General features: G+C 42.6%; 1 protein-coding gene across 1 annotated transcript; it reads left to right on the forward strand.

Moving 5' to 3' along the window:
- PDCD6IP (programmed cell death 6 interacting protein) lies at window positions 243–70,336 on the forward strand. The gene is made up of 18 exons (XM_018067176.1): window positions 243–603; window positions 13,526–13,580; window positions 14,945–15,014; window positions 24,102–24,229; window positions 26,448–26,601; window positions 27,765–27,865; window positions 30,154–30,270; window positions 39,681–39,903; window positions 41,190–41,313; window positions 46,309–46,486; window positions 51,555–51,666; window positions 52,764–52,933; window positions 57,109–57,357; window positions 57,723–57,857; window positions 59,272–59,366; window positions 64,439–64,562; window positions 65,718–65,926; window positions 66,831–70,336. The coding sequence occupies exons 1-18, from the start codon at window positions 395–397 to the stop codon at window positions 67,003–67,005; spliced, it is 2,628 nt and encodes an 875-aa protein (XP_017922665.1). The 5' UTR covers window positions 243–394; the 3' UTR covers window positions 67,006–70,336.

Genomic DNA, 144,179 nt, shown 5'->3' on the forward strand with positions numbered 1-144,179 from the left:
GCAAACTCGCGTCAGTGCCCGTAATAGGAGTACTTCCCTGGGAAATCGTTCGAGTGCAGGAAGTCATTTTTACGCAAGTAATTTTTCGGCCCAATGGCCGAAGCAGTAGAAGGAAAGAGAAAATTCCACAGGTGGGGCAGGCTGGCACCTTCAGCCCACGACGAGTGGGGCCCAGGTGAGCAGCCGGCTCCCCGACTCCCTCACGTGACCGCGGGCGGCGCGCCGAGTGCGCCTGCGCCGGAGCTCCCGGAAGTGGCCGGACCCGAAGCGCAAGCGGAGCGCACGTCCGTCAGCCGCTCAGTCCGCCCGGCCGCCGGCCCGGTACTCCGCGCGCCTCGACCCTAGTCGCCGTCCTGTGGTGTCTTTGGCCCGAAGGGCGGCCGAGGCGCTCGCCATGGCGGCGTTCATCTCAGTACAGCTGAAAAAGACCTCGGAGGTGGACCTGGCCAAGCCGCTGGTGAAGTTCATCCAGCAGACGTACCCGAGCGGCGGGGAGGAGCAGGCCCAGTACTGCCGCGCGGCCGAGGAGCTCAGCAAGCTGCGGCGCGCCGCGCTCGGCCGCCCGCTGGACAAGCACGAGGGCGCGCTCGAGACGCTGCTGAGGTGGGCCTGGGGCCGGGTAGGGGGAGGCTGTCGGCCGCCTGCCGCTTGCCTTACTTCCTCCGCCCTTCCTGACTCCTTGACACCCACGGCCGGGCCGGCCGCCCCACCCCGGCTCGGCCCGGCGCGTAGGTGTGGTCTGCATTCCTTCCTGCTGCAGGCCCCGGTGACCCTACCCGCTTCCCCTGGCTGTCCGCCGCGGGCCTCCGGGGCCCGGTCCACCGGCCACCCGCGAGGAACGGTCCACCACGTATTCACTCTCTCTCGCCACATTTACTCAGAACTAGTTTTCTTCACTTTTTTTGGGGGGGGTGTTGCCTGTGAGACACCTCCCTTCCTCCATTTTTGCCTCACCGCAAAACTTTGTTGGCCAGGTTGGAATTTCATAATAGTAATTGGCTTGAGGGAAGTGGCAGAATTGGGGCTCTGGAACTCACGTTTGTTACTTACTCCATACTGTCCACTTTGAAATGAGCCCTCTTCCTAAGTTCATCGCAACCTAACGACAGATGGAGAATTCCATTGGTTAGGAGCTGCCATTATTTAAAATTTAAACTTGAATGACAGAACGGTCCAGATAGGTTCCTTTTAATCAGTTTGTTCACAAACAGGTATGCACATAATGGAGTAAATTTGTTATCTTAGTAAATATTTATTGAACTCAGGATGTATTTAATGAGAGTTTTTTTTCTGTAGAACTTTGCAGTTAGAATGGCAGGACATTTTTATAGCACTTTATAGTTAAAAAAAATTATTTCGCCCACCTTTTAATCACATTTCCTGTGTCTAATGTAGTCTCAGTTCACAGGAAAAACACAGCTATGTTAGGACGCAAGTAGGAGCCGCTCAGGTTAAACTCACTAACTGAAAAGGCGACGGATATTGCTTCCTTAGTTTTAGGCATTCGTGGAGATGATTCTGCCTCCAGGATGTTTTCCTCTTAGGAGAGCTTTGTTCCTGTAATCCGGAGAGATGGCCACTGGCTCTCCTGTAATTACGGTGGTCTTAACAGTCAGGATCTTACACAAGAGTGCTTTTCTCCTGCGCCCTGGCAAAAGTCCACGGAAGCCTCTGATTGGATTGGCTTGTGCCCATGTGCAGTGGTGGGAAATGGCCTAATCGCCCTCCTCTGAGTCACTCTGCTGGTTTAACTTCTCCCTGCAGCATGGATTAAAGTAGCATTATTATGGAGTCAGTTTTACAGAAGGAGGGTACTGGATAGATTACGACCCCTTGGTGGTAAATTTTAAATGATAAGACTTGGGTTTCAAAGATCATTAGCTTGATACTTAGTATAAGCTTTTTAAAAAGTTAACCTATGAATGCTTAGACATTCTTTATATTAACATACTTAAGAATATTTCCAAAGCAATTCTTACCTAGACCTGAGTAGCGTTCAGTGAGGATTTTTCACTAGTAGTATTTTAAGTGGAGAAGGCAGTGGCACCCTACTCCAGTACTCTTGCCTGGAGAATCCCCATGGACAGAGGAGCCTGGTGGACTGCAGTCCACCACTCCAGGTTCTTGCCTGGAGAATCCCGGGGATGGCGGAGCCTGGTGGGCTGCCATCTCTGGGGTCGCACAGAGTCGGACACGACTGAAGTGACTTAGCAGCAGCAGTATTTAAAGAGCATGGGTCATGGTATAATGAAAACATGAATGCATTAAGTTTGGTCTCAACACTTAAGGAGCAGTGGAGTCTTCAGAGACTTGATAGACAAGAAAGGATAGTGAATATTGGTAATGTGAGTTTTAAAACTTTTTTCATCTGTGCATTCTTTTAGTATTTTCCCAGGCGTAAATGTGACAACTGTTCCTATGTTTTAGGGCTCTTGCAGAGATAGTTTGTTTGAAACTGTTTCTTTAGTCGTCTCTGCATTATCCTCACGTTAGCACATTCTTGCTTTTCCAGTGGCGTTAGGGTAAGCTGATAGATATTAATACAGTGTATTATATTTTATAATGGAGCTATGTACAAAAGTAGCTTTGGTATGCATCCTGTTATTGGCAGGGTTCATCCAATTAGCAGAATGTTTTGCTTTTAATAATTATATTTTGTTAATCATATAAACTGAGCATTAGTTTACATATTTTAACTTAATAAACTTTTTGAAAAAGAAGATTTAAGTTAATTCCTAAAGAATAGAAAGCAGCTTGGTAAGTACTGGCACACAGCTCTACATGTATAGGTCCAGTGATGGACTTGTCTTTTTGTTTTTAGACGAACTCTTACAATTTCCTAAAATACATGTTTATGTGTTGTAATATTAAAAGTGAATGTTATCCTTTGTAAAGTGACTTTAAGTACAAATTGGTTAGGAGTGCCTCAGTAAATATTGAATCTTATACTAGGTGATCAGATGGGATGGTTTTTTGGGCAGGGAAGCTCCAGATAACCAGCTTATACCAGTCTTTTGTGGTGATTAATTTCTTTGTAGAGAAAGCTTACGGTCTCCTTCCATGAAAAAGCCTGGTTGTCAGCTTTCTGAAATTTGATTGAAAAAATGGAGGGTGAGCAGCATTCATGTATGGAGTTTTCTGTGTCAGCCTATTTTAGTTTTATATTATATATATTGCTGTATGAGGGTTGAATTCAACTGTATGTGGGAGATCTCAGATTATCCGTGAGTTAAATTATGATTTTAGTCTTGTGTAAAAAGTTGGTAGAGGGGTAGTTTAGATAGCTTAGGGATTGTATGGGCTTCCCGGGTAGCTCAGCAATGCAGGAGACCCTGGTTTGATTCCTGGCAGGAAGATCCCCTGGAGAAGGTATCGGCTACCCACTCCAGTATTCTTGGGCTTCCCTGGTGGCTCAGACTGTACAGAATCCGCCTGCAATGCGGGAGACTTGGTTTTGATCCCTGGGTTGGGAAGATCCCGTGGAGGAGGGCATGGCAACCTACTCCAGTATTCTTGCCTGGAGAATCCCCAGAAGAGCCTGGCAGGCTACAGTCCATGGGGTCACAAAGAGTCAGACATGATTGAACGACTAAGTACAGCACAGCCATCAGGCTCAGGCTCCTTTCAGGTAGCCACTCGGTAAAAGCTAGAGTCCTCGTTCCCAGGGTCCAGATAGCAGTTATACTCAACTCTTAGACAAGAGAATGGAGGGAGGCAGAAGGCTCAGCCTTTAGAATGTTACCTGAAAACTGCCCCACAACACCCTCCTCTTATGCTATTAGCCATTATGTATGTCCACATCTCAGAAGGGTAGGAGAGGTAGAGGGATTTTTATTAAGGGCATGCATATGCTGCTGCTGAGTCGCTTCAGTCGTGTCCGACTCTGTGCGACCCCATAGATGGCAGCCCACCAGGCTCCCCCGTCCCTGGGATTCTCCGGGCAAGAACACTGGAGCGGGTTGCCATTTCCTTCTTCAGTGCATGAAAGTGAAAAGTGAAAGTGAAGTTGCTCAGTCGTGTCCGACCCTCAGTGACCCCATGGACTGCAGCCTACCAGGCTCCTCCATCCAGGCAAGAGTACTGGAGTGGGGTGCCATTGCCTTCTCCAAGGGCATGCATATACCCAGCTAAAATATGTGATTTTCTTAGGAAGGAAGGATAGGTAATGATGTAGATGATTAGCACCATCAGTAGGCTCTGGTGGCTTAGCCAGTAAACAATCTGCTTGCAACATGGGAGACCTGGGTCAGGAAGATCCCTTGGAGAAGGGAATGGCAACCCATTCCTGTATTCTTGCCTGGAGAATCCCATGGACAGAGAACCTGAGGGAACATATCTGAGAAACTCACACTTTGGCTTTACTTTCAATAGGCTCTCAGTTACCTTTGTCCCCACTTAGCTGCGCTTGGTGCCCACCTGAGCTGCGCTTGGTGCCCTGAACATTTTCCTGAGAGTGAGCCTGTCCTCGTAGTGGAGGGTCTGGGAGCCTCAAGATTTCTTCCAAAGATCTTCAAATGACCTGGGATGGAACCCATGTCCCCTGCAGTGGAGGCAAATCTTAACCACTGGGCCACCAGGAAAGTCCCCTCAAGTTTCCTGTCTGGCTTCTTTGCAGTTTTCCTGCTTTCTCTCCAGGCAGTTAGATCTTTCCGCTTTGTCTGCTTCATTTACTCACTTTCCTTCCACCTTTTAGGAAATGTCCTTGGGGCTTCCTGTATGCTGTTGTGCCCTTTCCCATTCGTCTTGTCCTAGTGCAGTCACATCTTTTTAATTTTTATTGCCTTTCCAGTGGAAGTTTGACAGAGGGAGCAGAGAAGGTTGTTTATTCAGATCTTTTTGTTTAGCAAATAGCGTATTTGCATTTTCAGCTTTCTTCTGTATTTATATCAGTTTGCATTCTCCTTGGCAAGTAATTTTTTTTCCCTCCACATCCTCAGGAATACTTGCTGATTAATAATTTAAATAAATTGCTTTTTGCTGAATTGATGGTGCAAGATGGTACCCAGTTTTAGGTTGCATTGCCTTGATATCTCTGAGATCCAGCATGTTCTGTTTGCTGGCTGGCCACTTTTCTTTTTCTGTAAATTGCATGTCCTTCTTTTTGCCCATTTTCTACATTGTGTTTTCCTTACTGATTTTTAAGAGTTTTGTACATTTTCTGGCAATTTATCCTTTTTCTGTTATTTATAGTACAAATATCATCTTTAAATCTGTGTTTTGTCTCTTATGTTTATGGTATCTTTTGTCACACAGAAGTCCTTGCAATTTTTTTTTTTGGTCTTGCCTCCTGTCATGTGGGATGTTAGTTCCCCAAACGGGGATCAACCCTCACACACTGCAGTGGAAGCTCAGAGTTTTAACGAGTAATGAATCCTGAAAAGTGTTTTATTCTCCTCAAAACCTGTTGTTACAATTTTTTTCTTATTTCTGATGTTGCATATGATTACCCCCCACCCCCCAATCAGATCTCTTGAAATTTCAGAGCCATCTTTTTTTTTAAACCAAGTCTGCTTAATTTTTGGTTTTCTGCTGTCATTCACTTGTTTCTTTTTCCTCTTTTTGTATAGAATGATTAGCTTCTCATCTTTTTTTGTTTTTCTAATACATCTATTTTAGGACTGTATGTTTTTTCTGAATCTGATCCAACTGGTTTTGGTATGTAGTATTCTTGTGGACATTTTAAAAATAATTTGTAATTTTAGTTTTCTTTAATGTGAGTTTTTTATATAGATTTTGTAAAATTTCTGAATTTGTGTGTCACTTTTTTGTGGGTTAATATGTAGTTTGCTGCATTATGGTACTGTCTTTTTCTTTGTAAAATAAAGTTGATGGAACTAGTTTCATGATTTCTGGAAATTTTCCCAAGCACTAGTGTTTTATAAATCAAGAAAGAAAATATTGCTGTTCCATTTTACTTCTCAGCTGTTGCTTACATTCTGATTGGTGGTGAAGGTATTGAGATAATATTAGCCCTAATGACATTGCTACAATTTGTTAATCAAATCAAGTATGGTGGATATAAAGATAAATAATACTTGACCTTTGATCTCAAGGAGTACCTGTAGTTGCCAGACCTTAGTTTGGCTGAGTTAATTTTATTTATGCTACATAAATGAATAAACACAAATTTAACAGGAAGAGTTAAAATCTTTGTTTGATAAATAAAATGGCTTGTCAGGACTGTCTTCATTATTTGTAAACCTGGAGGGAATTTGCTGCCATACTCTACTGCAGCAGTGCTTCTGTGAGTGATTCTTCATGAGATAGGTTGGGCAAAGAAGGAAGTGTGAAAATAAGGTGCAGGAGGCATCCACTGACTCTAATCAATGTCTGGCCCAGCTCTCTGGTCTTCTGAATCTGGTTGGTGGGCTTGGAGTTGCCCAGCCCTCAGTACTGACTGGAACTGAATGGCTTATGTGAGTTTGTGTTGCGGTATCACTTTCCTAATGTGGATTGGTTGTTCTTGGTCTCCATACCATCCCCCTAAAAAGTTTTTTTTAATTAGAATTTTTGGAGAAGACTCTTGAGAATCCCTTGGACTGCAAGGAGATCCAACCAGTCCATCCTAAAGGAGATCAGTCCTGGGTGTTCATTGGAACGACTGATGTTGAAGCTGAAACTCCCAATACTTTGGCAACCTGATGGGAAGAGCTGACTCATTTGAAAAGACCCTGATGCTGGGAAAGATTGAGGGTAGGAGGAGAAGGGGATAACAGATGAGATGGTTGGATGGCATCACCGACTCAATGGACATGAGTTTGAGTAAACTCCGGGAGTTGGTGATGGGCAGGGAGGCCTGGTGTGCTGCAGTCCATGGGGTCACAAAGCGCTGGCCACGACTGAGCAACTGAACTGAATGGAAATTTGTTTTATCTTTGGTATATTAAAAGAAATCTATTCGTTTGCTATTTTTTTTCCCATGAGATTTAAAAAGTTGAGTTCTTAGATATTTGCTCTAGAGCCATTGAGTTTTTAAAGTACTAGAGAATATAAAAAACACTCTGCATATTTGCAAAATTAGAATCTGTAGCTCCTGTTTTTCCAACATGTGCTGTGTGTCTGAAACCGTCTCAGGTTGGGACTAGAACCCATGTGCTGGGCCTTGAACCCAGCTAAAACCCACACTACCTGGTTTTAGTGCTGAATGAAGTTGAGGTTCTTGACGCCTTGTGGCAGAAAGAACACAGTGAGAGACAAAGTGATAGGTAAGAAATGGATTTACTGGGATTCAGAGAGAAACATGCTCCACAGACAGAGTGTGGGCCATTAAGAGAGCAAGTGCTGCAAAATGTGGTGTGGTTAGTTTTTACAGGCTGGGTAATCTCATGTACTAATGAGTAATTTCATTGCCTAAAAGATGATGCTGTGAAAGTACTGCACTCAACATGCCAGCAAATTTGGAAAACTCAACAGTGGCCACAGGACTGGAAAAGGTCAGTTTTCATTCCAATCCCAAAGAAAGGCAATGCCGAAGAATGCTCAAACTAACACACATTTGCACTCATCTCACACACTAGCAAAGTAACACTCAAAATTCTCCAAGCAAGGCTCCAACAGTATGTGAACTGAGAACTTCCAGATGTTCAAGTTGGATTTAGAAAAGGCACAGGAACCAGAGATCAAATTGCCAACATCCATTGGATCATAGAAGAAGCAAAGGAATTCCAAAAAAACACGTACTTCTGCGTTATTGACTGCACCAAAACCTTTGACTGTGTGGATCACAACAAATTGTGGAAACTTCTTCAAAAGATGGGAATACCAGACCACATTACCTGCCTCCTGAGAAATCTGTATGCAGGTCAAGAAGCAACAGTTAGAACCAGACATGGAACAACAGACTGGTTCCAAGTTGGGAAAGGAGTACGTCAAGGCTATAGACTTTCACCCTGCTTATATAACTTAAATGCAGAGTACATCATGAGAAATGCTGGACTGAATGAAGCACAAGCTGGAATCAAGATTGCTGGGAGAAATCAGTAACCTCAGATATGCAGATGACACCACCCTTATGGCAGAAAGTGAAGAGGAACTAAAAAGCCTCTTGATGAAAGTGAAAGGGGAGAGTGAAAAAGTTGGCTTGAAACTCAACATTTAGAAAACTAAGATCATGGCATCTGGTCCCATGATTTCATGGCAAATAGATGGGGAAACAATGGAAACAGATTTTATTTTTTGGGGCTCCCAAATCACTGCAAATGGTGACTGCAGCCATGAAATTAAAAGACACTTGCACCTTGGAAGAAAAGTTATGACGAACCTAGACAGCACATTAAAAAGCAGAGACATTACTTTGCCAACAAAGGTCTGTCTAGTCAAAGCTATGGTTTTTCCAGTAGTCATGCATGAATGTGAGAGTTGGACTATAAAGAAAGCTGAGCGCCGAAGAATTGATGCTTTTGAACTGTGTTGTTGGAGAAGACTCTTGAGAGTCCCTTGGACAGTGAGGAGATCCAACCAGTCCATCCTAAAGGAAATCAGTCCTGAATATTCATTTGAAGGACTGATGTTGAAGCCGAAACTCTAATAGTTTGGCCACCTGATGGGAAGAACTGACTGATTTGAATAGACCTTGATGTTGGAGAAGATTGAAGGCTGGAGGAGAAGGGGACGACAGAGGGTGAGATGATTGAATCGCATCACCAACTTAATGTACATGAGTTTGAGTGAGCTCCGGGCTTTGGTGATGGACAGGGAAGCCTGGCGTGCTGCAGCCCGTGAGGTCCCAAAGAGTCGGACACAACTTAGCGACTGAACTGAACCTGTGGTTAGCAATGTCTCCTTTGTTTTGAAAAGAGTTGTTTCTTTGTGGAGTTTACTCCATACTATAAAATCAGGTATTAATGATTTCCAGTGACTACTGAACTTACATTTCATTTTTTTTGTACTTAAATTTCATGTTACATAACCTATCCTAAAATGAAAGTTGCTCAGTCATGTCTGACTCTTTGTGACCCCATGGACTATACAGTCCATGGAATTCTCTGCACCAGAATACTGAAATGGGTAGATCTCCAGAGGATCTCCCCAACCCAGGGATTGAACCCAGGTCTCCTGCATTACAGGCAGATTCTTAATCAGCTGAGCCCCCAGGGAAGCCATTCCTCCCTTGCCAGAGAGTCCAGCCATCTTAGCCTGGATAGCTGGCAGGAGATAAGGCAACTTTATGAGTCACCAGTTCCTGGTTCATATCAGAGTCATGTCCCCTTTGCGACACCATGGAGTCAGCATGGAGTTCTCTAAGCAAGAATACTGGAGTGGATTGCCATTTCCTTCTTCAGGGCATCTTCCCGCCCCAAGGATCAAACCTGGGTCTCCTGTATTGCAGGCAGAATCTTTACCGTCTCAACCACAAAGTAAGCCAACCTATCCTAAGACACTTATTTTACTTTGAGAATTCCATCACGTAGCTTTTAGGCATTTAAATGTAGGATATAAATGCACTGTTACCCACACAAGTCAAATTTTGAGAGTTAACCCCAAAAGCTTTGGAGTAAATAGATATAAAGAAATTTGGAATGTTCGTGTAGCCTTTCTTTTTTCTTTGATCCATTTGCAGAGCGAGTATTTTCATCTCCTCCTGCTGCTTTCAGTTTAGAGCAGAGGGCAGCAAATGAAGGCCTGCCCAGCTGCTTTTGTATGGTCTGGGGCACTCTCTAGCGGGTTGGCACTGGGAACCTTGGAGAGCTGGGTAGGGTGCTCCCCTCTGCCCCGTCCTCCCTTTTATTTTCAGTGTCCGCCTCCCTGGCCGGTGGCCAGGTCTCACTGCTGCTCAGGACTTGCTTAGGTGTCACTGCACATTGGGTGTTCTGCTTGGCAGTGAGTGATGTAATCTCGAACCAGGAATTGGTGACTCAGCAAGTCACCTTATCTCTTGCCAGCAGTCCAGGTTGAGATGGCTGGACTCTGGCAAGGGAGGAAGGCGTGCCATAATTTGAGTGTCACTGGGACAGAGATCAAAACTGACTGCATTGACCACTACCCACCTCTGTCTCCTGGGCTTCTCACCGCCTGACTAAATACTCTTCCTTCAGAGAACTTCAGCTGATGGTAATTAGATACCTGTCCCTAGAGATCCCATCATCTGAGGTGGCCCAAGCAGGTAGAAAGGGTGCAGGGCAGGGCAGATGTTTTCTCTTTTGTTTTGTGGTAACAGGTACCTGCATATTAGCCTTGATTTTTGCCTTTGTGCTGGCAAGGCCTAGGATGTGCTCAGTCATGTCCAACTCTTCGCAACCCCGTGGACTGTAGCCCGTCACGCTCCTCTGTCTGTGGAATTCTCCAGGCAAGAATACCTGAGAGGGTTGCCATTTCCTCCGCCATGGGGTCTTCCTGACCCAGGGATCGAACCCACGTCTGCTGCACTGGCAGGTGGATTCCTTACTGCTGAGCCACCTGGGAAGCGCAAAGACCAATCGTGGGGTCCCTGCTCTGTAGCCCTGCTGGCCCCCGTGCTGTGCTGGTTCGCCCTTAGGGGCTCTGTGGCCTCAGAGTCTCTGTATTTGCTTGTCTCTTTATGGACACATTCTTTAGTAGTTCCTATTTGTTCTCAAAACAGAATCTCAGGTTTTACTTTTCAGAGATAAAAAAGTTGCTTTTTGAAAACTTTGTATTTTGCTGATTGTTTTGTTTGGAGCTAGCAATAAAGCTTAGCAAATAAGATCCAGTTCCTGCTCTCAGGGAGTTTAGAACTGGTTAATACATAACTGACTGTGGTAAATTGTGAAGGGAAAATTTCGGGCCCTAAGTGATTGTTGGATTTCGGTGTTGACCATCTGGTGATGTCCATGTGTAGAGTCTTCTCCTGTGTGTTGGAAAAGGGTGTTTGCTATGACCAGTGCGTTCTCTTGGCAAAACTCTATTAGCCTTTGCCTTGCTTCATTCCGTACTCCAAGGCCAAATTTGCCTGTTACTCCAGGTGTTCCTTGACTTCCTACTTTTGCATTCCAGTCTCCTATAATGAAAAGGACATCTTTTTTGGGTGTTAGTTCTAAAAGGTCTTGTAGGTCTTCATAGAACTGTTCAACTCCTGAGAAATCTGTATGCAGGTCAGGAAGCAACAGTTAGAACTGGACATGGAACAACAGACTGGTTCCAAATAGGAAAAGGAGTATGTCAAGGCTGTATATTGTCACCCTGCTTATTTAACTTACATTCAGAGTACATCATGAGAAACGCTGGGCTGGAAGAAGCACAAGCTGGAATCAAGACTGTGGGGAGAAATATCAATAACCTCAGACATGCAGATGACACCACCCTTAAAGCAGAAAGTGAAGAGGAACTAAAAAGCCTCTTGATGAGAGTGAAAGAGGAGAGTGAAAAAGTTGGCTTAAAGCTCAACATTCAGAAAACGAAGATCATGGCATCTGGTCTCATCACTCCATGGGAAATAGATGAGGAAACAGTGGAAACAATGTCAGATTTTATTTTTTGGGCTCCAAAATTACTGCAGATGGTGACTGCAGCCATGAAATTAAAAGATGCTTACTCCTTGGAAGGAAAGTTATGACCAACCTAGATAGCATATTCAAAAGCAGAGACATTACTTCGCCAACAAAGATCTGTCTAGTCAAGGCTATGGTTTTTCCTGTGGTCATGTATGGATGTGAGAGTTGGACTGTGAAGAAAGCTGAGTGCTGAAGAATTGATGCTTTTGAACTGTGGTGTTGGAGAAGACTCTTGAGAGACCCTTGGACTGCAAGGAGATCCAACCAGTCCATTCTGAAGGAGATCAGCCCTGGGATTTCTTTGGAAGGACTGATGCTAAAGCTGAAACTCCAGTACTTTGGCCACCTCATGTGAAGAGTTGACTCATTGGAAAAGACTCTGATGCTGGGAGGGATTGGGGGCAGGAGGACAAGGAGCTGACAGAGGATGAGATGGCTGGATGGCATCACCGACTCGATGGACGTGAGTTTGAGTGAACTCGGGAGTTGGTGATGGACAGGGACGCCTGGGGTGCTACGATTCATGGGGTTGCAAAGAGTCGAACACGACTCAGCAGCTGAACTGAATTGAAACCTGGGCAGTAGCAACCCACTCCAGTACTCCTGCCTGGAAAATCCCACGGATGGAGGAGCCTGGTAGGCTGTAGTCCATGGGGTCGCGAAGAGTTGGACATGACTGAGCCGCTTCACTTTCGCTTCACTTTCCTCCATTGGAGAAGGAAATGGCAACCCACTCCAGTGTTCTTGCCTGGAGAATCCCAGGGACAGGGGAGCCTGGTGGGCTGCCGTCTCTGGGGTCGCACAGAGTTGGAAACGACTGAAACGAGTTAGCAGCAGCAGCAGCAAACCTGCTTTTAATCAGTAGTTTACCAGAGGTGTTAATTTGTCCAGTGGATGTAAACAATTACCTGAGTAGGAAATAGTATTTTAAGAAATGCATTGGTTACCTAGGCAGAGGTTAGTTTGCTTTTAGACAATAGTAGTAGACAAATATTTTTCTTTGGTGCTAAGAGTTTTTTGTTAACAGTTTTTTCAGTGCATGCATTTTAGCTACAGGTTTACACATTAAAAGACTATGTTAATTTTAAAATGGCTGACTGAAATGTAATTTGTGGCCCACTCAAAGTACGCATGCATAATTTTAAGTATACTCTTAAACCAGTTGTATTTATATAAATGTGTGTCATATTTAGCTTTGGTAATTTTAGGTTTTGACTGGTTTTTATATTGATTATTTTTTATCGTTCCTTTTTCTTCCTGATTCATGGAGATGTAATTGACACTTAGCTCTGTGTAAGTTTAAGGTGTAGTACAGCATAAGGATTTGATGTAAGTCATGAACTGGTGAGTACTTTAAGTTTAGTGAATATCCATCATCTTATATAGATACAAAATTAAAGAAATAGAAATCTTTTTCCTTGTGGTGAGAACACTTAGGATTTACCTCTTAACAACTTTCATATATAATATAAAGCACGGTTAATTGTATGTATCACACTGTGTTTGACAGCCCTGGTATCAGTAGTTACCTTATGACTAGAAGTTTGACCTTTTGACCGCCTTTATCCAGTTCTTCCTCCCCTCAAGTCCCTACCTCTGGTAACTGAAAATCGGATCTCTTTTCTGTGTGTGTGTGTTTTTGAAGTAGAATTGCCCCACAACACTGTGTTAGTTTCTGTCACACTGCATAGTGATTCAGTATTTCTGTACATTTCAAAGTAATCCTAGTATGTTGAGATGCCATTCGCCACCATACAAAGATATTACATAACTATTGACCACATTCCCCACACTGTACGTTCCATATCTGTGGCTCATTTATTTTCTGTTAGACATTTGTACGCCTAATCTATACAATAGGGAAAAGACAGCTTCTAAAGTAAATGGTGTTGGAAAAACTGGACTACTTCTCACACTTAATTCAAAATGGATTAAAGACTTCTAGATGTAAGAGCTGAAGCCATAAAACTTCTAGAAGGAAACAAAATACACTGGTATGAGTCTTAGTAATATCTTTTTATGCCTCCTCAGTCAAGGGAAACAAAAGTAAAAATAAACAAATTTGCTCTCTTTTTCAGATACTATGATCAGATCTGTTCCATTGAACCCAAATTTCCATTTTCTGAAAACCAGGTAAGTCATTAATTTTAATTTGTTTTAAAGTTACATGTGATAATGGTAAATCACCCATTTCCTCTTTCCCATGGTATTTTATTAAAATAAATGGTGCCTCTTCACTATCTCTAGGTTTTTATAACACTTTTAAAATGAAAAACTTTTAAGCCCATCTGTTATGAATCTGTGCTGCTTTGAAGTGTCTCTTGGAAATTCTGTTTATGCCGTTCCTGAGTCACTTCTGTGATCAGGTAGTGCATTGGATTGCATTTTTCTTCCTGCATTTTTTATCTGTAGGAAGTATGGACCAGGATAATCTGTGATGTCCTTTGTTTTGGTTTTTACAGAATAAAGTAGGAAACTATATGATTCAGGACGTATTTAATTTCAGTGTATGTGCTTTAAAAATTACTTGCCCAAGTTGCGTTTGTATATAAACTTGCAAATACTGTTATGATTAGGTGTTACACTGTAGGAATGTCAGTCTTTCTCTTTAAAGATAGATACTGAAAGTGCTGATGATTTCTTGCACTTATATTTGGGAGGCTTGTTAAAAGTTTTTAATTGTTGTGACATTTCTAAATTTTAAAACAGTTTGTACAAAATACTTTAAGCATAAAGTTTTTACAAGTGAAGTAATGTGGTGAGACTTGCTTTAAAATACCCCAAGAGAAAAAGTATGTGTGTGTTGGTGTTTGGATTGGAAAGTGTGGGTAGATGAATAGGGAAGGGCAGAAGACTGATGTGTGTATGGGAGTTCCTTGTGTTATTGTCTCTCCTTTCAGATGTATTGAAAATTTCTCTCAGCCATAGTTAAAAAATTTTGTATTGGATTGCAATGCATAATTTAAAAGAGGCTAAGTTCTTTTTAACCTTCACACTGTGGAATAGTTTAGAGTGAGATGCAGTTTTTAATTAAGTAAACTTTTTATTCGTGTATAAAACACACACAGAACAGTTAACAAACGGTGTATAGCCTGAGTCGTCACGAAGTGAATATACACGTCTAGCCATCACCCAAATGAAGAAATAAAATTTTATGTCATCCTGGAAATTCTCCTCCTTAAGTGCCTGTTCTGTTCAGGTCATTGTGCATTTGTAAGGACGAGGAAGGCCGTGTTTCCTGGAGAAGATAGTGTGTGTGTGATTACTGCTGGAGAGCGACATTGCAGATATCCTACTGCCCGGATTTTACTTCCAGAAAAGAACATTTCATGGTTCACAAAAAGGAAAAGGAGTTGGGTAGTTAGAGAAGATAGTGTTTTAGACAGATTGAAGCTTTTGTCCTTTTCTTCACTGTGGATTTTTTTTTGAAAGAGACTTAATAAGTGAGATTCAGGAAGGTAACATAATTTTCTTTTTTCCCCCCTCTTTCTATCAAGATCTGCTTGACATTTACGTGGAAGGATGCTTTTGATAAAGGTTCACTTTTTGGAGGATCGGTAAAATTGGGTATGTAACCTTTAAATAAAAATGACAGGAAATTTGTTCTAACTATTTTGGGTTGTTTTAGTCTCCCAAATTGCTCTCCTAATGACTCTTTGTAAATAATGAAAAATTTTATGTTTTGCTTTCTTTTTAACTTCAACTTTTAATGAAATTTCCAAATACTTGTAGAGAGCCTACATCTTGCCAGGCATTCTGCTAGTTTTAAAACTGAACAAGATAGTTGTATTCAGTCTGGTTGGAAGATAGCTGATCATTTTAAAGTATATTGGGAAGTATACTAATCTCTGAAGACACTTATGGGCATCTAGACAAGGAAGTAGTTAATTCTGCTCTTGAATGCACGTGATGTTTGAATGAATCCTTGAAAGATGAATTTGTTTTTTCCAGGTAGAAAATAATGTTACAGGTAGAATATCATAACCGAAAGTCAGAAGAGTGGAGGCTTTTTTTTTATCTACAAGCTTATCATGTTAATCTTTCTGTGTGTTAATTTTCTCATCTCTGAAGTGGGATTATTAAATGAGTGGAATACATGTAAAGTCCTTAGAACAAGGCTCAATAAATATTAGCTACAATGAATAATATTAATATTACATATAACTATAATATAATGTGTATGCATTGCAGGATATATACTATATAATATTAAATAACAGTGTCATATAGTATGTTACCATATTAATACAATTATTGCTAAGAGTTGAAACTATGGGGGTTTGGGGATTTTGGAAGGTGAAGTAGATTGTGAAGAGTTGCAAGTGTGCTGTCAGTTTGTGTTCTTCCCTCATAGCTTATTACACCTGGGCACTGTGAAAGGCCTTTATACATATTATCTAACTAAATTCCCTCTCAGCACAGTGAGAAAAGGCACTATTCTTACTAAAACTGGTTTAGAAAGATGAATGCCTTTCTAAGATTTAATAAAACTAGATATGACTCAAAAAGCCTAAATCCAGAGACGAGAGAGAAACAGACCCATTAAACTGGTAAGGGAGAATTACCAGTTGAAGAGGTTAGACCAAGTATTGTGTCCGTGGGTTGGGGAAAGGATGGTTTTGAGAGAGGCTTCAGAGGTGAGAACTGATGGACCTGCTGGCTCTCTGTCAGAAGGAATTGATGCTTGACTTCAAGATTTGTAACTTGGTTTGACCTTGGTTTGACCAATTATTCTTTTCAATAGACAGGTCAAGTTTGACTTTTCTGTGTTATATCTGGGTAGAAATTTCTCTTTGGCATTTAGATGTAATGTATTTAACACTCAAAAGAGGTGGAGACGTAGATTTAGGAACAGTTTCCTTAAAAGATAATAAATTTGTCTTCTCTGGTAAACTGTAGGTTGGGAAAAGTATGAAAGCCAAACTAGGGAGTATAGCTTTCAGGGGAAATAAGAGGAAGAGTTTCCTGGGAATGAAGTTGAGAAAAGGCTTTCAGATCTTGGAAGAACCAGGGGAAAATAGAGACAGGATTGAATTCCAGAAGAGTTTCAGAGGTTGTGCAGTCTGGTGGTTCCCAAACCTGGCTGCATGTTGCAGCTACCTGGGGAAAATGTTAGAAATACTGATTGTATTTACAGACAAAGATACAGTATGCCAGATGTGAAAGGAGGACATTGCAGGGTGGGCCACTGGAATTCATCTCTTTGAAAATGCCTGCATGTGAGTTTCATGTTGAAACATCATTGACAGAGTTGTGGTGGAGGTCAAAGAAGGTTGTAAAATTTTCTAGCTCAGTCGATAAAGAATCCACCTGCAATGCTGGAGACCTGGGTTCGATCCCTGGGTTGGGAAGATCCCCTGGAGGAGGGCATGGCAACCCACTCCAGTATTTCTTGCCTGGAGAATCCCCGTGGACAGAGGAGCCTAGCGGGATACAGTCCATGGGGTTGCAAAGAGTCAGACACGACTGAGCAACTAAGCACAGCACAACACAGGAGGAGAAAGAAGTTTCCCTAGGGCAGGCTGAAGTCAGGTTTTGTTGGGTTGAGGAGTGGACCGGAAGTTAGGAAATGCGAACAACGTGGGTGCTGAACAGCTCAGTTCAGAAAATGTGCAGTGACGATTTGGGGATAAAAGGGATCATTGTGCTGAGAGAGAGGCAAGGTCAAGAAAAGGACTTCCAGTGCTGCTGTGACAAGCAGATTCTTTGGCTAGGAATAAGGAGCAGGTATCAGTGGAACTAGGAGACACTTAAGTGAGATAGGTAAAGTTGATGAACCGAGACCCTAGAGGAGCTGGGATGGAAAAGAATTGAGTGCGTGTATAAAACGGGAGGTAGAGATCAAGGCATTTCTAGTAGCAGTTATGGTGGATTAAATGTCCATCAATAATGTTTAGGGTAAATGAAGCATGGGCTGCTCATTCCTTAGAATATTGTGTAATTTAAAGTATTAAGAATGATAGTACAAATATATATTTGTTGACATGTAGACCTGTGTCCCCTGAATATCCAGTAAAAGACATGTTACAGGTGAGAGCTGCTATATAACTCGGGGCCCCAGAGTTGGTCTCCTTAGGACACCTTTTATATAAAACCCAAAGTGATTGCTGCTTCCTGGATAAGAAATTGTCAAAATAAAATAGCAGACTACGACCTGGGATGGTAATGTTTATGGGAAATGTAATAGGCTGGGATGTATATTTTGTATGTAAAAGTTTACTTTTATCTGTGGCTTGGAGTATAGTTCATTCTTGAAGTCTACTGACGGTCACATATTGGATGAGCTGTTTTCATATTTACACTGTCACTTTCTTGTATGGCTCTGTGTGTACATTTACAAGTTTTAATTGCTCCACCAACACATACATTCTGTGCTTTTATCATAGTCTCAAGATTCTGCAAACTGTCAGTCTCATTATCTATCTCTCGACTCCCCTCTTGCTGAGCGGCTCCCCTGCTCCTTTTGGTGTCTTCTATTCTTTCTTGAGTGTGAGCCGTTTGCTGTCTAAAGCTGCTCTATAACGATTATCCTTTAGGTTAGAATCATTGTTTTCTGAATATTGTGTGTTCCTTCTTCACTGGACTATATTCTTTTTTTGTTTTATTTTTAGTTTTGACTGTGCTGGATCCTGCTGTGTGCGGGCTTTTTATAGCTTGGTGAGTGGGGCCTTCTCCTTGCTGTGGCTTCTCTCACTGTGGAGCACTGGCTCTAGGGTGTTCAGGCTGTAGTAGCTGTGGCCCCCAGGCTTAGTTGCCCCGTGGCATGAGGGTGGACCGCCACGGAAGTCCCTGGAATATATTCTTAGATAACTGTCTTAGAAAAGGTCAAAGATCTGCATCTCTCCTTGGGTGAAAATGTCTGTGGTTTGTTCTCACATGAATTTGGTTTGAAATATTGGCACCTAGTGCTTAGGTCAAGAAGCTTGGCATCATTCTTGAAATTGTTTCACTTTGTTCCCCACATTCAGTGAATTCACCAGCAGATCCTATCAGATTTTCTGTGAAAGTTATTCAAACTACAGTCACTTCTCAGCACTTTTGCTGTCCCCTCTGTTCGGAGCCAGTCACCCCTTGCGCCTGCTGCAGCAGCTGACTGTCCTTATTCCTGGCTTCCGCCAGCGCTGCTTCCCTGCCGCCTGCTGTCCCCGGGTGGGCTGAGTGCATCTCTCTTCGAAACTGTTTACTTCCCGCCTCCCTCAGGGTAAACGCGGCGAAAGCATTGCAGCAAAACTTGACTCTGTTACCTCCTGACAACATTGCCTCCCATTTTGTCCCTTGTCTCCCCTTTTTTCAGCTATACTGGCTTGCATATATATTAATATTTGTTGAATTAATTAGAATTATGTTTCTTCTTTGATAATTTCTTCATTTTTTCCCTCTCTTCTCTTTGGAGTACTGAATTAATTGAGCCTACTTTTCTGAGCTACTCACTCAAAACTTTCACATTTTCCCTTTCTTTCCCTCTTTATGGGCTGCTTAGATATTTTCTAACCTTTCTTTTGAAAAATCAAATTTTCATTTCCAGGGGCTTTTTCTTCTTCATGGATTATTCTTTTTTAATAATATCCTGTACTTGTTTTATGTCTTTGAGTCTCTTTTAAGGATGCTCATGAGGATCTTGGAAATGTTGCTTTCTATTATTGGAATTGTTTTTGTTTATTCTGGGTTCAGATTTTAGTTCACCTTGATCTTAATTTTTTTGTGTGTTCTGCTCCTGGTTATTGTAGATTGTTAATACAGAAAGTAGGTTAGAGTATTCTTGAGTATTCTTGCCTTGAGAACCCCATGAACAGTTCAGTTCAGTTCCGTCACTCAGTTGTGTCCAACTCTTTGCGACCCCATGAATTGCAGCACGCCAGGCCTCCCTGTCCATCACCAACTCCCGGAGTTCACTCAGACTCAGGTCCATCGAGTATGAGAAGGCAAAAAAATATGACACTGAAAGATGAACTCCTTAGGTCTGCAGGTGCCCAGTATGCTACTGGAGAAGAGTGGAGAAGTAACTCCAGAAAGAATGAAGAGACAGAGCCAAAGCGAAAACAATGCCCAGTTGTGGCTGTGACTGGTGATGGAAGTAAAGTCCAGTGGTGTAAAGAACGATATTGCACAGGAAAGTTAGGTCCATGAATCAAGGCAAATTGGCAGTGGTCAAACAGGAAATGGCAGGAGTGAATGTTGATGTTTCAGGAATCAGTGAACTAAAATGGACTGGGTGAATTTACTTCAAATGGCTATTATATGTCAACAAGAGTCTGAAATGCAGTACTTGGGTGCAGTCTCAAAAATGACAGAATGATCTCTGGTCGTTTCCAAGGCAAGCTGTACATTATCACAGTAATCCAAGTCTATGCCCCAACTGCGAATGCCAAAGAAACTGAAGTTGAGTGGTTCTGTGAAGACCTACAAGACCTTCTAGAATTAACACCCCCAAAAGATGTCCTTTTCATTATAGGGGACTGGAATGCAAAAGTAGAAAGTCAAGAGATACCTGGAGTAACAGGCAGGTTTGACCTTGGAGTGCAAAATGCAGCAGGGAAAGGCTAACAGTTTTGCCAAGAGAACGCCATTGGTCATAGCAAACACCCTCTTCCAACAACACAAGAGACCACTCTACACATGGACATCACCAGATGGTCAATACTGAAATCAGATTGATTATATTCTCTGCAGCCAAAGATGGAGAAGCTCTATATGGTCAGCAAAAACAAGACTGGGAGCTGACTGCGGCTCAGATCATGAACTCCTTATTGCCAAGTTCAGACTTAAATTGAAGAAAGTAGGGAAAACCACTAGACCATTCAGATTTGACCTAAATCAAATCCCATACAATTATACAGTGGAAGTGACAAATAGATTCAAGGGATTAGATCTGATAGACAGAGTGCCTGAACTATGGATGGAGGTTCGTAACACTGTATAAGAGGTAGTGATCAAGACCATCCCCATGAAAAAAAAAATACAAAAAGGCAAAACGGTAGTCTGAGGAGGCCTTACAAATAGCTGAGAAAAGAAGAGAAGTGAAAGGCAAAGGAGAAAAGGAAAGATGTACCTATCTGAATGCAGAGTTCCAGAGAACAGCAAGGAGAGATAAGAAAGCCTTCTTAAGTGAACAGTGCAGAGAAATAGAGGAAAGCAATAGAATGGGAAAGACTAGAGATCTCTTCAAGAAAATTAGAGATATCAAGGGAACATTTCATACAAAGATGGGCACAATAAGGACAGAAGTAGTATGGACCTAACAGAAGCAGAAGATACTAAGAAGAGGTGGTGGCAAGAATACACAGAAGAACTATGCAAAAAAGATCTTCATGACCCAGATAATCACGATGGTGTGATCACTCACCTAGAGCCAGACATCCTGAAATGCTAAGTCAAGTGGGCCTTAGGAAGCAACACTATGAACAAAGCTAGTGGAGATGATGGAATTCCAGTGGAGCTGTTTTGAATCCTAAAAGTTGATGCTGTGAAAGTGCTGCACCAATATGCCAGCAAATTTGGAAAGCTCAGCAGTGACCACAGGACTGGAAAAGGTCAGTTTTCATTCCAGTTCCAAAGAAAGGCATTGCCAAGGAATGTTCAAACTACCGCACAATTGCACTCATCTCACACACTTTGTAGAGTAATGCTCAGAATTCTCCAAGCCAGGATTCAACAGAATGTTGAACCGTGAACTTGCAGATGTTCAAGCTGGTTTTAGAAAAGGCAGAGGAACCAGAGATCAAATTGCCAACATCTGTTGAGTCATCAAAAGCGAGAGAGTTCCAGAAAAACGTCTGCTTTATTGGCTATGCCAGAGCCTTTGAATGTGTGAATCACAACAAACTGGAAAATTCTGAAAGAGATGGGAATACCAGACCACCTTACCTGCCTCCTGAGGAATCTGTATGCAGGTCAAGACGCTTGCTCCTTGGAAGAAAAGCTATGACCAACCTAGACAGCATATTAGAAAGCAGAGACATTACCTTGCTGACAAAGGTCTGTCTAGTCAAAGCTATGGTTTTTCCAGTAGTCATGTATAGCTGTGAAAGTTGGACCATAAAGAAAGCTGAGTGTCGCAAAATTAATGCTTTTGAACTGTGGTGTTGAAGAAGACTCTTGAGAGTCCCTTGGACTGCAAGGTGATCCAGCCAGTCCATCCTAAAGGAAATCAGTCCTGAATATTCATTGGAAGGACTGATGCTGAAGCTGAAACTCCAGTGCTTTGGCTACCTGATGCAAAGAACTGACTCACTGGAAAAGACCCTGATGCTGCAAAAGATTGAAGGCTGGAGGAGAAGGGGACGACAGAGGATGAGATGGTTGGATGGCGTCACTGACTCAATGGACATGACTTTGAGCAAGCTCCAGGAGTTGGTGATGGACAGGAAAGTCAGGTGTGCTGCAGTCCATGGGGTCCTAAAGAGTCGGCCATGACTGAGTGACTGAACTGAACTGAGGCCAGAGTAGCTGGTGTGTGTGTCTGCTTTATGCTGCAGAGGCTAGAATTAGGTTGGGGGCAAGCTAAAAGCCGGCTGTAATTACAGGGGAGACTACTAAAGTGCTACATAGCAATGACTGTTTTGCTTTATGACACTTCTGTATGGCACAAACACACAGCTGTAATGCTATTCTGATTTTCCTGGGTGATTTGTTCAGTGGTTTTGTCAGAAGCCTTATGATTATTTTGCTTGTTTTTCAGTATCTGGCACATTATGTGAGATCTTGAGTGTGACTATGATTGAATTTGTTCTTCTCTGTGTGTGTGTATATGTGTTTAAAAACAACCATAACATAAAATATACTATCTCACCAATTTTGCCTGGAAAATCCCATGGACGGAGGAGCCTGGTGGGCTGCAGTCCATGGGGTCGCTAGAGTCGGGCACGACTGAGCGACTTCACTTTCACTTTTCACTTTCACGCATTGGAGAAGGAAATGGCAACCCACTCAGTGTTCTTGCCTGGAGAATCCCAGGGACGGGGGAGCCTGGTGGGCTGCCGTCTGTGGGGTTGCATAGAGTCGGACACGGCTGAGGCGACTTAGCAGCAGCAGCAGCAACTAATTAAAAAAAAATTTTTTTTCCCCCGCATTGTGTGGCTTGTGGGCTCTTAGTTCCCTAGCTAGGGGCTGAACCTGGGCCCCAGCAGTGGAAGCACCGAGTCCTCACCACTGGACTACCAGGGAATTCCTGCTCTTAACCAATGTTAAGTGTATAGTTCAGAGGTGTTAGGTGTATTCACACTGTGAAACATATCTGGAACGCTCTGATCTCGCCAGTCTGAAACTCTGTGCCCTTTAAATAACAGCTTTCCTTTTCACCCTTTCCCCAGTACTTGGTGACCACCATTCTACCTTCTGTTTCTGTAAGTTTGACTGCTTTAGACACCTCATGTGGGTGGGATCATAGAGTGTTTGTCTTTTTGTGACTAGCATGTTTTGCTTAGTGTAATGTCCTCAAGATTCATCCGTCTTATGGTATGTGATCGGATTTCCCTGCTTTTTTAAGCTGAGTGATACTCCATTGTCAGTTTATACCATGTTTTGCTTCTGTTCATGAATCAGTGAATGCGTGAGTTGCTTCCTCCTTTTGGCTACTGTGAATCATTCTGATACGAACATGGATGTACAGATATCCCTGAGACTAAACCCTGCTTTCATTTCTTCTGGGTTTATACTCAAGTGGAATTGTTGGATTATGCAGTAATTTTCTTTCTTAACTTTTTGAGGGATCTTTGTATTGTTTTCCACACGGCTGCAACATTTTACATCTCCACCAAAGTACACAATGGTCCTAGTCTCTCCACATGCCTGCTGACAACTGTCCCACTGAGTTTTGTTTCTCTTTACTCAGTTTTGGTTGTGCTGGGTCTTTGTTGCTATGAGGGGGCTTTCAGTAGTTGGGGTGCGCAGGGACTACTCTCCACTGGGTGAGTGGGCTTCTCATTGCGGGGGCCTCTCTTGTGGAGCACAGGCTCCAGGTACGTGGGCTTCAGGAGCTGCAGCCCTCAGGCTTGGTGGTTGTGGCTCATGGGCTCAGTTGCTCCGCGCATGGCATGTGGAATCTTCCTGGACCAGGGATTGAACCTGTGTGTTCTCTGCATTGGCAGGCGGATTCTTATCCACTGTACCGCTAGGGAAGTCCTCTATTTTGTTTGATAGTAGCTATCCCAATTGACGTGAGACGTGTAGAGTCTTAGTCAGAATTGTATTTTAATCAGATAGTCTTCTAGTCCTCTGAGAGAGACATTATTAACATAAGGAAGTGAGACACAGAAGGCCAGGTGGGAGTTTGTACCAAGTGAGAAACTGGTTTGAATGTCATGGGAAGGTATCATTTTGAGAGAGCTGATGGAAAAATGGGAAGAACTTATTTGAATTGAATTTGAAATGATGTGAGAATGACTTTTCATTTTGAATCTAATAGTGTGGATGTAAAGGGAAGGAAAGATGAATTTATTGATCCTTGAGTTTTAGGTGATGAGAATATTGTTGTGGAAATAGATGTCTGGCAGGGCAGCTAGAAATATGGGAGAAGATTATGGGTGAGAAAACAGGTCTGGAAACTTGTTTTTGTGAGAGCCAGTGGGATAGAGGTCATAGTATTTCTCTTTGAAACACTCATTTTCTTTAGAAAAAAAATAATCTGATGAATTTTTCCTTCTCAATCTTTTACAGCTCTTGCAAGCTTAGGATATGAAAAGAGCTGTGTGTTGTTCAATTGTGCAGCCTTAGCTAGCCAGATTGCAGCAGAACAGAACCTGGATAATGATGAAGGATTGAAAATCGCTGCTAAACATTATCAGGTACGCAGAACAGTGGTTACTACCTCACTGTCAATACTGAGTTGGATTGAATTGAAAATCATTTGCAATTAGGGTTTATAAATGTTTCTTTACATACAGATGCTTCCTTGAAAAATAATGTACTTTTTAATGAATTGATACATTTTTTTGATGTCCTTAGATGAAAGAACGTGCTTGTAAACCCAGCTCTGTTTTTCCTCACTGTTGTACACCCAGCACCTAGCACAGTGCCTGGCACATAATAAAAGCTCAATAAATGTTGGGAGAAAAAATGATTAATCGTTTGAGATAAAATCTTTGGCAAGTCCCTTTTAAATGCGTGACCTCATTTAAAATATTTGTACATTATTTTTGCATAATTTTTCTTAGCGAGATATAGTTAAAATTTCACGAGTGTCACGAAAATGAAGATCTCTCGGCAAGAAAATTTTACCTCTGAGACTTGTGGAGAGGTCATAGTTAAATGTGGTCAGACATGTAATGTTCTTAACTAAATGTAGATTTTGCATACAGTCAGTTACTAATATGGCCTCTTATTTGGCGACAGTGTAGTGTTAACTCAGCTTTTTATGCTTCAATTTAAGGAAAAATAAGTGGTTATTGTGAAGTGGTAATCTATAATTATGTTTTCATGTTTTATGTGGCTTTATCATTTACAGAGTACGTTCATGTTCTCTTGCACACTTGGTGATGCACACTGCATAATGTCATTCTCATTTTCCAGACGAGGGGACCAGAGGGCAGAAGTGTTAATGCAGTGGTCCCCTGGGGTTTCAGGCGTTCTAAGTTTAGGGAATCCCAAATGGTCCTTGTACTGTCTCTCATGGTTCTGAAGTTTGCTTGTTTCAGAGGTGGAGTTCGGTCTTTTCCATTGTTTAGGGGAGTTGAAGAATGCTGTTCTAAGAAAGTGAGAGCAAAGTGTACTTTAACCACACAACATGCTCCCAGTTTTGGATGGGCACAGACAACAATCCTGATGCAAATACCTTTCCTTTGTGAGGCTATAAGTGGCAGGTTTTTTAAAATGTGAAAATGAATTAAAATTTTATTTAGTTTTCTGTTCGTTGTAAACTCCAGTTGTTGGCACGCGAGATCTTAGAGGGGATCCTGGATGACCGAGGGTACATTCCCCTCCTACTCACAGCAAGGCCCCTAGTGTGAGGGCAGGGGAGGCTAAGTCTCTCTCCAAGCCATTTGCTGCTAAGACTCTCTGCCCTTGGGTAAGTGCTTTAATCTGTAGCTCTCCAGTCCTTACTTGTGAATGGGAGACCAGATCCCTTGGTTTGTAGCGTGTGATTCTGTTACTTTACTGAGCGTGTCAGCTCCTTGCAGACATTCATCTAGTTTTGTGGTGCTTTCTGACTGCAGCAGATGTGATGTTCACTTCGGTACAGCTTAACCTTGAGTTAGCTCTGTGTAGCTTAACTGCATAACCCACAGCTCCTTTCAGTCCCAATTGATGTCTTTCTTTTTATCAGGGTAGTTGTTTCATAAATGCAAAGTTATTTCCGTGTTAACCTCAGTGCAGTGCTCAGTTGTGTCTGACTCTTCTGTGACCTCATGGCCTGCAACCCACCAGGCTCCTCTCTCTGTGGGATTCCCAGGCAAGATATACTGGAGTGTAGCCATTTCCTTCTCCAGGAGATCTTCTGACACAGGGATGGGACCCATGTCTCTTGTGCCTCCTACATTGGCAGGTGGATTCTTTACCACTGTGCCACCTGGGAAGCTAAGCAAAATATAACAGAAGAAAAATCTGATGGGAAACGTTTTACCAGGGAGCTCTGAAAGCCAAATAAAAGATCCTTAGCCTTGGATCGTCCTGCTGTTCCCCAGTGGACTAGGTATCAGTACTCTTTAATTATTTGAGAGATGATTTTGGGACCAAAGCAAGAACATTTTAGGACTAAAAACATTTTAATAATATCCCTGCCTCTGTTCACACTTTGGATTTTGAGGAAGTATTTGCAAAAGTTGAATCAGTTTGTCGCATCAGTTTACTTTGTTGCTGTTGAATGTCTAATGCATGTTAAATCTTATTCTGTAGTGTTTTTAGAAAAATATTCTTATTGTTGGTAGGTGAGACGTCTTAGGTCTGTTTTTCATAATATAAGAATTTAAATACAGTAACTGTTGAACTGAGTTAACATTTGAAGTGGTTTTGTGTCTTGCTGAGTTCTTACAGATTTTAATGAAATTCTCCTTTTCCTTCCTCTAGTTTGCTAGTGGTGCCTTTTTACACATTAAAGAGACCGTTTTATCTGCCTTGAATAGAGAGCCCACTGTGGACATATCTCCAGACACTGTTGGGACCCTCAGCCTTATCATGCTGGCCCAGGCCCAAGAAGTGTTTTTTTTAAAAGCCGCAAGAGGTAATTCCACTTTGTTCTCCATTTTGTTGCATGGAAAAAGAAGTGACAGGCTTTTAAAATAAGGTGATTATAATATGTTCAATGTAGAACTTTCATCTTTGCATCTTTGACCCGTGGTTCATTGAAAAATTTCAACTTTCCTTTTCTGACCTGAAGGTGGTACAAACATATAGTTCAGAATGTAGGCTGTTTCTGAAGTCTTTTATGAAATGTGTAGTTATCATCTTAAAACACTGAATCCTGGAGTAGTAATTATGTAGGTTTGTAACATTTAAAATTCATTCATTCATCAGATATTGTAATTACTGGGTGCAGCTGTATGCCGGTCCCTGTGATAGGCTCTAGATGGAGTCAGCACACAGAGAAGACTTCTGTTTTTAGGAAGCTTGCAGTTTATCATGGGGGAGATGATAAGCAAGAAGTTAAGTAGCCAAGGTAATTTTAGAGAGAGATAATTGCTATAAACAAAATAAGATGTGGTGATGACTGGTGGTCTGGGTGTGGGATAAGGATGTAGGGGGAGTCATGCTGTTTTTAGATTCTTCAGTCAAGAAGAATTTCCTTGTTTAAACTAGACTTCAGCTAACAAGGAGGAGCCATCCCAGCAGAGTCCCTGGCCCTGCGAGTGAGGGAATAAGGAACTTGTTCTAAGGCGTGTAAGTTAGTGTGAGAGAGAAGAACAAGGACTGAAGGTACAAGTGTAGAGGAGTTGAACATGAGGGCAGTCCAGCAGGTGGAAGCTAAACGAACTGGAAAAGGGTTTCTTTTAAGATAATAGCTTATACTGAGATAGGTTCATATGCAATAACATTTACCCTTTTAGCATATACAGTTCCTTGGGTTTTAGGCATTCAGAGTTTTGCAGCCATCCCTAACTGTCTTACTTTAGAACAGTCCCACCCCCCGAAGAAATGCCACAGGTACTGTCAGTCACTCTCCACTCCTCGTGCACCTTGGCTTCTGACAGCTGCTCATTTATCCCAACTCTGGATCTGCCTAGGGAATAATTAACTTGTACACAGGAGAATCAGTTTCATCAACAAGGATTTTGTAAGACAAATGTATAAACTTGTGATCTCAATGTCCTCACTGAGTTACCATGACATACCAGATTATTTTATATTTATTTTCATTGAAATGATCAATTTAATATTTTATTCCAGATAAAATGAAAGATGCCATCATAGCTAAATTGGCTAATCAGGCTGCAGATTATTTTGGTGATGCTTTTAAACAGTGTCAGTACAAAGATACTCTCCCCAAGGTCAGTTATTGTTTTTTGTAAATACTTGGTTGTTTTGCATGTGGAACTATTCGGACATTTTTGTGTCTTAAGCAAGTTGAAAGTTACGATTTCTAAAGAGATTTGAAATTTAAGGGGAGGCATTTGAAGAATATGTTTGTAGAAATAGTTTTTAATTTAAGATGCATGACACTTTCTCTTTCATATTTAGCGAATGCCTTTGCTTCTGTCCTTTACAAAATTTATTTTTCCAAGCTAAAACTCTTTCTGAAAAATTGTGAATACCTGTCTCCAGTAATTTTATCAGATCAGGGCATTGTTTTGAATCATTGGTCCTTTGGTACAGCATGATACTTGAGCATGTTGATTATTCACTCTTTTAATTATTGTCCTGTTTTCTTAAAGATGAATCTTAAAGCACACAACAGACATAAAGACAAAAGGAAAAGGAAACTTAACAAATTCACCCCGCACTTTGATTAGAATTGAGTTTTGCCAACAGGGACAGAGAATTGGGCTGCTGTTGTACAGCTCAGGAAAACCGCCGTCTAAAACCTCGTGTCACAGGAAGTATTAATTGTTTTAATGTTAACCTTTCTGAAGCAGCATTTGAAGAGACTAGTCAGTGACGAGCATGTGTAAATGATAAAGCAGACAATTAGACTGAGAAGTAAATTCAGTCTGCTTAAAAACAGAAGCTTGCAGATTGAAATGTCTTAAGAGTCAACTGCTCTCTTTCAGAAATGTTCAAGGAATTCATTTTGTTTGTATGCTAGCAAATGGTATTTGTTGCGTGCTTTTTATTAGGGAAAATGATTTATAAGTCATTCAGGAATCTTTATAAATTATGAAATTGCAGACAGTTTTGTGGCAAAATAAAAAAGCACGAAAGTACATCAACATATGAGTGTTGAGAATGAGCAAAATATGAGCATCAAGAAATTTGAAGTGTGCTGGAGATTTAAAATTCACCAAGAGATCAGTAGAAGAATTTGCCTAGGACTCTTGGGTAGTAATAGTGTTGCTGTTAAGAGACTTGGGATCTCCTTTCACCTTTTCTTCATTTGAAAGACCTCGTGATCAGCTGCCCAGTGTACTGTTAAATCCTGTGGGGCCGTTAGTTCAGTCCTGTCCTGGCGAGAAGACAGTGTCACCTACAAAGACTTGGAAACTACCTCTGCACCACTCCTGGTATTCCATGAAAAATCTCCTATTTAAGTACCCAGTTGCTCCAGACTTAACCTTGAGAACTGGCATGAGTGCAGTTTGAGATTTTAGATGTCTTTTATTTTTGCCTTTTGACTGATAAAGCTCATCAGGTATTTTCATATTCTAGTTATAAAACTGGAATATCTGCAAGTAGTGACCCAGGAAGCTAGGAAATTATTCACTGGGAGACAGGAAAGCAAACAAGGTAGTAATTCAGTTTTCATTTCTCTTATTATTATTATTTTTTGTCTAGACAGTGATTGTCTAGTATATTTCTTGGGTATTAAATGGCATGTACTTCCTAAAAACATTGAGCTTATAGGGTAGGGTTTGATATTTTGGAAGACCCTGTACTGCTTTTTTGGTTCATGTTTTTGGATCTTCTAAAATCAGTTTTGGCTGGAACTTTTTTCAAAGCAGATTAGGGCAGAGTAACGCTTCATCATTTCAGTTGTTAGCTCAGTGCCTTTGTCTGCTCTGTGTTTTTGAGTGTATGGTATTGAAATGTTAGTCTTTATGTGATGCTGTGTAATTTTTATATGGCTAAAAATCATTGTTATTAAAATTCTCTTAGATTGTGGATTTAAGTGGGAACTTACTTCACTGTCTTTTGTCTTTTAAACATGATGAAACAGTCAGCTATAGAGCAGTTTCATTAGTATATGTGAGTAATGGCGTCTTAGTTAACTGAGAGCTGGGTAAGGGCTCACAAGAAAGCTGCTAAAGCCCTGTGCTTGATGTTCCTCTGTGAATGTCCATTCTACTTCTCTTTCTAATGCATGCTGTCCTTTTTTCTTTGTAAACAAAATGTTGACTTCATGGCTTAAAGAGAATTATAAAAACCTAAATTGGCTACATTTAACAGTTAAAAAACCCAATTGTTAATTCTAATTGGAAGGAAAAAAACCCTGAATTCATTGAATCCAGTCCACACAAAATCATGTGGTCTTCTCTGTTTACACCTAATGACTAACCTATCTCTAAACTATTAATGGGGTGATTCTAATTTCTGTCTCCTTTTCCTTTTTCTTCCTGCATCCCATGTTGTCTGTGGTGGTTTGTGTGGTTGGACTCTCCCTGGTCAGTATTTTTATTTCCAGGAGGTGTTCCCTGTCTTGGCTGCAAAGCACTGTATCATGCAGGCCTATGCTGAGTACCACCAGTCTATCCTGGCAAAACAGCAGAAGAAATTTGGAGAAGAGATTGCACGGCTACAGGTGAGTTTCTTAGAAATAAATATTTAAGTCACTTGAATACTTGAATTTCCTTTTTCTTCTTTTTTAAGTGAGATTCCAAAGTTTATTCATAAAAAGCTTTCCCACTCATTTCACCTGTCCATGAAGATGGGTGATTGTTTTTATTTTTTAGGTTATGAAGGAAATGGCAACCCACTCCAGTGTTGTTGCCTGGGAAATTCCATGGACAGAGGAGCCTGATGGGCTGCAGTACACTGCCTCACAGAGAGTCCGATGTGGCAGAGCAGCTGAGCACAGCACAGCATACCTACTGTGTGCTCTTTGAAGTTTCCTATTTTATCTAAAAATTTCATGTTAACTTTGCATTCAGTTCTATTTTATTTACTCATGTTTATTTTAGTATAAAATACTCTAAATTAATTTTCATGCTCCAGAAAGGATGTGGAGTGCTTAACTTGTGGCATAGCCTTTGTCTATAATTGGGTCATACAATTCCATAGTTTGAGAAGGACAGGCGTAATCTATGTAAATAGAATCTTGTAATCAGCAGACTACCTTCTATGCTGTATCTGCCCTAGGTGTGTGAGTAACTTGCTATGACATCTGGGACAGCTTTGCAGCAGGGGCGAGTGGTGTTATACGAATTGTTTGTAGTTTGAGAGTTAGTCAGCAGATGGTAGGAAGAGGACTGTTACGGAAATTTAAGTATGGACTAGTATTAGAAGATACAATGCAAATCTTACCTAGGAAGTTCAGTGTAATTAGTCTTTTCATGAGAAGAGAAACCCAAGTTTTATGAAAAAATAAAATATATGCTTGTATTATACTCCACATTGACAAAATCAGAGAAGGGCACACTCAGATTATCAAACATTTATTTGTCCAGGGATTCACTGTGATTGTAGTAACTTAGCATCACATGAAAGCAGATGAAAACATATGCTTCTGAGAAAGGGGTTTCTAGGGAGTGTTTTTTCAGGGTAGTATATCTAAAGTATCAGGAGTATGGACTGAAAGAAAAGCACACAGCATACAAGTCGGAGTGTAAGTTTTATTCGGGGACTTTACGGAGGACTGTGGCCTGGGATCTCCAGTACTCCCGCCTGGAAAATCCCTTGGGCGAGGAGCCTAGTAGGCTGCAGTCCATGGGGTTGCGAAGAGTCGGACATGACTAAGCGACTTCACTTTCACTTTTCACTTTCATGCATTGGAGAAGGAAATGGCAACCCACTCCAGTGTTCTTGCCTGGAGAATCCCAGGGACGAGGGAGTCTGAATTAGAAGGGTGGAGGGAGTCTGAATTAGAAGGGTGGACGGAGCTGGTGAGGAGAGATTTATTTAATTAGAGATATAAGATTAGATTAGGAAAGAATAGTGTAGTAGGAAAATTAGTGGAGAAAAAAGGCTGAATAACTTGGTTTACGTGGAGAACTAATAAAACCTTGAGACAAGAGGTTTGCACCATCTACGTTAGGCCACCGGCATACGTTTGAATAGTGGAGGGTGCCCCGCCTTGGGTTCCCTCTCGCGTGAGTCTTAGAAGCCAGGGCAAGTAAGTAGACATGGCGAGCCTCCACGCCCCAGATGGGAATTCAGCCAGAAAATAAAGAAGACACGGGGCGACCAAGCTGCTTTGGTGAGCGAGGCCCCAATAACTTTATTTTTTAAAAGGACTTTATACCTTTCCCACAAATGATGTTGTGTACATTATCTTCTGGCCTTGGAGGCCTGTGAAACATTCTAAGACCCTCTTTTGAGAAAGGCTGCTCAACCAGAAAACTTATTTTCCCTTGAAGTATTTTTTCTTTATATTTCTAATCTATGTCAGCCTCAGAAGGTATCAAAGTTACATTTTCATGAAGCAAAGGTGCAGTAAGTTACAGCAAAGAAAGAACCAATTAGCTCAGAAGTCTAATGTGGTCACTCTCAAGGCTACACTTGTTTTTTCTTAACATTCTAACTATGTTAACAAATGTGCTCCCAGTTGCACAGTGGATAAGAGATACGGGAACTTAGCAACAAGCATTGGCCCAATAATGAAATCCTATACCAGCGCTACTCTAATAACTTTTAACTCTTTGTAAGACTTTATGTTTGAGGCTTCTCATGCCTCTCACAGTTGAGGGGCTGTAAACAATCGCATGCGTAGTTGTAAAAGTCCAGGTAAGGCAAGTTAGAGAGCCATCCGAGGGGTTTGAGCTGAAACACTCCTTTCAAATGCAGAAGACTGAAGCCCTGAGTTAACTTTTTCCAGAGAGTGTCAGAAGAGTGGAAAAGCACAGTACAATAAAATCAGGCCGACTCTGGTTTTTGGGGGTAGATGTTCAGGAAAACTCAGGGGGAACCCCTGAAGCCAGATCACACCTTTGCATTTTGTCTGGCTTCCTTCCTCATGACCTTTGCCATGGGCGGGATTCCTCACGCCAGCTCCCAGCAGGCTGCCGTCTATGGGGTCGCACAGAGTCGGACACGACTGAAGCGACTTAGCAGCAGCAGTGGCCTGGGAGTTGGCCTTTCAGTAGCTGCGAGGAACCTTTCTGAAGAGGTAGGGGAGAAACCCGCTCATATTTGATTTTGATGAGAGAATACCTCCAGTCAAGCAAACCTTTCAGTGAAAGATTCACAAAGAACAGATATCCCAGGTTAATGATTTTAGTGCTTTTCTGTGTATGGGAAGATACAGGAATCTGGATTCATTAACATTCTTCCTGAGATATACATCTGTCTGAGGGGCCTGTTTTTCCAGAGCGTAAGGAGGGCGTCATCTTGTTTTTCATCCTGAATTCCTCTCTCAGGGTCCATTGTTGGTCAGCACTTCAGTGAGTATTGACTAGATGGTAAACTGGTCTTTGTTTTACAGAAGTATAGCTTCTTTATTTTGGGGAGATTCTGGAACTTTTATATTCAAATGAGTATTCTCTATAAACCAGTTGTATAAGATCTCCTTTTGAAATTTTAATCTGATTTTTAAAACCTCTTTGGAAAAAGGAAGCTATTTCAAATTCACACAGGAGATAAGGACTTCTTTCACTTTTAGACACTTTTTTCAGCTATACACCTGAAGAGTGTATAGCTTCAGTTACACAGCTTTAGCCATAGGTCAGAAGTTAACAACATAAATACTTACTGATTCATGTCTCCAGGGGCTGTTCCTCTTTCCATTAGGCATGAGATATAATTTTCTTACTTGATTTGAGCTGAGACATAGGCAAAGAGAACAAAACAGATAAAAAAGATGAACAGTAAGTCATATTCTCTGTAGTCTCCTGCTCAGAACTCCCCATGTACCTGATGGTTGCACCGTTCAGTCAGTTTTGCAGTCATTGTTAACAGTATTGGGGAAAGCTTTTAGTCATGAGCAAGCCAGAAATAAAAAACAAAATCGCAGGACTCAGGAATATCACAGCAGTAGGTAAGATAGCAAAGGGAAAATTGCTGTGGGTGATTCACTTCTGGGGCCAAGAAAAATTGTACCTGGGCTTACACAGCTCATGAGTGCGCTTCGTGGACAGTGTAGTTCATTAGGCTCCAGGAGATGGGTCTACTTGATTGTCCTGGTGAGTGTCTAAAGCTACCAAGGCTCAATTTTAAAAAAGAAATAAAAATGCAGTTTATCCTTGAACAACACAGATGTGAACTGTCCAAGTCAACTTATATGCAGGTGTATTTCAATGAATAAATATTCGGCTCTCCATACTGGCAGCTTCTGAATTTGTGGAGTCACCCAACTGCTGGTCGTGTACTGTGTTTAATCTGCAGACACAGAATCTGTAGGTACAGAGGGCCAGCTATAGGACTTGAGCATTCAGATTTTAGTGCCTGTGAAGAGTCCTGAAACCAATCCCCCACAGATACTGAGGGATGCCTCTATATAGATGTAAAATTGTGACTCAGATAAAATGGATACATACCAGATATTTATTTAATTCATTAATGAGTCTAATAAGATGATAAAACTGATTTTATGAAAGTATTGTTTTTTCTTTGTTAGATACTACTTTGTAGGTATTAAGGAGAGTGTCCTCATTAGATACGTGCTGAGATATTTAGGGATGAAGGGTTTGATGTCTGAAGTTCAGTTTCAAATAGCTATTTAAAAAGAAAAAGTCTGTGTATACGTGGGAAAGAGAGCAAATATGACAAAATTGGTAACAGTTGTTAAACTTGCCAGAGGAGGCGTTTTTTCTCAATTGTTCTGTTCTTTTAATTTTTCTGTGAACTTGAACATTTTCAATATAACAGTTGGGGGAAACAGGCATACACTTAGCCGATCTCTACTTTTTCCCTTCTGTTTTACTCCCTACAGCCTTTTCCCCCACTGCCTCATAAGTAATTTCATTTATTTCTTATTTAATCCTTTCAGTGTTTTTTTTTAATTCTCTTTGAGAATATAAGCAGGTATGTACACACGTGCATGCACACTTAATGCACAGTCTCAACTCTCCTGTTGTTCATATGAGAGATCATAGGCCATGGGTGGCACACTGGTAAAGAATCCACCCGCCAGTGCAGGAGACCCAGGAATTGTGGGGTTTGATCTCTGGGCTGGGAGGATCCCTTGGAGTAGGAAATGCCAACCCACTCCAGTATTCTTGCCTGGGAAATCCCATGGGCCGAGGAGCCTGGCAGGCTTCAGTCCTTGTGGTGGTAAAGAGTCAGGCATGACTGGCCAGCTGAGCACATACATGCTGTGTGTAGTGCTGTGCATCTTATTTTTCTCATGTAGCATATTGAAGCCCTCTCCATTTCATACAGCAGCAAAGAGACCTTTCTCATTTCTCTTTGGAGCTGCATTGTACTTCACTATATAAACCACACGTTACTGCTGGATACGTGGGTGTTTCCAAGATTTGTAATTACAAACCACACTGCAGTGATTAATTATGTGAATGTGGCATTTTGTATTTCAGTAGTTGTCTTAGCTCAGGCTTCCATAACAAAATACCATAGACTGGGTGGTTTAAACAACAGAAATGTATTTTCTCATAGTTCAGGAGGCTGGAAATCTGAGGGTGTCAGGATGGTGGGCTTACATACTGCTAGCCTGTCTTCTTGCTGTGTACTTTTATGGTAGGGAGAGACAGCATGCTTCTGGTGTCTCTTCTTACAAGGGCACTAATCCTTTCACGAAGGCCTCACCCTCGTGACTTCTCCATGATCTCCCGAAGGCCCCATGTCCAAGTACCATCTCTTGGGAAGTTAGAGCATCAACATACAAATTTTGAGGGGGTGGGGGTGGGGACACAGTTCAGTCCATAGCAGCAGGTATATCTTAAATTCTTGGAAAAGGGATTACTGACATCAGAGTATAAGTACATCTGTAATTCACTGTATATTATATTCAATTCTTGGATCTTTGATCCACTTGGAGTTTATCCTGATAGGTGATGTGAAGGATGGATGCAATTTTTATTTTTTCAAATGGCTACCCAGTTGTCTTCAGATCGTTTACTGCAATGACTTTCTTTACCCCATTGCATTGAGATTTTGACTTTATCACTTACTAAATCCTTCATATGTATTTGGGTCTGTTTTTATTCTGCTATATTGGCCTGTTTTATCTGTTCATGTTCCAGCTATACCATTTGAATCATTGACACTTAAGAATGTTTTAATACCTAATTGGTGGTGATCATCTCTCATTCCCTGAATTTTCTTGATTGTTCCTGCTTATGCATCTGTATGAATTTTATTTAAGTATTTATTATGGAAAGCTTCAAACATATATATATATATAAATAAGAATCATCAAATATCTATTACCTAGTTTCAGTGATTATCAATATTTTCTCTGTGTCTCATCAGTTCCCCCTTCCTCTTATTTTTTTGATGTATTTACAGCTATCTCACATATCATTTCATCCTTAAGTTACTTCAGTGTATGCCTCTAAGATAGATAAGACTTAAAAAAATTAAAACCACAATGTCATCCTATCCAGTACAGTTAGTTCCAGTTCGTAAGCTAGTAACCTAATACTACCCAGACCTGGTTTAGTTTTCTTTGATTTCTTTCTAAAATGTGGTTTTATAGTTTGTTCAAATAAGGATTCATGTGCAGTCCTCACATTGCATTTGGCTGATTCGTCTCTTGAATTTTCAGTTTGTAATGGCCTCTGCTCCCCAACTGCCATGTAGAATTGTCTTTACTTTTTCTTGTTTTGTATGTTTCTTACAGTGGTTTCTGTGAAACCTATTATCCCTTTCATGTTTTTTGCATAAATGTTTCAGTCTTTCTTTTCTTAAATGATTTCATATTTGTCTTCACTGAGTACTTTGGGTCTCGTTTCACGTTCTGTTGCTATCAGAGTATCACCCACTGTTACCTGAGTATTACCCACTGTTACCTTGCTATCTGAATAGCATCTCTGTTCATATTTTGTGTTCTTTTGGTACTGCGATTGCATCCTTACGTCTTTTAGCTTATTTTACCTTGTTTAGTAGGCTGTGTTCTTTCATTTGTGGCAACATTTTTTTTTTCTTTTTTCTTTTGGCTGTGCTGCACGGCTTGCGTGATCTTAGTTCCCTCACCAGGGATTGAACCTGGGGCCACAGCAGTGAAAGTGCAGAGTCCTAACCACTGGATCGCCAGTATTTCCTGTGGCAACATTTTCTTTGGTGAATTTTCCTTGTCTGTTGAAAAGTTGCACTGCTCATTTTCACCCTTTTCCTTGTGGTTTCTTTGTGTTGAGGCAGATGGAATGCCTTTTTGGTTACTTGTGTTTGAATGAGCTTGATTTTAGTTGCAGAGGTTCCTGGGTGGGGGAACACTGGGTATCTTTCCAAGCCTGCTTGTGTAGGGCCCTTCCCCTCTGGCTCTCAAAGCCTGGTGTAGGAAGGATTCCACTTTTGTGCCTTTGCTTTTCCAGGTGGTTTATCTGCTGTAAGTTTGTATTTTGTGGACGTTTTCTGAGTGCTCATCCCTTTTCCTCTTCCCCACTTTTCTGCCCTCTTTTCTGCTTACCCAGTATCCCTGTTCTTGTCGTTATCTGCCTTGTTCGGAGGAGGCCCCTCAGTATTCCGTTTTTCCTTTGACCCTAGTGTGGCTCCAGGAGGCCATTTGGCTTTTCCTTTATCATCAGCTGGCAGCTGTCACCTCATTGCATTTCATTGTTTTCAGATTTGCTTAACTAAGCACTTTCCCCTCAGGGTGGGCCCTTAGCCTTCCCTTGTTTCTCCTGCTCTGTTGCTCCTAATACCAATTTTGCTATTAAGGAGAGTGTTTGATCACATTTACAAGTCAAATTTGATCTACAGATTTAAAAAGTGGTTTAAATTTGTGTGTTTTCCCATCTCCTAGTTTACACTAAAGATGTAGCTTTTGTTTGTTTTGGTTATCCTTATTTCTATTTCATATTAATCTTGCACAAATATTTTAAGATTTCTCTGCATTGCTAGTAACTGGATTATTATTTTTTGCTTATCTTTCCAGATTGGTGGTGGTTTATCTGTATTTTCTATGTTGATTTTGTATCTAAACTACCTTTTACTTAGAATAGTTGGTTCTTTTAGATTTTTCTGGCATGCAAATAAATATATCATCTGTAAATAATAAATTGTTCTTTTTCTAAATTTTACACTTCTAATTTCATTCTTTTGTCTGGTTATTTTTACATGGTCAATGTTCATGATGATACTGGTGATCTTTGTTTTATTTCAACTCTAGGAATATTTTATTTTTCTGCTAAGCATGATATCAGCATTGAGGGTTAAGATTTTAACATATAAGGAACTGGATATTTATTTTTATTTTACTAAAATTTAAGAAATGTCAAGAGTGAATATTTTATCAAATGATTTTGCAACATCTGTGAGATAATTTGTTTTTTTAAACTTAAATTTATTATTTGGAGAATTATATAAATAGGTTTTTTAACATTAAACCATTCTTATAATCTTATAATTTTGATGTTTTTACTTTATTTTTTGGTGTTTTTGCTTTTATGTCTTCATGTGGTCACTACAGATGTTCTTTATAAGCCTGCGACTATTATATATTCTCTAGTTGTGGAGTGCAGGGTTCTCCATGTCTGATAAATCAAACTCATTAATTGTGTTGTTCAGAACTTCTGTAATCTTAACCATTTTTGGTTTACTTGGTCCATTTATTGCTGAAACAAAGAGTGTTAAAATCATCCACTCTAATGATAATAAAATGGATAGATTTATCAGTTTTTTATTATAATTGTTTACATAGATGTCAAGTGAGTGTATGCTCCTTGGTTCTGTCTCGTCACAACAAAGATTTGGAGTGATGGACATTAAAGCCCTCTTTGTGTCACAGCTCTTGGGTCTTGGACAGACTGTGTTACAGCTCTCAAGTCTCAAACGGACTGTGTTACAGCTCTTAGACAAATCAGTGTTACAGCTCCGTGTTACAGCTCTATTTTATTTAGATAATAGCAGGAAAATCCATCCTCGAGACATGAGGGCGTGCGCCCCAGCGCACCGGGGAGAGAGGGCCCTTTCGCTCCTCTGTTATATGGTGTTCCCTCCCCTGGGCTGGCCCTGTGTGAACCGGGCCAGCCAGAGGCGCTGTTTGTTCTGCCTGAGGTCCTCACTCCGGTCCTCGGACCTTCCTTTGTTCTGTTTTCACGGGCTTTTCCCTTCCTTGTCTTTTAGCCACCACCATTCTGGACTCCTGTTTCCTATTCTAACTACCTAACGTAAAGGCTTTCAAATACAACATTTGTGAGTTTATATCTTTCTGGCAAATTGTCAGTTGTTAAACATTATATTACTGCATTTATCCTCAATAATCTATTATTTAGATTTTAATTAATTATTATTATGTATCCTCATTATCTATTTTATTTGGTGTTACTGTACCCAATATCACCTAAGTAATTTGAGCCCTAAGTTTATGTAAGGCTTATGTTCATCTTTTGTATCACAAGGGCAAGTTTTAAAGAAAAAATTCCGATTGTTGCTGACATGACGTGCTGCTTTGTTGTTTTCCTGCATTGCAGAGTTCTTTTCTGACCCACCGTTTTCATCCCACAATGCAGCCCTTTGAGGTTTCTGCCTTCATGTGGGGGTGGGGCGGTGAAGGGGATGTTTCTTCTTTCTAGTTTGCTGTCTTAGGTAGTTTCAAGACCCTGTCTAAGTCTCCCTGAGGGCTTTTAATGCATTTTAATTGCTAGTCCTTTGGATACAGAAATACCCAACAGCCAGAGACAGCTTTCCTCAGTGTCAGTTTATAGTTTTGATTTCTTTTATTCTCTCGGTAATTCATTCATGTCTTAGAGGGGTGTCTGCTGTGTATTCTTCATTTTTGATATTTTGGTATTTTTTGATAAGAGAATTGCTAGGTTGTTCTGTTGCTCACAATGCTAATAATGCTAATCTTTAAAGATTTTTTAAAAAAAAACCAAAGCTTGGATATTTGTTGGAAAAAAAGAAAACTTTTTTTCTTTTTTAACATTTTCTTGCTAGCATGCAGCAGAATTGATAAAAACAGTGGCATCTCGCTATGATGAATATGTCAACGTGAAGGAATTTTCTGACAAAATCAACCGTGCCCTTACTGCAGCAAAGAAGGATAATGACTTCATCTATCATGATCGAGTTCCAGACCTTAAAGATCTAGACCCTATTGGCAAAGCCACACTTGTGAAATCTACTCCAGTCAATGTACCCATCAGCCAGAAATTCACCGGTATGTCAGCTATTCAGAGGCACTTTAGTGTTATTTATTTTTTCTCCAGTTTAATCTATTTTTTGTAGCTAAAATCACATAGTTGGAATTGTATGCTTTGAATATAATTTTATTCATATTAAGTGAAATTTTAAGATGGACAGTAAATGGTAGTAAAGCATAAAGTATACAACAGAGTCAGAAAACTTGAAACTGAGTAATTATAAAGACTTAAATGAGCACTTGTCTTTTTGTTAACATTTGTTATTTAAGATTCTGATATTAAAAATAAATGTATATAAGTATGACTAAGCATATAAGCTTCTGGAGTCATGGTTGTATCAGATAAGTAAATGTCATCATACCCTTGACTATTATAGGTCTTTGCAATATATGGTAGCCTCTAGCTAATATTAGATCCCCAGGGATCTAATATTTCTCAGTTATTAGATGGTTATTTTAGAATTGGCCATCTGTATCTGTGGTTCCACAGCCATGAATTCAAAGCAACTGCTGACTGAAAATATTCACAGAGAAAATTTCCAGAAAGTTCCAAAAAGAGTAAAACTTGAATTTGCAGTACTCTGGCAACTGTTCACATAGCGTTTACATTGTATTAAGTATTACAAATAAGCTAGAAATGACTTAAAGTGTATGAGAGAATATATGTAAGCTGTATGCAGACACTGTGCCATTTCATGTAAGAGGCTTGAGCATCCTGAGAGTCTGGTACCCACTGAGGGACCTGGAACCAGTCCCCTGAGGACACCATGGGACTACTGTACTTACTTCTGTTTAACAAGCTCAGAGTGTTTACCATGTGCCAAAAGCTCTCTTAAGCACTTTAAAATATTAGTTTATTTACTTCTCACAGCAGCTATATGAGGCAAGTGTGGTTATTATCCCCATTTGACTGCTGAGTATACTGAGGCAGAGTGGTGTAGTCATTTGCTCAAGGTTGCAGAGCCAGGAAGTGGTAGAGCTGGAAACCATGGTATTATGGTCAATTTTATCAATGAATGAGTATTATTTTCTCTTGTGTAGATTTTCTTCTCCCAAAGATCCCTTAAACTTAATGATAAACACATCTTTAAGAAAATCAAGTTCGGGGAAAAGCCTTCATTATCATTCCCTGTGAATACAGTGTTCTAAAAATTCTCTTTATCATTGTCCTTTCAATAGATTTAGTTTTGTTCTTTAAATGTTTGAAGACTTTTAAGGTGAATATTGGAAAGGAGGTATGAATAGTCACTTTACAGTTTGAGTTTTTGTCTTAAAATTTTATTGAAATTGATTCCTTATTTTAGATCTGTTTGAGAAGATGGTTCCTGTGTCAGTCCAGCAGTCTTTGGCTGCCTATAATCAGAGGAAAGCTGATTTAGTTAACAGATCAATTGCTCAGATGAGAGAAGCCACCACTTTGGCAAATGGGTAAGTAGGGCTTAACTTTCGTAAGTTTATCTAAATTTCTGATGTTTCCTGGTGGGTTATTTATGAACATTGTACTTTCCTGAGCTTAGAACTGAATGTTAAGGGTATTTGAAACAGCAAATATATAGTGCCCCCAAGAAATGGACATTTTGGTTGTTACGAACATTGATGTACACATCTTTGTGTGGACATGTTTTATTTCTCATGAGTAAATAACCTAGAATTACAGAATTGTTGAGTTGTATAGTTAGTGTATGTTTATTTCACAGGAGATGGCCAGATGGTTTTCCAGAGTCATTGTCCCTGCGCCGTTTGAGAAGTGCTGTTGCTCGGCACCTCGTCAGAACTTAGCATTGTCAGTCTCTGATTTTAGCTATTTTAGTGTGTGTGTAGCAGTGTCTCACTGTGGTTTAGTTTGCATCCCTCTGATGACTAATGATATTGAGCAACTCTTCATGTGCTTATTAGCCCTTCATGTCTTTCATGAAGTGTTGAAATTTATTGCTCATTTTTCTTCTTAATAATCTTAAAAGAGTTCTTTAGATATTCTAGAGGTAAATCTTTTGTCAGATACGTTACTGAGTTTTTTTTCCCTAGTCTTGTTTGCTTTTTCATGTTTTTAATTTTGATGAATGAGTAAGTTTTGACCTCTATTCTTTTTCCAGCAGGAAGGGAGCATAAGATTTCATTATATAAATGAAATAATAGAATAATAGTTCCTGTGCCATAAAACAAATGGAAATTCTGTATTAATATGTATATCAACTGTGTCCTCTTGACATTATGCCTAGATGATGTGAAATTGGGTGTTAGTTCTAGAAGGTCTTGTAGGCCTTCATAGAACCATTCAACTTCAGCTTCTTCAGCATTAGTGGTCGAGGCATAGACTTGGATTACTGTGATATTGAATGGTTGCCTTGGAAATGAACAGAGATCATTCTCTCGTTTTTGCAATTGCATCCAAGTACTGCATTTCAGACTCTTTTGTTTACTATAGGGGCTACTCCATTTTTTTCTAAAGGATTCTTGTCCACAGTAGTAGATACAATGGTCATCTGAGTTAAATTCACCCATTCCAGTCCATCTTAGTTCACTGGTTCCTAAAATGTTGATGTTCATTTTTGCAATCTCCTGTTTGACCACTTCCAATTTGCCTTGGTTCATGGACCTGACATTTCTGGTTCCTATGCAATATTGCTCTTTACAGCATTGGAATTTACTTCCATCACCGGTCACATCCACAACTGGGTGTTGTTTTTGCTTTGGCGCCCTCCCTTCATTGTTTCTGGAGTTATTTCTCCACTGATCTCCAGTAGCATATTGAGCACCTACTGACCTGGGGAGTTCATCTTTCAGTGTCCTGTCTTTTTGCATTTTCATCCTGTTCATGGGGTTCTCACGCAAGAATACTGAAGTGGTTTGCCATTCCCTTCTCCAGTGACCACATTTTGTCAAAACTCTCCATCATGACCCGTGCATCTTGGGTGGCCCTACAATGGCATGGCTCATAGTTTCATTGAGTTAGACAACTGTGGTCCATGTGATCAGTTTTGTTAGTTTTCTGTGGTTTTCATTGTGGGTTTCATTCTGTCTGTCCTCTGATGGAGAAGGATAAGAAGCTTCTGGAAGCTTCCTGATGGGAGAGACTGACTGAGGGGGAAACTGGGTCTTGTTCTGATGGGCAGGGCCATGTTCAGTAAATCTTTAATCCAGTTTTCTGTTGACGAGTGGGGCTGTGTTCCCTCCCTGTTGTTTGACCTGAGGCCAAACTATGGTGGAGGTAATGAAGATAATGGCGACCTCCTTCAAAAGGTGCCTCTGACCCTGCAGCAGGCCACCACTGACCCATGTCTCTGCTGGAGACTCCTGCACACTCACGGGGAAGTCTGGGTCAGTCTCTTATGGGCTCACTGGTCCTTTCTCCTGGGTCCTGGTGTGCACAGGTTTTGTTTGTACCCTCCAAGAGTCTGTTTCCCCAGTCCTGTTTAAGTTCTGGTGTAAGTCTCTGGGTCCTGGTGTGCACAAGGTTTGTTTGAGCCCTCTGAGTGTGTCTGGTGGGTATGGGGTTTGATTCTAAACACGATTTTGCCCCTCCTACCGTCTTGCTGGGGCTTCTCCTTTGCCCTTGGACGTGGGGTATCTTTTTTTGGTGGGATCCAACATTCTCCTGTCGACGGTTGTTCAGCAGCGAGTTGTAATTGTGGATTTCTTGGGGGACTGGAATATAAAAGTAGGAAGTCAAGAGATACCTGGAGTAACAGGAAAATTTGGCTTTGGAGTACAAAACGAAGCAAGTCAAAGGCTAACAGAGTTTTGCCAAGAGAATGCACTGGTCATAGCAAACACCCTCTTCCAACAACACAAGACTGTACACATGGACATCACCAGATGGTCAATACCAAAATCAAATTGATTATATTCTTCGTAGCCAAAGATGGAGAAGCTCTATACAGTCAGTAAAAACAAGCCTGGGAGCTGACTGTGGCTCAGATCATGAACTCCTTATTGCCAAATTCAGACTTAAATTGAAGAAAGTAGTGAAAACCACCAGACCATTCAGATATGACCTAATCAAATCCCTTATGACTATACAGTAGAAGTGACAAATAGATTCAAGGGATTAGATCTGATAGAGTGCCTGAAGAACTATGGATGGAGGTTCGTGACATTGTACAGGAGGCAGTGATCAAGACCATCCCCACGAAAAAGAAGTGCAAAAAGACAAAACGATAGTCTGAGGAGGCCTTACAAATAGCTGAGAAAAGAAGAGAAGCAAAAGGCAAAGGAGAAAAGGAAAGATATACCTGATTGAATGCAGAGTTCCAGAGAATTGCAAGGAGAGATAAGAAAGCCTTCCTCAGTGATCAGTGCAAAGAAATAGAGGAAAACAATAGAATGGGAAAGGCTAGAGATCTCTTCAAGGAAATTAGAGATACCAAAGGACATTTCATGCAAAGATGGGCACAATAAGGACAGAAGTGGTATGAACCTAACAGAAGCAGAAGATAGTAAGAAGAGGTGGCAAGAATACACAGAACTATACAAAAAAGATCTTCAAGATCCAGATAAGCGCAGTGGTGTGATCACTCACCTAGAGCCAGACATCCTGGAACGTGAAGTCAAGTGGGTTTTAGGAAGCATCACTACGAGCAAAGCTAGTGGAGGTGATGGAATTCCAGTTGAGCTATTTCAAATCTTAAAACATGATGCTGTGAAAGTGCTGCACTCAATATGCCAGGAAATTTGAAAAGCTCAGCAGTGGCCACAGGACTGGAAAAGGTCAGTTTCCACTCTAGTCTCAAAGAAAGACAATGCCAAAGAATGTTCAAACTACCACACAATTGCATTTATCTCACATGCTAGCAAAGTAATGCTCAGAATTCTCCAAGCCAGACTTCAACAGTACTTGAACTGTGAACTTGCAAATGTTCAAGCTGGATTTAGAAAAGGCAGTGGAACCAGAGATCAAATTGCCAACATCTGTTGGATCATGGAAAAAGTAAGAGAGTTCCAGAAAAGCATCTATTTCTCCTTTATTGACTATGCCAAAGCCTTTGACTGTGTGGATCACAATAAGCTGTGGAAAATTCTGAGAGAGATGGAAATACAGACCACCTGACCTGCCTCTCGAGAAACCTATATGCAGGTCAGGAAGCAACAGTTAGAACCAGACATGGAACAACAGACTGGTTCCAAATCGGGAAAGGAGTACGTCAAGGCTGTATATTGTCACCCTGCTTCTTTAATTTATGCAGAGTACATCAGGAGAAAAGCTGGGCTGCATGAAGCACAAGCTGGAATCAAGATTGCCGGGAGAAATATCAGTAATCTCAGTTATGCAGATGACACCCTTATGGCAGAAAGCGAAGAAGATCTAAAGATCCTCTGGATGCACGTGAAAGTCGAAAGTGAAAAAGCTAGCTTAAAGCTCAACATTCAGAAAGCTAAGATCATGGCATCCAGTCCCATCACTTTATCACACATAGGTGGGGAAACAGTGGAAACAGTGCCTGACTTTATTTTTTTGGGCTCCAAAATCACTGCAGATGGTGACTGCAGCCATGATCTTAAAAGACACTTGCTCCTTGGAAGGAAAGCTGTGACCAACCTAGACAGCATATTCAAAAGCAGAGACATTACTTAGCCAACAAAGATCTGTCTAGTCAAAGCTATAGTTTTTCCAGTAGTCATGTATGGATGTGAGAGTTGGACTATAAAGAAAGCTGAGTGCCAGAGAATTGCTTTTAAACTGTGGTGTTGGAGAAGACTTTTAAGAGAATCCCTTGGACTGCTTGGAGATCCAGCCAGTCCATCCTAAAGGAAATTAGTCTTGAATATTAATTGGAAGGACTGATGTTGAGGCTGAAACTCTAAAACTTTGGCCACCTGATGTGAAGAACTGACTCACTGGAAAAGACCCTGATGCTGGGAAGGATTGAGGCAGGAGGAGGAGACAACACAGGATGAGATGGCTGGACGGCATCACCGACTCGATGGACATGAGTTCGAGTAAGCTATGCAAGTTGGTGATGCCCAGGGAGGCCTGACATGCTGCAGTCCATGGCATCACAGTCAGACGTGACTGAACGACTGAACTGATGTGAAATTATAACTATTTAGTGTATTATGTCTCTTTTGTCACTGACAGTATATCAATCAGGAGTGTGATAAAAGATCGCATTTTTAAAATAGAGTTTTTGACTTTCAATTACTTAGGATGAAAGAAGTAAAGTTTAACCAGTGAGCCAAAGGTATCTAGTATATTTTAATGTAACTTTTAAACATTTTGGTGCTCAGTTCTGAATTGTGAATCTAACTTAATTCTCTAATGATGTTTTCTTTAATTTTATCAGTTCCTGATTTTCTGTTCTTTCTTTGTCTTTGCTTTATGTTTCCGTTTATAGGGCTTATCCACTTTTTTGGAGTGATAACTCCGCTGCTAGTGTTTGAAAGAAGGATTAGACCTTTAGATGACATAGTATCTCATTTTTTCAGGGTGTTAGCTTCCCTTAATCTTCCAGCAGCAATTGAAGATATATCTGGAGATACCGTACCTCAGTCTATATTGACCAAGTCCACATCTGTGATTGAACAGGGAGGCATCCAGACTGTTGATCAGTTGATCAAAGAGCTACCTGAACTTCTACAAAGAAATAGAGAAATCCTCGATGAGGTATGTTTTAAGATGTTTGCTTTTCAGGTAAATAAAATACTCTTTGGCCCCTTGGTGTCCAGCAGGGATTGGGAAAGGAGGCTTCTTTCTGTGGTTTCACAGGGTAGCACTCATCATTCAGGTGAATTTATTGTGGCCCATAGTCTGCCCTTCAGCCTCAAGAGGAATTCTGAGTGAGAATGGGTTCATATGTCTTAAGGGTATATAATGCGCATTAATAAAACTTACATGACCATTGTGTGAAACTAGTATATTATGGGAAATTACTATCACACAAACTGTTCAGACTTTTTCATTATTAAGGACTTTTTTTTCTTGTGAAAGATTCAGTCTCTGGTGAACAAGGAATCAGACTAAGGAAGTTAGGCCATCATATGTTTTCCAAGCCCACCATGCTCATCTTCAGATGGCAAGGGCATTTTATCAATAGGAATGTAACACTAACGTTTGTTGGCTAAAGTCAACTATTTGCCAATGCTATTCTGCTTTTAAGGTGCTTTTGCCTTGTTCTACTAATTGATACATTTGTTTCTTTAACTATAAATGTGTTCAAACTGGTTATTTTGTTTTTTGACAGTTGAGGAGTCATGTCTCTTTTAGGTGACTTTTGTTGTCAATGCTTTAATCCATGCTGTTTCAATCTTTCAGTTAACTATCAGAGGAAGTTGTATTTACACTGTTTCCAAATACTTTGGGGCAAAGACAGTACTTATATACTATGATAGTGTGAACCTTGGGAATGAGAATATATACCTTCCAGGTTTACTTAAGGGCTTAACTAAAATAAAACAAATATCAATGTGAAAAAAAGCTCATCTCATAATTAAGGAAAAACTGGTTTTATTAGTGTGTATGGTATGTGTGTTTTCTGCCTCTCTTATGAGGTATTTTTATTTATTTTATCTTCTAACAGCCTTATGAGTTAGACTCATTATTATTCTCTTTGTTGTACTTGTAGTTTCATTTTATAAGTTATTAAGTTGTGAAGCTGATAATGTTTTTGAGTGTTTATGTCTCTGGTAGCAAATTTAATTCTAGTCTTGGTTTTCAGATAATTTGAAGTGTCCACTAATGTATTTTCTAAATGATAAATTTTTCTTGCTTGGGATCTGTTGGATCCTTTCCATCTTAGGTTCATGGGTTCTGTCTCTTCAGTTATCCTTTTTTCTCCATTCTCTCCTAATGAATTCCTGTTAGATTGATGGCAGTGCCTCTGAGTCAGTTCTTCATGTCTTCTAACGTTTCTGGTGCTTGTTCTCTGTGGGGGGCTGTCTGAGGCTAGCCTCCCAGCTCACTGACTGCCTGTTTAGCCCTGCCTTTTGTGTTCTTCAGCCGCTCTATTGCATCCCCCCCCCCATATTTTTCATTTCCAGAATAAGGATATTTAATTGGTCCTTTTCATAAATCACCTACATTTATCTATATGTGTCTTTTTTCTTTTTTTTTTGGTAAAATTCACATAATATAAAATTTCACCATTTGGGTCTCTTTTAAGTGTACGATCCAGTGGTTTTTAAGTATGTTCACAATATTGTATGAGCACCAATACGGTCTAATTCTGGAAAATTTTCATCACTTCCAAAAGAAAGCCTGTGCTAGTTAACAGTCACTCCTCTTTCTCCCATTCCCCTTGCTTTTGGCAACTACAAAGCTGACTTCTGTTTGTATAGGTTCATTCATTCTGGACATTGCAGATAAGTGGAATCATGCCTTTAGGCTTGCCCGTTTCACTTGGCATCTTTTCAAGGTTCATTCATGTCACAGCACTTGTCAGTACTTCATTTCTTTTTGTGGCTAAATATTCCATTGTGTGGATATATCATTAAGTATTTTATTTATCCATTCATCAGAAATAGATACTTGGGATGTTTCCACTTTTTGGTTATTCAGAATAATGCTGTTATTTGTGAACAGGTTATGTTTGAACACCTGTTTTCAGTTCTCTTGGGTTACACACATAGGAGTGGAATTACTGGGTTGTACAGTAATATTGTGTTTAATTTTTGAGGAACTGTGAAACTGGTTTGCAAAAGTAGCTGTGCCCTTTTACATTTTACCAACAGTGTATGAAGGTTCCAAATTTCACATCCTTGCTAACCCTCATAATTGTCTTAAAAGAGAAAGAAGCCATCCTTATGGCTATGAAGTGGTATCTTACTATGATTTGATTTGACCTTATATGTAGAAAATCCCAAAATTAGTAGGAGTTTAATGAGGATTGTATTGAATGTTTAGATCAGTTTGAAGAATATCACTGATCTTTAACAGTATTACGGCTTCCAGTCCATGGACAGAGGCTGTCTTTCTATTTGATTTCTTTCAGCAGTGTTTTATACTTTTCACTCTATAAGTATTTTACTTCCTTGATTAAAGTGATTCTTAGTTATTTTATTCTTTTTGATGCTGTTATAATGGAATTATCTTAATTTCCTATTTGGATTCTTCATTCTAGAGTACAGAAATACAGCTGATTTTGTGTGTTGATTTTGTTTTCTGCAACTCTACTAAATTTGTTTATTATCTCTAATAGTTATTTTATGGATTGCTTAGGATTTTTCATATAAAAAGTCATATCATTTGCAACTAGAGATAGTTCTTCCTTTCCACTTTTGGATGCCCTTTATTTCTTACTGTAATTGCGCCAGTTAGTTCAATCCTGATTTAAGCAGTGAGAGTCCACAGACTTGTCTTGATTGATATCTTCGGGGAAAACATTCCAGTTTTTCACTGTCAAGCTATTAAGTTTTTCATAGATGGCTGTTCTCAGATTGAGGAAGTTCCTTTCCGTTCTTAATTAGTTGAGTGTTTATATCATAAAAGGGTGTTGGATTTTGTCAAATATTTTTTCTGTGTCTCAAGATAATCACATGGATTTTCTCCCTTCATTCTACTAATATGAAGTATTACATTAACTGATTCTTCAGTGTGAATCACCCTTGCATTCCTAGGTTATCCCACTTTGTCATGGTGTAGAATTCTTTTAATGTGCTGCTAGATCTGGTTTGGTAGTATTTTGTTGAGCATTTTGCAGTTATATTCATAAGGGATACTGGTCTGTAGTTTTCTTGTGTGTGTGACTTTCAACTTGGTGTTTTTGTGATTGTGTCTTTTGTAAATACCATATGGTAATAAGATTTTTCCTTTACTTTTAGTTTGACAATCTCTTTCTGGAAGGTTAAATTATTCATATATTTAGAACCATGTTTTTCTACAACACTTGTCTTTCTCTTTTGATATCTGTTTTCTTTCTTTGGTTCCTCCTCACCCTCACTTTTTATGGTTTTATTGAGTTCCCTCCATTTTTTCTCACCCCCCCCCCTTTTTAACAGGATGAAAGTTATATACTTACTTTTCTTTTTTATAGTTTATTATGATGTGTCTGGGTATGGGTTTCTTTTATTAAAGTTGCTTGATATTCCATGGGATTCAGTGAATTTGAGAAATTGTGTCTTTCATCCATCCTGGAAAGTTCTTAGTTTTCACTTCTTTGAATATTGGTTTTTCCCAGTTGTCATTATTATGTCTTTCTCCATCTCTGATGTTGAATCTTCTCAGTTTATTTTCTGGGTCTTCCAGCCACTTGTGCTTTCTGTTGCTCTGTGCTCCCTTCTGCCTGATTTCTTCTGGTGTGCCTCCCAGTTCGCTAGTTCTCTGCAGTTATATTCCAGCAGTTTTTTTAGCTATCAATTAGCTTCCTAATCTTATAACTTCGTTAATTTCCAGAAATTTTATTAGGCTCTTTTTCAGTTCTTCTCATCTTCTTTCTCCTGTCATACTTTTACTCTAAAACATATTAAATATGTTTAGTTTATATTCTTTATCTTATCTCAGGGTCAGTAGTCTTTGTGGTTTGGTTCTGTGATTTATTATTTTTTCCTGATTTTTTCTCATACCGGTTTGTTTCCTCTTATTTCAGTGTTTTTGTTTGTGTGTTTCCTGTATTTTAAAACTTTTTTGGAGGGTTTTGTGTGTGTGTGTGTGTGTGTGTGTGTGTGTGTGTGGTTAATCTTTTATTTTGAAATTCATTTTAGGAGTTTGTGTCATACAGGTAGTCATTTCCAGCCCTAAGTTCAGGCTTTTGATTAGGAATCTTGAGGTGATACTTCTTTTCTTTTCTATATAGAGCCAGGGTTCAGATGGTCAGATTCCCTTGAGTTGGTCAGTTTTCCTTTAAATACTCATCCACTGAGTGTCATCTATTTGGAAGTCCCCGTTTGAGGGAAGATAGTGCCTTTGATCTGATCTCCTACTCATATTAGCCCCACCTGTGTCTCCTGTCTCCTGTTAAATGCACACTCGGAGCCACTAGAGAATGTGGAGTTGGTGAAGTATGGACAGTAGGCCAGCTCCACCTTGTGGCCTGTTTTATATGGTTCACTAGTTAAGAATGATTTTTACCACTTTTAGAAAACTGCTATTAAAAAAAAAAAAAGAATATGTGAGACTGTTCCCCAGTCCTAAAATATTTACTCTAACGTTTGACACACAGTTTGCAGATCTCTGCTCTAAACGGTCAGGCATTAACAGGTACCATTGACTCTAGCACTTGAGTCCATTGGTGGATTAGCACTTTCTTACGTTTCTGCCTTTACTGTCTCGTTTTCTCAGCTCTGCATTTGAAAGGCTTTTTTTTTAATGTTAATTTTCAGTTTGTTGTATTGGGTTGACGTCTAAATCTTTTTATTTGTATGAATTAATCAGTTTTCTTTTTGTTTTGTTTATGGCTTCAAAGTTCTAAAGGCTTTCTGTTTATTTAATCTTAAAAAAAATCTTCATTTAAAAGTAGTTTTGGTATATGGGTGTACATAATCTCTTAGTCATCTTAATTTCACTGAGTAAGGTAATGGCTAACTTAGCCTTAAATTTTACAAGATGTTTTGTTCAGTATATTATGACTTGGATTTCTACAGTGGAAATTATTGTACTAATTTATATTCTAACCAGTACTGTAGGAATAGCCCTAGCTCACTAATTCTCACCTATATTGAGTATGATCATTTTAAAAATGTTCTAAAGTTTTTTACACCAGAAATGATATTTCACTGTTGCTTTGCCTCCTTTTTAAAAGTCATTAAGGTTGTTGGATGAAGAAGAAGCGACTGACAATGATTTAAGGGCAAAATTCAAGGAACGTTGGCAAAGAACGCCATCCAATGAACTTTATAAGCCTTTAAGAACAGGTAAAAATGTCCCTAAATGACTTTCACTTGAGTAAGTTCTCATTTTGTATCCACAATTTTTGCTTGATTGAATTAGGCTCCATATGAAAATCCAGGTGTTTTGCTTCAGTTCCATGTAAGATAAAAAATAACAAGGATGTTCACCATGATAAGTTCAGATTCTTAAGAAAGTGAAAGTATTAAAATGATCCTGTGACTCTTACTTCCTGTTTCAAGCTTTCTGCATATTATAAAAAAAAGATAAATGAGATCTTATATAAATATATGGTGTTGTGATTTCATTTCATTTAGTAGTGATACTGCTGCTGCTGCTAAGTTGCTTCAGTTGTGTCCGACCCTGTGTGACCCCATAGATGACAGCCCACCAGGCTCCCCCATCCCTGGGATTCTCTAGGCAAGAATACCGGAGTGGGTTGCCATTTCCTTCTCCAATGCATGAGAGTGAAAAGTCAAAGTGAAGTCACTCAGTCGTGTCCGGCTCTTAGCGACCCCATGGACTATCAGGGTCCTCCGTCCATGGGATTTTCCAGACAAGAGTACTGGAGTGGGGTGCCATTGCCTTCTCCATAGTAGTGATACTACCAGGTAGTAAAAGATGAGTTTTAAATTAACCTGAGGCCAAATTATTATTTTTAAGACTTTGATTATAAAGATTTTGTGCTTGTTCAGATAAACGATATCTAGACTTGCTTTATTTCTCTATAAAAAGTATTTAATACTATTGTGAATTTTCTAAAAATGTATCTGCTTTTCTTATAAGTCAGATTTAAAGAGTGATCCTTTGAGACAGGAACATTTTTGAAATAAGTTGTAACAGTTTTTAGAGTGAATATTATCTTTCCATATTCATGAGTTGTAGAAAAAGATTAATGTCAATTGGCTTTTATTTAGTGGACTGTAACCACAAAGGTGTTTTAAGGTTATAAAACACTAAAGATGCAAAGACTGACAGGAGCTCAGTTTCTGTCATCTGGTGCTTTCGGGCTGGCAGGGAGACAGGTAAAATTGGGGAACAAAATTGAAAGTACAAGCAGCTTGTGTACTTTACTGCTAAAACCATTACTGTGCTCTGGTAACGTTGTTTTTTTCTTCTACAGAGGGAAACAACTTCAGAACCGTTTTGGATAAAGCCGTGCAAGCAGATGGACAGGTGAAGGAGCGTTACCAGGCTCACCGAGACACCATTGCACTTCTGTGTAAGCCGGAGCCGGAGCTGAATGCTGCCATCCCTTCTGCTAACCCGGCGAAGACAATGCAGGGCAGTGAGGTGAGGATGTGCACTTTGATGTGGGTGGCCGGCCGCATCTGACAGCTGTGTTCAAGCCATTACACACAGTGAATTGCCCAGTTTTCTTCTTACTGACCTTTTTTAAAAAAATGACGTACATGGAGGTCGTTGTGTTTAGAGCGACATGATATATATACACTGTGTAAACGTTATATTACTATCCATTTATTGAATGTTTCCTCTGTGAGCTCAGTGCTGTATATATTCACAGTGTTTAATTCAAATTTGATAAAAGGTAGCGACTTGGAAGTAAAGGCACTTCTTTGAGGGGGAAGGACTGGATTGGCCAGATACTCCTCTGACATTCTTTGTTTCTTGCATCTTTCTATATGCCACCTTCTACCATATTTCCCTGGGACTACCTCTGAAGGGAGGGTTGTCAAGGTGTGCATGTTAATAAGTAGATCACATTGGCATGGTGTTTCTACTGGTTCCAGGCTCATGGGAGCGTGATTGGCTGAGACCCTAAGGGGATGGGTGTGACTGATCACTGTGAGGTGAGATAGGGGCCCTGAAGCACACAGGAAAGTAAGCCAAAGGGCAAGAGATACTGCTGAAAGCTTCTTGAAGAAGGTGAATTTCCTGTGACAGTAGTTCTCAGAAGTTATCATTGTCATTTCTCATCTGTCTTTGCTCAGAAGCATTTCATGTATTCATTCAGCCAAGAGTTAATGGACAGGCATCTGCTGTGTAAGGCACTGCGCTCGGTACACACGATGGCCGGCCCTCACTCCCCATTCACAAGCAGGCGTAGGAGAGGAGACATAACACAGAGATAACCGGGATACAGGTAGAAACTGAGACGTGTGGGGGCTTTAGGTGACGGAATTCTCAACGTTCCAGCATTTGGAACCCCTTGCCTAGGGGGCTTCTTAGGACACTGGCACATTATGAGAACAGTGGACAGGCAGAAAGGTGAACAGGAGTAGGATCCGAGAATATTGAGTGAGTGTATGCAGAGCAGCTACCAGAGGTTGAGTGGAAACCGGCCCCTGAAGTGAAGGGAAAACGGCGTCAGGGGATATGCACAGACCCTGGATCTCTGGTTGGGGGCCAGAGAGAACGACCACTGTGAAGTCAGATGCTTTGAGGATGTCGAGGAGAAAAGGAAGGTGGTTGAAATATTAAATTTGTAAAGAGGAGACTGCACAACCGTAGAACAGCAGCATGTTCTGGCTTCTTTTGATTTTATTAGAACTCTCTTTAATGTCCCCCCTTTTTTCTTTTTAGTGTCACATACACAACTCAGAACTTCCATGGCTTTCGTTCTTTGATTCTGCTCTCTATAGAAAAGGAAAAAAATTTTTTTAAATTTGTAATAGCTGTTCTGTTAATCCAGAACAGTATTACATAGGGGAAGAAAAGTTTGACAATCAATATGAAGTTATTTTATTGAAACTAGATTTTCTGCATGGAGGTAACCAACAATTTTCAGTGCTGTATATATATTCATCATGTGTCTTTATCAGAAAAGGCAAACATCATTTATTTATTAAAGCTCCTTCAGATAGTTGTCACCATAGTTGATGACACATTAGCCAGAGTTCTTATGAGAAACACCCAGCCATTTGAATTGCTGATTATTAACGTGATACAAGGTACCTGTTTTATTAAGAGGTCCAAGCATAATGGGTAGGGCTGTTTTTTCTTTCTTTCTGAAGAGGCCAACTATCTAGTTATTTATCTTTGTTCTGTTTGGGCAGCTGTTTTTAGGTACTGAGAGGATGTTAGTTTCTATACTACATAAGACAGTCTGTTTCAAGATAGTCCTGACTTTCAGCTTTGTTTACTAGACTATTTAAAAAAAAATTAATTCTGCATATTCCTATTTCTCCCCTAGCTTTATTTCACTTGACTTCTATAAAATTTTTGAACTTCTGTTAGGCATAACATACGTATAGAAGAAAATGACATTTCTTACTTTCCTAATGGCCAAGCAACCTTCACATAGGGTTAAAGTCAAGGTTGAGATTCCATTATCAATCTAAATTTATCAAGAGGTAAAGCTATCAAAACCTTTTCAAATATATATGCTATTGTATCCCCCAACATAAACTGTGTTACATGATTATAGAAATCCTTTTAATTCAGCAGAATAAAGGATACTTTAATTCTTGGTCTGTTTCTCATTTTTCCTCTGTTCTTGTCTGAGTGCTTATATGCTTAAGCCTTTTTAGTCCACAGTGCATGCAAAGTAGAGAATTAAACTGTGAGACATAACCAACAGTTAATAATAATGGCTCCTACTTATGGAGCACTTAGCCTGTGTTAGAAATTACATTAAGCACTTATATGGACTTACTTCAGTCTTTCCAACTGTCCTGACATATAGGTACTATTATTATTCTTGTTTTGCAGATGAATTTTCCAGGTAAACTGTCCTTGGTTATACGGTAACAAAGCCCATGATATTCACTAAGGGAGTATAATCAAAGAGTTGAAATATTTTTTTCTATGTCATCATGTTTCACTTTGCTGGACAGCTAGATTCCTTCATTTCTGTATTGCAGTTTTGATTTAATTTTGTGTTTTGGATGGGTAGAAGAATGTTCATGGTTCAGAAGGTTCCTGTAGAGAACTCTCAGCCCTGTTCTTTCCACCTTATTCCCATCTGCTCTGTATACGTAACGTATTCATTAGTGTCTGGTCTGTGTCTAGTGCTTTTGTATTGTGAAAAATACATATGCACACAGATATTCAGAATATGTGTGTATAGCTTTATATTCTGATTTCCCTTCTCATTGAAAATGCGACATACAGTGTATATGCTTTTGTACCTTTTTTCATTTAATAATATGTCCTGGAAGTCATTTGCAAGCAAGACTTTGACCTGCTTGTCTAACGTCAGATTCTGCTAGGCCCCTTTAATAGACTTTGCTGTGCCCATCCAGCCGTGATTCTTTGCCCTCTTCTTCCTTTTAGAGTGTCTGTGGCTTGATGCTTCTTAGACCTCTGGGAGTCACATTAGAACATGTTAAGAGACTGCATTTAAGAGAGGACACCTAGGAGATAAACGGTGGTTACCAGAGGCTGACATGTAGAAGAAACTTGAGGCTTTTCCTCAGGTTTCGGTTTCCACATGGGAAGGTCGCCCTGGACCCTCCTGTCAAGGAGCTGATGACTAAGGACATGGACTGCAGAGCAGGGCAGCTTCTTAGGCACGGGCAGTAGGTGAGGAGACCTTTGGGGCTGAAATTGCTGCTGGTAAGAAGCGAGTCAGGGGTGGAGATGGGGTTCTTGGACGGTCCCTTCTTTGCCCACTTTCTTGCTCTGAGCATTCTTGGTCAAGCAGAATGGGGGCTTGGGGTTGCCCAGGCGAAGTGTGAAGAGCTGTGAGTGAAAGGGAGCAGCTCACAAGGGCCTTAGAGGGCAGGCACTTGAACCCTGAAACACTATTAGCACATATGGGTGTTAGGCATTTATGAATCATGTGGCTGTTAGGCAGAGACTGAATGAGAGGCAGAACTCATGATGTGAAGAGAGATAGGACCTACCCCTTCTTTCTCTCCCGGGGTTTAAAATCAGTGTATGACTTAGAGCTTTCTGTCTCTCTCTTTGTCTCCCCCTCTCAAGTGCTGTCTCCATGTATCGTTATCTCTATTTTTATCTCCATGTCTCCCTCTCTCAATCTCACTATGTTGGCAAAATAGGGTATCTCTTGACAAAACACACCTTCCTCTACATCATCGTGAGGACACAGTAAAGTATAAATGTGATTAGAGAGTGGTTTGGAGTCAGGCAGACTTAGGTCTCATGTTTCACCTCTGTTCCTTTAGTAACTGTGTAGCCTCAGGCCGGTGACTTAATTTTTCTGAGACTCAGTTTCTCCATCTGTGGAATAGAGGTAATAAATACGTACTCTATGGGATATTGTAAGGAGTGCATTAAATTAGATCTGTGAAGTGTTTAGGATCGTGCCTGGCGCATGATAAATGTTAAGTAAATCTGTTTTCATTATTGCTGCTGCCATTGCCGGCTGAACCACTAAAGGTACAGCAGTGTCTGTATGTAAGTAAACCTGATGTCTGAATTATACTTGGCTCTCTGAGAAATCATCTCTCCCTGACCCTGGTGAACCTTTGTATAATTCCCTTGTGGTAATTGGCTTTTGGGTTTTTGGGCAATTCAGCTAAAAGTTTTTTTAAATTGTATAGGTGGTAAATGTCTTAAAATCCTTATTGACAAATCTTGATGAAGTAAAGAAGGAAAGAGAGGGGCTGGAGAATGACCTGAAATCAGTGAATTTTGACATGACGAGCAAGTTTCTGACTGCTCTGGCTCAAGATGGTGTGATAAATGAAGAAGCTATTTCTGTTACTGAACTGGATCGAATCTATGGGGGTCTCACAACTAAAGTCCAGGAATCTCTAAAGAAACAGGAAGGACTTCTTAAAAATATTCAGGTAAGTTTATATACTTCAGTAAGATTTTTATTTAAAAAATTACAGAAGGGATCATCTGTATACAGGAGGGATAATGTGGACTAAATCTATCTATTTAGGATTGTGTTTTTGGCAAGTATTCCATATTAATAGAAACCTGTAAACTGTTGGTTGTATTTTCATGCCCACTGAATTTGGGGTAATTTTAGTAATGGAAAGCTATCAAGTGCTGTGCTACTCCAAAGGGAATATATTAGGTAAATATCTAATAATAACTCAGTGTAATCATAGGTGATTTTCATAGTTGGAAAAGTATCAATAAAAATGTCATGAGTGATATTAATTTCATAAATATATATAACTGCATAAATCTTTCTTTTCATAAGGTCTCACACCAGGAATTTTCAAAAATGAAACAATCTAACAATGAAGCCAATTTAAGAGAAGAAGTCTTGAAGAATTTAGCTGCTGCGTATGACAACTTTGTTGAACTTGTGGCTAATTTGAAGGAGGGCACAAAGGTATGAAGCACACAAAAAATAAGAGCTAACTGACCAGTGTGGCCGTGAGGATATAGTTTGAGAAGTTAATTGATATTTCCAATTGGACCAAATCATTCTTCATCTTGAATTCTTTAGCTTTCATGACTTTGGCCCCCGAGAGCTTTGTTATAAGTGGGAGAAAGCTTAATGAAGGTGGTGGATTTCATGGGAACTTTGCAGAATGAGTATACGTAGACATTCATTTCAGGTAGCAGGATTTAGCAAAAATCAGCAATACTTTGTTACATGATAGAAAGTCGGCCAATCTGAGTGAATTATGAGGGAATAGGAGTCGTAGTCAGAGCTGATACGTGATGAGGAAGGGGGTTGGTATGCCTTTCATAGTCTCTGCTGATGGTTTAGGTGATGATAGATTTGTGATATGCTTGTGTCTTAGAGTGCTTACTGAATATGTTTCAGTATTTTCTAGCCTTTCCTTTAAATATTTTTGGGGAAATGCTTATATTTGGTTTGACCAATTTTGGGGAGCAAGTGATTTTTTAAGTTTTTCAAGTACGTAATTCCTTCTGGTACTTTAATTCCACAATGATGACTGAATAAAGTTATCTCGATTTTAATACAGTAGGTATAATGTAAAACCCTCTAAAGAGAACATAGAAATACTGCCAAAACCTTCCAAAGAGAGAGGATAGTAAAATGCCATTTTAATTTGATTTAAAATGCTTTGTTGAAATAGGTAAGCTGAGAAAACTCTCCAGAGTGCTTTTGGAAATCCTTCGAAAAGTTTCTGAAATGATGCCTGCGTTTCTGAAGTGAACATGCAAATCTAATGTTTCCAGTTAAATAGGTTGTTTTTATTAAGTAGTAGATTTTTTTCTAGGAATTGGGAACTTGTTCACGATCATGAAACTTAACTTGCCAGCTTGTGCTTCTACCTACTCACTAAAAAAGAATAAGAATTCTTAGAGTGGCAGTGCTAATTTTGGTGAAAATATGAAGCAACAGGAACCGATATATTTTTGATATGAATAAGAAACTTCTGATAAGAAGCATGCAATTACCTTCAGGGAGGAAAAAAGAATGTTATTCGACTGCTGACAAAAAACATACTAGAATAATTTGAAAAAAAACCCTTCAAAATGAGTGAAAATTATTTAAACATAAAACTTTATTATATTTAAAAAAAAAAAAAGAAACTTAACTTGTCACTGAGTTTTTGGTGACAGCACTTTCTAATGATTATTTTATTTATTTTTTTCAAAATATTTTAGGTCATATTTAACAATAAGGTACTGGACTTAAGTGGTATGACTGTCTCTCATGCAGAGGGCTTTAGTTCTTTAACTGTTATTGACAAATGAGCTTTAAATTGTGTTCCTCTTAGATTAAAAATTGTTCTGGTTTGTCACTGATGTTTGTTCTTTGCTTGTAGTTTTACAATGAGCTGACTGAAATACTTGTCAGGTTCCAGAACAAGTGCAGTGATATAGTGTTCGCACGGAAGACAGAAAGGGATGAGCTCTTAAAGTAAGTTTATTTTCTGTATCAAATTGTACTTTTGAAGTATTTTTCTTAAAAAAAAAATCATATTCTTGCTACCTCTTTTAGAAAAATCACATGTGGATACCCTTGTGGTGTGTTGGCAGTGTGAGTTAGCAATTTCCTTCATTTCCTCTGTGGTGGTTTACAAAGCAACAAGCAACCAGCTGCATGATTCAAGAACAACAGGATGTAAAGGAGCACAAACTCTAGATGAAGGGAGAATAGTGATGTCACAGAAGTGATGGCAGCACAGCTCATGTGACTTTCTCTGGGAATGCCAGCAAACACGAGCAGTTTACCTTGAAGAGGCAGATGGGGTCCTTGAATGGAGCTGCAGGCACAGCGTGAGGGAGAGAGGATTTACAGCTCAGAAAATGTCAGCAAAAGCACTTTCTATAGGGCCTACTGGGCAAGCAACATAGTACTCACTCTGCGTGGAGTAATGGAGAGCCGACTGAGCATTGTACCCATTAAGATGAGAAAGAGAGCAAAATTTAACAAAACTAATAGATGAAAAACATTCACCAGAATAACATTGTCACAGAACAGGTGAAATTTTACTGTGAATTAAAAAAAAAAAGTTAGGAAACAATCACTAAGGATTACCACAAACAAAGCCAGTACTCAAGGAAGATGGTAGGAAAACAAGAGGTCATAAAATATGAAGTGTCAGGATTTAGGACACAATTGGAAGAGAACAGAACCATCACAGATGTGAGATGAAATGAGGAGGAACCAAAGCAAGAAAAGACAGGGAAGAAAACACAGGAGCAAAGAGTAGCAAAGAAGGAATCAAAGAAAATGAAACCAGAGCAAGGAACAGGATTAAAAAAAAGTAGAGAAGGTGGGCAAAGAAGATCTAACATATGTAAAACTGAATTCCCTTCAAAGAAGAAAATCCCAGACAGTGAACAGAACAAATACTTAATGATACTACTCAAGAATATTCTTAGAATAAGTACTGTTGAAAGGGTATACGTCATTTGGTCAGGAAAAACGAGTAAGAACTGTTAACACTTATTTGTATTAAGGCATATACATTATTAGCCTTCAAAGATAATGACCAAACTTCCCTGGTGGCCCAGTGGTCAAGGCTCTGTGCTCCCAACACGGGGGATCGGCTTAATCCCTGCTTAGGGATCTGAGATCTCACATGCACATGGTCTGGCCAAATAAATATTCTTTAAAAAAGAAAATGGCAGAATCCTATTAAGGCAGTCAGGCAGACAGATCAGCTCAGTTTATAAAAAGGTGAAAAAAACCTAGGCTGGCATCACTGCATGCTAGAAGAGAATGGAATGATTGCTATTCAAACTCAAGGAAAGCAAATATAAGACAAAGATTTTATATCCAGCCAGCCTGTCCTTCAGGTATATTGAGAGTCAGGTGGTCATTAGCGATGAATATGAAGAACCCAGAGACTACTACTCAGGAGCCTTTCTTGAGCCCCTCAGATGACCTCACCATTATTCTCATTTGTCCGTGCTTAAAACAGTTTCCTGTAGAAGAATGGGGAGAACTTAAGAGCTACTTCCTTCCAGCCCCAAGACAGAGCAGGGCCATTTGTTATCAGCTTTTCTACTAAACCTTTAAAAAGCAAATACTTAAAATCTTTAAAAAATGGTTTTAGAGGTTAAAAACAAACCCAAGTTAGTTTTAGTAGTAAGTAAATCTGAAAAGAGTAAAACAGAGCAGTCTTCGGACCAGTTTTATTTATGAACATGGATGTGAAAGTTCTAAATAAAATGCTTGCCATTCGTATTCTCCGCGATATTAACTAATGAAGGAACATGAGCATGACCATGAATACAGTGATTGGTTTAGTATCCTTACACCTAAGGAGAAAAAGATGGTCTTCACAGATGAGGAAAAAGCATGAGGAACTATGCACGTTCCCCCTAAAGACCAGTGCCACCTGTCAGTGCTGTCATTCAGGGTCCTATTGGCAGCACCAGCCAGCACCATTGGGCAAAAGGCGATGAGAGATACAAAAGTCGTGAACTGTCACTATTTACAGACTTGACGATTGTACATCTTGGAAACCTAAAAGAATCAGCAGCCAGACTCTGCAAATAATAAAAGAATTGGTGATTGTGAAAATAATTTGTAGCCATCAATAGCATTCATAAAGTAAAGACATGGAAGATACAGTGGAGGGAAAGACCTCAGTTAAATAGTCACGAGAAAGTAAAATACATAAGAATAGATTTGTCATATATGAGACCTGTATGAAGAAAGCTTTGAAACACTATTCAAGGACACAAGAGAGGATTTGAGCAAGTTATAAGACATATCATGTCCTTAGATAGGGTGAGACAGCTTCATGAAGATGTCAGTTCTAAATAAATTTATCCATTCAACATAATTTTGATTAAAAAAATTTTTTCGTTTAAAAGTAGACAAGTTGTTCTAAAGCTCAAGATGAAAAAAGTCAAGAATAGCCAGGAAAAACTGCATTAAAATAACAGCAATGGAAACTAATTTACCAGATTTTAATATATGTAATATTGTCTCTAATTAAAACACAGTACTGGCACATGATTAGACTAAAGACAGAAGATAGGAAGAGATTTAAATCCTTAAGTGAATTTAGTGTTTTAAGAAAAAAAAATCCTAAATCATAGAAGTTAAGAAACAAGTGCCCAGTCATTTAGGAAACGAAAGTTATTTTTACAACAGAATAAGTTCCAAACAGATCATACTTGAAATGTATAAAATGAAATGAAAATGAGAGAAATTTTTAGTAAAGCTGGAATAGGAAAGGTCTTTGTAATTCTGACATAAAATCCAGAAGCCATTAAATAAAAAAGAGTAAGTTCATCATAACATGATCAGCAGAGTCAAAATGTAATAAGCTGGCGGAAAGTGTTTGAAACTTATTCCCAGGACAATAAGCAAATTTACCAAATTTATAAAGAACTCTGAGATACTAATAAAGAGGGGAAAAAACCCAATAGAAAAATTGGCAAAGGATGTGAACAGAAATTCTGCAGATGAAATAAAAGTGACTGTTAAGCATATGAAAAAATACCTCCCCTCATTCAATATAAATATGAGTTACAATTACTCTGAAATGGCATTTTTCAGACTGTCAAAATTTGGAAGTTTGATAGCGTGCTTTATCGGCACACTTTGGGGAGCAAGTCTCATTCTGCTGTGGGAGTGCACAGTGGGGCAACCCTTTTGTGGGACACGGTAAGGTCTGAATTGCAGACCCATACATTATTTAATCCAACTTCTTTTTAAAGGATGTTTTCTATTTACCAATATACAAAAATCTCGAATAATTTATGTTAAAAAATAAGATTACAGACTAGTGTAAAATATGCTTTTTGTGTAAAAAGGGAGAAAATAAAAATGAACATTTGGATTGGTTTATTTCTGATCAGGAAGCTCTGGACAGGTTCATAAGAAAGAATAGTATAGTGTCTGTGTGTTTGTGGGAGTGAATGGTGGAATGAGAATTTGTAGATAGTGGTCTGTCAGTTTTTTGCCTCAAGTGAATATATTTCTGTTTTGTAAAATTATACCAAATTTAAATAATTATGGAGATTCTGAATTATTTTTATAGTCACCATCAAGTAGTCTGTAATTTTATTTTTCAGATTGTGTTCCCATCCTTGGCCCCCAAGGATGTTGAACTCTTGGTTCAAATTCAGTCTAGTAGAGAAGCCTAGTTCATGAAACAGATAAAGATGGATCTGTGATTTACTAGCTTTGTTTTATATAGTGGCTAGGAAATTTATATAGTGGCTAGGAAATTCATCTAGTGGCTAGGAAATTCATCTAGTGGCTAGGAAATTCATATAGTGGCTAGGAAACTCTCATTTGTCCTATAAATGTGTTATTTACTGCAACCGTGTCTGGTTTTTCAAAGGAAAGAAAGATATTTTATATCTATATTCATGTTAGATATTGTATTTATGATTAAATATACTCAACTAATTAGGTAATTATTAAGATAATTATAGATGAGTAAAATACTTAAACTATTAAATGTATTATATTTACTATATATGGGATACATATACAGACACACATACACTAAATGTTTCAGAATCTGACCTTTTAAAATTTTAATATGGGCTAAAAGCTTGTGGTTTATATTGTAAGCATTTATTACGGATTATAAACATTTAGGAAGTATTTGTAATTTCTTGATGAATGTGTGTTCATCTTTTTTGTATATGGAGTGTCTAATTTATCTTTCAACTGGGCTTGTTTTTGAGAGTGAAAGTGTGGTCTAGGGCACTTGCTGGAATCGTTCCATCAGGACAGCAGGGCCTGCCACAGACACTTGAGGGCATGTTGTATTTGTTGTTCCGTGCTTGTGAATCAGCACAGTGACAAGTTGATCAGTACCAAATATTTCATAAGAGTGTATTTTACTTTAGGGTTTTGTTTATCGGGATTTGGGGATAGATTCCAATTTACTGTTGGAGGAGTCTTTAAATTTTTTAAAAAATTTTGATGCTGTATTTTAGTGGTGCTTTCAACATCTGTCTTTAATGAGATTGCCTATGTGAGGTATCTTTTAACATAAGGTATCTCAGTGCCATGTTTTGGATATCTTCAGAAAATTTTCATCAAGCAATTTCCATTGTTTTCTGTAAACACTGATATACAGTGATTAAAATATTAGGTAGGAGATTGTAAACAGTTGTAGTTTTCTGATCATTTTTAGATTTTTATGTTAGGAGTTTCTCATCTAGGGGCTGACCTCTTACTAGAGAGAGGGCAGTTTCTTAGGACTGCTTGCTCAGTTTAACGTGTTCCTTACTCTGGCTGTAATTATGGGCTCTGGAAAAGTTTACCTTTTCCCCTTATCTTCAGAAATAGAATAAAACTAACTTAATTTTATTTAGTAGTAGGAAGAAAGATGATTTCAATTAGTTCTTGCCAAGAACAGAAATATATAGTATATTTTAAAATACTATCATTGTTTTGATTCTATTTTCTGTGTTTCATACATGAAGAAAACAAAGAAAAATATCTGGATTTTACAGATGTTGGTTTTCAAAATTGTGTTAATTTCTAATGCTTCTGTCTTTAATAAGGGACTTGCAACAAAGCATTGCCAGAGAACCGAGTGCTCCTTCAATCCCAACACCCACGTATCAGTCCTCTCCAGCTGGGGGGCATGCACCGACGCCGCCAACTCCAGCACCAAGAACCATGCCGGTCAGTAAGCAACCGTTACCTTCTAAGATGGAAGTTTTACGTGTTTGTGACACTTTACTAGCTGTGAAGGGCAACACAGACTTTACCTTGTAGAGCTCTGGTGGGCACCACTTTGATCAGGCGACCAGCCTTCTGATGTTTTGCAGTATGAAGAATACGCATTCTTTATTCATGGATCACTTCTGAATTTTTGCTAAAAAATTTTTACCTTGAGTTTAATGAAGTCTTTGGAACCAACTTCCAGTTTATAGCAAAGACAGTGATAAAACCATAAATTAAATCGTGCTGTTGGAAACACTTGGACAACCTAGAACAGGAACATTCTTTGAGATACTTGTCTTGGTTTTCTAAAGGCGAATATTATAGAAAGAGAAAAGGTAGATGGAGAGGGCTTCTAGATTAAAAGAGAGGAAAGACTCCTAATAATCAAATGTAGTACATGAGCCTCAGTTGGATCTTGGTTAAAACTCTTATAGGTGTTTTTATGAAAAATAAGGTAACTTGAATGTAGGGTGGATACTCAGTAATACTAGGGAATAATTATTAATTTTGGAGTAACTATTAATTTTCTCAGGGTGAAATGGTATTGTGATTATATAGGAGAATATTAGGACTTGTATACTGAAATCTTTAAGGCCAGTGTTCTTAAGTTTGCAGCTTAACTTTCAAATGGTCCTGCAAATATGTAGAGATAAATATAAGAATATAATTATAGGTAAAGCAAAATTGGCCAAATGTTAATAATTAATGAATTTAATCGGTAATTATGTGATTATTTATGATAGTACTCTTTTAAGTTTTCTGGTCTTTGAAATTTTAATATGAAAAATCATGGGGCCAGGAGGAGATATAGAGAAAAACACTATCTGACCCGTTCCTTCCTCCTCCCTCAAATGTGTGACCACAGATGGGAGCAGTAAATGATTAAATATTGGGCATCAGGAAAAGAGCAGTGCTATGGAATATCCACAAATTGGAGAATTATTTTTCAACTATGGTACATTCCTGGAGTGGTGAGCCCACATTTAAGAATGGGAATTAGAAATACATTCGGTTGGATTTTGGAGTTTCTCGTACACTCTCATTCGTTTTAATTGATAGCAATTTGACAGAAAGCTGACCTGTGTTGTAGTCAGTGCCGACTTTTTCTTACAGCCTGCTAAGCCCCAGCCCCCAGCCCGGCCTCCACCTCCTGTGCTGCCAGCAAATCGAACTCCCGCTTCAGCTCCGGCTGCGGCTCTAGCTCCAGCCCTGGCTGCGGCAGGCACTGGGACCACTGTACCAGCTCCATCACAGACTCCTGGTTCAGCTCCCCTGCCTCAGGCCCAGGGACCCCCATACCCCACCTATCCAGGGTATCCCGGGTAAGACTGAAACTCTGTATGTCCTAGTGAATTGGCTAATGTTTCTAACTCTGGTTAGTCTTTTAAAAACAAGGTCACCCATTCTCTGAATGGAGGTGTCACATAGACTACATTGTCAGCTCACATAGAAATACAGTAAGTTATAGTCACTTTGAGCAGTTGAGTAGCCATTTCCCAGGTTTATTTAATTTTTTTTTTGTTTTTACGTGTTGGGTTTATAGTAAACATACCTTTGGTATGGAATTCAGAATGTGCTTCCTTGGTCGTCTTTATTTAGGTGATGAACAGGCGCCTTTTCTGGACGTAGCGAGGCTGATAAGGCCTTCCTCACATGCCTGTACTCTGACGTCTTGACATCCCTATCAGCTCTTAAACCAGGGATCTACCTAATTATGGCTTAAAGATCAGCTGTCTTTGTTATTTTTGTAATCTTAAAAATCCAGACGTTTAACTTCCTTTTAAGATGTCTGCCAGACTTAGTAAGTAAATTGTATCTCCCAAATGTTAAACCTGTGAAACCAGTGTAAATCTATGAGCATTACAGTAAACACTGAATCTTGTAAAACAGAAATGGACTTTGATTGCCACAGTAAAATGAAGAGTCTCTGTTTTTATGCTTGGTGATAGTTGAATATTTAATCTTATTTCCTTCAAGAGTCTTCACTTGGGTAGTATTAAGTACTTTTTTCTTTCATTTCAGTTAATAACAGGATAGAACTCTTTTCTCTAGCAAGTACCTAGGAACAGCTGTTTTTTTCTCTCTCCACTGTTCTCTAATAGACTGAGAAATAGAGGAAAATGTGGTTTTCTTGAAAAAAACTTCATTTTAGAATAGTTACTGTATGGTTCATTTTCTAGTATTTGGTTTACCGATGTAGCTTTTTTTTGTTCTTCTTCCCATCAGGTATTGCCAGATGCCCATGCCCATGGGCTACAATCCTTATGCGTATGGCCAGTATAATATGCCGTATCCACCAGTGTATCACCAGAGCCCTGGGCAGGCTCCGTACCCGGGACCCCAGCAGCCTTCATACCCCTTCCCTCAGCCCCCACAGCAGTCTTACTATCCACAGCAGTAATATGTCAGCTCAGAAGCTCAGCTGGTTCAGTTCAAAGGGAAAGAAATACCAACCCTGCAATAAGTGTACTAAAACTCTACGCTCTGGTTACTATAACGTCCTCTACTGTACTGAATGCAGTGTATAATTTCTGTCTGCGGCTAGAAGCTGTGCCCCAGTTCCACGCTTGATTGAACTTGGGCGATTTGCTGCTGTTGCAGTGTAAACACTAAGTATAATAGAATTTGAATTAAATTACATTACAGTTCATAAAAGTTGAAAATGAGAAGTTAAACCCACCGGTGAAACGTTTGAAATTATTACACTTAAGTACGTGATTGGAACATCAGATGCTTACAATAATGGTTTAAGTACGGATATACAAGAAAACTAAGTTATCTTTCTCTCTTGGTTTATTGATTTGGTTTGATTTTCCTTACGCTATTTTGCATAATCAAAACATTGTAAATCTTTTAATTTAAAAATAAATTCCTTAAGAACAGTTGTTATTGTTATGTTTTCTCATTGATTCTCATTGCTGTCTAATTACTTCCTGGTACTAGTCTCTCATTTTATGTGTACATAAGTTAAACAGATCCTGTGTTAAGTGCATGATTAATGCAAGTTAATAGTCAGGTTCAATATATCTTATAGGAAAACCAAAAGAATAATAACCATAATTTATCTTTCATATGCTGATTAGTAAATTAATTTTGACATTTATTTTGAAAAGTCTTATAATGTGGAAGAAACAATTGCTACCAAAGATTCTTCAAATATTCAAGTGAATATGTATATTTAATGTTTTATTACTAACTTCTCCAAGAAATCAATACAGATTCTGGTAAAAAATTTTTTCTTTTTTTCATAATCTGGTTAAAATAAATACATGTCATTAACAGTACTGTCTAATGTAATGGAATTGTTTAAAGAAAATATACTGTACCCTTCTGTCCTTTTTTTCACCTTACTGTCTTAACCTAGTAACATTTATTGCACAATGTGTATGAATAGATATGATAAGCCCTTTCATTTTTATGCTCCTAAAGGATTGGACTATTTTACAATTCAGGGAGTACACAAAACAGTTGTTGGGAGCATATGCCAATTCTGGAATAGGCTGTGTATTTAATACTAGTCTGTGCTGTTCGGATAACTCAGTGCTGTATAAACCTCAGTGAGGCTTGCCTGGTGGAATGCACAGGCGTGCATCGTGGAATGAGAAAGTGAGAGAGGAAGGAGCTGTCTGAGACCCCAGTGGGGTCTGTTCTGTGTGAGGCTCATATCTGAGCGTACCAGCCATCCGAGCAGCGTTCCAGTGAATCTGTGCGTGCTTATTTTCAAAGTTTCAATGCTGACCTTTTCTTGAATTGTTGTTTCATTTAAATGATGCTGTCAGTTGGTCCATTGTTGTTTTCATTTGACAGTTTGGGTTTATATTTTTAAATGTGGGGCTGAAGGTGTGATTGTAAAGGGAGCTAATTGGTTTAAAATATATGTATATTTAAAAAAATCTTACTTTGTTGTTGTATGTAGAAAACATGAAGGCATGTTACTTCAGTATAAATGACTTTCACATGCAATACTGAAATTGCTTTAAAGTTCAGTAGTTGAAACCTTGGCAAAATAGTTTTTTACATATCATAGCTGACTTCTATTAATATGGAATCATCAGAATATGACATGGACTTGTTTGACTCTTGTGTAAATGGCAGTTAAGTTCCTCCTCCTCATTATTCAAGGTACCATCACCAACAGAAGACACTCAGTGAGATTAGGGGTATCCCAAATTGCTAGTTTATAATTCTCACTAATACAGAAAAAACCAAAAAACAAAATTGGCCTGAATATTCTCTTGGGGAAAGAAGGCACTATTAGAAAAGAGTAGGTGCATCAGAGGGCCAAAAGAGAAGTTACAAAGCTGTTTGGCTCGTTTCCTGTGCTGGGCTGGGCTTGTTCTCAGAGCCACAGGAAGATGGTTCAGAAACTTTAGGAAAGGCGCCTCCATAGACCCTCGTGGCAGCCTCCCCGGCTCCCTGCCCATTCCCTCCTGTCTGTTCCCTCCTCCTTTAGAGGATGCAGATGCTTTCTTCAGGTCACCTGTGTCCACAGGTGACCAGGTTTTCACAGTCCTTCGTTGCTCGATGTGTCTTCATGGAGCTGTCTAGTTCCACCAAGGTGACACGTGAAAAGTTTTCCTTTCGTCTGTTTTGCATCCTAACAAACAAGGAAGCCCTCACTGGAATTATTTTTGTTGCCAAACTTTTTTATCCTTTGCTTTCTGTGTTCCAGAAAATACCCTACAAAGTTATGGATAATGCTTTTTATTTAAAGGAAGGAGAGTGTCACTCTGGTTCAGGTATGTTGTACCTATGTTTATAGTTAGGCTATTTGATTTCCTAAAGCACACTATTTCTGTTTTATTTCTTTATATTGGGCTTTGGAATGCTATTTTAAAATAGACTGTAAGTAATGATCTGAAAAGCTGGTCTGAAGTGGGGAAAAAAATGTTAGTTTTTTACTTTCATTTCTTACTCTTAGTTTGAGACAGATGGCTTGATTTCTGAGTCTGGTGTCAAGTAATGGTGTACTCCTGTGCCCCTCCGTCTTTATTCTCATTTAAGAATAATAGTCATATGCCATTGCAGGCCAGTCGATCTTTGTGAGATCTGTGTACCCAACTTCTTTGCAATTTCTAGTCTTCCTCTCCCCAAATATAAGTAGTTAGAGAAAAAGAGTCACTGAGTTTCTATGTCAGTCAGCAACCTTTCTAGTCAGATTTAAAAAATGTTTTCCATTAGAGCTTTACAGTTTGCAAAAGTGCATTGTACACAATTTCTAGTTTCATAAACATGGCAAAATGCACTTCGTTAAGTAGGTTTCAGTTTGTTAATGGGGAGCTTTTTTTTTTTTAATGATCAATATGTCTTAGAAGAATCTGGCTACAACCTAGTGCCATCTCTTTTTTTTGTGACACTTTTCCAGCTATTAGTTGCTTCACAGTACAGAACAGGATACAAAGTAGGAGAAAAACTGCATTTTAATTACAAGTTTAAAAACAGACTTTAGAACTAAGTGGTTGGTTATAAGATTTACATGGAAAGGCAAAGGAGGAAAAATTATATTTTTAAAGAAAAAGAGAATATTCAGGCTTTATTTCTGGTATGAAGTTTATATTTTTTAAAAGAAATCCTATATTATCACGCCAGAGATTTTAGATTCTTTTCTGGTTACAAACATTGCTGGTAGTTGGATTATATTTTTTATTGTAATCATTTCTCTTAGGGGGAAAATTGTAAAGAAAAGGGTCCAGATGAAATGTATCCTAGAAATAAAAGTTGAAAGATTTTTACTTCCTTGTAGTATGAATTCTTATTTAAAATATTCATCCTTCAGCTTTTATATTTCTCTTAATTTCTTCATTGAACAGTGGGTTGGGAAATTAAAAAAATAACCCACTTGAACTAACCGCATGAGACTTATAAAAAAGACGACAGTGTTTAAGTGTTTTCTTACAGCTGTCAACCTTGTAGATGATCATGGTTTTCAAATGTCCCTTATGATTGAACCCAGATCTTTCAGATGAGTAATCTCTTCTTCAGGCTTCCCTGGTAGCTCAGCTGATAAAGAATCCTCCTGCAATGTGGGAGACCTGGGTTTGATCCCGGGGTTGGGAAGATCCCCTGGAGGAGGGCATGGCAGTCCACTCCAGTATTCTTGCCTGGAGCATCCCCATGGACAGGAACCTGGCGTGCTGCCGTCCATGGGATTGCAAAGAGTCAGACACCACTGAGCGACTCAGCACAGCATGGCGCAGTCTCTTCCTCAGGTGTCATTTTGGGGGTTACTTTTTGGAATTGTTTGGCAAGATTACCACGGTCAGTTTGTATTTTCTTATTTTCTTCCTCCTTCTTCCCTGTTTCAAGATCAGATGCAGCTGTTCTGCTGTGTAGCTCAGAATACGCAGTTTATCCGAGGATGTGTTGATTTTGTATGTCTCAAGTATGTTGGAGTTGAACAAATTAGCTCCGGGAATGAGTTGAGAAGCTGAATCCCTAATACGTGTAAAATCTTCGTTGGTTGGTTTTCACTTACCTGGCTTCTAGGTTGGAGACTACCAAGTTCTCCCTGAGGGGCTTGGGAACCTAAATGCGTGGGGTGGGAGGACAATGGGGATCTAATGGACCCTCCCCGGAACTGGGGTTCACCTGCAGCTGAACTACAAGCAGCTCTGCGCTGGGGCTGTTAACGACTGCATGGTGGGTTGGCTTGGCCTGAGTACAGACAGGAACTGGGCTGGAGCCAGTGCCCCAGAGAGCGCCTGGCCCCTGCTAATGAGGGTCCCCATCCACTGACCTTGCCTTTGTAGTTAATTATCCATCTGGGTCACATCCAAGTCGTCTGCCTCGGCACTCTGCCCACAAGGGACCCTGGCTTGGGTCAGCTCTGTGGCTCCTGAAAGCCTTCCTTTTTGCTTAAAAGTTGCTTATGTCCTTTTTAATCAGTGACACCAAGTGAAGCAAGTAAATAGGTCAAGTCTATTACCTTTGTGTTTCTTTTTAAGTTTTCCTGTATTTATAACTGTTTTAGTCTCTACACATTTTTAAGCCATGTAATTCATATGTAACGACCATCTTCCATTTTCACTTTTTAATATATTTTACTATTAATACCACTGTTTTTTTCTTTCTGGATGTATTAGTTATGGTTTTTTTCTTTGTTTTTCTTTTTGGCAATCCAAGAGGAAAGTTTAATTTACAACTTGGTTAAAGTTATTAATATAGTTATGTGGTCTTCTGACATTTTGTGTGTTTGGAGTATTTTTTCTGTTTCCTTTTCCAATCTTTCATTGCTTGGATTGTGTTGTCTTTTTTCTAGTAATTTGGAACACTACTACTATTTTCTTCCTTCCCATCCCCAGGAAGATTTAAAAAAAAATATATACATTTGTAAACAGTGTTTGGACTTAGTGTTAATGTAGTAGTATTCTTACACTTCGGATTGTTAGCTTGGTTGCTTCTGGTTTTTGATGATGACGAATAAAGCTGTTTCGTGCTCAGGTTTGTTTTCCTCCCAGATTTTGGCTCCAGTGGCTTCTGCTCCCAGTAACCTGTGATGTTGTGTCTTCACCTGTGTCTCCAGTTTGGGGTACTTTGTCCCGTGGTTCCACATCTCATCTTTCTGATGCACTCTTTAGTAATTCACCTTTCTGTCTCTACTCCACGCTGCTGTGTTCCATCGATGTCATGGTTGCCTCCTCTTATTGCACGTATCAACTTGCTTAGCATCAAGCTATGTGCTTACTGGTTCTAAGGACTGTACTGAGTCTTTAAGAATTCATTTGTTGCAGAAGAACCCCGTGAAATTGGTGTTTTTATTCATACTCACTCTATACAGGGAAGTGAACTTGGAGAAGCTGGGCAGCTTGCCTGTGGTGACACGGCTGCCGAATAGCTGAGCTGGGGCTCTTTGCGCAGCCGCCTGTGATCTGAGCAACTAATGACGGCCTCTCCCTGCGCTGGCACTGCTGCTAAAAAGAGCTCACGTCTGCTGAGTGCTCGCCACGATCCAGGCCCTCTTCTAAGCAGTTCAGATCCAGCAACTTATTCTAGTTGAGCAGTCAGTATTGAGGTGGCCACTAATTTCATTACATTTTGCAGGGCAGGAGGAAACAGGGCACAGAAGGATTGAATGTCCTGGGGCTGGCTGGTGATGGAGCTGGGATCTCACTGAGATGAAAAGTTAAAGGCAAAAAACCCCACCAAAACAATCCACAAAAACGGAAGGGGTCATATTCCATTGTATATGCCTGCCGCATCTTTACCTGTTCCTCTGTTGATGGGTGTTTAGATTGCTACCATGTCCTGGCATGATACCATGTAAATAGTGTTGCTATGAACACTGGGGCATTGGGGCACGTGTATCTTTTTGAATTGTGGTTTTCTCTTAGTATATGCCCAGTAGTGGGTTTACTGGGTCATACGGTAGAAACCGGCACAACATTGTAAAGCAACTACACACTTCAATAAGAATTAAAAAAAAAAAAAAGTTAAAGGCTTTCTAGAGTTTCTCCTGTCCCTTGGAGTCTTTTTATTTTTAAATTTCCTTATTTGACTGCACCGGGCCTTAGTTGCGGCACTCAGGGCCTTCAGCCTTTGTTGCAGGATCTAGTTCCCTGACCAGGGATGGAACCCGGGTCCCCTGCATTGGAGGGGCTCAGAGTCTCAGCCACAGGACCATCAGGGAAGTCTGGCATCTTTGTTTTATAGGGCATTTGCTCTCATTTCTTACATCCATCTATCCATTCACCTATTCATTTTTTTCTCCCCAATAATTAAAAATTAAATATCAAAAGGCTATTAACTAGGTGCTGGGAATACAGCTGTGCCCTCAAGGAATTTATATTCTGGGAAAGAGTGAAACTGAACTGGGAACAACTATAGGTTTAAGTGTGAATTTGTGGGAATTCTCCCATTTCCTTCCTCCTCTCAGTGCCACAAGGTAGCTTAAAGGCTTTGCATGTTTCTGACCCAGGGTTGGTTTGCTGGGTGGGGAGCAGAAGCTGGAGTCTCTGGGGCCAGGAGTTGAAGCAGCAACAGCCCCGAGGGGATAGGTTTTAGGACAGCATTTTTAGAAGGTCACAGCGGGCCCAGAGGGTATCATGCTCTAGATGAGGCGAAGCGTCCATCTTTGAAGGGACCATGAGGCTGGACAGCATGGAGTGGTAACCCAGGACCTGCCGCTGCGTTGGGTGTTAGTGTGGGAAGTCAGTAATGACTGAGACTGAATTTCTCATCACCCTGTGGGATGGGCTTCAGAGTCAGAAATGAATGACTTCAGTCAGTAGATATTTCTTCTGTACCTGTGCCAGCTTCAGTTCATAGCTGCCTACTGCATTCGGGCCATCTCTGGGAGAGCAAGGGATGTTGATGCCACTCATACTTGCACCCATGGTCCGAGTGTCCAGGTTTGCCTGTGAAGTCTAGAACTCTAGGTGAGGCCCTTTAGCTAACAACACTGCGTTTATTTGGTTGGACTGGCTGAGGCCCCACTGGAGAACTGGAGAGCAGAAATAGCAGGGCTCCTGGAAGCTTCTTGATCAATCGTGTCTGACTCTTTGAGACCCCCTGGACTGTAGCCCACCAGGTTCCTCTGTCCAATGGGGTTCTCCAGGCAAGAATACTGGAGCGGGTTTGCCATTTCCTCCTCCAGGGGATCTTCCTGACTCAGGGATCGAACCTACATCTCCTGCGCTGGCAGGCAGATTCTTTACCTCTGAGTCACTGGGCAGGTCCCTGGAAGCCTCTACTGGTGTTCAAAAGAGTGATCTGAATGCTTTCACCTGCTGGTCAGATACGCGGTTGGCAGGATGGAGAGAAGGTAAAGCACCCATGAGACAGTGCTGAGGAGACTCATGTTTCTCTGCTTGAATCCTAAGGTGGCCCCAGCCCAGTCATGCCATGTAAGGCTCTCAGAACAGAGGAGGCTCAGTGGGTGAGGCTTCCAGGGGCTGCACCCTTGCGAACATACAGTGGGCTGCTGGAAAGTGTCCACACCCACCGGTCAGGAGAGGTCAGAAGGGCCTTCCGCAGAGAGTTCTGGACTTCACAGACAAACCTGGACACTCAGGACAGGTGCTGACAGACATGAGCGGCACCTCCCATCCCAAGCTCTGTGTGACCCACCCTCACCCTCACCCTCACCCCTTCTCCAGGCACCAATGCTGTAAAAGCTGGCACTAGTGAGTGAGGGGAACCAGGCTCTGCCAGAGGCCAACACACGGGGATGTGCCTCAGACCCTCGGGAAATGGGATGGAGCCTGCATCCCAAGTGTAAGGGTGACCCTCGGTACATCCTCATGGGGTGGCCTGGGCACCCTGGGGAGAGACCTGCTTAGGAAGGACAGCAAGGTGAGGCAGGTAAGGGACACCCTGCTTGAGAAAGAGTGTCCTGACGAGTCCACTGCATGCTGTGGGGAGACCTGGGACATTAAACAGGTTTTCAGCCATAGACAGAACTTGCAGTTGGTGAGATGGCCGAGGAGGGCTTGGAATGGTCAAGAAGCCAGAAGGAGTCTGCAGGGCGGAGGCAATGGGACACCACTGCTGGTTCTTCCACTGCGTTCACCCGAGATCTCGGCTCAGATCTTTACGGTCATTGCTCTTAGCTCTCTGTCAGGTAGACTGCCTGTCTCCACCTCAGTTCTTCTGGGGTTTCATCCCGTGCCTTTGTCAGGAACTGCGGTGTTTTGCTTCACTTGCTGTGCTTGTGGTCTCCGTTCTGCAGGACGCGGGACGGTAGCTCCTCTGGCTCTGGTGACCCGGGGTGGATGGGCGTGGTCCGGGGCTCCTGCAGACTTCCGGGTGGGCGGCGCTGGTTCCATCCTTCTGGCGGGCCGGGGAGTCAGACGTGTTTGTTTAGAGAGGGCTGCGGGGTCAGGACGACTTGAGGCAGGCTGTCTGCTGATGGACGGAGCTGCGTTCCCGTCCTGTTGGTTGTTGGTCCTGAAGGGTCCCACACCGGAGCCTAAGTAAGGGCTGGGGGTGCCCGCCAGGTCGCAGCGCCCAAACGGCGGCCTGCGGAGAGCTCACGCTGAGGAGCCTTCCCCGTGGCTCGACCACCAGGGTCTGCTCGCGCCTTCCCAGGACACCCTCCAAGACCCGAGGTAGGCGCGGCCCAGGCTCCTCTGGAGTCACTGCTTTTGCCCCGAGTCCCAGCGCACAACACGCCTCGTATGCCCTCCAAGCGTGGAGTCTCTGGCGACTTGCCTGGCCGTCCAGTGATGAGGGCTTCTTGCTCCCACTGTAGGGGTTGCGGGTTCAATCCCTTGGTTGCCCTGGTCGTCGGGGAACTAAAATCTCGCAAGCTAGGCAGTGTGGCAAAAAACAAACAAAAAATCTCCATAGAAAGCAAAACCAAAAAACCCCACAAAAAACCAATGAAGTCTCTCAACCTGCTTCCCCTAGCCCTGTGTGGCACTCAAGCCGCACCGGCCTTCAAAGTCAGATGCTCTCGGGGTTCCTCCTCTGGATGCCAGACCCCCAGGTCCCTGGAGTGTGACATGTGGCTCAGAACTCTTACTCCTGTGGGAGAACCTCAGCGACAGAATTCTTTTCCAGTTTGCAGGTCACCCATCCAGTGGGTGTGGGATTTGATTGTATTGGGAAAGCACCTCTTCTACTGTCTCCTTGTGGCTTTGCATTTGGAGATAGGGATCTTTTTTGGTAGGTTCCAGTCTTTTTTTGTCTGTGGTTGTTCTGCAGTTGTCTGTGGTTGTTCTGCAGTTAGTTGTCACTTGGGGGTTTTCCTGGCAGCAGATGAGCACAAGTCTTGCCACCAGCCATTTTATCTCCTCCACCCCTTCCCGCTGTGTCTAGATGGCCAAGGGAGACCCCTCTTCACCTGTGTGTGTGTGTGTGTGTGTGTGTGTGTGTGTGTGTAGCAGGGAGGCAGTGGCGGGGCCGGTTGGGCAGTGAAGTGTTTATTTATTCATTTTTTGGTGGCATGCAGGATCTTAGTTCTCCCACTGGGGATCAAACCCATGACCTGTGCAATGAAAGCCTGGATTCTTTTTTTTTTTAGATGTTCTTTATTTCCTTCTGAATTATATTATTCCTCACAATTCTTTTGTTTTATTTTCTTTTTGATTTTGGCTGCGCTGAGTCTTCGTTGCTGCACTCAGGCTTTCTCTAGTTGCAGCGAGAGGGCACGACTGTTGTGTTGTGCAGGCTTCTCCCTGTGGCAGCTTCTCTTGTTGCAGAGCGCTGGCTCTAGGCACTCCGGATCACCAGGTGTGCCCTGCAGGCTCTAGAGCAGGGGCTCAGCAGTTGTTGCTCATGGAAAGCCCGGATTCTTAACCGCTAGACCACCAGAGAAGTTCCAGCAGTGAAATGTTTAGATGAAGGCCATGTGTGGGGAGTCCAGGGGTGTGAAAGGGTGGCAGCGAGGGAGCCCAGCTGGCAACAGAGGTCCCAAGAGGGTTTAGGTAGGAGAGGGGCAGCCACGTGAGGTTTGGGGAGCCCAGCAGGGAGAAGGGATGCATCTGGACGTGCTGTGGAACTGCTTGGTAGATGAGAGCCTTGTGGCAAGTGGGTCGGACACTCTGGACTAGGGGTCCTTTGTTGTCATGTTCTTGGGTTGTTCTCCATGATTGGGGGGTAGTCCTTGGCTAACCCCTGGGTCCTGCTCAAAGCTGCCCTTCCCAGAGGTCAGGCTTCCCCTTCAACTTTTCATTCCAAGTTGGGGTCCTTGGCTAACCCCTGGGTTCATTCACTGGGGTCTCTTGGGGTCAGGGGTCTTCTCACAGTGGCTGTTGATTTCACCTGGAAGTCCCCAGTTTTCAAACCACCGGCAGCACTGAGCGGAGGTTGAAGACTGGTTGGTAGAAGCAGCCTGACCTGGGCTGGGTCCTGTGTGATTCTGGGCGGGACTCTGGGCTGTAAGCCTCTGCCTCCCTGATGGCAGGAAAGGAGCAGCGTCCCAAACACCTGCTCGGGTAGGTGCTGCTGGCTGTTGTAATGGTTTCGAGCACAAACTCTCCATCACTTGGGGAGAATTTGGTGAAAGTGTTGGCACTTCTATGGCATCAGGCTTATTTCTATTTGGCTGCAGTTTACGTCCATTTCTGGCATGTTTAGCCAGGATGCAACAGGAAGCTGGTGTCCTGCTTTTCAGAGTAGTGCTGTTTCACTGGCCATTTCATCCAGATTCCTCAGTTCTCACACCCTGGAGCTAACACAAGCATTTCCCCCTGAAACACTACAAAACTGGTAAACTCCATGCCTCCTGAGGGTAAACCACTCCATGAATAAATTAAGGTAGATAAACTACTTGGGTCCCATAACCCCAAAGAGTCCTCAAGGGGATGGAATTCAGGAAGTAGAATCCTCTACTAGAATGAGAAAAATTGGAGCTTTGTATTTACTAAGCTCTCACTGAAATATGGCTTCCCAGGTGACTATAGTAAAGAACCCACCTGCCCATGCAGGAGATGCAAGAGATGGGGTTCGATCCCAGGGCTGGCAAGATCCCCTGGAGAAGGGAATGGCAACCCACTCCAGTGTTCTTGCTTGGAGAACCCTGTGGAGCCTGGCGGCTACAGTCCATAAGATAGCAAAGAGTTGGACATGCCCGAGCGACTGAGCATGCACACAACTGAAATACAGAATTTCCTCCAATTATAAATGACAATAAAAGGTCAAATCCTGACCGGTGTGGTGTTACTGGTACCTGTGATATATCTCTTCTCGAAATCCTAGGTATTTGTATATTGTATTACAGTTGCCACTGATTTTTCAAAATGTCATTTATACTCATCACTACTTTGCATTTATGATAAATAGACCTGCCATGAGGTCTTGTTATTTACTGTCAAAAAAGCACATATAATATTAGTATAGACCCCACTTGTTTATAATAATTGGAAAATAAATCTAAAAAGAATTGGTTCCCTTTGTAACTCTATATATTTTGCTTTATGAATTTAGGAAGAGGGTCCATAGGCTTTGCTTGACTGCCCATTTGGTTCATAGCAGCACGAGAAAATGTATTAACCTCTAGATACTGGAAAGCTTTCTGGGTAAGAGCGGCAATTTCCACTGAGACCACAGGAGGGAACTATTTCCCAACTAATGCTTTAAAAGATCACAGCAGGGATTTTTCTTATTCCTCTTTTAACTCTTGTTCTAAAATTGGTTCCAGTTTTTTTCGTTACTGTTAACAATGTAATTGAGGCCCCGTGATGAGGCGCTAAAGCTGATATCCCGCCATGAGCTGAGGCATCTAGGTGTTGTGAGTCTAGGAAGATGTGATAAGGAAAACCGAGTCTCCTACAGATGAGAACTTGTTTAATGCCCACAGCTCGTTTGCTGTCTCTCCCTATTCCCAACCCTGCAAACAAAACAAAACAAAACACACAACCAAATTTACGAAGCAGAGAGTATATTTGTCTTGTTGTTCTGGTAGGAACAGACCCTCCATTAGGACAGAAACAAAGCTGAAGGGTTTTCATTAAGTCGGCGGCTGTCAGAAGTGGCTGCACTTGTCTGTGTGGAGGGGAGGGCAGAGGCGGGACATGGAGTAGGAGGGAGGGACTTTATTACTTATTTCTTTTAAACTTTTTTATTTTATATTGGAGTATAGCTGATTAACAATGTTGTGATAGCTTCAGTTGCACAGCAGAGCAACTCAGCCACACATAAACGTGTATCCATTTTCCTCCAGACTCTGGGAGGGTCTTTATACAACCGGAACTTTATAGGCACAGAGAGACTATGATTCTAAAACAAATCCCAGGACCCAGCCAGGCCTGCAACTTGGTGACATGGTGGTTACCCCAGGGCTGATTTTAATGGGAACAATCTTACACTATGTCCTTTGACCACACATGTCGGCACATAGGTCACTGGATGTATTTAAGGGCTCAGAATGAAGATCTGAGAGTGTCTCATTGTAAAGGGCAGCAGCCACTTTTACAAATGAGCCTGGGTCAGAGGAACAGCTATGCAAACCCTCACTTGCCCCCACATAGAAGTAGGGTGGGACTGGAGGAAAATGATGTTGTGGGTGGGGTCCCTACCGCAGAGGCTGGCTCTGGGCTCCAGCGACCTGCCACAGTGACTCTAAAATTAACGTGTTTGCTCGCTCTCTCCCCCTGCTCTTCTGACCTTTAAGGATTTTTGGCTGTTATTACATTTTAAAATTATAAAATATTGCTGTTTTGTGCTAAATCGCTTCAGTTGTGTCCGACTCCTTGCAACCCTGCATGGATGGTGGCCCACCAGGCTGCTCTGTCCATGGACTTTTCCAGGCAACAATACTGGAGTGGGTGGCCTTTCCCTTCTCCAGGGGATCTTCCCAACCCAAGGATCGAACCCAGGTCTCCCACATTGCAGGCAGATTCTTTACTGTCTAAGCCACCAAGGAAGCCCTATAAAATATTAGCTTTATTTAATATCACAATATTGAATAATCTCTAGGAATATGGGTACTCCATCCCTTTGGTTCAGTATCAGCACGATTTAAAAAAAATGTTTTTTGGAGGATAGTTGATTTACAATGTTTTGTTAGTTTCAGGTGTACAGCTGAGTGGATTAGTCATGCATATTCACATAACCTCTCTTAAGATTCTTTTTCCATAAATGTCATTACAGAGTATTACGTGGAATGCTGTACAGTAGGTCCTTATTAGTTACCTGTTTTATTTATAGCAGTGTGTATATGTCAGTCCCAATCTCTCAATTTATCCCTCACCCTCGTTTCCTCCCTGGTAACTGTAAGACTCTTTTCTACACCTGTAACTGTTTCTGTTTCATAAATCAGTTCATTTGTACCATTTTTTTGGGTTCTGCATATGTGATACTATATGATATTTGGCTTTCTCTGACTTCACTCAGTGTGACAATCTCTAGATTCATCCATGTCATTGCAGATGGCATTATTGCTATTTTTTTGTATCTGAGAAATATTCTATTGTCTATACATACCATGCCTTCTTTATCCTTTCCTCTGTCTGTGGACATTTAGGTTGCTTCCATGTCCTGGTTCTTGTAAATAATGCTGCAGTGAACACTGGGGTGCATGTGTCTCTGGGAATCAGTTCAATTCAGTCACTCAGTCGTGTCCGACTCTTTGCAACCCCATGAATCGCAGCACGCCAGGCCTCCCTGTCCATCACCAACTCCTGGAGTCCACCCAAACCCATGTCCATTGAGTCGGTGATGCCATCCAACCATCTCATCCTCTGTCACCCCCTTCTCCTCCCACCCTCAATTTTTCCCAACATTAGGGTTTTTTCCAATGAGTCAGCTCTTCGCATCAGGTGGCCAAAGTTTTGGAGTTTCAGCTTCAACATCAGTCATTCCAATGAACCCCCATGACTGATCTCCTTTAGGATGGACTGGTTGGATCTCCTTGTAGTCCACGGGACTCTCAAGAGTCTTCTCCAACACCACAATTCAAAAGCATCAATTCTTTGGTGCTCAGCTTTCTTTATAGTCCAACTCTTACATCCATACATGACCACTGGAAAAACCATAGCCTTGACTAGATGGACCTTTGTTGACAAAGTAATGTCTCTGCTTTTGAATATGCTGTCTAGGTTGGTCATAACTTTCCTTCCAAGGAGTAAGCGTCTTTTAATTTCATGGCTGCAGTCACCATCTGCAGTGATTTTGGGGCCTAGAAAAATAAAGTCAACCACTGTTTCCACTGTTTCTCCATCTATTTTCCATGAAGTGATGGGATTGGATGCTATGATCTTAGTTTTCTGAATGCTGAACTTTAAGCCAACTTTTTCACTCTCCTCTTTCACTTTCATCAAGAGGCTTTTTAGTTCCTCTTCACTTTCTGCCATAAGGTGGTGTTATCTGCATATCTGAGGTTATTGATATTTCTCCCAGCAATCTTGATTCCAGCTTGTGCTTCATCCAGTCCAGCATTTTTCATGATGTACTCTGCATATAAGTTAAATAAACAGGGTGACAATATACAGCCTTGACTTACTCCTTTTCCTATTTGGAACCAGTCTGTTGTTCCATGTCCTGGATACATTTGGCTGTTATTTTGATTCTGAGCACCGCTGTTTCTTTCAGTCATTGCTTCCTTCAGGCGTGCATGGGTGTCTTCATCTACCGTAGCTGACCTTTCAGGCTCCATCCTGGATGCTGAAGCCACAGCTGAGACCCAAGGGCTGTGGCTTCTAGTTTCGTACAGAACTCTGCACACGGGTCCAGGTGACCACTCTGAACATGGTTCTTTCAGATGTATTACCGCATGCCAGTCAGACAGGTTGTAGATTTGCTCCAAGCCTCAGTTTCCTCTTGTATAAAATGAGAAAGATATTATACCTACCTCAGGAGATTATTGTGAGAATGAAGAAAACCAAGGGTGTATGTGGCTAGCACTGTGCCTGGCTGTTATCACTGAGGACCATAGCTTTGTCCTCGAGTGTGTGGTGTACTTGGGGTAAGCAAATGGCCCAGAGTATGAGTGGCTGCAGCTTCAGCTGGGCTTTCTGGCCTGGGGGCCCCTGTAACCCGGGGAACTTAACCAGTGCCCTTCACTAATGTGCCCTGTATTTATTTGGAGGGATAGCAGTGTGACACGGTGGTCATGGGCTCTCGGTGGGTCTGACACTTACTCACTGTAGGACTTGAAGCAAATCACTTGGCCTCTGTGATTTAGCTCCCCCGGATGGAAAATAGGTCCAGTAACACTTCCTGCATGAAGTGATGATGAGCTGACACATGAAAAGCTCTTAGAATGGTCTCTGGTACGCAGCGAGTACTCAGAATTATGAGCTATTATGATTATTACCGTTATTGTCCTAGGCGACTTGCTAAATGTTGTCTGATGACAAATATAGAGGTTTGCGTGGATCTACTGGACGGTCTAGACCAGTGGTCAGCTCCATGGACCCTGTCTCCCCGCAGGTTGACCTGAGAACTGCCACCCCCTCCCATCTTCCCCTGTCCTTGGGAGGTGCCTTCCGCCCACGGCCCCTCAGGGGAGCCAGTTTCAAGGACACAGCCTTGAGAGAGTAAGGTATTGGGGTCATCTGGACGGTGTATGTTAAGGCCTCTGTTTAAACTTGGAAGCTTCTGGCAGGTGGGCGGGGAGATGCCCTCGACTGCGGTGCCCCAGACCAGCCTCATGTGTAGGTTCCCTGGCTTGTCACGCCTGCCTCCTCCCCACCTGGAGTGGCTGCCTCTTTCCTTGGTCTTTCTCTGCCCTCTGAGTATAAGGTTAGTTTTTCAAACAGGGAGACAGGCCTGGGACCCTTTGCTGCACTTGCTTCCCAGGTGGCGCCAGTGGTAACAAATCTGCCTACAAGTGCAGGAGACACGGGTTTGGTCCCTGGATCAGGAAGATCACCTCGAGGAGGAAGTGGCAGCTCGCTGCAGTATTCTTGCCTGGGATAGCCCATGGACAGAGCAGCCTGGAGGGCTACAGTGAATGGGGTTGGAAATAGTCAGACACCGCTGAGCACACATGCACGTTTGTACCTGGCCACACCTCTCCTCCAGCATCGAAATACAAAGAAACTGTGGGGCTAAAAACAACTGTGTTGCACATGCAGTTAGGGCAAATTCTGGATAAAAGATACAGAGAGACTGAAAAACCCAACCGCCACTTTTGAAGAGCCTGGAGCAAAAGCAGGTACTGTGCACGCCCCTGCACACACCACCTAGAGGGTGGGCAAACCATCTAAGCACCCCTCTGGTCTGTCCCCTGGACACACCCCTACCCTCACACCATGTAAGGAATGAGCTCGCCTCCCCCTGCCACTCCGCCGCTCCAACAAGGGAGTGAGAGAGCAAGGGACTGCTGTTCTTGCCCCACCTCTTCTGCAGCAGGGGCCCCAGTAGAACCTCGTCTGAATTTCTTGTCTGGCCTCTGATCAATTTCTGTTGATTGAGGAAGGCCAGGAACCCTGGTTGGTAACACTAGCACATGCTCGTGGGGGTGGGAGGGTGATGGTGGTCCAGTGGGTGGTGATGGGTATGAGTTGAGTGATGGAGGTCTAGGCAGGGAATGGTGATGAGTAGCTGGTGATGATGGTGGCGTGATGGGTTGGCAGCAGTGGTGCTCAGGATCCAGAACTGCGTGGTGGGGTGGGAGGGCCGACCCTTCCCTCTGACTCCCTGGAGGCCCTCCACGCTGTGAGATAAAACAGGACCAAGTTCAGGAACCAGGTGTGTCCCCCGATTCCAGTGCAGGTCAGGTGCAGAGAAACACATGACACTGGGCCGTTTCCCAGCAGGAGCCCAGGTGTTCCCCCCGCCACCATCGGTCCTGGCTGGGCTGGCATTCTGAGCAGCAAGGTGAGTTGTGGTGTGAGGGCTAAGACTTGTTTCACTCACTTTTGGACATGCCTACACTATATTTGACAGTCTCACCTCATATTCAGTTTTTTTTTCCTCTGAGAAATCACAGGGACTTTAAAGATATTGTATGAATGTGTCTTATAACATCCCTTTGATGTTAAGGTCAGGTAAGAGAACCCTACTTTCCAGGTGACAAAATTGAGGTGATTCTGCAGGTCACATGTTTCTTAAACTATTGAGGGTTTACAACCCTTCCTGTGGCTGCAGAATTAATTTTTGTTGGAAAAAAAAGAGAAAGGGGCCATTTTGTTCTATTTCAACCTCCCCTCAACTATGGCAAAAGAGACGACAAGAAAAAGTCTCTTCTCTTCCTGAGAGTCCTGCTGGGCCCCTTCTCTCCTGTGTGTCTGTGACCCTGTTTCCTTTCTGATGAGAGCGAGGTACTGGGCTGTGGGGTCTGATACTGTACGAGGGAGTGGGGAAATGGGAGCAGAGAAGACATTTTTTTTTTAAATTTTATTGAGGTGTAGTTGATTTACAAGGTTGTATTAATTTCAGGCATCCAGCAAGGTGATTCAGTTATAGGTGTATAGTCATATTCTTTTTCATACTCATTTCCATTGCAGGTTATTATGGGATCTTGAATAGAGTTCTCTGTGCTATACAGCAGGTCCTTGTTGATTATCTATTTTTATATATATTAGTGTGTATCTGTTAATCCTAACCTCCTAATTTATCTCTCCCCTACTCCCTTTCACCCTTGGTAACCACAGTCCATTCTCTATGTCTGTGAGTCTCTTTCTGTTTTGTATATAAGCTCATTTGTATCACCCTTTTAAGATCCCACACATATGTGATATCATATGATATTTGTCTCTGTGTCTGACTTAAGTTTTCATTTTAAATTTTTGTGAGTGAGTGTTGTTTGTACTACCCTTGTCATATAGGGAACCATTTCAGAGAGGGGAAAAAACCCGCACCTAAGCTGTCTTTGAAAAAAAAAATTTGCTCCACATTCCATAAGGCTGAGCAAAATCACGTTTTCCTTGTGAAAGCAGTTGCAGTTTCGTGCAGAGAACCTTGGAAGATAGACTGTGGCCGCCTTTCCTGGCAGTGTCCTGTCGAGCCAGGCCCAGGAGAAGTGAAGCTGGCCTGCATGTCCGTGTGTTTAAACTGGAAAAGAAATAGAAAGGGGCACTTTAGCAAATGCTGCGCTCCACAAGCCTGCTTCGTGGGGCTGCTACTGGCGCATGTTAAACCTCAACCCTAGGCTGCCAGCATCCCCTCTGACGCCTCTTTGCAGACACTCTATGGATGTGATTTAATCCTCAGGACTCTTCCTTTCTTTCCTCTGCTGAAGGAGCTCGGTACTCTCAACTCATTAACTTGTGCTCCTATTATTTGCCTGCCGTTGCAGTCCTCTTCTTGCAATAACGCAGCATCTCGCTGTCAGGGGAGGTTGCAGTCTCAGAGGTGGCCTCGGCGGGCCATCAGCAGCGATGGCAAGGTTGCAAATTTAAGAAGAGCGCACACAGCAAAAATGAGCAGCAGCGGGGCAAGTGCTGATGAAGACTTCCTAATATTCCCGTCCTGTGGTTCCACGTGACGTGTGCGCTGGGAAGGGGGAAGAGTTCGGAACATTTTGGTGCTTAGGGTTGAGATTCTTAGAGGCCTAGCCATGCTGCTTTGTGATGTGGGGTCTTTTAAAAGAATCAGTTCAGTTCAGTCGCTCAGTCGTGTCTGACTCTTTACGACCCCATGAATCGCAGCACGCCAGGCCTCCCTGTCCATCACCATCTCCCGGAGTTCACTCAGACTCACGTCCATTGAGTCCGTGATGCCATCCAGCCATCTCATCCTCGGTCATCCCCTTCTTCTCCTGCCCCCAATCCCTCCAAGCATCAGAGTCTTTTCCAGTGAGTCAACTCTTCGCATTTATTAAAAAAATTTTTTTGGCCATGTGTGGCACTTGTAGGGTGTTGCTTCCCCAGCCAGGAATTGAACCCGGGTCACTGCATTGACAGTGCCAAGTCCTAACCACTGGGCTGCCAGGGAACTCCCAGTGGTGGTTGGTCTTGGAGCATTTGTTCCAAAGACACCCAAGGGACCTGTTCAGTGCAGAGGAAGACGTGGACCTCATCACGAGGGAATGAGCAGGCCCTTTGGGAGAGAGGTAGCAAGACGGTGGAACCAAGGAGAAATGTTCCAGATAGTAGATGTCAATGGGAGGGGAGATTAGCTCTGCTGGACTGGATCAGATCGCAGAGGAAGAGATTGTCACCAACCACTTCCCAGGAATGCACGTGGAGCTGGACTTGGGTTCGTAAGCTGCTGCGTGAAGAGAGAACACATACCTCAGGGAGCTGTGCAGTGCTGGGTGAGAATGGCTCGGAGGGGCTTCACGGTGGCTTTGGGCTTGTGTTTGGCGATTTGAGTACAAGGAAGTGAGGTCTGTTCTGGGATAGTGTTGTTAGAAAGAGGGGCAGTTTGACGACTGGGCGTCTTAATACCTTTCGTCTAGGAGACGGGAGGAATGGAGTGGGGAATAGAGACGTTCTTGAAAAGAAGCCATGGCAGCTCTCTTCAGCCCCAGGAGGGGAGATGTGGTCCTTTCCCTGGTTGCACAGTGTCTCTGTTCCACCCTCTATTCAGGTATGATATCCGCGTGGTATCTTTGTCAGAGTTCTCAACTGGTGTTGATATTCTATGAAATTGTTTATTGAGGGGACATCACGACCTAGCTGGTAGCAGCTGGGACAGTGACTAGCTGAAAGCTCCCAGGGCTGCTTTCATTTTTTCTCAAAATACTTGATCTGGGCCCTGAAGGATGGGTAGGAGTTTTCCAGGTCAAAAAGGGAAGCCATCTCCTACAGGGAGAGGATGGGACTGGATGAGAGAGAGGGCAGTGTGGAGTATTACAAGAGGCTGAGGACTCTGTGGGGGGCTTGGGAACCATCAGGAGGATGTATGTGGGAAACAGGGAAGAAAGGCCCCGAGTCTAAGCGGCCAGGTGGGAAGGGCTTTGGGGAAGCTGCGGAGCTCCAGCTACAGAGCTCAGCCAGCTACAGAGCTCCGACATTTCTTTAGGCTATCTTCATCAGAGCGCTCAAGTCAGAGTGGCTGGTGGACAGGTGTTCATGACTTAGGATGACCTTCATTCTTTCTGCACGTGGTTCTTGCCTTCACAACCTGTACAGCCATCAAAGCCCAAAAGGAACACTACCCAAAGCAGGGATATCCTTCTAGGAGTCCAGGTATGCTCTCTTGCAGTAACCCTTGGGCTACTATAGGCCCTGAGCTGGAAGGCTTCTCCCCGCACATTTGGTCTGCTCCCCTGCTTCCCCAAGGCGAGCCTGAAGCCACACATGGCACCGTACTGGCTTGAGATTCTGTAGCGAATCGTGGCAGGATGATTGACCTCACACCTCCTGCTGCCTTGTCCCTGCTCTTTCAGAATGTGCCTGCTTATTCACCAGAGTAAATATTGGGGCTCCACCTGGCTGGGTCACTGCAGAGACACTCTTCCCCCGACTATACACAAAGATAAAATGCAGCAGCCAGAAGTATTGAGGAGGAATTCCATTGTGACAGGACCCTGCTGGCGACCTTTCAGGGGCTGTGATTCCTAAGCTCTAATAACACTTCCAAAGGCGTTTTCTTCTCACGTGATCTCTGTGCCAACACCTACCTGGCTCCCTTATCGCAGTCCAGGGCTGGGTCTTCTGCTCCTTCCTGCCTCCCATCTACTTCTTTCTGAAATGGACTGGCCTGGCCTTTCTGTCCAAAGCCCCTGTCTCATCCTCTTTCTCAGCGCCCGTCCCACCTTTCTATCAGTCATGATTGTGTCTGGTTCCATGTTGCAGAAACCTCACTACAGTGGCTAAAACAAGTACAAGGTTTCCTTTTCTCCCTCCAGAACAGTCTGTCGCAAGGTGTTCGGCAGCTGGAGCAGCAGCTCCTTCTGCTTTTCTGCTCTGCCATTGAGGCCGTGTAGGAGAAGGCAGTGGCACCCCACTCCAGTGCTCTCGCCTGGCAAATCCCACAGATGGAGGAGCCTGTAGGCTGCAGTCCATGCGGTTGCTGAGGGTTGGACACGACTTCACTTTCACTTTTCAGTTTCATGCATTGGGGAAGGAAATGGCAACCCACTCCAGTGTTCTTGCCTGGAGAATCCCAGGGACCAGGGAGCCTGGTGGGCTGCCGTCTCTGGGGTCGCACAGAGTCGGACACGACTGAAGCGACTTAGCAGCAGCAGCAGCAGCAGCAGCTTTCTTCATTCTCACAGATGGATGCTTCGCCTTTAGGCATCATATTTGCATTCCAGGCCAGAAGAGGGGAAATGGTTGAAGGCAGAAGACATATGCCTGATTAATGATTTCTTTATTATTATTATTATTTTTATTGAAGTATAGTTGGTTACAGTGTTGTATTAGTTTCTGGTGTGCAGCAAAGTGATTCAGACACACACACACACACGCGCGCACACACACACACACACACACACACACACACACACACACACATAGAGAGAGAGCTCCCCAGGTGGCTCAGTGGTAAATAATCCGCCTGCCAACATAGGAGATGCAGGAGACCCGGGTTCGATCCCTGGGTCGGGAAGATGTCCTGGAGGAGGAAATGGCAGCCCACTCCAGTGTTCTTGCCTGGAGAATCCCATGGACCGAGGAGCCTGGGGGGCTACCGTCCATAGGGTTGCAGAGTTGGATGCAACTGAGCAACTAAACATGTTTATATATAAATATAAATACATAAACGTATAAGTATACACACACACACACACATATACATACTCTTCCACTATGGTTTATTACAGGCTATTGAGTTAAGTTTCTGTGCTATACAATAGAACCTTGTTGTCTATGTATTCCCTGGTGGCTCAGAGGTTAAAACCTCTGCCTGCAATGTGGGAGACCTGGGTTCGATGCCTGGGTTGGGAAGATCCCCTGGAGAAGGAAATGGCAACCCACTCCAGTATTCTTGCCTGGAGAATCCCATGGATGGAGGAGCCCGGTGGGCTACAGTCCACGGAGTCGCGAAGAGTCAGACATGACTTCACTTTCACTTTGTGGGAGAAGGCAATGGGAACCCACTCCAGTACCCTTGCCTGGAAAATCCCACGGACAGAAGAGCCTGGTGGGCTGTAGTCCATGGGGTCGCTGACTTGGACACAACTGAGCGACTTCACTTTTGCGCATTGGAGAAGGAAGTGGCAATCCACTCCAGTGTTCTTGCCTGGAGAATCCCAGGGATGGGGGAGCCTGGTGGGCTGCCGTCTCTGGGGTCTCACAGAATCAGACACGACTGAAACGAGTTAGCAGCAGCAGCAGCGGTAGCAGCAGTTTGTACCTACTAATTCCAAATTCCTCCTAATTTATTGGACAGCAACCTCCTTCCTTCTTTGGTAACCATAAGTTTTTTTTCTACCTCAGTGAATCTGTTTCTGCTTTGTTCCTAGGTGGCGCTAGTGGTAAAGAACCCACTGCCAGCGCAGGAGACATAAGAGACGTGGGCTCGATCCCTGGGTTGGAAAGATCCCCCTAGAGGAGGACACAGCAACCCCCTCCAGTATTCTTGCCTGGAGAATCCCATGGACAGAGGAGCCTGGTGGGCTATATAGTGTTGCAAAAAGTCAGACTCAACTGTTGCAAAGAGTCCATAGTGTTGCAAAGAGTCAGACTCAACTGAAGTGACTTAGCCAGTAGCATTGTATTTTAGATTCTACTTTGCCAACAAAGGTCCGTCTAGTCAAGGCTATGGTTTTTCCTGTGGTCATGTATGGATGTGCGAGTTGGACTGTGAAGAAGGCTGAGCACTGAAGAATTGATGCTTTTGAACTGTGGTGTTGGAGAAGACTCTTGAGAGTCCCTTGGACTGCAAGGAGATCCAACCAGTCCATTCTGAAGGAGATCAGTCCTGGGAATGATGCTAAAGCTGAAACTCCAGTACTTTGGCCACCTCATGCGAAGAGTTAACTCATTGGAAAAGATTCTGATGCTGGCGGGGATTGGGGGTAGGAGGAGAAGGGGATGGCAGAGGATGAGATGGCTGGATGGCATCACCAACTCGATGGACGTGAGTCTGAGTGAACTCCGGGAATTGGTGATGGACAGGGAGGCCTGGCCTGCTGCAGTTCATGGGGTTGCAAAGAGTCGGACACGACTGAGCGACTGAACTGAACTGAACTGATAAGTGTTATTATATGAGATTTGTCTTTCTCGTCTGACTTCTTCACTCAGTATGATCGTCTCTAGGTCCATCGTGTCGATGCAGATGGCATTATTTGGTTCTTCTTGATGGCTGAGTAATTTTCCATTGTATATATGTACTACATCTTCTTTATTTCTTAAAAGAAAGCATATAGGAACTCAGAGAATCATTGATCCACATTCTAAAATTCAGACTTTGTGCCTGCAAAGTTATTTGATGTCATTTTAATTCTTATTTGTTCAATCAGGCTCCTGTGCGCTCAGCAAAAACAGTGTAGAGGAGGACTTGAAAATAGTGATGCAGCCCTTATCCTTAAAAAGCTGACTACAGTTACAAAGGCATGACACAGAACTTCACACAGAACATCTGTATCTCTTTATATCAGGAGGACGATTACTTTCCCAGAAGCCCCCGCATTAGACTGCCACTTGCATCTCATTAGCCAGAAATGGTCACATGGCCATCACTAGCAGCAGGGGATCCTGGGGAACTAAGTTGTCACCTTCCAACCCTGGGAAAAAAAAATCATTGGTCAAGTTAATAAAGACAGAAAGAATAGATATTGTATAAGAATTTGGCAATGTCTGGTATACACAACCTCTAGATTTTGTATCACAAGAATTTGGGCATCTAGTTTGGAAGAAACAGAGCTTTTGTCCATGTTGGGTTGGGGGAGAGAAGCTGATGGCGCAAAGTTAACCCACATGTGAATTAGTATTTACTTAAACAAGCATGATTCATTCTAGAACATATTGATTTGTTCTTATTTTGTAACATCTTAACCTTTTTAAAAAATCACTTTATTTTTTTATTTTTTAAAGAGAGCTTGGGAATAGGCTATTTAATTAATTAATTTATTATAGCCATGCCCTGTGGCATGTGGGATCTTATGCCCCCACCATGGACTGAACCTGCACCCCCTGCTTTGGAAGCAGGAAGTCTTAACCACTAGACTGCTAGGGAAGTCCCCTTTAAAAATAAGTTAGAAATCTAAATAGACATTTAGGATATGTTACCTATAAGAAATGAAATATTTCTTCTTAATGCATTCTACTCAACATCAGGGCTTTGCTCTGAGATAGTTCAATTCAAAGAAGACAAATTGCCAAATGTATTCTACTTAGAGTTGCTTTTCTCTTATTATGCACTAAAATAAAATAGTTACAGGGAACAAAAACACCAAGCTCTTGGTACTATAATATCAATTCTCTTTTTTGTCATTGTGCACATAGGCGTTTGATGTTACTACAGTGGGTGCATCCCAGTCGGTAGTGATCTGTTCTTTTCCACTTAACATTATCTTACTGACAGGGCTTAATGGAGTGACAGTTCATATGCTTATTTTTAGTGACAGTGTAATATTCTGATATGCTAGAGCTCATTTAGCTATTCCCCTTTGATCAGATGTTAATATTTAACAACTGATACCTCATTAATATCGTTAAGTCAGGAGGGACCAGGCTATAGAAACAGAGTATGTACTTAAGACCCCTGCTGGGCCTGGCGTTCGCCATTGTTGCTGGTTTGTAGAGTAGCCAGGGGTCTCTTTGCTGCTGGTGGGGCATTTGGTATGAATATTTAGTAACTAATATAGAAGGATGGCAGCAATTCAATGCTGTGCTTAGTCGCTCAGTCGTGTCTGACTCTTTGCGATTACCTGGACTGTAGCCTGCCAGGTTCCTCTGTTTATAGGGATTCTCCAGGCAAGAATACTGGAGTAGGTTGCCATGCTGCCATGCCCTCCTCTGGAGGGATCCCCCAACCCAGGGATCGAACCCAGGTCTCCTGCATTGCAGGCAGATTCTTTACTGTCTGAGCCACCAGGGAAGCCCAACAATTCAGTAACCAGTTGTAAATCGGCTCTTTTTTTGGCTACGCTAGGTCTTCGTTGCAGTCTGCTTCTCTTGTTGTGGCGAGAGGGCTTCTCTTGTTTTAATGCTCGGGCCCCCGAGTGCACAGGCTCAGACTGTGGCTCTCAGTCTCTCTAGTTGCAGTGCTCGAGATTAGCTGCCCCGCAGCAGGGGGGATCTTAGTTCCCTGACCAGGGATAGTGGTTAAGGATCTGCTTTGCAATGCAGGGGACCAGAGAAGTCCCCTGTAAATTAGCTTTAAGTGCGTAGTAAGCCATTCCAAAGCATAGTGACTTAAAAAAAATACATCCCACCACATTAAGCTCATGATCCCGTGGTTCTGCAATTTCTGCTGGGGTTTGAGCGGTTCTACTGGTCCTGACTAGGGTCAGTCATGTGTCTGTGCTTTGCTGCCGGTCAGATAGACTGTCTGCCTCTGGGTGTTGCAGGTCCCCTTGGGTGATAGAGGTGACCTGACCGTATGTATTTCATCTTCCAGAAGGCTAGATGGAACTTTCCACATGGCTGGGTGAGCATTCCATAAAAAAGGAGCAAAAAACCACCGAAGGACTCCTGAGGCCCAGGCTTGGAATGGGAACGATGTCAACTCTGCCACACTTAATTGGCCAAAGCAGTTCCCAAGTTCAGCCTCAAGGACAAAGAAATACTCTCCACCTCTGGAAGGAAGATGCTGCACTGTCACACTGAAAAGAGGTATGGATGCAGGGAGGAGCATACTTGGGCCATTTTTGCAAAAACCAACAGGCTGTTGTGTGTCAGAATGGCAGATTAAGTGTCACTCTGTTAGAAACGAAGCATCTATAGTATGTATTATTCTGGACATTACATATGTTACTGCTGTGAATATATTATGCTCTTCCTGATGATTTTAGCATTCTTGACATTAGAAGAATGCTTGTAAAGGGGAGCAGGGTTGGAAGACCTTCACTCATTCTGGAATCATTCGTTTGGCCTCTCTGTGCACAAGGTCGGGGCAGGGCGGAAGCGCTGGGCACATCTGTCTGGAGTCCAGCAGGGAAGGTACACAGCAGAGCCCAGCGTGGACTGTGGTTTCTGTTCTGGCAGTGATATGTGTGGAGGGGTCTTGGCCCAGGGAGAGGGATGTGGGTGGAGCGTGTGTGTGTGTGTGTGTGTGTGTGTGTGTGTCTTGTGTAAGGCAAGGCATCCCAGGGGTAGGTAATTGACTGACTTTGTTTTATTTCTTTTTATTTCTCACTGATTGATTGTGACGGATTAATTGGCCGAGTCGTGAGCCTTGTGGGATCTCAGTTCCCTGACCAGGGATTGAACCTGTGCCCCCTATAGTGACAGCGTGGAGTCCTCACCGCAGAACCACCAGGGAGTTCCCTGTAATGACTGGCTTTAGATTTGAAAAATGAGTCAACCAGATGAGGAATGTGGTGAAGAGTGAATTCCAGTATGCACAAGGCGTTTCTTTCACCCAGATAATCAGTGAGGGCACTCTGGGGCAGGGAGTGAGCCAGAGGGGGATTGCACTGAAAAGCCGGGCCAGGTCCCAAGTGCCTTCAGCCTGCCTTTGACCTTTATCTTGGAGGCAGTGCAGGGCCGCTGGTGACTGCACGTTTTATTGTGAGGGTTCTCAGGACTGGAGCTGAAGAAGCGACTTTGACCAGTGCAAGCTATTTGATTCCCTGCAGTTGGGAGCTAGCTTTTGTCCTAGAAGCAAAGGAAGAATCACTTTTTTTGTTTTTTTTTTGCTTTTGCTTTTTCTGGGGCCTTGCCTCGAGGCATGAAGGATCTTAGTTACCCCACCAAGGACTGAAACCATGTCTGCTGCAGTTCTGCAGTGGAAACATGGAGTTCTAACCACTAGACTGCCAGGGAATTCCCTAGACTCACTTTTCTTCTCTGAACTCACCTTGGTTCTCTGAGAAATCACACCAGGAGAAATAAACGTGGTCTCACTCTCACGTCTTCCATCAAGATAAGATCTAGATGGAATAGCGATTTAAGTATTAAAAAAATAAGGTCATAAAGTATTAGTAGAAAATATGAAAATGGTTTTAATCTCAAAGTGGACAAGACTTGCCCAGAAGTCATAAGAAAAGAGATGGATGTATTTAACTACATAAAGCAAAAATAGAAATAGAAAACACCTGCATTGCAAAAAAACACCATATGCAAAGTGAAAAAAAAAACCCCAGCAGATTAGAAAAAAATATTTGCAGTGTGGCAGCCCTGCTCTCTGGTAATTTAATTTTTCCTCCCTGGGTCATGAAGATCCCTGGAGCAGGAAATGGCAACCCGCTCCAGTATTCTTGCCTGGAGAATCTCATGGACAGAGGAGCCTGGTGGGCTACATACAGTCCATGGGGTCGCAAAGAGTCGGACACAACTGAGCGACTAACATGTAACATTATTTTGTTGAAACAATTTTTTTCTTACTATTTCAAAATATCATCTTTCTTGTATGTTAAATGTCTATTTATTTGTGAATCTTTTGGGGAGGGGGCTTTAAATTCTGTTCCTTTAATCCGTTTATCCTTTCCTGTGCCAGTACCATATTAACTTAATCGCTGTAGTATTGTGTGTGTGTGTGTGTGCGCGTGTGTGTGCACGTGTGCCCTTAGTCATGTCCAGCTCCTTGTGGCTCCAGGGACTATAGCCCACCATGCTCCTTTGGAATTTTCCAGGTTAGAATATTGGAATGGATTGCCATTTCCTACTCCAGGGGATCTTTCTGAACCAGGGATTGAACCCAGGTTCCTTACAACTCCTGCACTGGCGGGCGGATTCTTTACCACCGGCACCACCTGGGAAGCCCCATAGTATTAAAGTGTATCTTAATATCTGGCATTCCTCTCCTGTTACTTTTATTTTTTATTGAAGTAGAGTTGATTTACAGTGTTGTGTTAACTTTAGGTGTACAGTGCAGTGATTCAGTTAAACATATATACATATAAGTGTATGTGTGTGTATGTGTGTTTCTTATAGGTCACTACAAAATATTGAATATGGTCCCCTGTGCTATAGAGTAAGTGCTTGTTGGTTATCTGTTTTATATACAGCAGTGAGTGTATATTAATCCCCTAATCCTAATTTATCCCTCTCCCCTCTTTCCCCTTTGGTGACTGTAAGTTCATTTTCTGTGTCTGTGCATCTATTTCTCTTTTCACATGCTTTAAAAATTTTAGATTATTTTTGGCTGCCCTGGGTCTTCGTTGCTGCACATGAGCTTTCTCTGGTTGTGGCGAGTGAGGGCTACACTTTGTTGGGGTGCACAGGCTTCTCGTTGCAGAGCATGGGCCCTAGCATGTGGGCTCAGTAGTCGTGGGCATACCAGCTTAGTTACTCCGAGGCACATGGGATCCTCCTGAGCCAGGGATCGAACCCATGGCCCCTGCATTGCAAGGCAGACTCTTAACCACTGGACCACCAGGGAAGTCTTTTCAAATGTCTACTTTTCAAAAGTCTTTTTTTTTTAAATTTAAATTTTATTTTTTTACTTTACAATACTGTATTGGTTTTACCATACATTGACATGGAGACTTCTTAAAAAGTCTGCTTGGATTTTGCTTTTTTTTGTTCTGCATATGAGGGGTTTCCTGTTTGAGAATATGGTACATCCTCTCATTAGTGCAAGTCCTTTTTTGATGTGCATCCCTCTGGGGCAATTTTAATTTTTTTCACATCAACTTTGCACATTTAGGTTATTTCTATATATTTTATCCTTTTTGGTTGTTACAAATGAGATCTTCTTCCTTAATAATCTAACTGGCTATTAAATTCTTTCTATTAATTTTATAGTCATCCAACCTATAAAAAATTTGTATTGTTTTGGGCTTTTATTAGGGCTTTTATTAGTCAGTAATCATACCAACTACAAAGACAAATAACTTTGCTTCCACTTTTAAATTCTTTGTACTTTATATTTCTGTTCATTATTGATTGCATTGGTTAGTATTTTCAGAACCATTGTAAATAATGGGCTTCCCAGGTAGTGTTTATAGTAAAGAACCTGCCTGCCAATGCAGGAGATGTAAGAGACTCAGGTTCAGTCCCTGGGTTGGGAAGATCCCCTGGAGGGAGGGCATGGCAACCCACTCCAGGATTCTAGACTGGAGAATCCCATAGTCAGAGGAGCCTGGAGGTTTACAGTCCAGGGGTCACAAAGAGTCAGAAGGCACTAATCGACTTAGCACGCGTGTACTGTGGTGGAAATTCTTGTTTTGTTCCTGGCTTTCGTGGAGTGCTTCTTGTGTTTTCCCATTAAACATGAGGCTGGTTTAAAAATTGAAATAGATATTTGTCTATTATAATACATTAGGGAAGCATCCATCATTAATAGCCTTTGGTATAGCCAATTCCTTCGGCTAGTCAAGTATCTGTGTATCTTTTCCCTATATAGAGCCTCCCCGCCCCTTAACTGGGGGCAGAGTCCCATTTGGTTCTGCTTCTGTGTGAAAGGCCAGGATCTCTGGGTGAGGCACGGTCCTGCCCATCAGATCAAGACAGTCTTCCCTTGGGACTTCCCTTGTGGTCTGATGGCTAAGACTCTGTACTCCTGATGCAGGGGTCTCAGGTTCAACCCCTGGTCAGGGAACTAGATCCTGCATGCTGCAACCCTGTGTGCCACAACTAAGCCCTGGAGCAACCAAATAAAGAAATATTAAAAAAGAGAAGATAGTTTCCCTCCTGATTTGTTTTTCAGAAATTGTCAGATGGTCCGATCCTCATTTTATAAGAGATTGTTTTTTCAATCCACAATATAAGATCAAGTTTAGAATCATAATTTATTTTGTCAAATTTCTGGGTTTTTAAAAATAAAATTATTATTGAGGTTAGTTATGTCAGAGAGGTAAGAATATACACTAGGAGTGAAAATAATGAAGAACTTTAAACTTTTTACAAATAAAATATTCAGCTCTTTATTGAAGAACTTTGGCTCTGAATGTCTCAGCACGAATCATACAGACTCGCTTGGTGAAGATATCTGAGGACCAACAGAAAAACAGGCTGTCTCTTCAGAACATTTCCCCCCACACCAGCGAAAAAAGATAGTCTTCCTTGATCTGGTGGTCTTTGAATGAAAAGGGAAGTGATCTAATCACAGCATGGCCAAAATGTGGTAACTCAGTGGACACAAGTTAATACAACGTGAACCCCATGTTGGAAAGGGAAAATGGGGAATATGATAGACACTGGTCCATGGCAGAGATTACACTGGACTTCAGGTTTCCCAGGTGGCTCCGGGGTAAACAACTTGTTTGCCAGTGTAGACGATGTAAGAGACTTGAGTTTCATCCCTGGGTCGGGAAGATCCCCTGGAGAAGGGAATGGCTATGCACCCGAGTATTCTTGCCTGGAGAATCCCCAGGGACAGAGGAGCCTGGTGGGCTACAGTCCACAGGGTCACAGAGAGTCGGACATGACTGAGCGTGGCGAATGTTCCCTTTTCTGTCTGTGGAACACATTTCATTGCTGAGTCCATTTGGACCACCTTTCTCTGCTCCCTGGAAAAATGCATTGTCCTCTGAAATTCCCACTTCTGCCTAGGGAAACTTTCTTTCTTATCTTTTATTCTTCAAGGCCATAAAAGTACTGACTTCCAGTCAACTTAGATTGCTGGCCACAGACAAAAAGTCCCTCTCCTAGCAGAATTATATCCCCTTCCATCTGTGTTTGTGACTGGCTGGCTTTCTACTGAGTTCATCACTCTTGTAACGTGGGTGGAAAGAAAGAAAAAGACAGCATGTTTCTTTCCCATAGCTTGTATATTAATACATATATATGGAATCTGCAAAGATAGTTCTGATGATTCTATGTGCAGGGCAGCAAAGGAAACACAGACATTAAGAACAGACTCTTGGATGCAGTGAAGGAAGGAGAGGGTGGGATGATTTGAGAGAATAGCATTGAAACGTACACAATACCATCTGTAAAATAGATAGCCAGTGGGAGTTTGCAGTGTGATGCAAGGAGCCTGAAACCAGCGCTCTGTGACAACCTGGAGGGGTGGAGGGTGAGGAAGGTGGGAAGGGGTACAAGAGGGAGGGGACATATGTATACCCATGGCCGATTCATGTTGCTACATGGCAAAACCCACCACAATATTATAAAGCATTACAAATTAAAGATAAAATATAAATTTTATACAAAGGTAATAAATACTCAAAATACCAAAAAAAAAAAAAAAAATTGGAATTTTCCCCAGGGCTTCACCTTCACTGGCAGGTTGTCTGTCTTCCAAGAAACCACCAGTGATGGTTCAATGAAGAGCTTTGCATGGAATAGCAAGAGCTCAGATGACCAGCTTGTGAGGCCATCTTTTATGCGAGATATTCATCATTGCTGGGTACCTCTCTTACTCAACAGTGTTAAAATGTAAAGCATGACACATGGCTATTGTAGTGCACCCTCATTGTAAGATGAAAATCAACTTCAGAGATGTTAAAATGGGCAAGAAATGTGCACCTTAGAATGTGATAAGATACCACGCCTGTACCTTAAAAAAACTTTATTAAAAAAATGCATTTATTTATTTGGCTGCGTCAGGCGTTAGTTGTAGCACGTGGACCTTCGTTGCATCATGCGGACCTTGCTGGTTCACGCCCTCTCTAGTTGTGGTGCACAGGCTCGATAGTTGTGACGTGAGGGCTTGGTTGCCCTGTGGCACATGGAATCTTCCCAGACCAGGAATCGAACCCGTGTCCCCTGCACTGCAAGGCAGATTCTTAACTACTAGCCCACAAGGGAAGTCCGTCAGGTCTGCACCTTTGCCGTGGGCTGTCCCACCGGCTCCGCCTGGAAAACATCTCATTTACGCTCTGCTACCTGAGGCTCCCCACCTGCAGGAAACGAGTTTTGTTTCAGGTAGGGTGACTTGTTCTCTCATCCTCTAAGTTCCTTTCCCGCTTGTGTCCCAGGTGGCTGCTCCAGCCCTGGGAGCCATAAGCACTGTTCTAGTAGCAGAAAGGAGGGACGGGAATATACAGGGACATTCTCCTTCCCTGTAAGTGTACGTCCAGGAAGTTGCTCAGACCATTTCTGCTTTATATCCCACTGTGTGCAACGTAGTTACACACTCACCTGGGAGAATGTAGTTTTGTTCTAGGTTGCCTAGTCCCCTGCTAATATTCAGGTATTTGATTACTGTCGAAGAAAAGGATGAAACTTGGGGACAGCTATTTCTTATGGAGTATTTTACCGCTGACCTTGTTTATTTTTTGACTGTGGAGCACAACTTGTGTGTTCTTAGTTCCCCAACCAGGGATCGAACTTGGGATTCCTGCAGTGAGAGCACCGAATTCCAACCAGTGGATGGCCACGGAAGTCTCTCAACTAACTGTTTCTAAAGGTCTATAAGATAGTCGGTGAAAAGGTTCCTCTCTTTATTACGAATGAAATCATCCCAAGAATGTACGCGTGTATGTGTGCTTAGTCGCTCAGGCGTGTCCCACTCTTTGTGATCCTTTGGACTCCAGCCTTTGGTGTTCCTCTATCCATGGAATTTTTCAGGCAAGAATACCGGAGTGGGTTGCCATTTCCTCCTCCAGGGGATCTTCCCAACCTTGGGATCGAACCTGCGCCTCCCGTGCCTCTTGTATTTAGGCAGATTCTTTACCTGCTGAGCCATCATTAAATGCCTTTTAAGCATCTCTGGAGATGCTTAACCCCCAGCCCCCAACTCGGTCTGAGCCCCTTCTCCACAGGACATGGGCCGTCACTCTGAAGTCTGTAGCAGCTTTGCACAGCAGAATCAAGAATCATTTCCGTGATTCCTTAATTCAAATCTGGCCCCAGTAGCAGCGGATCCCACCAGGGCAACCACCGGGAGTCTAGCACCTAACTCGGAACCTGATACTTAGTGGGCACTCAGTAAATTTCCAAAGAATACCCGAGCGAACGAGCAGTTTGTGTTTTGTGTGAGGTTTTTCAAGAAAATAGCTAGTCTTTCTCTGCCCTCTTCCACCCAGCCCCTGGTTCCCTCCCATATGCAGCAGCTTGGATGAGATAGTTAACAGGATGGATGGGCAGCTTCTGGTGTGAAGCCTGCAACTTCTCGGCCCACCTCCTGGAGTCTGTGTGGACACGAGGAGCTTTGCATTAACAGTGGGCTCTGGATGGGGGAGCCCACAGAGCTGCCGGCAGGCCAGGCTGGGGGCCGTTAGCACTGGGGACAGGGCCAGCTCGAGAGTCTCGCCAGTTATGGCCAGTGCAGGTGGTGGGACGGTGCGCCCTGGTTCGCACGAGTCCCAGGGGACTGGCGTGTTAGCGCACATGGCAGGCCCGGCATGACCCTCCTGCCTGGTGGGGCAGAGAGAGGCTGTTTAGCATTTTTTGATGCTGGCGGGAGCAGCAACCTGAGCTGAGACATCTTTTCTTGCCAACTCATTAAGGATTGGGCTGGAGCCACAGGAAACCTGCAAACTCAGGCCGCTTAGCAGGAGAGAGGCCCTGAGGCGTGTCCTCACCTGCTGGTACTCTTACTTCTTCATGGCTTCCCTCTTGTTCTCTGGGGATTGGGGTGGTGATGCCAGGGGTTACTGGAGGAAAGAGGGTGGGTGGCAGGGAGAAGGCGGCACCCAGGCTGCCTGCCTGCTTGAAGCCTTAGTGACTCCCTGCCTTTCTCAGAGACCCTCAGGTCCGAGGGGCTGCAGATCTGCGGCTGTAGACCTCCTATCAATCCAGAATGTTCTCTGGCCAAGTTGGTTCAGTGTCACCAGCATTTTTTTTTTTAGATCTTTTAAAAACATTTAAAATTTTATGTATGGCTGCACGGGGTCTTTGTCGCTGCATGTGAGCTTTCTCTAGTTGCGGCAAGCAGGAGCTACTCTCATCGTGGTGTGTGGGCTTCTCACTGCAGTGGCCTCTCTTGCTGTGGAGCATGGGCTCTAGAGCGTGGGCACAGGCTTAGCTGCCCTGCAGCACGTGGGATCTTCTGGACTGAGGATGGAACCCATGTCCCCGGTATTGGCAGCCAGATTCTTAACCTCTGGACCACGTGGGAAATTCACCAGCCGTTATGGAACTTCTGCTCCATTCTGGGACCTGCGTGTGGAGATCAGAGATGTAGGCAGATGCTCTGGATGTGAAGAGACCCAGGCACTGATAGAAGCATATCCTTCACAGCAGGTGTGCCCAGCAGAGGGTGCCTGGGCCGAGACAAGTATCTGGGAAGCTTCTAGGGGGAACAGAGGCTTGTGCAGGCTTCACAGATGAGTGATGCTTGACAAATGGATAAGGGTTTCTGCACAGAAAAGCCACAGGGGAGCCAAGCAGCATGGCACAGTTTGAGAGTTTCCATCCCTTACTCTACTCCTGGTTAAAGCATGCCACTCACTTATCAAGCTCCAGGGAAGGTTCTCGGTATTTACAATGGTCCATCTTAGTTCTCAGAGAACCTCTGAGAATGAAGAACCAGTGTCTCATCCCACCATTCAGGGCCTGGGGCACTGGGAGGTCAAATGACATATCCAGGATTCACCTCAGTAGGTGAATGTGTAATTAAGGGGCTGAACTATCTAAGTAGTTAGTAAGTAGTTTAGAGACCTTCCCCAGCAGCCCAGTGGTTAAAGCTCTGTGCTTCTAATGCAGAGAGTGTGGATTTGGTCCCTGATCAGCAAACTAAGATCCCACATGCCACACAGTGCGGCCAAAAAAAAAAAAAAAAAAAAAAAGCAAAAATATTAAATAAATAAAATAGTTTGGAATGGATATGAATATTCTAAAAAAGTAGTTAATAAGCAGTGGACCAGGCTTGTAGAATCTAAAGCCCACAGTGATGATAATGATGATAGCAAGAATTAGTCATCCCACTCACTGCATCCTCACTAAGTGCCAGATACTGTGCTAAGTGTTATTTCAGTTAGTTTCCAACAGAGGCAAGTCTGCCCTGTTTTATCCCCACCTCATGGCTGAGGACACTGGGAAATGGTTAAGTGACTTGTCCTGGAAGAGATGCCCTTGACCAGTGGCTGAAGGTTTGCTCCCAGGCAGCCTTAAGGCAAAGCCCACGTTCCTAATCATTGTCCTTTTCTGATTTCTATTCCTGGAAGGGTGGAGTGAGGGAAGGTGAGTGGAGCAGCAGGCAGAGAGGCCTCAGACCCTGGAGCACCCAGGCCCACGGCCACGAGGCAGGGCAATAACAGAGCTGGGCTGCCCACTGCAAGAGCTGCAGTGGAGCCTGCTTTGGAAGGGTGGCCCCAGGGTCTCCTCCACGAGTCCAGCTGGAATCCATTCTCCTTGAGCTCCGCTTTGCTCCTCTAACTGGACTGTCCAGATCTCTAGATGGGTGCTGTGCCATCCGCCTCTCCACGGTCTCTTCAGGGTCACATCACGATCCAATGGCGGCAGGGGTGGGAGGAACCAGTCTCACTGCTCAGGCGTCCCTGGGTGGCCTTGGTCCCATCCAGAGCAGCCTCTGTCCAGTGAACCTCATACTTCCTGAGTTCGGGACCTTAGCCCACAAGCCTGCCCCTCTCAGCCTCCCCGTCTCAGTCACTGATAGTACCAGTGCGATGGTTAATTTTAAGTACCAGCTTGACCTGACCACAGGGCACCCAGATATTTGGCCAGTCATGTTTCTGGATGTTTTTGCAAGAATGTTTTTGGATGAGATGAACATTTTCATTGGTAAAGCCGATTGCCCTCCGTTATGTGGGTGGGCCCCATCCAACTGGTTAAAGGTCCAGGGAATAAAAAGGATGGGCGTGTCCCTGAGTAAAAAAATTCTCCAACAGATGGCGTTGGACTTCATCACATTGTCAGCTCTCCTGGGTCTCAGGGCTGCCTGACCACACTGCAGATCTGTACTGCAGTCCTCATAATTTCATGCTCCAGTTCCTTATAGGAAATTTCCTTCTCTCTCGCTATATATATATACACATTCTATTAATTCTGTTTCTCCGGAGAAGCCTGACTAATACAGTTGCCTTCCTAGCAGCTTAAGTAGAAATGGAGGCGTCATTCCCTGTCATTAGCCCCGTTACTGAATCAACCACCAAATCCTTGGATATCACTTCCTGAAGCACTCTTGTGCCCATCCTGTTCTCATCACATCACTACCACCTCCTAGGTCAGGGGTTCATCCCCACGCCCTGGGTGGCAGCAGCACCCACTAACTGGTCTCTGAGATGGTCCTGCCCCTTCTCCACCCATTGTTCACATGGCAGCCAGAGGAGATCTTACAAGGGCACATCTCACCCTGGCACTCAGCTATTAAGTCTCTTCCGAGGTGTCCCTTGGTTCTCGGAAGAAAGCTGTGATATCACTTAGATTTTGCTGCCTAACAAATGATGCCAAACGTAGTGGCTGTAACTAACAGGCGTTTATGGCTTACAATTGGTGACTTGGTTTGGACTCACTTGAGTGGTTCTTCTGGACCTGTCTGGGCTCACTCATAATTCTGGGGTCAGCTGGTGGGTCAGCTGGGAAGGGGCCGGTCTAGCAGGGAGTCAGCTTGGATGGCTGGACTTTGATCTACATAAGATCTGCAGAAGCTGAGAAGGTTTCCAAGAGAGAAAGGGGAGGGGAGAGGGGGAGAGAGATAGACAGATAGAGAGAGAAATAGAGAGAGAGAGAAAGAGGGAGGGAGAGAGAGAGAGAAAAGAGGCTCAAGGTACCCAGAAGCCTGGACTCAGATCTGGCATATGGCTTCCTCTGCATTCTTTAGGGAGAAGGCAATGACAGCCCACTCCAGTACTCTTGCCTGGAAAATCCCATGGACGGAGGAGCCTGGTGGGCTGCCGTCTATGGGGTCGCACAGAGTCAGACATGACTGAGGCGACTTAGCAACAGCAGCATTCTTTAGACTCAAGCAAGAGAAAAGTCCAGGTCAGAGTTAAGGGATGGGGGAGTGGATTCTACTTCTTGATGGGAGGAACCACAAAACCACATTGTGGAGGGGCTAGATCCCTGTAGGGGAATAGCTGAGACCACTTAGATTTTGTTGCTGTTGTTGGGTTGGTTGGTCGTGCCAGTCTTAGTTACCGCATGAGGGACCTTTAGTGGCAGCATGTGAACTCTTTAGCTTTGGCATGTGGGCTCTACTAATAGTTCTCCCACCAGGGATCACACCCGGGCCTCCTGTAGTGGGAGCACAGAGTCTTAGCTACTGGACAACCATAGAAGTTCTGTAGCACTTTTGCAACCAACCACAGCCCCAAACCCTTGCCCTGGCCTGTGCCGTTCTTTGTAATTTGGTCCTGTCCTTCTTGGCATTCTCTCCTTCTTGGCATTCCAGCCCCCAAAGCTTCCTTCCCATCTCTGAATCTGCCCAGCTCTTCCTGCTCCAGAGGCTACCCACATGCCGATCCTTTTGCCTAAAATGCTGTTCCTTCATTCAGCTGAACAGTTGGTCCTCATCTTTCAAGTCTCAGCTCAAATGTTGCTTTTTGGGGAAAATGTTCACTGACTAATCTGTTCACGATGCGCATCATTCTTTACTCAGTACCACTTACAACAACTGGCATTAAATGATTATTATTTTGAATGTTTGTGTCATATCTGTTTTCTCATAGCCTGTAGACTCCATGGACTTTAGTTAACTCATCTACTTACCAAATGTTTATCGAATGCCAGTTCTGTGCTAGGCATTGTGCTGGGGATGTGGGCAGTGATAAACATAGACCCAGTTCCTTTCTCAGGGAGCTTATGATCAGTTGGGGGCACCAACAGTAAGAAGTAACTACTGGTTTTTCCCTGGCAGTCCAGGGGTTAGGACTTTGTGCTTCCACTTCAGGGGGTGCCGGTTCGGTCCCTGGACGGGGAACTAAGAGCCAACATCCTGCATGGTACAGCACACACACACACACACACAGAATAAGTAATTACAAACACAAGTAAAACTGCTGTAGAGGTAGTTCTGAAAGGAGGGTTATATGATGCCATGGGGGATTTGATAGGTAGGGAGGGCAAGGAAGGCTTTGCTGAGGGCTGAGATGTGAAAACTCAATGTCAACTAGGCAGAGGCTGAGGGGGCAGGGTGGACCCTCTGTGACCAGATGTCTGGGGGCAGGGAGAAGGTGGGGTACGAATGACTGACAAGGAAGGCTGGAGGGCGGGGAGAGAGCGGCTGGACTCTGTTACAGCGCAGGCTTGGGGAGTTAACACTGGGGGTTCTCTGAGTGGGGGGCTGCCTTGAAAAAATCAATTGATTTATTTTTTGCTTTTCGGGGTCTTCATGGTGGTTTGAGGGCTTCTCATTTTGGTGACTGCTCTTGTTGAGGAGCACGGTCTCTAGAGAGCTTGTTCAGTGCTAGTTGCGGCTTCTGAGCTCTGGAGCATAGTGGCACACGGGCCTAGTTGCTCCGCAGCATGGGGAACCTTCCTGGATCAGGGATCAAACCCATGTGCCCTGCATTGGCAGGCTGATTCTTATCCACTGTGCCACCAGGGAAGTCCTGGGGGCCACTGGAACTTGGCATTGAACATGATGAGTTTAGGGTAACTTGGAGATATTCAGAGTTTCTCTTGAGCAGGTAATTTTTCAGGGTTGGCATTCAGAAGAGGGGTCTGAGCTAAAGACCTGTGTGAGATGCTGGTAACTGAAGCCAAGGTCATATGTTGGTCCCCCACGGGTGGCAGCGCTTCATTCTCGGTGTGCTTTGGATTCCTTTGGCAGTCCGGGTATGCCTGTGATTTTAAATGTGTGACGTGACATGTAGAAGGTAACAATGGAGACCAATTATGTTGAAACACAGCTATCAAAATAACTAAAAATAAGTTTGTGATATAGATGTATAGATGCTTCTTTATTAACTCATTAAATAATGATACCCAGTGGCAGTTCTGATAATTGCTCTAATTGCAGAGTAGTGATGGATACAGATTTTGAGACAACTGCAACAACCGTTGTGTGGGATGAAGATCCCTGGGATTTTTCTTGGGGATGAGGTGACAGGTCCTGCTAATTTGCATTCAGAATTGAAAGAATTGCTAACTTTCAGTAAGAGGAGAGTGAAAAGGAAGTTGCAGTCTTTTTCACATTCAGGTTCACTGACCCCCCTACAAGGGGCTTGGGGACCCCAGGGTCAGACCCTTGGTCTCGAGCTAGAGGAAGAGAGTATGTAAGATGTTAGGGTAGTGTCTTGGGCTAATAAGCAAGGGAGGAAAAGGCTGAAAAGGCCTAGAAGGGAGTCCTGGGAGGTAGGAAAAATGAGTTTTATCTGTAAAAATCTATGGAAAACCAGTGATCCATGAAAGGGCTAGTCAATTGCATCAAATGCTGAGAAGCTCCGTGACATGAGGACTGGTAAGTGTCTATTGGATTTGGTGGCTTTGCAAAGAATATTCGTCTTGTTTGTGGCTTAATTCCTGGCGCATGTCAGGGCACGTGGTGGGCATTTGGCCTCTGTTGAAGGAGGGGAGGAGTCTCTCCTCATCGTATCACATGGAAACTTGTCCGCCTGGTGGGACAGTAGTGGAGCCTGCAGACACTTGCTGCAATTGGTTTCCTGACCAAGGGCTCCCTAATCTTCAGAGACTCTGTAGGGATCAGCGGGCCCCCGGAGTTTTGGAGGCTCTCATTGGTGCACCGTGCCCTTGGGATGGAAGGTACAGTGGCTCCACCCCCTCCAGGAAAGTTGGCTTTGAGGCTCTGGACCTCAGGGTGGAACTGGGGAGCACCCCCAGTCACTGGGTGCTCCCGTCAGTACCTGATACTCAGAGCTGAATGTGTCCCCCTGGAGGTGACTTCCTCTGGGAACTCAGCTTGGTCTCTGCGTTCTCCACTAGTGCCTGGCAGCAGTGGGGTGAACCCCTGTATTTGAGAGGTACTCTGTGTTTGTGGGGAGGTCTGGATTACCACTGCGGATCTCAAGTCACTTACCCAAGTCTCCCCACTCGAAAGCAGATTCCTGTGAAGTGGGTCCCTTCTGCTCCAGCGCCGTGGGCTGACGGACCCTCACTGAGCCGTGCGGGGTCATCAAAAGTGAAGAGATCATTATGAATTTTTGTCAGGAAGGTCTCACTGTTGTATGTCTGACCTGTTTACAACAGTGAAACAGCCTGTGGTGGTGGCTGAGCTGATGGAAGCAAGAACTTGGCAATGACAATAACATAGCTTGGGATTCAGTGAGGATTTAATACTCTCAGTTCAAGGGGTTTCAGCCTGTGTTCCAGCAATCCCAAAAGGCTCCAGAATGGAGAAAAGAGAGGCCCAGCAGGTGGGACTCAGGACCTGCACAACCAGCTGGAGCATCTCCCTTATATATTGGAGCATCTCTTCTGTGCCCTGAGCCCCTCTCCGATATCATTGGTCTGAAGAAGGAATTCTGCTGCTGGAAATTTTGAAAGTCACTGATTCAGCCCAACTCTGTAATTTGATACAAATAAACTCAAAGAGGTAGAAAGCTGAGCCCAAGGGAGTGTAGATAGTTGGTAGCTTAACTAACATTGGAGCTCAGATCACACAGTCTTTTTTTTTGTGATTTGCTTACAGAAATACTTATGAAGTCATGCATATTACTGTTTATTCGTGTATGTAGTCACCATGCTTATACTTGACGCGTGTACTGTTTCTCCTAACTGTACATCCCCATGGTGAGTTTGTTTGTTCTGAAAGGTGTTCGGGGAAGGGTGTGCTTAGGATTCTTAAAATCCGGTAGGTGTTTTTTTTTTTTTTTTTTAACTTATTTGGCTGCACCGTGTCTAAGTTGCAGCATGTGGGATCTTTATTTGCAGCATGTGAACTCTTAATTGTGGCATGTGGGATCTAGTTCCCCAAACCCAGGTCCCCTGCATTAAGAGCTTGTAGTCTTAGCCACTGGACTACCAGGTAGGTCCCTGGAAGCTCTTTTTGACCCTTCTGGCTGATGAAGTGCAGGTAAATTGAACAGATCATTGAAGAGGTCAAGTGTTTTCCACATACAGAGAAAAGAACCCCCAAAGAAAATAGTCTGACTGGGTTAATAAAGGTCCAGCATTCCTTGGGGACCTTGGAAATTAATCTGACAGCTAAAACCTCAGAGAAATGAATGAAAATTGTGAAGCAACAGCTCTAAATATTGAAAAGTCTATAAACAACTCCTGAGCCACCTCCTGAAACTGTGACAGTCTCCATGATAACTTCAGCTGCTTTGTGCCAGCCTGGCCCAACCTGGATTTCTTCCAGCTGACATCCAGAAAAGCCCTGCAGTGCCTTCAGCCATGACCAAGAGTGGGGTTGGGGCAAGCACTAAATGGAACGTGCCTGGTTGTGAATTATGCACCAAATCCCCTCCCACAGTGAGGGGTGTGTGTGTGTGTGTGTGTGTGTGTGTGTGTGTGAGAGAGAGAGAGAGAGAGAGAGAGAGAGAGAAAGAGAGAGAGAGAGAATGTTTCAACGTATGTGGCATCTCAGTTGGACTGGAACATACAGGCATCCTGAGTCTTACAATGTTTTTCTTTTGTAATGGGATTTGGAGTAATAGAACATAGTAGGCTCATTTATCAGAGGAGGCAATGGCACCCACTCCAGTACCCTTGCCTGGAAAATTCCATGGACGGAGGAGCCAAGGCACAGTGCATGGGGTCGCTGACTGAGCAACTTCACTTTTACTTTTCACTTTCATGCTTTGGAGAAGGAAATGGCAACCCACTCCAGTGTTCTTGCCTAGAGAATCCCAGGGATGAGGGAGCCTGCTGGGCTGCCGTCTATGGGGTCGCACAGAGTTGGACACAACTGAAGTGACTTAGCAGCAGCAGGCTCATTTATAAGCCTAGAACACTTGTTTTGTTCAAGTCCCTCACTTTTCACACCAGGCCCTCTGTGGACCAGAGAGAGTTACAGAGTTGGCCCCTTCCCATTCTGCTCCAACAAAGACCCATCTTAGCTGCTACTTGTCTATTTTCCCACGATCTTGACAGTAGGGACTCCTCTCATTCAATGGTTTTTTTTTTTTTAAGTTATTATTTTTTTTATTGGAGTATAGTTGATTTGGAAAAAGTGGAAGGTGTCAGTCTCAGTCATGTCCAACTCTTCGTGACCCTATGGACTGTAGCCCACCAGGCTCCTCTCTCCGTGGAATTCTCCAGGCAAGAATACTGGAGTGGGTAGCCATTCCCATCTCCAGGGAATCTTCCAGACTCAGGGATTAAACCTGTGTCTCCTGCATCACAGGCAGACTCTTTACTGTCTGAGCCACCAGGGCAGCCCAATGGTTAATTTCTGCTGCACAGCAAAGTGATTCAGTTATATATACCTGTATATTTGGTTTTATACGTCTCTCTCTCTACATCTTCATGCTTTTTTAGATTCTGTTCATCACAGAATATTGACTAGAGTTCCCTGTGCTATACGGTAGGTTCTTATTAGTTATCTATGTTATATATAGTAATGTGTATCTGTCAATCCCAGCCTCCCAATTTATCCTCTCCTCCCTTTCCCCTTGGTAACCATAAATTTATTTTCTACATCTGACTGTATTTCTGTTTTGTAAATAGGTTCATTTGTACCAATTTGTTAGATTCCACATGTAAGTGATACCATATGATATTTGTTTTTCTTTTACTTCACTCAGTGTGAAAATCTCTAGATCCATCCATGCTACTGCAAATGGCATTATTTTTTCTTTTTTATAGCTGAGTAATGTTCCGTTGTCTATATACCCATTGTCTATATGTCTTCATCCATTCCTCTGGTGATGGACACTTAGGTTGCTTCCATGGCCTGGCTATTGTATATAGTGTTGCAATGAACATTGAGGTACATGCGTGTTTTTGGATTATGGTTTTCTCTGGGTCTGTGCCCAGGAGTGGGTTTGCTAAGTCATATGGCCGTTCTATTTTTACTCTTTTCTTCTTTTTAGGAATGTTCATACTCTTCTCCATAGTGACTGTTACCAATTTACATTTCTACCAACAGGATAGGAGGGTTCCCTTTTCTCCATAGCATTTATCGTTTCTCCCACATTTATTGTTTGTAGATTTTTTGGTGATGGCCGTTCTCATTGGTGTGAGATGGTGCCTCATTGTAGTTTTGATTTGTATTTTTCTAATAATTAGTGATATGGAACATTTTTTCATTGCTTATTGGTCATCTGTATGTCTTCTTTGGAGATATGTCTATTAAGATCTTCTGCCCACTTTTTGATTGGATTGTGTCTCATTCAGCGTTGATGCCCCGTGCCTGGCAGAGGGTCTTGGCACACTGAAGGTGTTCAGGAAATTTTTGTTGATGGATTGATTGAATGAATGAAGTAATGAATGAGATTTCTTAGGAGAAATCTTCTGAGTCAGATTTTCCATAAGGAGAGGTAAGAGGTCATGGGAAAAAATTCTGAGCAGAAGTCAAGCACTGTTTCCCCTTTCCAAGTTAAGAAATAATAAAGCTTTCCATTTTATGATTTTAGAAACATGTTCATTTGATCCTCATGATAACTGGCGAGAAATATTGGGAGGTATTTGTTATTCATACTTCCCAATGAGGAGACTGACGTTCTGGGAGGCTCAGCACTTGCTCAAGGCCACGCAGCTATTGACAGGCCAAGGTCAAGTCCTCTAGGCATCAGCTGGAGCCGTCTTCCTTATTCTAGAAGCAGGTGTCCTGTTGGACTGTCTTAGGAAAACCTTGCAGGAAACCTCTGAGTGAGAGAAATGATGGCCAGGCATTTGGTAAAAGAAAACCAGAGTCAGCATCTGGTTAGTGCTTTCCAGACCCTTTGATGTGCTTTGCTCACAAATCTTGTCATTGGTCCCCACTGCACCCCTGAGATGTGCCACTCACTTTGAATAGACAAGGTCATTGATTTGCTTCTATCCTCTTATGGATAAATGATGGGGTTGGAGCAGCGCCCAGGTCCCGTCACCTGAGTCCTAGCTCCAACAACTGTAGGCCAGGCATCAGTCCAGAGGTTGACAGGGCAAGCCTGAGAGCAAGAAGACCTCCTATCCAAGGAGCCTGGAGCCCATTTACAAGGTGGTGGACACTCCTGGACTAACAGCTTCATGCTGGGAAACTGAGGGGCAGGTTTAGAAGCTGAAGATAGAAGCTGAGAGAAGACAAGTCCTGCAGATGATGGGAAAGCAAGCAAAACTGGAGGAACAGGAAAGAAATCCGTGATTTTTTTCAGCAGGACATGGGTGGGAAAAGATGATGTAAGCTTAACATATGTAGAGAAACAGAACGTATAGTTCTCCCTGTGAAATGCCTTTTAAGTGGCAGAATGTAAAGAGATGTTATTTTTGTATTTGTGACATTTTAGGCTTCAGCTACTTGCAACTGAAAATGAAAAGAGAAAAATCTCGAAGCAGCCTAACTTATTTGTTATCAAGTTAAGGAAAATGACAGAGGAAGGACGCAATACTTAGCTGCTAATTACCATTCTTTGACAACCCATGGAGACCATCCTTAGCTTATTTCAAATCAGCATTCTCAGCTAGTCATTTATATCACTGACATCCCTGCTGAGGGAAAGTTGGTGAGAAAAGACCATGAAAACGCATCAGGAACCATGAATCACAGCAAGTTGAAGAAAGTCGGCAGTATCTCAGAGTGCCAGCCCTGGACCTAACACACAGCTCAGAGCATCGATTCAGAGCCAGGGCTGGGGCCTCAGTGGGTTTTCCTGGCCGTTGAGTCCTCTCCATCCCCAGATGGGAAGCAGGGCTCCCTCCAGGCCTCAACCATCCAATCTAGTTCTTCTCTTTGTTCTGACTGATCTCAGGTTTAATTTTGTCTTCTAGAACTTCTGATAAATTTCTGAGTAGTAAATAATACATTCCCCCCCCGGCCCCCCGCCCCGACCTTTTCCTCTGTGAGAAGAGAGCAGGACCTTACAATAAATATTTTTGTGAAAGAGGATAGAACCAGATGTTTGGAGGATAGGAAGGAATTCAAAAGTGATGTCCCGCGGTTGAGTCCAACTCTTTGCGACCCTATGCACTGTAGCCCACCAGGCTCCTCCACCCACAGGATTTTCCAGGCGAGAATACTGGAGCAGGTTGTCATTTCCTTCTGCAGGGGATCTTCCTGACCCAGGGACTGAACCCAGGTCTCCTGCATTGTAGGCAGATGCTTTACTGTCTGAGCCACCAGGGATGGAATTAAAGGATGATGATAAATAAAATGAGCCTGGTAGCACCTAATGAGTGACTCAAACTATCATGAATAGCTGCTATGGTTAATTACTGTCCCCCCACCCCCAAGTCATGCATTTTGGCTGCATCCCCACCAACTCCTCCTCCACCAAGAAATATTTCTGAATCCTTGGACTTCCCTGGAGTGGTTAAGACACCATGCTTCAAATGCAGGTTTGATCCATAGTCGAGGAACTAAGACCCCAAATACCATGTGGTGCGGCCAAAATAAGAAAAAAAACCAAAAGCAATATTCTCAAACCTTCATGTGAATGGGTTCAAATGCAGACTGGAATGTAAATATTGTCTAATACTTTTGAATTTGTCAAATATATAATCTTCAAAATGCTAAAAATACCAATCATACCAGTATAGAAGGAATATGATTGATGGAACTCATTAATTAAAAAGGGAATCGGAGGTTGTTAAGGATATTCCCGAGAGGCTGATGATCTCAAGGTCTACAACTTCCCGAGGAAGGACCCTCCTTGGTGACAAGGCTCTGCAGTGTGGTCACAGCTTCTGTCTTTTGCTGTCTTGACCCCCGAGGAGGTGGCAGCTGGGTGGAGGCAGTATTCCCCCACCCCCTGCCCCAGGGTGCAGAGAGCTGCAGGCACCCAGCTTTACTGTCCTTAGATCTGAGAGGAGCTCTGGCTTACCCTCACAGCTCTGTGCAGTTGTTACATCCAAGATGTAACAGATTCTTCTGAGAGGCAGATGAGGCTGTTCTCTTGGGAAATCTGAGTTGAATGGGATTGATTTTTAGGTGGCAGCTCTTTCTCAGGTGGGTTGCAGATGGAAACAGTCAAGAGATGAGATTGTGAGTAAGCATTTTGAAGTCAGACTTCAGTGCCTTGCAAAGACTTTTAGACACTCACTTGATTCATCTGCACACGTAGTAGGCGTCCAGAACCTGCTGAATGAATCATTTCAAGACGGTCCCTCAGGGCAGCAAAGATCCCTTTGTTGGGAGGGGGTGCAGAAGTGGGGGAAGTGTCATGCTCATTGTCTGAGCAATTTCTTGTCCTCTCACCCCCATTTCATATTCCACCTCTTCCAAGAAGATGGATTCGGCAGTATTTCCTCCTATTTTCCTCTCTTTATGATGACATCACTGTCATGATCCCTGTGGCTGGCAGTTCTCAGTGACTCACCACTTTGCTATTTTGGTAGCTGTGCATTTCAGGGGATAATTGCCTCCCCCTCCTCTGGAGCACCACACCTGTGCACATTTGGAGGCTTCCAGAACGGCAGCGCTGTGCCAGGCACAGCTTCTGGAGCCTGGTGATGAAGGTGAGAGTAATTATGAATGAAGGAGGGAAGTGGCCCAGTGGGTGACAAGACGGGCCTGCGCCCCCAGCCAGGACCTGTCAGTCAGTCCCGACATCACCCCGAGGCTCAGCTCTTCTTAGACACAAGGGCAAGAGGGAATCTGTCTGGGAATGAAGGCTGCTCTCCCCAAACCAAGCTTGGTGTGGGTGCTCCAAGTGTTGAAATTCTCACGGTGCTCCTGCGAGAGAGGGGACCTCTGAGAGAAACTTCCAGAGCATGGTGTTCTGGAGTTTGGTGATGTCCTTAGTGGGAGAGACGGTTCCTTCCTTTTCTGGAAACTCCCTCCACTTTCAAGGCAGCCAAGGTCTCTTGGTAGGCTGTGTTCAAGTTGGCTCAGTGACCTGAGACTCTGGCTCAAATGTGTTTCCTTTTTGACCTGTCCTGCTTGAACCAAGTGACCCCTGCTGGCTCCAACTCTCTTGTAATAACCTTCTCTAGAGGCCACAGAAGTAGGTGTTTTTCTGGAATTCCCTTGCTTTTTCTATGACCCAACTAAAGAACAACAAAGCAGCCACAGGGTAACTTTAAACATACCTGCTCAGAGTATATCTTTTGTTCTTGCTGTTGTTCAGTTGCTCAGTCGTGTCTGACTCTGCGATCTCATGGACTGAAGCACACCAGGCTTCCTTGTCCTTTACTATCTCCCAGAGTTTGTTAAAACTCATGTCCGTTGAGTTGGTGATGCCATCTAACCATCCTATCCTTTGTCATCCCCCTCTCCTCCTGCCCTCAATCTTTCCCAGCATCAGGGTCTTTTCCAATGAGTCAGTTCTTCACATCAGGTGGCCAAAGTACTGTAGCTTCAATTTCAGCATCACTCCTTCCAGTGAATATACAGGGTTGATTTCCTTTAGGATTGACTGGTTTGATCTCTTTGCTGTCCAAGGGACTCTCAAGAGTCTTCTGCAGCACCACAGTTCAAAAGCATAAATTCTTCTGTTCTAAGCCTTCTTTATGGTCCAACTCTCACATCCATATATCTTTTATAATGATTTAAAATTCTCATTTAATTTATTTTCTTTTACTGATTTAGAATATTATGTTAGTTTCACATGTACAGCAAAGTGATTCAGTTACACATATGTATGTATTCTTTCTCAGACTCTTTTCCATTCTAGGTTACTACAAGATATTGGATACAGTTCCCTGTGCTGTGCAGTGGTCATTTAACTCAATTCACTGAACTTCTGTGTATCTTCCTTGTGCTGTTTTGGCAGCTGGACTGATGCCCCAGTCCTGTCATATCTGTAAGCTGGCCCCAGTCACGTATTAAGAGGATTGTGGCATTTGGTGAGGATGGAGAACTCTTCAGTGAGTAGGGATCACCAATTCCATAACACAGGGATTTTGTCTTAGAGACTGAAAAATCTCCCTAGGTCACAAAGGGTGAAATCCTCTGCTGTTAACTTTCCCGACATCCGTGACTTGTCTTCCAGGGAAAGCTGTGTGAGTTTTGAAGCAGGGACAGTGCATTCTTGCTCACTGACTTCCTTGTGGCACGAGGCACCAGACTTTGCCCACAGGGAGCACTCTGTGATTCCTCAATGGGATTTGAGGGTTTAGGCTTGATCCTGAACCAGCCGCACTCATTCATTCATTCATTCATTCCACACAAATTAATTCAGGATCTACTGAGTACTTCATGGCAAATAGATGGGGAAACAGTGGACAGTGCCTGACTTCATTTTTTGGGCTCCAAAATCACTGCAGATGGTGATTGCAGCCATGAAATTAAAAGATGCTTGCTCCTTGGAAGGAAAGTTATGTCCAACCTAGACAGCATATTAAAAAGCAAAGACATTACTTTGTCAACAAAGGTCCGCCTAGTCAAGGCTATGGTTTTTCCAGTAGTCATGTATGGATGTGAGAGTTGGGCTATAAAGAAAGCTGAGCGCTGAAGAATTGATGCTTTTAAACTGTGGTGTTGGAGAAGACTCTTGAGAGTCCCTTGGACTGCAAGGAGATCTAACCAGTCCATCCTAAAGGAGATCAGTCCTGGGTGTTTGTTGGAAGCTGATGTTGAAGCTGAAACTCCAATACTTTGGCCACCTGATGCGAAGAGCTGACTCATTTGAAAAGACCGTAAAGCTGGGAAGGATTGAGGGCAGGAGGAGAAGGGGACGACAGAGGATGAGATGGTTGGATGGCATTACCGATTCGATGGACAAGGGTTTGGGTGGATTCCTGGAGTTGGTGATGGACAGGGAGGCCTGGCGTGCTCCAGTTCATGGGGTTGCAAAGAGTTGGACATGACTGAGTAACTGAACTGAACTAAGTACTGAGCATTGTTTTGTTTTTGTTTTTGTTTGTATGCGGATCAGCTTTAATATGGGGCTGGCCTGTCTGAGGGCTAAGAGAGTCCACTTTGTTTTCTTGTTGGGAGTGGAATCTCAGGGAGATTGTCTAATTCCAAAATGAATTGTGAACTAGGGAGTCATTTCCATTCTTCCCAGTCTCTGCTTGGCTGCTGACAGCTCAGGGAGCTCTTGCTGGACCTGCTGGCCATCCTGGAAGGTCCGTTCTAGCAGGATTGGGCCTTGATGTATGGCCCCAGAGAGAGGTGGCGGGCAAAGCTCTGAGAGTCATCAACCCAGCAAGCATGTGCCCCTCCTGATCCACCACCTCCAAATGCTAACACAGAAGCAGAGAGGTCTTCACCCCTACATCTACATGGAAAGTGGGCATGTCGGGGAGACCGACCAAGGCAAGGACCCCTTAAGCAAAGCCCCTGTGAGCTAATGAGAGCAGCAGGAAGAAGGGAAAGGGCAGGGCAGGGAGGTCAGAGGTGCCTTCCACAGAAGATAGCGCTGTGGAGACACTGGCCTGCGGAGCCTCATGACCCGGGTCGGGTGGTGTGACCAGCACCAGGAGTGTCTGGCCTGGCCACGGCCTGTGGGAAGCACAGCTTCAGAAGCTGCATTTGGCTGGAGGATTTGAATGTTGCCATTGAATTCAGAAATGAGAGCAGGACAGCCACTCTATTAGGACCCGGCCCACCTGGCCTGGCACCCGCCTCCTGGGAGCCCGGTCAGGGCTGGCCACGCACCCAAACTCTGTGAGCTCCAGTCCTCCAAAGTCCCCGAGAGTCCCATGCAAGAGGGCCGCGTTATGAGGTTGCCATCAGTAATATTCCTTTTTGTATATCTACCACGACTTTCTTATCCATTCATCTGCCGATGGGCATCTAGGTTGCTTCTATGTCTTAGCTATTGTAAACAGCGTGGCAGCCTTTTTTAAAAAAATATTTTATCTAGGATTGCCATTCAAATATAAAAAAATAGAATGGAAAAGTCCTTGGGAAGAATCAAAGCAATGCAAAATGTGTTTGTTACCTCTCTGCTTCTAATGCTTTGACTTATGGCTCTTTCTCATGGCCGATTATGGCTTCCAATAACAAAGGGATGTACTAGGCAGAAAACACTTTCAAGCCTCCAACTGAGGAAGCTGGAATTAGGAATATTCTTGGTTTAACAAAGTTTGTGGTTTATATTCCTTTATGTGGGAATTCTGATCAGGTTAGTCTGGTCAAAATAACCATCATTTTTTTAAAAGCCTTTTTTGATGTGAACCATTTTTATCTTTTTTTTTTTTTTTCTTTCTTTTGGCCACTTGGCATTCAGGATCTTCCCTGAACAGGGATTGAACCCATGTCCCCTACACTGGGACCACAAAGTGTTAACCATTGGACCACCAGGGACGTCCCTGATTGGGACCATTTTTAAAGTCTTCATTGAATTTGTTACAGTATTGCTTCTGTCTTATGTTTTTTATCTGGGTTACCAGACATGTTATATCTTAGCTCCCTGGCCAAGGGTTAAACTGGCACCCCTGGCACAGGAAGGAGAAGTCTCAACCACTGGAGCCTACCAGGGAAGTCTCTAAATGACCGTCTTGAATAAGCACAGTCCCTAACTCATCACACTCTCAGGCCCTTGGGACCTCAGCCTAGGGACTGAGCAGGAGTGTCTGCTGCCCATCTCTGTCCTGGCACACCCACTCCCCACTTGCTGCTGTCCCCCCTTCACCCCGTGGCATGAAGCCCCCAGGGCTGGGGACTGGGTGCCTGCCTTTCTGTGCCCTGAATGCCTACAGGGTGGGAACAAGGCCGGCTCTGCAGAAATAAAAGCCACCAGCACCAAGTAGCAAGGAGGGGAGGGGGTGCGTGGCCCACTGACAGCCCTTGAGCTGGGCCGTCAGTGTCGCCTTCCCTGGAGGGCCATTCACAACTGACAGAACAGCTTCCAGAGGCTTTAGCAGAAATCAAAAGGCGGCAGGAGTTATTACCTCGCCTGCCTCTCACACCCCTTCTCCCACCTCCCAGCTTTTTTTAATATCAGGGTCTGCTTGTTTGGTCTCTGGAAGCCCGCACCTATTTGAATACTTATCATCTCTTAGAGCACAAATAACAGTCCAGGGACAGCAGGAGAGGGAACTTGAGCCTTCCTGACAATGAACTTGCATAATATGGAGCCACTCATCACCTGCCTTGGGGCAAGTGATTGGTTTCTGGGTGTTCTCTCTGAGGAATAGCATTGTCTTCATTTGACAGAGGCGAAAACTGAGGATGAGAGAGGGTCAGCGTCTTTCCCCAAGGCCACACTGTAAGTGGTAAAGTCAGATTTGAATTTCAAGGTCAAGTATAGAACCACCCCCCATATGGCCCTGGAGCAGGGGTTTCTGTGGACTGTGGCGAGGGTGGGGGTGTGTGTGCAGCAGGCCTGGGCAATTCAGAAGCAGAGCTGAGGACCAGCTTAGCTGCTAATGATTAATGTCGATGAGTCCCTCCAGCCCCTCTCGCTCCTTGATATTCAGCCTGGTCTCTGGACCAACCACATCTGTATCACCTAGAAGCTTGTTAGCAGTGCAGAGTCTCAGGCCTCATTCCAGACCTGCTGTGTCAGAATCTGCATTTTCACAAGACCCTCCTGTGATTGGAAGGCATGTGAAAATCTGAGAAGTCCTGCTCCAGAGATGTCCAGGGGGCTTCTTCCAGAACGAAGCCTCAGACAGCAGTGACACCAACAAGCCCCATGCTGTGTGTCTCCACTGACAGAAATTCCCCTGTGAGTGGTGGACAAACCCCAACTCACTCCTAGTATTTCTTATCAAGGGAATGAGCAAAATTGCTCAAGGAAATGCACTCAACGACTGCCTGAGAGTCGGGCGGATCTGACAGCCTGCGGACGCTAGGTGGCAGTGGATGGACAGGCTTTGGCCGTAAATGGGTGCTGTCACCGCCAAGGGTCAAAACGAAATGATAAAGGCGTGGGTTGGGGTGGCTGAGCACAGTTGGGTCGTGAAAGGAGATTGTTGGGATGATATTAAAGAAACTGAAACTTCACCAGCCAGTCTGGGAAAGGCTGTTTTGTGGAATGAGAGATTTGGGCAAGAGTAATTGCTTCTTTTTTGCCTCGAGCTATGTTAAACACACAATCTTCCCACAGGGGAGGGATGTCAGCAGCTGGGTACCGTGAAGCCGAAGGGAATTAAGAGTGGGAAAAAGTTCCCAATCCGCTTCGTTCTGCTCGCTGAGGTCAGGGAGGCATTGGTAGCCAGGCTGCAGCACAGGTTAGTCGAGCTCACTGGTGGGGAATGAGAGCATCCTTTCCCACCATGCACTGGGCTCGCAGGACAGGCCCACCTGCTGCCCAGATGTTCTAACGCTCTCTGAAGGCGACAGAGCACAGATCTGCTGCTTTCCTGTGTCTAGCTATTTGGCTGAATCCAGACTGGAGAAAAGAATACGCAGGGTTATTTTGGCTCCTAAGGTTCTTCATCCTCCATGTATCCTCTGGAACTAAAGTCTAGGGTGGAGACCTGTGATGCCCGTGTTCAAGGAACTGGAGTCCATCTTTGGTGTCTAAGAAAACAAGGGCAAAAGAAAGTTTCCTGAAATTCCCCAGATTGTGAGAATACTGTATAGACCCTACCTTTTGTTTTCCATCCTGTAGTGATTGGTTCCAGAAGAACTCTCATTTGTTTGGTCTGTAGATCCCAAAGGTTGGAGCACTTTGTTGGGAATCATTCAAGAGAGTCATGTTTTCCTGCATGTTTGGTGGGAGTGCCATCTGAAAATATCTTGAAGTTCTATCAGGTGGGTGGAAACACGTTATTCTAAGAGATTTCAGGGTTTAAGTTCAGAGTCTGGGCTTTTCCTAATTATCCTCTATCTCTAACCAAGATGTCGGCTTAGCTGGAAAACTGACCCCTGCAGAATTCTGCAAGCCTCCTGGAAATAGGACGGTAGAATTACAGAACGGATGTTAGAGATGATCCTGTCCCTGTCCTCTCATGTTCAGATGGGAAAACTGAGACCCGGAGCGTTCCATTTGGTTTCTTTTGGCAAACTTTAAATGAAGGCCCACTCTGTGCTGGAGACTGAGGCCAAACAAAGAACCTGACTCACGGTCTCTACCAGTTAATAGATCAACTTATGGCCCAGGTGCCGTGATGGTGAGCAGTGGTTACAGGTAGGGAAGAATGGCTTCCTGTCTCCCTCCTCCTCTTCTTTTTTCCCCCTTCATTATATTAGTTTCCCTTTCTCTTTCTCTCTTCCTCTTTTTTTTGAATTGTGATGATTATTTTTCAGCCCTCAGGGGCTTTGTATTTACCAGGCAGAAGTGTGCAGGCAGCAGTATTAGCAATTCCAAGGACATGTTTGATCATTTCTGTCCTTTCCAAAGGCCTGGATACAAGACGTAGTGCTTTCAGACCCGAGGAAGAAAATTTTGTTTTATTTTTTTATTTGTAGGAACTCATCTTGAATTCTGAGGGGAGTGTGTGGAAATAAACCAAGCTAGTAAACTTAAAGACTTTTTTTTTTTTAATGGCCTGAGGAAATACATCTTCTGTAATAGATAAACTCAAAAATATCGTCCGAGTGATACTGTCCCAACTATAATCCAATTGCAGTTTATGGTAGGCTTTTCAAATTCTAAAAAAGATGAGAACCTCTCCTTTTTTAGGGTTTATTTCTTGAATAGGTTTTGTGGATAGAAAGAAGGGGTGAATTAAAAAATAAAGATGTTACCAACCGTAGCTGGAAAAACGGCTAGGGAAAGTCTGCTCTATTACACAGTGATATTCAGTGACATGAAAATTGCATGCAAATAGGTCCCTAGGCTTCCTCACTGTGGACAAATCTGGTAAAGGCCACTGTCTGGACATCTTGTGCCCTGGCTGACCAAGAGGAAGATTTAGAGTATTAAACATCAGGCTCCTGAAGTTTGCATATAATTGAGCTTCCAGGTCCTTCAAAATCTTACATTTGATTCACAAACTCAGGCATCTGCTACTAATTAAAGTATCAGGGTATAATTATACCCTTTCTTATTAGTAGATATGGAATCTGACAGTTGCTTAGATACAAAATAAGCAAGTGCAGATTGTGTTTCTGTGCCCCTCACAGGCTGGGGAGACAGAACAACAGGATTTTCAAAAGCTTGGCATAAAAGGGTCTCATTGCCCAGAAAATGTAAAGTTCTGAATCATTGTCCATAGATTTGCCTGGGAACAGATGCGAATCCCATTGCAGGTCTGTAGTTGGAGTTGTAATATCATTTAGTGATTTCCCTGGCTTGGTCCCCTCACCTCTGTCCTGCACTCCAGCTCCCCAACAAAAAGCATCCAGCTCTCCCAGGGACAAAGCAGTTGCAGCTTCCTCAGGGAGTTCTAGGGCCAGAAGATCTAACTGGAATGGCAGGGCTATGTCCTGGTCAATTTTGACTCCATGTTGGAAACTGTTTCTTTGACTTGGTTTTCTTTTCTTTTTCTTTTTTTTAGTTCTACCAGTTTATTGCTTCCAACCCATCTCCTTCCACCCTTCTCAGGCACACGTGCTCAGTCATGTAACCTTTTGGACTATAGCCTGCCAGGCTCCTCTGTCCATAGACTTTCCCAGGCAAGAATACTGGAATGGGCTGCCATTTCCTTCTCCCTTTGACTTGCTTTTCTTTGCTTTTGTTATTATAATCATACATAATAGCCTGCCTCAGAGGACCCTGCCCCTCAGCCTGACTGTAAACTGAAGTGCCTTTGTTCAGCTTGTAGAGAGAGAATCTGACCCTGTCCATGTGTAAATAGAAGAGATTAAAACACCACTTCTAAAGACAGACTCTTCTTGGAGATGTTTTGCAAGATTGAAAGTATGTTTTTCTATTTACTTCCTCACTGCCTCTCCCTCTCTATTCTGCCTTTTGACTTCAGTTCCTCATTGTGTCTCCCTCTCTGACTCTATAAAAGAAACTGGCACCCAGACCCTGACAAGATGGTTACTTTGAGACATTAGTCTGCCATCTTCTCCATCAGCCAGCTTTCCGAATAAAGTCATATTCCTGGCTTCAACATCTTGTCTCTCAGAGTCACTGGCCTGTTATGTGGCGAGCAGAGTGAGCTTTGACACAGTAACAAGTTGACTTTGGCTTCAAGGATTTGGCATCTGGGGGAGACTTCTGGTCATTTTAAGATATCCTCTCATCCTGCTCAGTTATGTCTTCACAAAATATAGTTAGAAAAATTCCCTGCTGACCTGTCAGCTGCAGGAATTCAGGGATCAGGACTTGTTTGGAACACCCCTGTATCTCCAGGGTCCAGCATGGCTCTTGGCACTTAGAAGACGTTCAATACCTAGTTATTGGAAGGATAGATTCTATTGATTCTTTCATATGCAAGTCCCCATTGGGGAGGTGTTACTTTCAACTTGTGCAGTCATTCACTTCCCAGTGTGTATGATGCCACTGGTTCAGGACTACTGCCGCCCCAGAGCTAAATGCTGCCTGCCAACCTGTTTCTGTGTGGCAAGTGAATAGAGAATGGTTTTGACATTTTTAAATGGTTGGTGAAAAATTAAAATAAGAATATTTCATGACACATGAAAATGATATGAAATGCAAATTTCAGGTCCATAAATAAAAGTGTTGTTGGAACACAATTATGCCGTATTGTCCTCGGCTACTTTTGACGTACTGCAGTGGCAGAGCTGGGTTGTGGCAACAGAGACTCACGGTCTGGAAGGTCTAAAATATTCTGGAAAAAGTGAGTTGGTCCCTGGATTTGATCATTCCGGGAGTTAGCCTTTGATGTTGAGGGGAGTGGGATGCAGGAAAGAGGGTCTGTAGGGGCGAGTGAGGGAGGCAGGTTAACTGGGAGGAGAGAACAGCCTGGAAGTCTGGAATAATACTTCTCCAGCTCCTGCCTTTCCACAGTGGAAGTTTCCAGTTCCTCATTGTAATTCTGATGAATGCCCTCAAGGAACACAGTGATAATCACTTCTCAGACTGCTGCACTGTTCAGATGGATGCAAAGGATTGTATCTCTCTGCTATTTCTTGGTCGTTGTAAATCCCTAGTTCAGAAATGCTCCTCCTTTGTCAAAGACATTAAATTTTGCCTCTCAGACAGGTGTTTGGGTCATAAATCCGTACATGTGAGCAAGTGGGAGCTGGAACTTGCCTTTCAAGGCAATTGTCTTCAGTTTTCAGCCACCCAGCAGGCACCCCATGCAACTGCGCCACATTTTAGCTTCCCGGAAGCCTTGAGCCCACCACTTCTGTTTCTAAACTCCTAGCAAGGGTGGAGCCCTTCCCTTTCAGAGAAGTGCCTTTGTGATTAAGCCGGCAAGGATGCAATCAGCCTAGTTAAAGCCTTGATAATCCACTTGATCCGTCTCAGTTATCCTTCCAAATCCCAGAAGTCATCTTGTGGAACCAAGCCATGTTTCCCTGGGGTTTACAAGAGCATCTCCTGGAGCAGATGGAATCAGATCATTCTCTTATTAGCCATCTAAATTCTGAATTAAAGTCTAATTTTTCCAAGCCCTATGCTTTATTCAAAAAGAGGTTTCTTTTCTCTGGGCTAGTTCCAACCTCTGGCTTCCTGGAGGCCTCGCTCATCTAGCTCTGGGTTTAATGCCCCATGTCCTCTGATGGTATATTTATGGATTGGAGGATAGATTTGTTTTCTGAGTGACAGTGATTAACACTGGCATTGTTTACCATAAGTAAACCTGGGTTTTGAAAATCATAGCCAATAAGAGGATTGCCATGTCTTTTTAAAGGGTTGACTACCAAGGCTTCCATCTGATCTAAAAGTGTTTATTAAATAAACTTAAATATAGATGATTTATAATGTGTCAATTTCTGCTATACAGCAAAGTGATTCAATTATATATTTATATAACCTTCCCAGGTGGCACTAGTGGTAAAGAACCTGTCTGCTGATGCAGGTTAGATGTGAGATACTTGGGTCTGATCCTTGGATTGGGAAGATCCACTGGAAGAGGAAATGGCAACCCACTCCAGTTTTCTTGCCTGGAGAATCTCATGGACAGAGGAGCCTGGCAGGCTGCAGTCCATAGGGTTGCACAGAGTTAGACACGACTGAAACAACTTAGCACACAGTATATATATCTTTATATATATTCTTTTTAAAAACATTATTTTCCTTTATGGTTTATTATAGGATATTGAATATAGTTCTCTGTGCTATATACTAAGAACTTGTTGTTTATTCATTGTATTGAAAAGGTTTTTTTTTTTACCTTTTTTTTGTGGCTTGTGAGATCTTTCAGTTCAGTTCAGTTTAGTCACTCTGTCATGTCCGACTCTTTGTGACCCCATGAACCGCAGCACGCCAGGCCTCCCTGTCCATCGCCAACTCCTGGAGTTCACCCAAACCCATGTCCAGTGAGTTGGTGATGCCATCCAGCCATCTCATCCTCTGTCGTCCCCTTCTCCTCCTGCCCTCAGTCCTTCCCAGCATCAGGGTCTTTTCCAATGAGTCAGCTCTTCACATGAGATGGCCAAAGTATTGGAGTTTCAGCTTTAGCATCAGTCCTTCCAATGAATATTCAGGACTGATCTCCTTTAGGATGCACTGGTTGGATCTCCTTGCAGTCCAAGGGACTCTCAAGAGTCTTCTCCAACACCACGGTTCAAAAGCATCAATTCTTTGGCACTCAGCTTTCTTTATAGTCCAACTTTTCACATCCATACATGACCACTGGAAAAACCATAGCCTTGACTAACGGACCTTTGTTGGCAAAGTAATGTCTCTGCTTTTCAATATGCTGTCTAGGTTGGTCATAACTTTCCTTCCAAGGAGTAAGCGTCTTTTAATTTCATGGCTGCAGTCACCATCTGCAGTGATTTTGGAGCCCAGGAAAATAAAGTCAGCCACTGTTTCCACTGTTTCCCCATCTATTTGCCATGAAGTGATGGGACCGTATGCATGATCTTCTTTTTCTGAATGTTGAGCTTTAAGCCAACTTTTCCATTCTCCTCTTTTACTTTCATCAAGAGGCTTTTTAGTTCCTCTTCACTTTCTGCCATAAGGGTGGTGTCATCTGCATATCAGGTTATTGATATTTCTCCCAGCAATCTTGATTCCAGCTTGTGCTTCAACCAGCCCAGCATTTCTCATGATGTACTCTGCATGTAAGTTAAATAAGCAGGGTGACAATAGACAGCTTTGACGTATTCCTTTTCTGATTTGGAACCAGTCTGTTCTATGTCCAATTCTAACTGTTGCCTCTTGACCTGCATACAGGCCTCTCAAGAGGCAGGTCGGGTGGTCTGGTATTCCCATCTCTCAGAATTTTCCACAGTTTCCTGTGATCCACACAGTCAAAGGCTTTGGCATAGTCAATAAAGCAGAAAGAGATGTTTTTCTGGAACTCTCTTGCTTTTTCCATGATCCAGCGGATGTTGGCAATTTGATCTCTGGTTCTTCTGCCTTTTCTAAAATCAGCTTGAACATCAGGAAGTTCACGGCTCACATATTGCTGAAGCCTGGCTTGGAGAATTTTGAGCATTACTTTACTAGTGTGTGAGATGAGTGCAATTGTGTGGTAGTTTGAGCATTCTTTGGCATTGCCTTTCTTTGGGATTGGAATGAAAACTGACCTTCTCCAGTCCTGTGGCCACTGCTGAGCTTTCCACATTTGCTGGCATGTTGAGTGCAGTACTTTCACAGCATCATCTTTCAGGATTTGAAATAGCTCAACTGGAATTCCATCACCTCCACTAGCTTTGTTCATAGTGATGCTTCATAAGGCCCATTTGACTTCACATTCCAGGATGTCTGGCTCTAGGTGAGTGATCACACCATTATGATTATCTGGGTCGTGGAGAACTTTTTTTGTACGGTTCTTCTGTGTATTCTTGCCACTTCTTCTTAATATCTTCTGCTTCTGTTAAGTCCCTACCATTTCTGTCCTTTATTGAGCCCATCTTTGCATGTAATATTCCCTTAGTATCTCTAATTTTCTTAAAGAGATCTTTAGTCTTTCCCATTCTATTGTTTTCTTCTATTTCTTTCCATTGATAACTGAGGAAGGCTTTCTTATCTCTCCTTTCTATTCTTTGGAACTCTGCATTCAAATGGGTATATTTTTCCTTTTCTCCTTTGCTTTTCACTTCCCTTCTTTTCACAGCTATTTGTAAGCCCTCCTCAGACAGCCATTTTGCTTTTTTTGCATTTCTTTTTCTTGGTGATGGTCTTGATTCCTGTCTCCTGTACAATGTCATGAACCTCCTTCCATAGTTCATCAGGCACTCTATCAGATCTAGGCCCTTAAATCTATTTCTCACTTCCACTGTATAGTCATAAGGGATTTGATTTAGATCATACCTGAATGGTCTAGTGGTTTTCTCCACTTTCTTCAATTTCAGTCTAAATTTCACAATAAGGAGCTCATGATCTGAGCCACAGTCAGCTCCCGGTCTTGTTTTTGCTGACTGTATAGAGCTTCTCCATCTTTGGCTGCAAAAGATATAATCAATCTGATTTCAGTGTCGACCGTCTGGTGATGTTCATGTGTAGACTCTTCTCTTGTGTTGTTGGAAGAGGGTGTTTGCTATGACCATTGCGTTCTCTTGGCAGAACTCTATTAGCCTTTGCCCTGCTTCATTCTGTACTCCAAGGCCAAATTGGTCTGTTACTCCAGGTGTGTCTTGACTTCCTACTTTTGCATTCCAGTCCCCTATAATGAAAAGGACATCTGTTTTGGGTGTTAGTTCTAGAAGGTCTTGTAGGTCTTCATAGAACTGTTCAACTTCAGTTTCTTCAGCATTACTGGTCAGGGCATAGACTTGGGTTACCGTGATATTGAATGGTTTGCCTTGGAAACAAACAGAGATCATTCTGCCGTTTTTGAGATTGCATCCAAGTACTCCATTTCAGACTCTTTTGTTGACTGTGATGGCTACTCCCTTTCTTCTAAGGGATTCCTGCCCACAGTAGTAGATATAATGGTCATCTGAGTTAAATTCACCCATTCCAGTCCATTTTAGTTCGCTGATTCCTAGAATGTCAATGTTCATTCTTGTCATCTCCTTTTTGACCACTTCCATTTTGCCTTGATTTATGGACCTGACTTTCCAGGTTCCTATGCAATTTTGCTTTTTACAGCATCGGACCTTGCTTCTACCACCAGTCCCATCCACAGCTGGGTGTTGTTTTTGCTTTGGCTCCATCCTTTCATTCTTTCTGGAGTTATTTCTCCACTGGTCTCCAGTAGCATATTGGGCACCTACCGACCTGGGGAGTTCATCTTTCAGTGTCCTATCTTTTTGCCTTTTCATACTGTTCATGGGGTTCTCAAGGCAAGAATACTGAAGTGGTTTGCCATTCCCTTCTCCAGTGGACCTCATTCTGTCAGAATGTGAGATCTTAGTTCCTCAACTAGAAATTGAACCTGGGCCCACAGCAATGAAAATGCTGATTCCTAACCATTGGACTACTAGGGAAATTCCCCAAAAGTTTTATTTTTAAAGTAACATAGGAAATGATTTGTGAAAAGAAAAATCAAGTTTCAACTTTCTAAATAGTGCCATTTGTTTAATCTATAATGTGCCAGACATTTCTCTAGGTATTCTGTATTTATTTCCTCTAATTCTTACCCAAATCCTGCAGAATAGATGATACTCTCTGCATTTTATAGAGAAAATTGGTAATTAAATAAGATGAATGAGTTGCCTGAAATTCCAGATAGGAAATGGTACAGTTAGGATTTGAACCCACCAAGGGGTGACCTCAGAGCACATTGCATAACATCACGTGACACCAGCCCTCTAAAATGACACTTCAACCACTTTGTTCTTTAAGGACAGGCAGAATTTATTTCTAATCTTATAGCAGTGTGATCAGAAAAGATGCTTGATATGATATCAATTTTCTTAAATTTACCAAGGCTTGCCTTGTGGCCCAGCATGTGGTCAATCCTGGAGAATGTTCCGTGTATACTTGAGAAGAATGTATACTTTGTTGCTTTTGGATGGACTGCTCCATAAATATCGATAAGTCCAGCTGGTCTAAAGTATCATTTATTTTTTTTTCTTTATTTTTTTTGTCTTGTTTTATGTTGACTTTTTGTTGTTGTTGATGTCCAATTAAAAGCAACATATAATAAAAAAGTAAGTTATTGATCTTGAATAGTGATTCGCTTTAGACCTTGTTTTATTGAAAACCTATCTCCATACTGAGCGTGGCTCCTCACAATCCTGAATACTCAAAAAGGAATTATTTACAATTTCAGTAGTGTTACACTCTCCACCCATCAGTATGTCATACTGTTCGATATTATAATATAACCACTATACTACGATATATTTCTATTCGTCCTTAACTTCGTTTTTTTTTAAACCGTTGTACTTCTCTTTTATTTATTTATTTTTTCTTTAGTTTTTTATTTTTTAAATTTAAAATCTTTAATTCTTACATGCGTTCCCAAACATGAACCCGCCTCCCACCTCCCTCCCCATAACATCTCTCTGGGTCATCCCCATGCACCAGCCTCAAGCATGCTGTATCCTGTGTCAGACATAGACTGGCGATTTAATTCTTACATGATAGTATACATGTTAGAATGCCATTCTCCCAAATCATCCCACCCTCTCCCTCTCCCTCTGAGTCCAAAAGTCTGTTATACACATCTGTGTCTTTTTTCCTGTCTTGCATACAGGGTCGTCATTGCCATCTTCCTAAATTCCATATATATGTGTTAGTATACTGTATTGGTGTTTTTCTTTCTGGCTTACTTCACTCTGTATAATAGGCTCCAGTTTCATCCACCTCATCAGAACTGATTCAAATGAATTCTTTTTTACGGCTGAGTAATACTCCATTGTGTATATGTACCACAGCTTTCTTATCCATTCATCTGCTGATGGACATCTAGGTTGTTTCCATGTCCTGGCTATTATAAACAGTGCTGCGATGAACATTGGGGTACATGTGTCTCTTTCAATTCTGGTTTCCTCGGTGTGTATGCCCAGCAGTGGGATTGCTGGGTCATAAGGTAGTTCTATTTGCAATTTTTTAAGGAATCTCCACACTGTTCTCCACAGTGGCTGTACTAGTTTGCATTCCCACCAACAGTGTAGGAGGGTTCCCTTTTCTCCACACCCTCTCCAGCATTTATTGCTTGCAGATTTTTGGATCGCAGACATTCTGACTGGTGTGAAGTGGTACCTCATTGTGGTTTTGATTTGCATTTCTCTAATAATGAGTGATGTTGAGTGATCTTTTCATGTGTTTGTTAGCCATCTGTATGTCTTCTTTGGAGAAATGTCTATTTAGTTCTTTGGCCCATTTTTTGATTGGGTTGTTTATTTTTCTGGAATTGAGCTGCATAAGTTGCTTGTATATTTTTGAGATTAGTTGTTTGTCAGTTGCTTCATTTGCTATTATTTTCTCCCATTCAGAAGGCTGTCTTTTCACCTTGCTTATATTTTCCTTTGTTGTGCAGAAGCTTTTAATTTTAATTAGATCCCATTTGTTTATTTTTGCTTTTATTTCCAGAATTCTGGGAGGTGGATCATAGAGGATCCTGCTGTGATTTATGTCTGAGAGTGTTTTGCCTATGTTCTCCTCTAGGAGTTTTATAGTTTCTGATCTTACATTTAGATCTTTAATCCATTTTGAGTTTATTTTTGTGTACGGTGTTAGAAAGTGTTCTAGTTTCATTATTTTACAAGTGGTTGACCAGTTTTCCCAGCACCACTTGTTAAAGAGATTGTCTTTACTCCATTGTATATTCTTGCCTCCTTTGTCAAAGATAAGGTGTCCATATGTGTGTGGATTTATCTCTGGGCTTTCTATTTTGTTCCATTGATCTATATGTCTGTCTTTGTGCCAGTACCATACTGTCTTGATGACTGTGGCTTTGTAGTAGAGCCTGAAGTCAGGCAAGTTGATTCCTCCAGTTCCATTCTTCTTTCTCAAGATTGCTTTGGCTATTAGAGGTTTTTTGTATTTCCATACAAATCTTGAAATTATTTGTTCTAGTTCTGTGAAAAATGTGGCTGGTAGCTTGATAGGGATTGCATTGAATTTGTAAATTGCTTTGGGTAGTATACTCATTTTCACTATATTGATTCTTCCGATCCATGAACATGGTATATTTCTCCATCTATTAGTGTCCTCTTTGATTTCTTTCATCAGTGTTTTATTGTTTTCTATATATAGGTCTTTAGTTTCTTTAGGTAGATATATTCCTAAGTATTTTATTCTTTTCGTTGCAATGGTGAATGGAATTGTTTCCTTAATTTCTTTTCTACTTTCTCATTTTTAGTGTATAGGAATGCAAGGGATTTCTGTGTGTTGATTTTATATCCTGCAACTTTACTATATTCATTGATTAGCTCTAGTAATTTTCTGGTGGAGTCTTTAGGGTTTTCCATGTAGAGGATCATGTCATCTGCAAACAGTGAGAGTTTGACTTCTTCTTTTCCAATTTGGATTCCTTTTATTTCTTTTTATGCTCTGATTGCTGTGGCCAAAACTTCCAGAACTATGTTGAATAGTAGCGGTGAAAGTGGACACCCTTGTCTTGTTCCTGACTTTAGGGGAAATGCTTTCAATTTTTCACCATTGAGGATAATGTTTGCTGTGGGTTTGTCATATATAGCTTTTATTATGTTGAGGTATGTTCCTTCTATTCCTTCTTTCTGGAGAGTTTTTATAATAAATGGATGTTGAATTTTGTCAAAGGCCTTCTCTGCATCTATTGAGATAATCATATGGTTTTTATTTTTCAATTTGTTAATGTGGTGAATTACATTGATTGATTTGCGGATATTGAAGAATCCTTGCATCCCTGGGATAAAGCCCACTTGGTCATGGTGTATGATCTTTTTAATGTGTTGTTGGATTCTGATTGCTAGAATTTTGCTGAGGATTTTTGCATCTATGTTCATCAGTGATATTGGCCTGTAGTTTTCTTTTTTTGTGACATCTTTGTCAGGTTTTGGTATTAGGGTGATGGTGGCCTCATAGAATGAGTTTGGAAGTTTACCTTCCTCTGCAATTTTCTGGAAGAGTTTGAGGAGGATAGGTGTTAGCTCTTCTTGAAATTTTTGGTAGAATTCAGCTGTGAATCCGTCTGGACCTGGGCTTTTGTTTGCTGGAAGATTTCTGATTACAGTTTCAATTTCCGTGCTTGTGATGGGTCTGTTAAGATTTTCTATTTCTTCCTGGTTCAGTTTTGGAAAATTGTACTTTTCTAAGAATTTGTCCATTTCTTCCACGTTGTCCATTTTATTGGCATACAACTGCTAATAGTAGTCTCTTATGATCCTTTGTATTTCTATGTTGTCTGTTGTGATCTCTCCATTTTCATTTCTAATTTTATTGATTTGATTTTTCTCTCTTTGCTTCTTGATGAGTCTGGCTAATGGTTTGTCAATTTTATTTATCCTTTCAAAGAACCAGCTTTTGGCTTTGTTGATTTTTGCTATGGTCTCTTTTGTTTCTTTTGCAGTTATTTCTGCCCTAATTTTTAAGATTTCTTTCCTTCTACTAACTCTGGGGTTCTCCAATTCTTCCTTTTCTAGTTGCTTTAGTTGTAGAGTTAGGTTATTTATTTGACTTTTTTCTTGTTTCTTGAGGTATGCCTGTAGTGCTATGAACTTTCCTCTTAGCACTGCTTTTATAGTGTCCCACAGGTTTTGGGTTGTTGTGTTTTCATTTTCATTGGTTTCTATGCATATTTTGATTTCTTTTTTGATTTCTTCTGTGATTTGTTGGTTATTCAGAAGTGTGTTGTTCAACCTCCATATGTTGGAATTGTTAATAGTTTTTCTCCTGTAATTGAGATCTAATCTCAATGCATTATGGTCAGAAAAGATGCTTGGAATGATTTCGAGTTTTTTGAATTTATCAAGTTTAGATTTATGGCCCAGGATGTGATCTATCCTGGAGAAGGTTCCATGAGCACTTGAAAAAAAGGTGAAATTCATTGTTTTGGGGTGAAGTGTCCTATTGATATCAATTAGGTCTATCTGGTCTAATGTATCATTTAAAGTTTGCGTTTCTTTGTTAATTTTCTGTTTAGTTGATCTGTCCATAGGTGTGAGTGGGGTATTAAAGTCTCCCACTATTATTGTGTTATTGTTGATTTCCCCTTTCATACTTGTTAGCATTTGTCTTACATATTGTGGTGCTCCTATATTGGGTGCATATATATTTATAATTGTTATATCTTCTTCTTGGATTGTTCCTTTGATCATTATGTAGTGGCCTTCTTTGTCTCTTTTCACAGCCTTTGTTTTAAAGTCTATTTTATCGGATATGAGTATTGCCACTCCTGCTTTCTTTTGGTCTCTATTTGCGTGGTATATCTTTTTCCAGCCCTTCACTTTCAGTCTGTATGTGTCCCTTGTTTTGAGGTGGGTCTCTTGTAAGCAGCATATAGAGGGGTCTTGTTTTTGTATCCATTCGGCCAGTCTTTGTCTTTTGGTTGGGGCGTTCAACCCATTTACGTTTAAGGTAATTATTGATAAGTATGATCCCGTTACCATTTACTTTATTGTTTTGGGTTCGGGTTTATACACCCTTTTCGTGTTTCCTGTCTAGAGAATATCCTTTAGAATTTGTTGGAGAGCTGGTTTGGTGGTGCTGAATTCTCTCAGCTTTTGCTTGTCTGTAAAGCTTTTGATTTCTCCTTCGTATTTGAATGAGATCCTTGCTGGGTACAGTAATCTGGGCTGTAGGTTATTGTCTTTCATCACTTTAAGTATGTCTTGCCATTCCCTCCTGGCCTGAAGAGTTTCTATTGAAAGATCAGCTGTTATCCTTATGGGAATCCCCTTGTGTGTTATTTGTTGTTTTTCCCTTGCTGCTTTTAATATTTGTTCTTTGTGTTTGATCTTTGTTAATTTGATTACTATGTGTCTTGGGGTGTTTCGCCTTGGGTTTATCCTATTTGGAACTCTCTGTGTTTCTTGGACTTGGGTGATTATTTCCTTCCCCATTTTAGGGAAGTTTTCAACTATTATCTCCTCAAGGATTTTCTCATGATCTTTCTTTCTGTCTTCTTCTTCTGGGACTCCTATAATTTGGATGTTGGAGCGTTTCATATTGTCCTGGAGGTCTCTGAGATTGTCCTCGTTTCTTTTAATTCGTTTTTCTTGTTTCCGCTCTGATTCATTTATTTCTACCATTCTATCTTCTATTTCACTAATCCTATCTTCTGCCTCCGTTATTCTACTATTTGTTGCCTCCAGAGTGTTTCTGATCTCATTTATTGCGTTATTCATTATATTTTGACTCTTCTTTATTTCTTCTAGGTCCTTGTTAAACCTTTCTTGCATCTTCTCAATCCTTGTCTCTAGGCTATTTATCTGTGATTCCATTTTGATTTCAAGATTTTGGATCATTTTCACTATCAATATTTGGAATTCCTTCTCAGGTAGATTCCCTACTTCTTCCTCTTTTGTTTGGTTTGGTGGGCAACTCTCCTGTTCCTTTACCTGCTGAGTATTCCTCTGTCTCTTCATCTTGGTTATATTGCTGCGTTTGGGGTGGCCTTTTTATATTGTGGTAATTTGTGGAGTTCCCTTTATTATGGAGCTTCCTTACTTTGGGTGGGGTTCTATCAGTGGCTTGTCAATGGTTTCCTGGTTAGGGAGGCTTGTGTTGGAGTTTTGGTGGGTGGAGCTGGGTTTCTTCTCTCTGGAGTGCAGTGGAGTGACCAGTAATGGGTTATGAGACATCAAAGGTTTTGGGATAATTTTGAGCTGCCTGTATATTGAAGCTCAGGGGAGTGTTCCTGTGTTGCTGGAGAATTTGCGTGGTATGTCTTGTTTTGGAACTTGTTGGCCCTTGGGTGGAGCTTGGTTTCAGTGTAGGTATGAAGGCATTTGATGAGCTCCTATTGCTTAATGTTCCCTGAATTCAAGAGTTCTCTAATGTTTTCAGGCTTTGGATTTAAGCCTCCTGCTTCTGGTTTTCAGTTTTATTTTTACAGTAGCCTCTAGACTTCTCCATCTATACAGCACTGATGATAAAACATCTAGGTTAAAGATGAAAAGTTTCTCCACATTGAGGGACACTCAGAGAGGTTCACTGAGTTACAAGGAGAAGAGAAGATGGAGGGGGTAGTTAGAGGTAACTGGAATGAGATGTGGTGAGATCAAAAGAGGAGAGAGCAAGCTAGCCAGTAGTCACTTCCTTATGTGTGCTCTATAGTCTGGACCGCTCAGAGGTATTTACAGAGTTATACGGGGAAGAGGAGAGGGAGGAAGTAGACAGAGGTGACCAGGAGGATAAGAGAGAGGAATGAGTAGGAGAGAGACAAATCCTGCCAGTAACCAGTTCCTTAGGTGTTCTCCACCGTCTGGAACACACAGAGATTCACAGAGTTGGATAGAGGAGAGATGGGGGAGAAAGGAGACAGAGGCCACATGGTGGAGAAAAAGGAGAGTCCAGAGGAGGAGAGAGTGGTCGAGCCAGTAATCTTGCTCTCAGGTAAACTTGGGTAGTGAAGTTTGGGTTTTTAAATGTACAAAATTGACAACAAAAACCTAAGAGCAAAGATTAAAAATCTAGAGTAGAGGTTGGATTTTCAAAGATACAATATTAAAGAAAAGCAGAAGGGAAAAGGAAAAAAGAAAAAAAAGAATTATTAAAAAACAAACAAACAAACAAACAAAAAAAACCACCAACAACCATCCAAAGACTATATATGGTGTTTGCCTTAAAAAAAAAAAAAAGTCTTTTTTAAAAAAAATAGTAATAATAGGTTATAGAAATAAAAATTAGAGGAGAAATAGAAGACTTAACAATTATAAAAAAGTTAGAAAAAAAAGAAAAAAGAAAAAAAAAACAAAAAAAAAGGCAAAAAAAAAAGGAGTGATTTTAAAAGTAGTAAAAATATCTGGCCCTTCTCTGATGTTATGGGCCGTGTGGGATCACTTCCAAGGTGGTTCCCTCTGTTTAACTTCTTCTGTTTGCTGGTTTTTTAGGCTCACTAGTTCAGTCGCGCTGTGGGGAGGGGGGATGCTGCAAACAAATAGCACTGTCGTGTGCACACGGTGTCTCAGCCCCGCTTGACCTGTCCCTTCTCGCGGCGCACAAACCACTCCGGCTCTACGATGCTCAGCCGGGAACCGTCTGGGGCCGGCCCTAGGCTGCGTGCACTTCCCCGGTCCAAGCCGCTCAGGTTCGGCGCTCAGGCAGCCCTCAGAGGCACAGATTCGGCTGGAACTGCGCTTTGTGCCCTTCCCAGGTCCGAGTAGCTCAGGAGTTTGGCGAGCACGATCGCCGTGGCTTGTCACCTTTTCTGCCGCTGCTGCTCAGCTTTCTGGGTGGACCGCTGGCGCACCCTGTGAGGCAGATTGTGACTGTCCAGCACCCCCAGAAGTCTTAGCAAAGGAGCCTGCTTGCAGTTAGGTAAGTAAAGTCTCTCCGGGTCTGCAATTGCCCCTTTCCAGTCCTTACGGCTCTGGCTGCCTGTCCCCGGCGGGGGATGGTCTGCAGCCAGCTTATTCCGTTCCGTCCTTTGTTCTGTGCTCGGTCCTGGCGGTGTCTTATGTTCGAGCTTTTCGCGTGGTAGCTATCCCACAGTCTGGTTTGCTAGCCCAAGTTAGATCGTTCTGGTTGCGCGTGGGGCTTTCCGGCCCCATTCTGACAAAGCACTGCAGCCCGCGCCTCCCGCGCGTCCCTGCCCTCTAAAGTATCATTTAAAACCTGTGTTTCCTTATTAATTTTCTGTCAGGATGATCTGTCCATTGATAAAGTGGGGTGTTAAAGTCCCCCACTATTATTGTGTTACTATTGGGATTTCTCCTGTTATGGTTCCTAGTATTTGCCTTGCCTATTGAGGTTCTCCTATGTTGGGTGAATATACATTTATAATTGTTGTATCTTCTTCTTGGACTGAACGCTTGATCATTATGGACATCAAGGACAGGCAGACTTATAGAAAGAATCAAAATACAAAGAAGTTAGCAAGCTGGACTGCTAGAAATGCAGACTGAACAAGTGTGTGGTTATTTATCTCAACTTGTGCAGGGATCATGAAGCCCCATATTTTCTTTAGCTAAATGTTTCCATCTCCTTCCTTACTGGACATTTAAAACAGAGCTTAAAAAAGAGTTGAAATTATTTATTAATTATTTGGATAGATTTAAAATCCAAAAGGCATAAGAAGGCATATTAAAAAATATAGTACAGTATTGTAAAGTAAAATAATAAATAAATAAATAATTTTTTTTTAAAAAAAGAAAAATCCATTCCTCACCCCTAGGAGATTTCTCCCAGGCCTGATCCATATAGGAAAGCGATGGTAATATGGTGGACTGAAAAATGGCTGTAGTTCCTCTCCCTCCCTCTATTCATACCTCTTTGCTTTGTGATCTTGAAGCTTCTCCCAGCAAGAGGTGGAGTGTATTTCCCCATGCTTTGACCTTGGGCTTGCCCTGCGGCCTGCTGTGGCCCATGTGGCCCAGCGTCAGGCCCCGGCCTAGGCTGTGAGGGGCTTCTGTGCTTCTTTCGTTTCCTCAGAAACTTGCTGAGTTATGTACGCAAGCTCTGGGTCAGCCTGCTGGAAGGGGAGGGATCCCTGGAATGATGGGTCATGCAGGAAGTGCAAAGGCAAGGAGCACCAAGGATGTTTGACATGTATGGAGCGCGGTCAGGAGGCCAGGCTGAGGGGAGAGTGTTAAGAAATGAGGTTGGAGCCTCGCCAGCTGTGATAAGGACTTTGAGTTTTATTCTTAGGGTGTGATAATGTTACTGGCCAGGGTTCTTGGCCTCCTAAATCAATAGAAATTGACTAGAGGCCAGACAAGAAATTCAGGCAGGGCTCTCCTGGGGCCCCTGCTACCGCAGCGGGGAGCCAGACATACAGGTTCCCTTGCTTTCTTGCTCCTGGAGGTGGTGGGTGAGCTTGTTCTTTATATGGAGTGAGAATAGGGGTGTGTCCAGGGGTCGGGCTGGAGGGGTGGCTTAGGTGGTCTGCCCGCCCCTCTGGTGATGTAGAGTGCAGGGGGCATGCTCAGAACACTCCTTTACTCCAGCCTCCTCAAAAATGGCAGTTGGGTTTTTTGGTCTCTTTGTGTCTTTTGTCTAGAATTTTCCCTAACTGTGCACGTAGTTGTACAGTTTCTTTGTATTTTGTTGCTCAAGGAGAGGTGTGTCCAAGTGCAAGCACTGCAGCAAAGGATCCCGGATCCCAGCCTGTCTCAACAGCAAGGAATGAGCAACTCAGTAAACAAAGAATGTGGGGGTGAACAGTCAACCCGGGAGCAAGAAAGCACACGGTCCCTAGCAGGTGCAATGAGCAGCACTGTCATGGACCTGCGGTCCAGGATTTGCAACTCAAAGAGCAAATCCTGAGTTGTTCATTGAGCAGGGCTGGGGCTCGGTTCCTTCTGGTGCTCAGGACCAGGGTGGCTCCTCTGGGCTTCCTGGAGCCTGGCATCTGCCCGGGGAGGGTCATTACCTCCTCCAGGACCACCCCAGAATAGGTGGGCTCCATCTGCGCTTCTGGGTAATTTGGATTTCTAAAAAGAGCTTCCCACACAAGAAGTCAGATTGAGCTCCATTCTCTGGAAGGGCAGGGGATGGAAATGCCAGGGTCTTGTTGGCCCGGAGGAGCCCCACTGAGGATGGGGAGTACTTGACTTTGGCCTTCTGCCCCGAGAGGCCCACAGGTAAGTGTCTTCTCTGGAGTGAACCTGGGAGGATGCTCAGCTGCAGCCCAAACCCTCCAGCTGCCCTTTCACCCAGGACTGCTCTACTCTTGGAGAGAAGGCACAGGCCAGAATAGGGTCCATGGAGGAGGCTGCGACCATCCACACGATGGCCTCCGAGGGCTGCCTCCATCTCGCCTGTCCATGCACTGGTACCCAGGGAGGCTGAGCACCAGCTGGCCCAAAGCGTGGCCCTCAGCTGGCCGATGGCTCTGACCCCTGCCTTCCCTCTGCCTGGTCGTGGGAGCTCGAGACCCAGCCTGCCTCTCACCTGTCTTCTTCCAGGACTCTTGGCTTCCCCTTCTAGTTGAGTGGTCTGTGAACGTGTGATGGTCCTGGGCTCACCTCCCTCCCTGGATTTGGCAAAAGGTCCTGGGGCACCTCTGAGCTCCCTTCTTCTCCGGAGATGCTGGGTTGGCAAGAGAAGTGTCACATTCTGTACAATGGGCTCTTCTGAGCCTTTCTGTTATCATTTATGCTCATATTTTGAGGGTGAAGCAGTGAAATGCCTTGAGGGTTCAGAAGGTGATAGAAATATGTGAACTAGGGCAGCTGTCATACTAGGGCAGGTGTGAAATGGGGATAGCATATTCTAGCTAAAGGCATCTAAGTCCAATATTAAACATCTTGAGCAAAACCTGCTCTTGGTCATGTCAACAGGCTGCCTCTTAGAGTCCCTCAAGAATTAGAATGAGTTTCACATGAAACCAGCCTGACTGGCTGAAAGAGACAATCATCAGCTTCTTTTTATTTGTACTTTTGGTTGTGGCGTGTGGCACATGGGATCTTAATTCCTCGACCAGGGATCAAATCCAAGCCCCCTGCATTGGAAGCTTGGAGTCTTAACCATGGGACTATCAGGGTAGTGCCACAATCATCAACTTTTTATTTTAGTAACCTCATGTGAAATTCTTCAGTGGCTCCCTGAACTCCTTTTTCATTCTCTTTGGGATAGGGCTTTTGATTTTCTGCTCCCTGCTGAGAGTGGTTTTCAGGGACAACACCTCAAGCAAATGCTGCTTATGGCTGTTAGCCTGATTGGCTCCATATTTGGTTGGTGGGTTGAGACGCAGGGAGAATTTGATATTCTACAATACCGTTTCCCTTCCAGGGATGGCACAGCTTTCTTCTTGGGGTTCAGAAGTGTATCCTCCATTCCTTGGCCTCATTTTGAACTTTCTTACAGATATCGATAAGCTCAAGGAAATTAGAGTGGATGAAGCCATTGGAAGTGGGAATGGAGAGCTGGGTGGATCTGAAAGATGTTTAGGAATGAAAATGGACTTCATTGTATTGGATGTGGCGGAGTGTGAACTTTCTGGGCTGATGCCCAGCTTTGTTTTGAGTCAGATGGGTGGTGGTACCATTTTGTGAGGGGGGGCTTCTTAAAAATAGCAGATGGCCACAACTGCCTTGAGTGACTGTCTGTTCCTAAGTCATTAACTATCTGGATACACTGTTTCCTCAAGAATAATCACATTAAGTGGTCCTTGACAGAACATACAGAGAAGGTTGGAAGCGCTAAGTATTCACAAACAGGAAATAATTTAGAACCTCCAAAGGAAGGCCCCTGGAATGCCAGGGCTGGCTGCCGTCCCCTACCCTGGGCTCTTGAGCTCAAGCCATGGAGACATCATTGATGTGAACAAACAGAGAATAAATTAACTTGCTTTGGAATGAGTGATTGGATCCCTCTCAAACTCGAATGCTTGTGTTTCCTGAAAATTCAATTTAATTTTGGTCTGAGAGAGTGCCTTGCTCTGCAGCACTGATCTTCTTTAATGGCTGATGCCCAGGGGATGAGGTGAAACCCTTCTGGCTCCAGGAAGAGGACAGGGGTGACACATGTTTGCCTGGGTCCAAATCTTAGAGCCTGGATCCAGTTCATCCCTCCCCAAGCTGCCCTAGCAGCCAGCAGCACATGGAGTTCCTCCAGGCACCTGTGGGCAGCCTGTGAGGACACCTCTCCTTGGGCAGGATGTGGGAGAAGGCCCACCATCTTCACCTCCTATGGGCAGGGCTACTCACACCTTGGGCTGAACATTTCAGTGCTCCTTGCTGGTCTACGTGGACAGAGAAGTTATCAGTGCAGAAGGAATTGATTTGGGCCCTAGCAGAGAGCTAGGCTTCAACAGTATGTGAACCATGAACTTCCAGGTGTTCAAGATGGACTTAGAAAAGGCAGAGGAACCAGAGATCAAATTACCAACATCTGTTGAATCATCAAAAAAGCAAGAGAGTTCCAGAAAAGCATCTACTTCTGTTTTATTGACTATGCCAAAAGCTTTGGCTGTGTGGATCACAACAACTGTGGAAAATTCTTAAAGGGATGAGAATACCAGACCACCTGACCTGTCTCCTGAGAAATCTATATGCAGGTCAAGAAGCAACATTTAGAACTGGACATGGAACAGCAGACTGATTCCAAATTGGGAAAGGAGTACATCACGGCTGTATATTGTCACCCTGCTTATTTAACTTATATGCAGAGTACATCATGAGAAATGCCAGGCTGGATGAAGCACAGGCTCAAATCAAGATTGTTGGGAGAAATATCAATAACCTCAGATAAGTAGATGATACCACCCTTATGGCAGAAAGTGAAGAAGAACTAAAGAGCCTCTTGATGAAAGTGAAAGTGGAGAGTGAAAATGCTGGCTTAAAACTCAACATTCAGAAAACTAAGAGCATGGCATCCGGTTCATCATTTCATGGCAAATAGATGGGGAAACAACGGAAATGGTGAGAGACTTCATTTCCTTGGGCTCCAAAATCACTGCAGATGGTGACTGCAGCCATGAAATTAAAAGGCACTTGCTCCTTAAAAGAAAAGCTATGACCAACCTAGACAGCATATTAAAAAGCAGAGACATTATTTTGCCAACAAAAGTCTGTCTAGTCAAGGCTATGGTTTTTCCAGTAGTCATGTATGGATGTGAGAGTTGGACTATTAAAAAAAGCTGAGGACTAAAGAATTGATGGTTTTGAACTGTGGTGTTGGAGAAGACTCTTGAGAGTCCCTTGGACCTCCAGGAGATTCAACCAGTCCATCCTAAAGGAAATCAGTCCTGAATATTCATTGGAAGGACTGATGCTAAAGCTGAAACTCCAAAACTTTGGCCACCTGATGCGAAGAGCTGACTCATTGGAAAAGACCCTGATGCTGGGAAAGGTTGAAGGCAGGAGGAGAAGGGATGAGGATGAGATGGTTGGATGGCATCACGGACTCAATGGACATGAGTTTGAGTAAGCTGCAGGAGTTGGTGATGGACAGGGAAGCCTGGTATGTTGCAGCTCATGGGGTCTCAAAGAGTTGGACATGACTGAGCGACTGAACTGAACTGAGAAGCAAGAGAGTTTGACATATATAAGCTTCCCTCCCCTTAAATGAAGAAGTTACTATCAGGAAATGAGGTATTTTCAGATAAACATGTATTTTCTAGAGTATCTCTTTTAAAGTACCTCCTTACGTTGTTGGATTATTTTTTGAAAAGAATGGTTTAAAAATGTATGATGTGATTTCAACCTTTTTAAAGCAGAGTACCTTAAGAGCTGTTCAGTCCTAAAATATCCTTTTTTTGCTATGTGGGATCTCAGCTCCTGGACCAGGGATTGAACCAGGGCCATGGCAGTCAAAGCCTAGAGTCCTAAACACTGGACTGCCAGGGAACTCCTCATCAAATATCTTTTTTTTTTATTATGGGAAAATTCAAGCATGTATTAATACAGAAGTGAAAGAATCGTACTATAAAGCGTATGTACCCAGTGGCCAGCCTCAGCAATGGTCAATCCATCATCCTTATTCTGTCTATGTTTTCCACTTCTCTCTACCCCAGGTTATTTGAATTCACCCTGTTTGTGGTGACCTCAGGTAATCACTAGGACAGAATCCTGTGGTCCATGCAATGCACGTCCCCTTCCCTGTATTTCTTATGTCTGTGTCCTTGCCTTCGCGAGGACTGTCTCTCGTTTGGCTCCTATAATCTGGCCTGGAAAGGAATAGAGCCAAGGGAGTTAAAGTTCTATGTTAAATAAGAGCACATAGGATTTGAGAGAGTCCGTCCTCCCTGGATTTCAGTACTGGGTTTATCGTGGGTGTTCACAAAATTGAGGTTTTGGACCTTTCGTCTCTTAAAAAGAGAAGATGTTCATTGTGCTGTCCTACTGCTCTTTTTTTTCCCCTTTGAAAATGAAGTAATTATTAGTAGGATGCAAAGAAATGGGGAAATATTTATTTTTGAGAAAGGTTTTGAGACCTAAGTGAGGAATTCAGTGTATATGCAATAGACCATTTGTTGCATGGATATGATGAAGCTGGTCTTATTGTGAGTTCCAGCACCATCTCTTGTGGCTTCAGTTGGGAGCCATTTTGAGGGATTGCTCTCAGTTTTGCCCCCAATGCCCCCAAACCATTGTGTTTTCTATCACTCCTTGCTTTCTATTTGCTGTCTCTTAAAAAATTATTTGTTTGTTTAGAAAGTTCTGTGCAGCATGTAGGATCTTATTTCTCTGCTGCTGCTGTTAAGTCACTTCAGTTGTGTCTGACTCTGTGCGACCCCATAGATCTCTGACCAGGAATCAAACCTGTGACCCTTGCAATCGGAGCACAGAGTGTTAATCACTGGACCCCCAGGGAAGTCTTCTATTTATTTTTAAAAATTTTTATTGGAGTATAGTTGATTTACAATGTTTTATTAGTTTCTGCTGTACAGCACAGTGCATCAGTTATATATATACACGTATCCACTCCTTTTTAGATTTGTTTCCCATGTAAGTCATTACCAAGTATTGAGTAGAGTTCCCGGTGCTATGTAGTAGGTCTTTATTAGTTATATTTTCTTATATAAAGTAGTGTGTGTATGTCAGTCCCGATCTCCCAATTTATCCTTCTCCCCTTTCCCCCTGGTAGCCATAAAATTGTTTTCTACAATCTGTTACTGTTTTGTAGATAAGTTCATTTGTACCATTTCTTTAGATTCCACGTATGAGTGGTATCAAGTGACATTTGTCCCTCTCTCTCTGACTCACTTCACTTCGTGCGATCATCTCTAGGTCCATCCATGATGCTGCATATGGTGCTGTCTTCTTAGATGACGGGGTTGCTCACTGTCAAAACTTTTTGCAGTGCTTCTGCTTGTATAACAGAGGGGAACTGAAGGTTGATAGGTTGACCAGATAGCCGCAGCTGTCACAGCTTCAGTCTATCAATGTATGTGAAACTGAATCCCTAAACCTGAATCTGTGCAAAAGAAAAAAAGTGCATGAGAACTTTCCTGAGCTCAGAGGTATGTCCCCAGTGACAGGCTCTGAGGACAATGGTGTAGACAAAGTTTAAGCAGCTGGGGTGTGATGGGGGTAGTTCAGTAAAGTGGGGTCATGAAGATGGGAAGCAGAAAGCTTGAGGGTCCTCCAGGAACTCTTGATGCCTTGCAGTCAACAGGGGCTAATCCCACCTTACAGCACCTTCTGCACAGGTGTCACCCTCCTGGAGTGTGTGGAGAGCAAGTCTGGGCATCCAAAGGTGCGAGCATTCCAGCCATTTGGGGGGATGTTTCCAGCATCTTTAATGGAAAAAAACAGAATGCAGAAGCCGCTTTCTTCATCCATCTTCTCTTCTTTGTTTCCTCTTAATCTCTGCCTTCAGCATTTTCCCTTTTTTTGTTATCTGCCTTTCACAAATGTTTGGCAAAAACTTTTCTTTCAGGAGGAAAACCTGAAGGCATGCCATGAACCGTGGGACCCGGAGGGTACTCTGATGGGTTTTTCTGGGAAACAAAACCTTTCTTAGGTTATGTAATCATCTGCCATTCAGAGGGGACAGAGCCAATGGAGGGGAAGTTCTGGCAAAAGGTGGAGCAAGTATCATAGCAGACACCTCTGTGGGTGCAGATTTATGAAATGCTTTCTGTCACATTGGGACAGAGTGGCAGGTGGGTGCCCCATTTTTCAGATGAAGAATGTGAGGGAGAAATTCAGGAGTTTGGTCTGGGCGTTTCCCATCTTAAGATTTATCTGTTGTCTTCCTTCCCCAACCTGTCCTGGGCCCCCAGAATTCTTACTCTTCCTGAACACCACCTCTCCAATTCCTTTCCCCTCTTTATTTTTTACTGCACCACGCAGCATGCAGGGTCTTAGTTCCCCAACCAGGGATTGAACCTGTGCCGTCTGCACTACAGGCCACTGGGGAAGTCTCCCAATTCCTTTCCTGTGATCCTTCACTCTCCAGACTTCCCCTTCCCATGCTGGACTCAGCTTCCTACCACAAACCCACTGTGTGCAGCTCTCAGTCTTCTTCAACTTGTAAGTTCATCCAACCAACTAATCTCATCCAACTTGTAAGCTTTCAGGTTCCAACCCTCTGTTTTTCAGGTTGAGAACAAGAGGATTTTTTCTAGGTAGCAGCCTTGTGCAGGGAAAAGAGGAAGAGGGGAAATTTCTTGGCTCTTTCAGCGCCATCTTGACTAAAAATAGAACTGAGTTCATCAGGTGCTGACACAGAGTCTGGAAAGCACCAGGTGTCCTGACTACAGAGGTGTCCACTTGCCCGGGCTCCGTGGATGGGCTTGTGGTGGCGGAGGTGGGGTGAGCAGAGAGCGTGGCTAACGGAGCTGCCCAGGTCTGAGAGCAGGCCTGGTCTTGGGCCCTCCCTGGGCAGGACAGTCAGGCTGGGGCTCTGAATGGCAGCCAGTAGGAGCCACCGAGTGAGGATGGGGTAACAGCAAGAAGGAGGCAGTGCCTTTCTCCCTCCTTCCTGCTTCTACTCCTCTCACATGGAGGAAACTGGATCTTCAAAAAGCCAGGGGCAGGGACTTCATGGCGATCCAGTGGGTAAGACTCCTTGCTTCCAATGCAAAGGGAACTCAGATTCCACTTGCGGGGCTGCAGGGCCAAAAGATGAAAAAAAGAAGGAAAGATCCAGGGATACCTGACCCAGCCCTGAGACTGAGGAAG

This window comes from Capra hircus, chromosome 22 (genome assembly GCF_001704415.2).
Source record: "Capra hircus breed San Clemente chromosome 22, ASM170441v1, whole genome shotgun sequence".
In the NCBI taxonomy this organism is placed as follows: domain Eukaryota; kingdom Metazoa; phylum Chordata; class Mammalia; order Artiodactyla; family Bovidae; genus Capra; species Capra hircus.

Coding starts and splice junctions, on each gene's coding strand:
- PDCD6IP (XM_018067176.1), top strand. CDS start 395: ATGGCGGCGTTCATCTCAGTACAGCTGAAAAAGACCTCGGAGGTGGAC. Junction 39,904..41,189: donor CATCAGCCAGAAATTCACCG/GTATGTCAGCTA, acceptor TCCTTATTTTAG/ATCTGTTTGAGAAGATGGTT. Junction 59,367..64,438: donor GAAAGGGATGAGCTCTTAAA/GTAAGTTTATTT, acceptor GTCTTTAATAAG/GGACTTGCAACAAAGCATTG.